Source organism: Chenopodium quinoa, unplaced genomic scaffold, assembly GCF_001683475.1.
Source record: "Chenopodium quinoa cultivar QQ74 unplaced genomic scaffold, ASM168347v1, whole genome shotgun sequence".
Classification (NCBI taxonomy): domain Eukaryota; kingdom Viridiplantae; phylum Streptophyta; class Magnoliopsida; order Caryophyllales; family Amaranthaceae; genus Chenopodium; species Chenopodium quinoa.
In genome coordinates this window covers 1,175,996-1,315,330 of record NW_018743292.1, presented here as the reverse complement: position 1 = coordinate 1,315,330, position 139,335 = coordinate 1,175,996, and the positions used below count along the sequence as shown (strand labels likewise).

General features: G+C 35.3%; 12 protein-coding genes, 1 non-coding gene and 2 pseudogenes across 19 annotated transcripts; 6 read left to right on the top strand and 9 right to left on the bottom strand.

The window, feature by feature from the left end:
- Positions 1-3,109: 3,109 nt before the first annotated feature.
- Positions 3,110-5,183, bottom strand: LOC110737187 (pentatricopeptide repeat-containing protein At2g33680-like). The gene is made up of 2 exons (XM_021917561.1): positions 4,399-5,183; positions 3,110-4,328 (listed from the first exon to the last, which is right to left on the bottom strand). The coding sequence occupies exons 1-2, from the start codon at positions 5,181-5,183 to the stop codon at positions 3,110-3,112; spliced, it is 2,004 nt and encodes a 667-aa protein (XP_021773253.1).
- Positions 3,406-9,842, bottom strand: LOC110736216 (putative pentatricopeptide repeat-containing protein At1g26500). Its single transcript, XM_021916378.1, has 3 exons — positions 9,388-9,842; positions 6,610-8,316; positions 3,406-6,226 (listed from the first exon to the last, which is right to left on the bottom strand). Exon 2 carries the CDS (start codon positions 8,309-8,311, stop codon positions 6,767-6,769), a length of 1,545 nt encoding a protein of 514 aa, XP_021772070.1. The 5' UTR covers positions 8,312-8,316; positions 9,388-9,842; the 3' UTR covers positions 3,406-6,226; positions 6,610-6,766.
- A 571-nt stretch (positions 9,843-10,413) lies between these two features.
- On the bottom strand, positions 10,414-14,804 carry LOC110736215 (protein DETOXIFICATION 42-like). Its single transcript, XM_021916377.1, has 13 exons — positions 13,955-14,804; positions 13,591-13,712; positions 12,969-13,175; positions 12,680-12,861; positions 12,367-12,502; positions 12,182-12,278; positions 11,991-12,091; positions 11,741-11,904; positions 11,487-11,558; positions 11,245-11,361; positions 11,049-11,144; positions 10,841-10,962; positions 10,414-10,719 (listed from the first exon to the last, which is right to left on the bottom strand). Exons 1-13 carry the CDS (start codon positions 14,029-14,031, stop codon positions 10,677-10,679), a joined length of 1,536 nt encoding a protein of 511 aa, XP_021772069.1. The 5' UTR covers positions 14,032-14,804; the 3' UTR covers positions 10,414-10,676.
- A 1,893-nt stretch (positions 14,805-16,697) lies between these two features.
- On the bottom strand, positions 16,698-21,288 carry LOC110736214 (dicarboxylate transporter 1, chloroplastic). Of its 3 annotated transcripts, none has more exons than XR_002514216.1 (4): positions 19,949-21,288; positions 18,857-19,078; positions 17,631-18,075; positions 16,698-16,998 (listed from the first exon to the last, which is right to left on the bottom strand). XR_002514216.1 is itself a non-coding variant. In XM_021916376.1 (3 exons), exons 1-3 carry the CDS (start codon positions 21,047-21,049, stop codon positions 17,713-17,715), a joined length of 1,686 nt encoding a protein of 561 aa, XP_021772068.1. In that variant the 5' UTR covers positions 21,050-21,287; the 3' UTR covers positions 17,286-17,712. The 3 variants fall into 3 exon arrangements, 1 of the variants encoding a protein (XP_021772068.1); XR_002514215.1 differs by having other exon boundaries at positions 16,698-16,985; positions 19,949-21,287; XM_021916376.1 differs by lacking the exon at positions 16,698-16,998 and having other exon boundaries at positions 17,286-18,075; positions 19,949-21,287.
- Positions 21,289-39,775: 18,487 nt separating this feature from the next.
- On the bottom strand, positions 39,776-43,445 carry LOC110736213 (transcription factor MYB46-like). Its single transcript, XM_021916375.1, has 2 exons — positions 42,673-43,445; positions 39,776-41,244 (listed from the first exon to the last, which is right to left on the bottom strand). The coding sequence occupies exons 1-2, from the start codon at positions 42,987-42,989 to the stop codon at positions 40,383-40,385; spliced, it is 1,179 nt and encodes a 392-aa protein (XP_021772067.1). The 5' UTR covers positions 42,990-43,445; the 3' UTR covers positions 39,776-40,382.
- An 8,520-nt stretch (positions 43,446-51,965) lies between these two features.
- LOC110736209 (tRNA-specific 2-thiouridylase MnmA-like) lies at positions 51,966-57,592 on the top strand. The gene is made up of 10 exons (XM_021916373.1): positions 51,966-52,477; positions 53,750-53,824; positions 53,905-53,958; positions 54,081-54,159; positions 54,272-54,399; positions 54,516-54,599; positions 54,999-55,082; positions 55,694-55,845; positions 56,299-56,449; positions 56,966-57,592. Exons 1-10 carry the CDS (start codon positions 52,109-52,111, stop codon positions 57,299-57,301), a joined length of 1,512 nt encoding a protein of 503 aa, XP_021772065.1. The 5' UTR covers positions 51,966-52,108; the 3' UTR covers positions 57,302-57,592.
- Positions 57,593-57,694: 102 nt separating this feature from the next.
- LOC110736208 (GTPase Der-like) lies at positions 57,695-74,962 on the top strand. 2 transcript variants are annotated; one of them, XM_021916372.1, is made up of 14 exons: positions 57,695-58,600; positions 59,394-59,464; positions 59,804-59,887; positions 59,983-60,276; positions 60,751-60,890; positions 63,199-63,286; positions 63,561-63,743; positions 64,213-64,374; positions 65,422-65,615; positions 66,616-66,766; positions 67,680-67,845; positions 67,974-68,517; positions 68,616-68,673; positions 74,947-74,962. In XM_021916372.1, exons 1-12 carry the CDS (start codon positions 58,183-58,185, stop codon positions 68,054-68,056), a joined length of 2,034 nt encoding a protein of 677 aa, XP_021772064.1. In that variant the 5' UTR covers positions 57,695-58,182; the 3' UTR covers positions 68,057-68,517; positions 68,616-68,673; positions 74,947-74,962. The 2 variants fall into 2 exon arrangements, with proteins under 2 accessions (XP_021772064.1, XP_021772063.1); XM_021916371.1 differs by lacking the exon at positions 74,947-74,962 and having other exon boundaries at positions 68,616-68,809.
- Positions 68,760-70,786, bottom strand: LOC110736212 (3-oxo-Delta(4,5)-steroid 5-beta-reductase-like). Its single transcript, XM_021916374.1, has 2 exons — positions 70,206-70,786; positions 68,760-70,070 (listed from the first exon to the last, which is right to left on the bottom strand). Exons 1-2 carry the CDS (start codon positions 70,242-70,244, stop codon positions 68,925-68,927), a joined length of 1,185 nt encoding a protein of 394 aa, XP_021772066.1. The 5' UTR covers positions 70,245-70,786; the 3' UTR covers positions 68,760-68,924.
- On the top strand, positions 74,634-79,525 carry LOC110736211 (annotated as a pseudogene).
- Positions 79,526-81,369: 1,844 nt separating this feature from the next.
- Positions 81,370-81,442, bottom strand: TRNAC-ACA. The gene has a single exon. It is a non-coding gene; the product is annotated as a tRNA-Cys (tRNA).
- Positions 81,443-83,495: 2,053 nt separating this feature from the next.
- Positions 83,496-90,917, top strand: LOC110736207 (origin of replication complex subunit 1B-like). The gene is given in 17 exon segments (XM_021916370.1): positions 83,496-84,303; positions 84,305-84,906; positions 85,166-85,301; positions 86,310-86,462; positions 86,543-86,692; positions 86,778-86,929; positions 87,002-87,101; positions 87,199-87,321; positions 87,398-87,559; positions 87,642-87,699; positions 87,847-88,025; positions 88,139-88,253; positions 88,495-88,565; positions 88,790-88,885; positions 89,195-89,271; positions 89,881-89,964; positions 90,281-90,917. Coding segments are annotated over 17 exon segments (2,532 nt in total). The 5' UTR covers positions 83,496-84,093; the 3' UTR covers positions 90,345-90,917.
- Positions 90,918-93,649: 2,732 nt separating this feature from the next.
- Positions 93,650-103,894, bottom strand: LOC110736206 (annotated as a pseudogene).
- A 10,147-nt stretch (positions 103,895-114,041) lies between these two features.
- On the bottom strand, positions 114,042-118,298 carry LOC110736205 (polyadenylate-binding protein RBP47B'-like). Its single transcript, XM_021916369.1, has 8 exons — positions 118,019-118,298; positions 116,315-116,798; positions 116,098-116,183; positions 115,852-115,982; positions 115,523-115,619; positions 115,245-115,400; positions 114,508-114,608; positions 114,042-114,404 (listed from the first exon to the last, which is right to left on the bottom strand). The coding sequence occupies exons 1-8, from the start codon at positions 118,151-118,153 to the stop codon at positions 114,293-114,295; spliced, it is 1,302 nt and encodes a 433-aa protein (XP_021772061.1). The 5' UTR covers positions 118,154-118,298; the 3' UTR covers positions 114,042-114,292.
- An 881-nt stretch (positions 118,299-119,179) lies between these two features.
- On the top strand, positions 119,180-124,628 carry LOC110736204 (1-acyl-sn-glycerol-3-phosphate acyltransferase PLS1-like). The gene is made up of 10 exons (XM_021916368.1): positions 119,180-119,354; positions 120,266-120,388; positions 120,474-120,504; positions 120,612-120,694; positions 121,022-121,081; positions 122,006-122,083; positions 122,160-122,318; positions 122,550-122,675; positions 122,936-123,842; positions 123,949-124,628. Exons 1-9 carry the CDS (start codon positions 119,274-119,276, stop codon positions 123,083-123,085), a joined length of 891 nt encoding a protein of 296 aa, XP_021772060.1. The 5' UTR covers positions 119,180-119,273; the 3' UTR covers positions 123,086-123,842; positions 123,949-124,628.
- A 2,344-nt stretch (positions 124,629-126,972) lies between these two features.
- LOC110736203 (xanthine dehydrogenase 1-like) lies at positions 126,973-138,584 on the top strand. 4 transcript variants are annotated; one of them, XM_021916363.1, is made up of 14 exons: positions 126,973-127,308; positions 128,763-128,862; positions 129,653-129,761; positions 130,606-132,114; positions 132,473-132,715; positions 132,839-133,153; positions 133,294-133,533; positions 134,865-135,149; positions 135,296-135,517; positions 136,250-136,411; positions 136,514-136,648; positions 136,771-137,007; positions 137,470-137,643; positions 138,093-138,584. In XM_021916363.1, exons 1-14 carry the CDS (start codon positions 127,170-127,172, stop codon positions 138,333-138,335), a joined length of 4,113 nt encoding a protein of 1,370 aa, XP_021772055.1. In that variant the 5' UTR covers positions 126,973-127,169; the 3' UTR covers positions 138,336-138,584. The 4 variants fall into 4 exon arrangements, with proteins under 4 accessions (XP_021772055.1, XP_021772056.1, XP_021772057.1 ...); XM_021916364.1 differs by lacking the exon at positions 126,973-127,308 and adding an exon at positions 127,706-128,018 and having other exon boundaries at positions 138,093-138,335; XM_021916365.1 differs by lacking the exon at positions 126,973-127,308 and adding an exon at positions 128,241-128,606 and having other exon boundaries at positions 138,093-138,335.
- Positions 138,585-139,335: the final 751 nt, after the last annotated feature.

The following is a 139,335-nucleotide window of genomic DNA, read 5'->3' as shown; positions in this document are numbered from 1 at the left end:
CAGCAGCACAACACAGAGGAAATAGCAGCAACAAGCAGGAACCAGCTCACGCAATAACAGGTCAGCAACTTATCAAAAGCAAGGAACAATCTAAGCAGAAGGGACTCAGCAGGAACTAATTTTTGTTTTTCAAAATTGCTCTCAGATTTACGTTTATCGTACCATCGCTGAGCAATGGTTGTTTTAACTTAAAACTTGAAAAATGCTGCCAGCAAGTACGTATACATTGAAGTCTCAACATAAATGACAAGGGCAACGGTGATTCAAGAAAAATTAAAACAGCAAGCATAAGAAACAGCAACAACAAAACTTATCATAAATTCATAACACAAAAGGCAGCAACAATACTGAAGCAGCAACACAGCACCTCAAGCTGGCAGGAGGCAGGAACCAGCTCAGGCAGGCAACAATATAGGCAAAAACAACTCAGTAGGGACAACAACCAAAAGGCAAAAGCACTACCAGCAGCTCAAAACAAGTTCAAGCAACTTCAAAACTAATTTTTATTTTTTAAAATTGCTCTCAGATTTACATCACTGAGCAATGGTTGTTTTAACACAAAACTTGAGAAATGCTGCCAGCAAGTACGAATGTACGATTGGTATCATACTATCATTGGCTCATTGCCTCATTGAATCATTGGTATGTAAGTAATTAAGTATGAAACTATGTAACTATGTACGTATAATCGATAAACATATATGTTAAAACTTAAAAGTTTAAAACATTTGTTGATCGATCTAATTGAGTACTTGTACTTCCTTAATTATCGATTTATTGTATTCTAAGTATCAACTCATTAAATCATGGTCATGACGCGATCTTTAAAACAATCATGATTCATGACTTCATGACCCAAACCGCTTATAAACCGAACCGGCATGATCCGAACTGTTTATAAACCGAACCGACATTGGACTCGGTAAACCCGCCCCTAAACCGGCCCATTTCAAACCGAACCGATATGATCCGTACCATTTATAAACCGAACCAACAGTGACCCGGGTAAACCTGCCCCTAAACCGACCCGTTTCAAACCAAACCGGCATGATCCAAATTGTTTGTAAACCAAACTGACATCAACCTGGGTAAACCCGCCCCCTAAACCGACCCGTTTCAAACTGAACCGGCATGATCCGAATTGTTTATAAACCGACCCGCTTATGACCCAAACCGAATTTAAACCGTAAAGAAATAAACCGAAACCGAACCGACGTCAGCTAAATCAAACCGTTTCAACCCGAACCGCTCCAAATCGAAACCGACTCACACCGAGGTCAAACCGAACCGCCAAACCAAAGTCCCACCCCTAATGGCGGTCATCAATCGTCCATTTGTTAGATGACCTCGATTAGGGACACTTTTCGATTTAATATTCAATGTTCACTTAACAGGTGTTTCTTTATCCAAGACATGGTCTTGATACCCTGTTTTGAATATTTCCGTAAATAGAATGGACTTATTATTTAATTCTAAACCACAATTAAATAGTAATGGAGTGAATGATAATTTTGCACAAAAATTAATTACTCCATTAATGAATGGTTTTAATACAGTGTCTTACATTAAATATCCTATTTAATTAAAACACATGTACAGGCCAGTCTCCAACATGCTTGATTCCCATCGCCTCAATGTGCTTGTTGTTTCACTTGAGGCAGCAGTTTAGTCAAAGGATCGGCTACATTATCATCCGTGCCAATCTTACAAATTCTGATTTCACCTTCGGATTTCCATTCCCTTATCATGTGAAATCGCCTTTGTACGTGTTTGACCTTCTGGTGCTCTCTTGGCTCCCTAGCCTGAGCGATAGCTCCATTGTTATCACAATAGAGGTTTATCGGCCCCTTGATTGAGGGTACAACACCAAGTTTGCTAATGAACTTGCGAATCCAAACAGCTTCCTTGGCAGCTTCTGAAGCGGCCAAGTACTCGGCTTCAGTTGTAGAGTCTGCAGTGGTGCTCTGCTTGACACTCTTCCAGCTAAACGCTCCTCCATTCAGACAGAATATGTACCCCGACTGTGACTTGAAGTCGTCTCTGTCAGTCTGGAAGCTAGCGTCGGTGTAACCTTCAACAACCAGCTCTTTGTGGCCTCCATACACCAGGAATTTATCCTTGTTCCTTTTCAGGTACTTAAGGATGTTCTTGGCCGCAGTCCAATGTGCCTCTCCTGGGTTCGATTGGTATCGACTCGTTGCACTCAGGGCATACGATACATCTGGCCTTGTACATATCATGACATACATGATCGATCCGATTAGCGAAGCATATGGGATCTGGTTCATTCTTTCTCGCTCAACAGGTGTCTGTGGACACTGTTTCTTGCTGAGAGTTATGCCATGGGACATGGGTAAATGTCCTCTTTTGGCATTCTCCATGTTGAATCGAGCCAGTACCTTATCAATGTAAGTACTCTGGCTTAATCCAATCATCCTCTTAAATCTATCCCTATAGATCTTGATGCCCAATATGTACTGTGCCTCTCCTAAGTCCTTCATTGAAAAGCACTTGCCCAACCAGCCCTTTACGGACTCCAACAATTTTGTGCTGTTTCCAATGAGAAGTATGTCATCGACATACAGGATTAGGAATGCAATATCACTCCCACTGACCTTCTTGTATACACAAGACTCATCTGGATTCTTGATAAAACCAAACTTGCTAATGGCTTCATCAAATCGCAGATTCCAACTTCTGCTGGCTTGCTTTAGTCCATAAATGGACTTCTTCAGCTTGCAAACCTTTCCAGCGTTGCCCGGATCGACAAAACCTTCTGGTTGTGTCATATACACAGTTTCTTCCAAAATTCCATTAAGGAAGGCGGTTTTGACATCCATTTGCCATATTTCATAATCGTAATATGCAGCAATCGCTAGGATGATCCGGATGGATTTTAGCATTGCAACTGGTGAAAAAGTTTCATCATAGTCAATCTCGTGGACTTGTCTATAACCTTTTGCCACCAATCTAGCTTTGTATATTGATACATTTACATCCTTGTCTGTCTTCACTTTGAAGATCCATTTGCAACCAATGGGTGTATAATCCTCGGGCAAATTCACCAAGTCCTAGACTTGATTTTCAGACATGGAGTCCATCTCGGATTTCATGGCCTCTTGCCATATCCAACACGCCCAAGCAAATCCACCATGCAACCATAGTGAACAAGTATTGGGGTTACACCAAAATCATAAACCATAGATTTAAAAAGCTGCAAACCTTTCTCCACCATACCAGAATGGCTACAAGCAGACAACAATGACAATAAAGTCCTCCCATTTGGTCTGAACCCAGAGCTTAACATCTGTGAGTACACACATAGAGCATCACTTACTTGACCATTTAAACCATAGCCAGCCACCAAGGCATTCCAAGAGCTAATGTTCTTCTGTTGCATGCTTTTGAAAATCTTCTCAGCATTCTGCATACTGCCACATCTTGCATACATAGATAACAAGGCATTTGCAAGTGACAAATTCAAGCCTCCAAAATAGTTTTTACGAATTGTGTAAGCATGTAGGCATTGACCTAGAGGAAGACTAGCTACGTCAATGCATGATGAGAGAATATTAATTATTGTTATAGAATTGGGTTCTGCTTCTAAGATCATTCTCTTGAAAAGTGACAGAGCTTCATGAGCCAGGTTATTTCTCACGTAACTAGCAATCAAAGAATTCCACAATATTACATCTCTGTTTGAGAACCTATCAAATAAATTTCTAGCAGCTACCTCATCACTACAGTTCGTATACATTTCAATGAGTGCAGTACTTAATTCTATGTTTACTTCAATCCCATGCTTCATCACATACCCATGTAATGATCGACCCAGATTAAGATAAGATTCATCCTTGCAAACAGTAAGAACAGCAATAATCGTGTGCATATTAGGCTTAATTTCCAAATCTAACATCTTCTCAAAGTAGTTCCAAGCATGATTTTTTAATCCATTACCAGCCAGAGCAGAGATCATAATGTTCCAGGACACTACATCTGGTCTAATCAACTCGTCAAATAGCATCATTGCATTGTTAATACAGCCATGACGTGCATAGATTCTCAAGACTGCATTTACAATCGACGTATTATTAGAAAACCCATTTCTAATTAATTTAGCCTGTAAGGACCTACTGACTCTCAATTCACAACCCATTTCTATACATACAGTTAAAAGAATAGTCATTGTAGCTTCATTTACTCTGAATCCTTCTAATTGCATCCTAGAAAACAATTTCCAGGCCTCCTCATGTCTTCCATACTCTAAGCAAGCTGATATCGTTGAATTCCATATGGCAATGTCATAAATAGGAGCAGATTCAAATATCCTACGTGAAGATTCTAGTTTTCACATACAAATTAACCAGTGCACTAATGATATGTAGGTCTTGAGCATACCTAAACTTTATGATCAGTTGATGAAGTTGCATGCCCACATCCAGACAACCAAGTTCAGAACACACCTGTATGGCAGCCAAAAGCGAAACTTTATCACATACTACCCCTTCGATTAACATTTTCGCAAAAAGCTTTAGCGATTCAAGTTGATCACCAACACCTTTATAGGCATTCATCATAATATTCCAACTAACAACATTCTTCATAGGCATCAAGTCAAACACAACACGAGAAGCCCTCACATCGAATTTCACATAAAACCCAATTAAAGCAGCCCCAAGATAGCAATTTGAAGGAAAAACACCATTCCTCAAACAAAACCCATGTATCTCTTTCCCTAATCTCAACTGCACGAGCTCCCCACACGCGATAAGCAATGCCACCAATGTAACCGAGGTAGGCTTCAAATTCTCAAACCGCATCTGCTTAAACAACAACAACGCTTCCCTATACAAACAACATCCTACATAGCTATTAATCATCACATTCCACAACACAACATCTCTTTGAGACGTTTCATCAAACACATGGCGGGCATCTTCAAGTAACCCACATTTCCCATAGAAATCGACGAGGGAAGATCGAACCCGAACATCATTTATCAAATTTTTACTCTTGATCTTAGAATGGATCCTTTTGCCTGTTTCAATGGCATGAAGCTTTAAGCAAGCCTTCAAAATCAGAGGCAAAGTAGTGGAATCAGGTGAAATGTGCAAATTTTCCATCTGGGAAAATGTTTCTAGGATTGCCCGATCATTTTTAAGTCTGAATTGATCTTTTATCATCGAATTCCAGTAATTTGGGTCGATCTTGGGGGTATTATTGAGTGAAGAACAAAAGCTGTGAAACATTTCAAAGTGTTAGTTATAAAGTTGATATTTGGCGGGTATTCTGGATGTCATAATATACAGTATACAAGTAGGTTTTTTTTTTTAAAAATGCAACATATTTGATACAACTATACAAGTACTTGTATTTTAATATCACCCTTAAATTACCGATTAGTCTATCCAAGTTTTGGGACCAAAGGTCTAGGATGCACATACAAGCTAAGTATCAGATTAGCGTATACATCTGGTATCTCGGTTTTTTTTTTTTTTTTTTTTTTTTTCAATCCGTTGTAACAGTATGTGATTTAAGGATATAGGTGTGATATGTCCATTAGATATGAGTTATGACTAATGCTAGCTACTCTCTCAATGGAGATAACATTATTATCTTTTTATAAAATTGTGGATGAGTTTTTGTAAAAAATATTTGAGGTCAAGACTGAAAAATTACATCAATAATGTTTGTATTACAAGTAGGAAGTTTTTTCCCCACAAAACACCTTAAGCGGCTTACTGGCCATTGAAACCTCTCAGACAATCTAAGTAAGTGAAACTTTCAAATTTTGTACGGAGTACGTAGTAGATCTACAACCAATCTATTTTTCCATTACTTTTTTGGGAATTGAATTTTTTATTTTAATTTTCGAATAATAACTTTTTACATTACATTCAATCAAACAATTAGTCAGTCACTCAAGCTCACTATAATATGTACAATTCTGTTTCACCAAGTAAAAAAAGTATCAAATACTCAAGTCTTGCTACTTTTAAATTAAAGTTTTGGAAAGTAACCAAAGATGGCTACCATGGGATTTGGGAAGGAACCAACATATAGGAAGCGCATATTAGGATCCTCTCCATTTCTATGTCTGCATTTCCTGTCTCCAGGTTATGACACCGAATTTATCCCCATCATGCATAGCCAACAGTCAACCGGAGAAACATACTCACGAAGGATCTTGTTCCAGGAAAAGCAGACAACGATCACCATCCGCCTCCTGAATAAATAAAAAAGAGCTAGAATTAGAAGTTTACTCCAATAACTTCATAATTTACAGGAAGGGAAATGAGGTATGAAATCAGTCCACACAGCAGTCAATTTTCTGCATGAATTAACCATGGAAAAGGCCAAATACACAAAGTCAAAAGCCATAAAAACACAGAAACTGGTTAATTTCCACACGATCCAAGCAAATGAACATGTATAAATCAAAATTATAGAATTAATGACATGTACTGGAAATGGGAATGGTTAATGAGCAGCTTTATCAATATTACTCTGTATCATTTAAAATCATTGAAGAACTCTTAACATCTCAGCATTACAATCCACCCTCTCCCAGTGGTAAAAAAATAAAATAAAAGGTTCTGAATCACTCACTTGTAAGTAAATGGGCGACAAGCTGCCAATTATTCAAAAATACCCAGCTGCCGTATTAAGAGTAGACAGTGACAACTAATCTCTGAACCCCAGACAGGATAGAATTGGATTAGAACCAACACCAATGGAAAATGCATAGATGTCACGCCATTGGTAGCTACTCAAATGCATCTCTAGTTCTTCTTCTATCTCTAGTAGCCATTTTCTCCCCATATCTCAAAAATATGTCTGCTAAGTCAAATAATCCGACTTCTCTCAATTTCTTCCCTACTTCCTCAAACATGTATACACCTTCCTCATTTGAGTAGTAATGCAAGAATTTATTATAGTCAAATCTCGGAACCTGAAGGCCTCTTTTCAAGGTTCTTTCAGTGTAGTTGGTGGCTTCCAGAACTTCCCCCGCTTTAACCAAACCCCCAACAAATATGGAATCAAAATTTACAAGGGGATCATTCCCCTTTCTTCCTCTCTTTCCTAAGTGCCCTTGCAACAACATGATATAGGTGTGCATAATAGGTTCACATCCTTTTCTTATCATAAGCCTAAAAACTTCCGTTGCCTCGCCTGCCTTCCTCAATTTAAGAAGTCCCTTGATCAAGGCATGGTACATGCATATATCTGGCTTCTCAGTATTTTCCACAATCAAATATGCTTCTTGAGCTTGATTCTTTGATACAAGCCCATATATTATTGACGCCAATGTTGCATCATCTGCTAGGATTCCTCTCTTCTGCATTTCTTCAAACACCAAATAAGCCTGGGAAAGCTTACCCCTTTTACACATCCATTTGATAACAATACTATATGTTGAAAGTCCAACTTCCTCCATCCTTTTTACCCTCATAGTTTGAAAAAGCTTTAGTCCTTGATCAAACTGATTATTCTTGAAGAACCTCTCTATCATCGTATTTACAGCATCTATGTCAGCTTCGATTCCTTCATCCATCATCAAATTCCACAATTTTGAAGCTTCAATCACATCCCCAACATCACAAAACCCACAAATTAAGTGCTTATAAGTAGCCTGATTTGGCTTGATACAATCCTTCAACTTCACCACAATAAACTTAGCCTCTTCAACCAGTTTTTCCTTACAAAGGGTTTCAACAACCTTATTTAAAGTATCCAAACTATATCCATACTCGTGAGAATTCATCAAGTGAAAATATTCTACACATTTCTTCAACTCCCTAGCAGCAGCCAATGTTTTCAAAGCAATCCTAAATGTCTTATCATTAGCCATTTTTTGCTCCGCCACTTGACACAATAATTCCCAAAACAGATCTATATTTCTAGACTTACCAATCACGCCAAGCATCTTATTAAAGGAAACAGGGGTGTGGGTGAACTCAGGGCAGGTCAAGGTATACTGATAGAAACGGTAAACAGGCCGCCATGAAAGGGGAAATTTGTTGCATACTTGGAGGAAAAATTCATGATTAAGGCTGAATTGAGTTCTTAGGAGGTGCATTCGGAGCTTGGATTCTGATGCATCTTTTTGCTGGAACAGGATTGTGCAAACTTTAAGGAGATGGTCCGAATTGACAGGAGTCAATGAGTTAATTAGCAAAGGCGTTTGAGATTGGTGGAGAGAAGGATTGGTTGCAGTTGCGGTTGTGATAGTGGTAAATGGATGTAGTGTGTGAGTCTGAGTAAAGACGTTAATTAACGGCCTGGTGATTATGATTCTTCTAATGTTCATCTGACCTGAACAAACCAGGCATACAGCATATCAGGACTCCCAAGGGACAACTTTTTTTTTTTTTTTTTGAGAAGCAAAATGTAGAGTGATTTCCATGAATATTGTTAAAAGAAATCAAAATTCCACAATTACACTACATTTTACAAAAATTCCCTACATACTGTCACGTCATCTATCTTTCTTTTTTTTTTTTACTTTTTTGTGTGTGCAGAACCACTAATTGAATTAGCGGTTTTATACTTAGATAAACTACTAATTCAATTAGCGGTTTGTTTGAGTAAAAAAGTCACCTTACAAAAACTTATGGGTTTAATATAACGTAAAACCGCTAATTGAATTAGCGGTTTTATGCAAGGTAAAACCGCTAATTCAATTAGCGGTTTTATGTAAGGTAAAATCGCTAATTTAAATAGCGGTTGGATGACGTGGACGATAGGTAGGGAATTTTGATAAAAAGTGGAGCAATTGAGGAATTTTGAATTCTTTTAATCATATCCATGGAAATCGCTCCAAAATGTATAATCGTTAATTAATGGACAAAGTCTCCGACAGTACACACGGAGGAGGACAATGATTCACCCATACTTGCTCTACACCGAAAGGCCTTAATTTAGCTAAATGATGCGCAACATAGAGGGACAACAGAACTTTGCTAAAACATTTACGAGTAGATTAGAAATTTTCATGTTATCAGCAGATATAGGTAATTTCATATTCAATTATCTCATAATTTTAGGGATATTTGATTCAATAATCAAACTAGGCTCATAATTTTGGTTATCTTAGAATCTAGAAATTTTCATGTTATCAGCAGATAGGTAACTTAACTTGTTCTAGCACATCATCCAAAGCACATCGGAAATAGAATACATACAAGTATAAAAGAGGTCTATTTCATATTCAATTATCCCATAATTTTAGGGATATTTGATTCAATAATCAAATTAGGCTCATAATTTTGGTTATCTTATAATTTAGAACCAATAGTTGAGATTTTGGAACCCTACACTTAATGCACTGACAATTAAATTAGATTGTGAAATTGATATAATGATAACAAAAACCAAACAACTTACCTCAGAAGCTGCTTCAATGGGAGATACAAGTGTTAGATTCAACGGAGAACGTCAACTGCGCTTCAATGGATAACTGAGAGAGAGAGCCTTATTAGAAGCCATGACCTGCCCCTGTTATAAATGGGTTAGATCCGTCTAATAAATAAATGGGACGGGTCTTTATACGATCGTTTAATTGTGGGCAGGGCGGACCTTATAAGGGTTTTTAAACTTGTTTTAAAAAGTACGGGTATTAGTTTTCCTTTATCCTTTCATTTCTTAAATACGGAGTACTCATATTATTTTCATATACCAAACCTTGTATCAATTGTTTGTAAGTTTTTTGGGGTTTTTTTATTTTATTTTGAAAACGACTTAAATTACTATGTACATTAATTCAATTGAGTTTACAACAAACGAAGGAAACTAAAGTAACATAAGTTACTATAGGCATAAGAATCCCTTACACAACACCAACTTGTTCTATTCACCTGATTTTCACTGATATGAACTTATCTGAACTTATTAAAACTTATTTTAATTGTAATTTGTACTAAAGTAACCCTTATTAGAACTTATTAAACCTGAACTGAACTTATTTGAACTTAACTGAACTTATCTAAAACCATTAACGACGTTTACATTTAAGCTTAAAAACCATTAACGACACCAACCAAGAGTTATTAAAAACCATGAGCAACGAGGTCTTGAACCATGGGGCTTTTAAGTGGGTTGCTTGATCTTGGATCAGGTTAGCTTGATTACTAAGGGTTACCATAATGAGAAGTTGGGAATACTACTACACTTGTGGAGTTAATCTTTTACAGTAGTAGTCAAAATAAAAGAAGAGGTTACTCGAATAAACATATAGAGTTACTTAAATTTTTTTTATCGTATAGTAAATTACTAAATTGAGGTTACTCTATGGACAAATTAAGGTTGCCCACATGAATAATTGATGTTACTCATAATAACGAATAGTGATTATGACTCTCAAAGAAGTACCAAAGAAGGCAAAATAGCAAATACACAAGCTAAGGCTTGGTATTTAAGTTGTTGAACTTTGTGCTTTATATTATTAGCTTGACAATGCTCCATGTCATTAATTGTAATATGAGGGTTGAATGACCGAAACGTGGCGAGATAACCCTTCTTTGTCTTGAGTTTTAAGAATAGTTTAGGTAGATACTAGATAATATACATATAGCATAACCATTCTAAATTTCTAACTGTTTCTACATATTACAAACATCCCTTCTTGAGCATAATATACAAAGTTGAGAAAATTATCATATGTTATAAAACAAAATTTAACTCCTAAGGAAGCTCCAAGGTCCAGTTCCGGTTCCAATTCTGCCAAAATAAATAAATAAATAAATAAATAAAAATTGTTAAGCTCATTAGATTCTTGATCATGAGAATTGACAAGGCAAAGCTTATTTCGAGCACTATGGGAGTGTTTTGGTGGATATACCTCCAAAAACCAGCAAATGCACGAAGGCTCATGTAAATAGTTAGAGCCACCCAGATACCAATGAAACCATAATGGGAAGAAAGAAATAACAAACACAAAATGCTCACAACAGCCACCATAACCTGCAGAGATTGAGAGCTTGTATCAGATATTCGTTCCTGGATCAAGTTTTTAATTTAAGAAAGAAAAGTATTTGTATGAAAAATACCATGGAAAAGGCTGAATATGCAAAATCAGATGCTCCAAAGTTGATGCCGTCAAAAACAAAGGCCAACGCGTTAATGGGTTGAGTAAGAGCAACAAACTGGGATAAAGATAGCATAATTAGTTCAACTCCCTCGAGATCTAATTCATCTAAACAATTGATAACCGAACATATGAAACTTGTAGAAAAGCAGTCATACTGGAATGCCTATGGTTATCAGGTTCAGGACATCGACATCCTTGGTAAATAATCTTGCTGCAAATTTTAATCCAAACCCGAGCATGAAACACAGGACCAATCCTAGAACAAAGCCTAGCTGCACATGTAACACACGAAACCATAATTAGATTATGATGCTTTTGGCATGATAGAAAAGATACTGGTTTGAAGATCCTATGTTTGTAATTGCAGTAAGAATCAAGGAAATATATATCAGCTTGCCTGCAAAACTCTGGAGGCAGTCGATGTTGCTCTCTCAAAGTCATTCTTTGCAAAAGCACTAGCAAGTATTGCCTGTAAAATGTGGAGAACCTCTAAGACTCTAAAATAGGCTTAACTCGGTCCATGACAAACAAATCTTCCACAGCATGATATTATACTGTATACAACATTAAAATGTAGTAACTTGAACTTGCATACTGATACAAAACAAATGATTAGACAATGGACGTAGATCAAGCAAGCTGAAATGAAACCTGGCCAGCAACAGCGAGTCCATCAGCAAGAAGGGATGTCGCTAACCAAACTTGCAAGCAGACCTGAAAAGCGGCCATTGGAGTGGGCCCTAAGCGTGCAGCCATAGATGCAGCTAAGGTCACGCAGAATGTCACAGCTATGACCCTCATCAACAGAAGAAAGCCTGCAGGAAGAGGTAAAACTCAAACACTTTGATTACCATAAGTTGTGATTAGGGTACTTTAGATAACATAGTTAGGTAATTCTTACCATTTTTAAGAAATCGACCAAATTTGAGATCTTTCATACTGGGAGGTAGGAGATTGACTAGTTGAATTAGTCTCCAAAATAGTATGATTGAAATTAGGTACCTATTAAGATCAACATAGCAAATCAAACTAAGCAAAAGATACGTACAAGTAGCACTTTAAGACATTATTAGAACAGTTGTGTAAACTTACTGTGATATAACATGGGCAATTGCAGCACCACTAACACCCAACCGAAAAACAAATATAAGAATCGGATCAAGAATTATGTTAGTTACATCCCCTGCCACTGTAAATTGCAAGAAAAAGAATTGGTTAATGATAGCAGATCAAGGCCAGGCAATTAGTGAACCAAGTCAGTTAGCTTATAGGCTCACCAGTAGCATACAGAGGAGTCTTGGTGTCCTTAAAACCTCGAAAAATTCCTTGCATAGCTAAGGAAAGAAGAACGGCAGGTGCACCAAGTGACCTCAATGTCAAGTACTTTTGAGCCGGGGGTAGCATAGTTGAGTCCTGTTAGAGCATAATAATGTGGCAAATATTGGACTAAGATTATCGAATATAAAAGTCAGGCTATTTGCCTAACAATTAACAGAGGAATGGTAAAATTTCAATCTCTATTTCATCACCCAAAAGCTCTGAAATATATACAGAAGTTCTTCATCGCGATTTATAGGAAAATGTACTTACAGGTTTGACACCCATATAGTTCAATAATGGTTTTGCTAGAGAAATGAGAAAAATCGCTTGAAGAAGTCCGAGGATTGCACCAATAACCAAAGCCGATGAAGCAGATGGTATGCTCCTCCTTTGAGGCTTTGAACTTTCAACACTAAAGCTGCTTGTTTCGGCCTTAACACTCTTACCCGAATCTAACAGAAAATAACACTCCTAACGTTTAGAACTCGCCATGTCCAATAATGTAGCAATTTCAAAAACATTAAAAGTTGCTATTTCAAGACATACAAAACATAAATACCTGATTGAGGTAATAATTCTTTGGATTCATTAGTACAATTATTAGATTCCAAACTTCCTAACTCTTGTTGTTCGGAACTCACTTCTGCCACGGCATCTTCCTCGGCCACGAAAGAAGTTGTTACACTTACAAGAGGGAAGATTGCAATTCGAGATACTTGATTGAAAAGAGCTATAGATACCCCAACAGCAGCAAGCTCAATAGGTCCTAACAAAGTTACATCAAGCATAAAACCTCTTAACTTAAGAAGGAAATAAAATATAACACTAGTTTCAAGTCTTTCAACTCAAAATAATGCATGCTTACATTAACTTCAAACTGCATAGATACACTGTTCTTTTTCAAAATAACAGACTATTTTCCTATGTATATTCCAAAATGAAATACTTCATAACATTTATACTAAGGTATAAGAGTGTATTATATATGTCACGATAACTCAAATTGAATGATACGATCTCGAATGATACGATCTCACATGATAATGTTTTTTCTTACTCCGTATATAAACTAGTGCATATAAATTACGAGGTTTTTTAAAACTCGATAGTAAAGTAGGAAGAACAAATAAAAACGAAGGAAATAATGCATACAAATTAGTAGCAATAAAGGTACATCATACCAATTTGGCCAATGAAAGCTGTGTCAACTAAAGAAGCAATAGGATCAGCTGTTAAAGCCAGAGCAGCTGGTAATGCAATTTGTGATATTTCCACCCCAAGTTCATCCATCTTGAATACCATCCTATTTTACATACATCATATAATATAACCAATCAAAAAAAAAAAAAAAATCAATACATAATCTCTTTTTACTTCCAACAATAAAATTAAAGAAAAATCAGTTTAAGCTCCATATAACAATTTTAACAACATACCCCATATATAAATAAATTTATAATATGAAATTGAAAAAAAAAAAAAAAATAGTAGCAAGAAAAAAATGGAAAAAAAGAAAATAAAGAAGGGTAAAAAAGGAAACTGTACCTAGCATTTTTGAAGAAAATGAAAAGAGGAATTTTGGTCTTAGTGTATGAAAAGCATAATCCATCTTCCTCTACCATGGCTTTGAACAGCTGAAGCTCTTATTCAATTTAATGGGTTAAAGTCTTAAAGATGATACAGTATTTTTTTCACTCAATAGTAAAATAATTCCACAAAAACGGGTGAAATTAATTAATCTTCACTAATTGATATGAATGATGCTAAATTCTATTTGAGGAGCTTAAGAACAGAAGAAAAACACAAGTGCCAAACTTTTCCAAAAGAAAAATGAAGGAATAAAAAGAGGGAAATAAAGGATAACCAGAATTTTGGCTTTTTAAGAAACAAGAATTTTGCTTCCTGTATTCTTTTACTTAACATGTACGGGGTGCATGGTATTTTAGACGTTCATGTGATAACGAGAGAGATAGTGAGAAATTGCGTACAAGTAAGAAAAATGTTACAATATGTATGAAATTTTCATAAAAGGTAAACGTTACAATAAAACTGAATTTTGTTTTACAAAAAAATCTGGCTATGTTACATAAACTGTTCACCTTAACAAAATTTATGGTTCATATAATAAAGAAGATATAATGAAAAGACATGTTACTTAAATTATCAGTAATTTAAGACCTTTCTTCTTTAAGAAAGAAGGGAGAAAGAAAGAGAAGCATTTATGGGGTCAGTAAAGAAAAAGGAAAGAAAGACATTTGGACTGACTTTTTTTGTTTTTTATTAATTTGATTGTCAGTGACTAGTGAAGGTTTAATTTTGACTAGTGAAGGTTTTATTTTTTAATTTTCTAGGGAAGATTTTATTTTGGACTAGTGAAGGTAACGTTGACGAGTGTCTCACTGAATTCCATGCACAGTAATTTCTGAGATCCTTTCCTCAATTATAAGAGCTATAATCAATGTGGCGGTGCGGTTTGAGTAGGAAGTTCATCATACAATCGGTTATACATACTTAGAATCAAAGTTGATCTAGTGGTTGGAGGTCCTCCTTCCACCCCTTTGAGAGGGATTTGATTCTCACTCTAAACAAGTGGGATCCAATAATGTATTTCGTATTTCCGTGTTATTGTTTGATTTTATCTATGTGATCATAAGGTATAAGTACATGAATCAACGAAAATTATATTATACACTTGATATAATCGGATGAATATTAAAAGTTGCTTAAATTGGAGAATTTGTTTGAATCATGGTTTGCTATTCAAAACCATATTAGCATAATTGCGGTTATTATGGTTTATGGTTCATGGTGTAGATTGTAAACCACATCAACCAAAAGTTTTTTGTGTAGAATATGCCCCTCGTCTAAGATATATTATCATGTGGAGAAAACTAAATTTTTTTTTGAAGAAAAAATACTGTGTATAACAAGAAAACACATATATGCTTAGGGCCTGTTCTGTTCAGTTTAATTTCAGTTCAGCTCCAATCAGTTCACTTCAGTTCCTAATTTTCTTCTCTCATAAACAATTCATTTTAGCTCTATAGCCTCTATTCAGTTCAGTTCAGCCCCAATCAGTTTAGTTCAGTTGTTTTCAGTAAATCGGAACTGACCCTTAGTATATTGATAAATTTAAATAGCTATAATAATTATCGAAATAGAATCCTTAAAATATCAAACCAAAAAATCGTAAGGGTTGAGATACGGTCAGAATCCCTCCTTACCTTAATAAAAAAATTATTGAAATAGAATCCTTAAATCAGCAAAGCTTAAAGGCAGGTGTAAAAGGTAGGCAAAATTTAATTTTGAGCAACTACCAAAAGTTTCTCAATTGGCTTCTTTCATAAGGTGTGGAAAAAAAAAAAAAAAAAAAAAAAAAAAAAAGGTTTTCTAGCAAGTTTCAAAAAGTAGGTAGCCCAATTGATCCTCTAAAACACGTTACACTTCAGCAACATATTCAGAGTAATATATATTTGAAAACTACATTGCCAGTAAACCTAATAATGAACGCCAAAAGAATTACAAAAAACACATACGCGTATGCATGTTGTGTCGGGTGATCTAAACTTTCGCCATTTATATACGAAATAGCTAGCTACTACTCCCTCCGTCCCTTAAAATTTGGCCCTTTTTCTTTCTTAGGTCATTCTTAAAAGATTGTCTTACACCAATAGTTAATGATCAAAGCATATGCATCAGACTATACTCGTATTTCTCTAAAATTACATCCTTTATCACAACAAAATCATTGGTGGAATGTCGAACTATATCGTACATTGGGTTTCACTTGATTTTTGGGCATCTAGTTCCTCCAGCAACATGAATCTCTCAAAAGTGTCATACCATAGATTGCACAAGATAAAATATTTGGAGAATAGTAATGATATTAAAGCTTAGCCTGCTAAAAGAGAGGCTAACAGTAGGAGAGAAAGAATGCAGATTCTTTGGAACTCATTCATCTCAACATCAACTTTTAAGAAAAAGACTAGTTAAATATGGTCAGACTTATGGTGTAAAATTTCTTTTGATAGTAGCCTCACAAACTGCTCAAAGCAATTTTAATAGCCACAAATCAAAAGAATATAGTATGGATCGTTATCTTTCAAGAAGACGAAAATCAGAGAGACATCAACATCAAGAGTGAACAAACTATGCCTCTTAATTTAGTAAATCGAGTTGATGATTAGAAGTAAAAATACTTACATGTGTATGAATGATAAAATTCGCAAATTATTAAACAAAAAGATTCTTATACATACCAAAAAAAAAAAAAAAAAAAAAAAAAAAAAAAAAAAAAAAACATTATACATACCAATCAATTGAGTTCCAATAAAATCAAAAGAGAACAGGGTCTAACAATATTATTCCTGTTCTTTCAACCAAATGAAGAGTACACATTTACAGTCATACACTCAATAATGAGTTTCCATTGTCATCTTCTCAGCTTCCAGAAGTTAAAAGCACAAAATACAGAGAAAATCAAGGGTTGAGATTCCATAACCCTACGTCGGCGGCAATCGTGGACTTGTGGTCCAAAAAGGATCTCTAAACTTTGTTCACCATTGGTATTATATGCCTGTCACAACTCACTAGTTCCTATCAATAAGGTCCATTTGAATTTTTGCGTAGATGGTTTTACTACAAATTATGTGATGTTTACATGACATCCCTACTTATCAACAAGGCATATACAAAACCACAAGTTATCTGCTTTTCATATCCTTAAGAGTCTAAGTGGATACCCACATAAATCAAAATCAATGGAATTTTCAGGCCACAAAGGCCACTAATATAATGCACAAGAATACATTATTTTATGAACCACGATAAGCACATAAATGAAAATTCTCTACTCATATAATTGTGGACTTCTCAGTTGAGTGAATAATGATCAGAATATATATTTATTGACAATCAAAAAGCCAATTTGTTAGAAATCGTGGTTGGCTCAGTAGGAACTACCATTAGCCTTCAACATCCACGGTTGTGGTTTGTTCTTAGGTGCCATGTAGAAAGGCATCAAGTACTTTACAATTATACATTACCAAAATTTTGAAAAGCAATCAATTTGTAAGGAATTAACAGTATTTCTCGTGGCAGTACAACAAAGTTGAACTACTTTGGCTCTTCATATTTCTTTATCTGTTCCAATTCGCAGAGACAGTGTGGGGAAATAAATATTCTTTAAATAAAAAATCGTAAACAAAAATTCAGAGGCTACCTCTAGGAACTCGTATATAATAAGCAATATCTGCGAGAACTACTGAATTGCAGGGTCAGCAAATTCTTTGAGCACCATCAGGTTACCACAATCCAATAGCCTTCCACCAAATGCCTCCAACTCCGAGCCAGATTATTAAGTTGACTATTGAGCAGAGGAGACCAAATCCCCACCATTGAGGGAGAGGAACATAATTAGCACCGTAAAAAACTGGGGCTGAACCAATTCCGTAGTGAGTGAGGCCACCCATAAGATTGGAGAGGAATGAAAGAACTATTGCTGCCAAAAAAGGTGGTGTCCCTAGCGCACTTGCAACTGACAAGAAGGCCGTGAACATGGCACCTATATGTGCAGCTCCACTAGCAAAGAAGTAGTGAGAGTAGAAGTAAAGAAGAACTAGAATACCAAAAGACATCTGCCATGAAAGGCCTAAACCACCAACAACCTGCAAGGAAAAACATATGTCAGGTGATGTTGCAGCATATCACTACAGCAAAATTCTGATCAGTAATTACACAAATATCTCACATAAGCCTTTACAACTATACATTATTCAACAAGGCACCTTTAGAGCAACTCCAATGGTTGCTTTTGAGGGACTAGCTTGCAATTTTTATAATTTTCAAGCTAATAGCCAAACCATTTGAGGATAATACACTAATTAGCTTGGCCAAGCAAATTACCTTTAGATAATTATTGTTTTTCTAAATATTACTGTATTATTTTAAAAAAATAGTTGAAAAAAAATTAATGACAAAAAATTACCTAGGAAAATTATAGCTGGAAAAGATGATGTGGCAATTTAAGCTAGAAGATAAAATAGCTTACCATTAAAGTTGCTCTAAACAATTATAAGCCTCATTCTCATCTTGAGGTGTTTAATATAATAGATCACTTTCTAAATTTAATGCAACAAACTTCTATTTTGTTTAAATAAATCCTTAATGATACCTCAAAGGTTAATAAGTTATAACTAAAAACTCTAATAAAAAAACTACTTGTGGCATGTTGGTTAAGCTCTTTAATAATGACCCCAATATTAAGTAGGGATTAAGGGAAACCACCCCCCTCACCCACCCCTCTTCAACAAGAATACGACCATAAATCAAAACAGCAGATTTCAACACACAATTGCTGGGAAGACGGTCGGTTCAATCATACTGGTACAACTAGAGCAGAAGAAAAATAGAGGAAAAATATTCAGGGGAAGAGGAAAGAACACAGACCTTGACCACAGTTTCACTGAACCAGGAAATGAGACCGTACTTGTTGAGATAACCAGCCATGGCAATAAGTGCAGCAAACCATGTAAGGGTATCCCAAGCCACTGACTCTGATAAGCACTCTTTCCAGGTGACAACCCCAGTAATGAGCAGCACTGATAATCCAAGAATTGCAGCAGTGACTGCATCAATTTTCAAAGCTCCTCCGAAAACCCACAATCCCACCTGATGAAAGTATCACAAGGATAACATATCAATGTAACATGACATGGTATCTTTATATTAAAACTGAAATAAATGTACTACTACATAATGAAGATGTACAGAATGGAAAATCATTTTTCTCAACGAATAAATGTATCATAATTGAAGTTCCTTAATGACCTCAAAATTGCACAACTATTTAGCCCGCAATTAATATAGAATTGATCAATTATTCTTCATAGGTCAAGCAGACAAGCACATATAAGTTTCAATAAACTAACAACCAGTATACTATTGATGACTGATACATAAACTAGCACTGGTGTCGCTAGATGCAAACTTCACTAGGTCTTTTGCTGCGCGTTATCATGGCAAATGGGTATCGATATCTAATATACTCTCCTTGCCAAAGCAATTGCAACTTTGCAAGTATTCAAAAGTCGTCAACATTAGGTCAACCAACACAAATTCAATTTCTAAGCATGGCTAATTGAACATTTGAACATAATACCCACTATCTTAATCTAACATACAGGCATTGATTAAAGACTCAGATTCATAAAACATTCGCAAGCTAAACTGACATCCAATGCAGCAAATGCATAAACAATTCCCTAACATACTAACCAAATGACTCCAAATTAAATTCATCAAGACTTGCAAAAAACTTCCAATGCAACTAAAACAAGGCATTACATTACCCATTCATACCATGAATTAACACTTGCAAAGTTGCAATTTAAAGCAACAGCCTATACAGCTAAAACCAACATCCAATTCAACCAAACAAACAACAACAATCATTCAAGACCAAAATTTGCACTTAAAACAATCCGATACAGCTAATCATTAAACACCTACAAAATCACCAAAAACGAATCGAAATCATACCGTGAGTAGCAAAGTAACAGCCATTATAGACTCATTCTTGGTCATAGGACCCATCTTATCCAACTTCTCCTTGGCAAGGCGAGGCGCATCAGGACTAGTCTTGATCTCAGGAGGGTAAACCACATACAAAAGCAAAGGAACAACAATCAAAGAAACCAACCCGGGAACGAAAGCTGCTTTCGCCCAATCCATCCACCCAATTGCCTGACCAATAGTGTTAAATGTTAAGTTTGCACTCAAAGGATTAGCAGCCATAGCAGTCAAAAACATAGAGCTTGAAATCACAGAAGTTTGAAAACATGTTAACATCAACCAAGCCCCTAATTTCCTCTCACTTCCATCTCCCACATTACTCCCACAAGCAACACACAAAGATTTCACCAATGGTAAGAAAATCCCACCTGCTCTTGCAGAAACAGATGGAATTGCAGGTGCTAAAAGTGCTTCACTAAAAACAAGACTATAACCTAACCCTAATGAAGAACTCCCAAATAATTTCACAAATTGATACGCAATTCGATTGCCGAGTCCAGTTTTGATAAACCCACGAGCGAAGAAGAAAGCGAGAGCAATTAACCATGGAATTGGGTCACCGAAAGCGGAAAATGCAGCGGAAAAGGTTAGGGTTTTGGTTAGAACTGAAGCACCTAACCCCATTAAAGCGACTGCACCTAAAGGAAGAGGTTGAGTGATGATTCCAACAATGGTGGAAAGGAAGATTGCGAGGAGTTGCCATGCGTTTCTGGAAACACCTTCTGGGGTTGGGATGAACCAGATTATAACCCCAGTTAAAATTGAAGCGATTAAGGGTTTGATTGAAGCTCCCTGCCATGGTTGCGGTTGAATTTGAGGTGGGTTTGTTGCAGAAGCTGAAATGGGTTTGAATTTGAGAGTGTTGGGAAGAGGAAGAAGAGAAGGAGGAGAGAGAAAGTGTTTGTGAGAGTGAGAAGATGAGGAGGAGGAGGATTTGCGAGCGTTGGATCTGAGAGAAGGGAGGGAAATGGAGGGGTGAGATTTAGAGAGAGGTTTGAGAGAAGGAAGAGATCTGAAGGAGAGAGAGTAGGTAGTGGAAGAGGTTAAACTCAGAGCCATTGACGCCATTGTTGAAAGCTTCTGAGTTGTAGAGAAATGGAGAGAGAAAGTAAAGGTGATTTTTGTTTGATTTAAAAGGTGGTGATTTTCAACGGTTTGAAGAGAAATCTTAGCCGTTGGATTTTGATCGTGCGGTTATGGTGGAGAGTGAGGTGAGGCGATATTTTCTGAGTTAGTTTTTTTGGTTTATACTCCACTTTATATGAGTGGACTATGGACTAATGGACATGAAATTAATTGTTTTACTTCATTACTCGTATTTGTATGCTTTATTAATAGTTCGTATTCAACTATTCAAGGCATAAATAAACCTTTCATACATTCCTACGAAGTAGTACAAATTCTTTTTTTTGACACAACCCGAAGTAGTGCAATATTCAATTTCAGTTTAATCACTTTGAATCTTTAATTAGTATTTGGGCTCGGACAATATTTCCGCTCCACTATATAAGAATATAAGTATAATTTATGCTACATATAAGGCAAAATCTAATAAACACTTTAGTGGCGTTGGATAAAATAACTAAAAGTAGAAATATTCCATATTAAATTAAAATGAACATTAATTACACTGATTAATGCGTAATTTTATCATGGATTTCCAAATTAATTCCACTTTAAGTAATATTTTAAATTTTTTTTCTAACGCCTTGGGGGCATTCGTCAGCAAGATCCTTTATATAAATTATTATTTTATATTCTCATTATTTGATTTGTTATAATTTATTAATCTTAATTAAAATTTTAAAAATGTTAAATATTATTATTGAGACTGTAAAATAAGAGTGGGGAACTGGTCATTTTGACTTCGGTCGATCAATTATGTTTTCGCTTTACCGCTTTAGGCCTACTTAGGGAGTTAGGGCAATTGAAGTCGAGAAATTGCCAAAATTCTTGCATCATGTGTTAAAGAATAAAAATAATCGCTAATCAGTCCATATAAAATGTAAGTATTTTGTTGAGGATTGAGAATATTATATTTTATAGCGTCTATAATATATGAGTGTATGAGATGACCTTAATAATCAAATCCATTCAAGGAGAAATAGGAGATCAGTAATTTGTCACCTTTGATGAGGTAGAAGATACGTATACCCTTTGGTTTAGGTTGTAGGGCAGGCTTACTTGTGCAATGCAAGTCCAAAAACTGATAAAAGTATTGCATCCGGTGATCAAAAACTAAAAAAAAAAAAAAAAAAAAAAGAATTAATCACTAGTAAATCCATATGAAATGTTCATTATTTTATTGAGGTTTGACAATATTATGTATGATAACCTCCATAATACATGAGACGATCCCAGTCACTCTGATAAGTGATAACCTTCATCCAAGACATTGTATAAGGACGGACAATTAAATACTTTTTTTGTGTCTTGAGGTTCAACATTTTTAGACTTTTCAATATCAACAGTCACTTGTTTGAAAAATGATGATATCTTGTATCATAACTTGACATCCTACCGCAACCCATTTTAGGACCTGGGCTAGTTGGCCCAGGATCATTGATCTCTCCGCCCCATTCAACTTGATTTGCAACATCCACTAAGCTTGTAAATAGACTTTTGGGCCAATATCCAACTGGAATTGACATACCGTCTTTATCAAATATAATAAGCCACCAATTTTCGTCTTCAAAATGCTATATATAAAGGGATATATACCCCGTCAAAAAAAAGGGGGGGGGGATATATACACAAGAGAATTGATTAATTATTTACCTAGATTTAAAGTATATGATCCAAGAAAGCATAATTAGTAAACACATGCAAAATGTAGTTGTTTGGAATTAGATGAGATGCTTATGTACATTTTTCTTTTTTAAGGAAAGGTAAACAAGATGTTAGGCCAGGAGAGTCTGCTCTCAAGATTATAAAAGATGTTAATATGCTTGGTGAAAAACTCCATATGCAAATTTTCATATTTTATATTCATTTTAGTTTGTATATTAGCCTTATTAATCGAGGCTCCCTTGTTGTTTAATTGTGTTGATGAGCATTTTTAAATATATTTCGTTTTATTTATATATATTTTTTTTTACAACGGTCCAAAAAGGAAATTAATAAATATACTTCGTTTTATTTATTAAATGACAACAAAAATTACCTTTTTTTTATAGTTATTTCCAAGTATGTTGATCCCCACCTATTTCGGAACATTCATCTGGATAGTGCCAAAAGGTACAGCTTTCGAAACTTGAACAAAACCATTATCACATTGATTTACTCATACTTTTTGTCCTGCCTACAACAAACATAGAATTATATAATTAATTAACTTAGGTAAATAAAATGATAAAAAGCTAGGAATAATTTCAGGGTCGTTTGGTTCGCACGGGGTAAACGGAATGGAATGAACAAAGGTAATGGAAAAGAATGGAATGACAATACCTTATATTCTTTATGTTGTTTGTTTTAAAAACAAAGGGAAACAATCCCACCAGTCCTACCACCACACCACCACCACCTAATTAATTCACTTTCCACCTTTTCCAGCCGTTATCCATCCACCAAACCACTCGCCACACCTCCCTAACCATTCGCCGCCCCTCCCCTGCCCCTCACCGGCCTCCGCACAGCTCTCCCCTCCCTCGAAAAACATCCCTCGGCCCCAAAAAACCCTAGAAACATCCCTTCCCTGAAAAACATCCCTCGTTCCCCATAAAACCTGTCGTCCGGCCCTCCCCCACCCTCGAAACCCTAGCGCCTAGGGTTTTGAGGGTGGGGGAGGGTCGGCCAGCCATTTTACAGTGAGGGAGGAGGGTTTTTTTAGGGTCGGCGAGGTGCGGCCAACGGATCTAAGTGGAGGGGGAGGGTTATGCGTGGGTGAGGGAATGATTTTCGGGTGAGAGGAGGGGCAGCCAGGGTCGGGGGATGGCGGCGACATTCAGGTGAGGGGCGGCAACGTTCCGGCGAGAAGTGGGTGCGAGTGGCTGATGTGGTTACGGTGGTGGTTGGGGAAAGGGAATGATGGAAATGGAAAAAAAAACAACAAAAGGAATGATTTCCATGAAATCCCATTCCCTTTGATTATTATTGCGAACCAAACAGCCCCCCAATTTACACAAATATACTCGCACTTACTATAGATCTTGCATAGAAGTGGGTATCATTATCGTTAAACAAAATTGGATGGACAACCTCCATGCTTGAGCCCTATACCCTTAGGTTTCCTTTCATATGTAACTGATATTAAAGCTGATACTACCTGCATGTATACATCATAAACCCATGAGAAAAAGTATAATCTGATTAAGTTCAATTGTGATTATGGGTGTTTTAAAATCAGTTTTGGGCCGAGAAACATAATTTACCAGTCTTTGATCCGGTTCGATTCAGATCAAATTCCTTTGAGAACTAGTTAGTCTTACTTGACCTATATTTTGTCTTCACCAAAAAAAAAAAAAAATGACTTAACCTATATATAAGAGTATTTTGTATAAACTATGCATAAAAACGTATACTTCATAGAATGTTTAATTATATTTATCTTTACTAATTGGGAATATATTCCTATATGTATAGCATATGTTTTAATTTAGATGCAATGAACACCTTAGATTTATACTTTCCTGTTCATTTTTAAACATTTGTATCTTTAATTATCAATTAATGAAATAATTAAATTGACATTTGAAAAGTATATTTCAAGACGAATCACACAAGATTATAAGACTACCTTGCACAACTATATATTTCCTTGCGAAAAACCCACCAAAATTACAGTCAAAGTATTTAATGTTCAACCAAATGAATATATAGTAAATGGGGAAACAATAATATTAAAAATAAATAAAAAATGAATGGTGTATGTATATGTTTACCTTGGAAATATGATTTTTCAATGTTAAATGATCGAAGGATGGTTGCTTATAGAAATCTACGTAGTCATACAGTTGTCCATTTGGAGTATGAACTAATTAAGATACTATAAATAAATAAATAAATAAAACCTTAAAAGTCAAATCTTTACACAATAACAATGAATAAAAGTTAAATAAGCTACAAATTAATCGAAGATGATCCAACACCTTAAGAGTTAGAACATGATGTTGAGATAGAATTTTTAAAAGAACACCTCTCAGAAGTAAGGATGACAATACTGAATGGATATCCACTAACCCGCTCCACCCCCTTTAAATAAATCGCTGAAAACCCGATTTAAATGGATGAGAAGCAGGTGACGGATTAAGCTGGTGATGGATCGGATCGGATATGGATGATACTTACTTCACCCGTTAACCATCTACCCACCCGTTTAACATATATAAAAATTTTTATTTATAAATTTTTAATAATAAAAAATAAAATATGCAAGAAAATTACTTATTTTTGTGTTGCAAGTTAATTTTTTCAAAAAATACGTTGTTATACTTTTCTTTTTATTATTAAAATAGAAATTTATTGTATAAATAACCGAAAATAAGAGTTTATGTGGATTTTTTCGCTTTAATTACTCATCCGTTAGTCATCCGCTCCACCCGTTTCATCCGCGGATGATGAACAGACGGATATGGATGATGGGTGAAGCGTGCCGGGTGACGGACAGATGTGGATGGAGCAATTGGATAATGGATGGATGCAGGTGAAGCTCCACCCGATTCAAATTCGATCCATTGCCATCTCTACCCTGAAGCATTGAAAAAACAATTAAACAAATAATTGCAGCCACATGCACTGTTGTGACGATGGTTTGACAAGCTGTGAGATGTGCAATCTTTATGAGGTTAGCCTGATGAAAATTTGGAGAATTGGAATTTTTTTTTGGTAATTTAGATTAGTTTCTTGATTAGGATTTGTAAAATATTATTGGTCAAATAGTTCAGCTTAAGGCATAGTTGTTCAAATATCTCAACAATTATATAATCATCCTCTAATTGCAATTTCAGTTAGGAGTGAATAGTCAGACACTTGCCGAATTCTGACATGCGTCATATTTGCTGATAAGACTTTTTTTTTTTTTTTTTTTTTAAAAAAAAAAAAAAAATCAAATCAAAACGTTTGAGTTATGGCACGGCATAAAATAAAAATTAAAATAAAGTGCTTTGCTTCGCGTGGATTGAGGTGTTCACTTACCTGCTAGATACATAGAGAAAACCCAAAAGCATAAACCATTAAACCGACGATGCATTAGTAGCGATTAAAGCAGCTTCGCCTGATCGGGAATTGGGCCGCCCGATCGGGCCCGTTTTCAGCGCGGTCCAGCTGATCTTGGACTCTTCTTCAAAGTTTGTAAGTTTGGGCCTTATTTTCTTAGCATATCTTCTTGACTTCTTTTTTAAATATCTCAAGCAATAACCCTTATTTACTACTCCGTAGGTGTTAAAAAAAAAAAAAAAAAAAAAAAAAAAAACAAACCATATTCACTCCACCGAGCCATTAATCACCAAACTCAAAATCTCTCACTCAATCTTAAGCTTTTAATATTTGGTCATAAAATAAGATCCCGACTTTAATACTTTCATAGTGGTTTAAATAGCTTGAGGATTACCGTAAATCTGAAAATTCTTACAAAATAAAACCAACTCTACAAAAACACTAAGAAATACATATTAATAATAATAAATTAATAATAGTTCCGTATAGCTCTAAGATGTACAATTATGACCGTGAGACAGAGGATAAAAATAAATTTAAAATAGACTTATTAATTGGTGTAATTACTCATTAGGTCGTATTTTCAAAGAGAATGAGTGGTTTCCAGTGGTGGGCAATGGGTTTTCCTATAGTAGGCAATGAGTTTCCAGTAGTAGAGTGGTCCATTTGGGGGTTGTTAGGTAGTTTCCGGTGGTGGTTGCGGTGTTTGTTGTGGTGCAAGAGGAGCTTGAAATGTGTTGTGGCTAAGGGCATTAAGTAGTTTATTAATTTAGGTTAACCCTAGTTTGTATTTTAATGAAAATTGACCCTATAAAGTTATAAGAAGGAATAAAATTAAAATTAAGGCAATTTTCTGATTTTATGAAAAGGGATTTGTCAAATCTAGTAGCAAAAATTGAGATTTAGCGTGTAAGTTTTTTTTTTTTTTTTTTTTTGGTAAGCTGGTAGTCTTAGAAACTAAAGAATCAAGCTCAAAGTAGCTACATACTGAGTTTTGGAGGTCTGACCTCCATCTTGCTTACAATTAACATACCTATAAGTTCATTGCCATGATAAATAATACAACTACAAAGACAATTAATTATTTTAGTTACTTGATTTTACTCTTATAATGAATTGGGTAGCTTTCATTGATAATAAATGTTACTCTTACGAATAAATGAAGTTGCTTATACAAATAAATAAAAATTACTCGTATAAACCAATCTAGCGACACACAAGACTTATCGAACTGATAATTAGTATCGTAGTTCAACAAAAATGAATATCCCAAATAGACAACGTCTTTTCACAACAACTCAAAAATTACAATAGGCAATTCTTCGTTCCTATCGAAGAATTAATACGTAAGAATCACTTTGACATGCTTATTAATCCCTACACCAAAAATACAAAGTAGCTTATAATTATACTAGGATTCCTAGCAAAACAAATTTTAAAGCAAAAAAGGATGTAAAATTAAACAAATTTTAAAGTTAAAAAGGAAGTCAATCACTTGAAACAACCTCATTGCAATTCTCACTTTTATCTTTTCATTTTGACGATCCATTTTGAGATCAATCCTAAGTAAAATTATCGCATGCAATATCAAAGAAGAAACGACAAATTTAAAACACAATTCAACTCCTTATTGAAAACGATGAACAATTATTACTCCATGGTAAGCGATTATTTTCATTTATGAGTAAAATGTAATTATATTATGATAATACTATTACTTCAATAAATTTGCAATAATAGAATGAAATTTTTTATTAAATCTAAATTGTCGTTACATAGTTTTTGGTTGTTTTGTGATGAGTTGATCCAATTTGTTAGAATTTATTTAGGTGCTTTTAACATTCAAGATTTATATATAATTAAATATTTTAATCAAGGAATTATGTGATTCACTGCCATTGGATAGTCAGACATTTACTGCATGAGTCATTATGAGGTACTTTGTTTTTATTTTATGTATTTGGGTATTGAAAAGGTAAATCTCTCCCTTAAAAATTCTATCCCTTTATTTATAAGTCCAATCAAACATTAAAAAAAATAAAAAAAATTACTAATTTAAATTGACTTATTTAACATGGAAAATATGACATCAAAATTTTAAAAAAATCTATCAATGTAAAAATATATGTGCAATATATAATAATATGAATTTGTTTTTAGAATTTTTAAGTCTACGAAAGTTGATATAAATTTTTTTTATTGATAATTTTCGATGATAAATTGATTTACTTTTGGTTAAAAATTAGTTTAAATTGATAATAGTTCCATGTCAATTGGTTATCGGAAAAATTTCTTATGCACATATATATATATATATATATATAACATGAAAGTCACCATTTGAGTGACACTAAGATGTTACAAATATTTTTAGTTTATATATATTTTTAATAGGAATTATTGTAATGTTTGTAATTATAGATCGGCGTTGTACTAATAATAATTTTAATGTAGTTCTAGAATGAGGTTGAGATAGTTTAAAGTAAATTTAATTTGTAATTTTTTTTAAAAAAAATGGTTATATCAGGTGGTAAAAAAAACTAGCGCACTGAATTTATGAAGACATTAACAAATTTGTCATTACTCATTAGCAACTAGTTATACTTAGTATTTAAGTAATCGTCAATTCAAAATCATAAACTGCTCTCTAAATTTCTACCTCAATTCAAAATCATAAGCTACAATATTTCGTGTATTCGTACTATCTTTCTTTCATCTTCTTTAACCATGAATAACAAGGTATTGTTCTTTAAGTTGACACTAACCCTGGCCGGTCCAACCCGTTTTATTAAGGCCCGAATTCGGCCCGTTAAACAGGCATATTGCAAAACACTCCCTAGTTTTTTTTTTTTTTTTTTTTTTTTGCATGTTATAAAAGTTTTGCAAAGAGATTCTGTATGTGTTACTAGAACTCAAATTTTGACTTATTAATTCAATGTTTTTTTCCCAGGTGATAATGGCTTTTTAGCTCGTGGAGAAGGGTTGAAAACTCCCACAATTTCGCCTGTAGACGGTCACCATTTGAAAGAAAAAGACAAAATACTCATATTTTTAGGGGCAATATACGGTTCAATAATACTCCTCGTCATTATTATTACCATATATAGGTGTTATTCGAATAGAAATTCGAAAGTTGTTCCGGATGAGTAATAATTAATGCCTGATTAATTTTAAAAAATTATGCTAATTGTATACATATACGGCTATTCAGTCATGTTGTTCGATAGCAAAAAAATATGTTTGAGGTGTTGCCTTGTTGGAATATACAATGTAGATGCCGCAAGACTTTTTAGTTATGAATTAATTTAGTTCCCAAAAAAAAAAAAATACACTATATAATGTACTTTCAAAAAATAAGCTAAGTAGAATAATAAAAAATAAAAAAATAAAATTAAGTTGACATCATATATTGTATTGGCGGAATTTTTTTTAATGATAGCTTGACATATGTCCAAAATAATCAATGTAAGCATGACCTATTTTAATAATAAAGGAAAAAAAGTTATAAGTTGGTAAAATTATTACAGAAATATTGAACAGAAAACTAACTCAATTAGTATTGTTTCAAAGATTTTAAATCAACACCATGAATAATTTTTTTTTTTTTTTTTTTTTCATTGAACTCACCATTGTACAACTATATATATAATGGTAATTTAAATGTTAATATTGTATTTTAGGCTCCTTTATTTTATACTCTCAACCATATTTAAAAGGTCTCAAAATGTTGTGTAACTATTTTTAAGTAAATAGAATACGAAATAAAAATAATACAATTATGATAAAGATAATATATAAGATTATGAATAATGTTATTATATTTGTATTATAGAAATATTCCAAAAATAAAAGATTTTTCCTAAAAAGGAAGAGGGGATTTTGGAGGGAAAAAACAACACCAAGAAGTGACACGTGTCATTCCTGATGTCTGCTTTAATATTATGTTATTGATTGATTGTGGTCACTGTTGTAAACTTGTAGCCTTGTATAGGCGTTGTTGTAATAGATATCAACAAGTTTCAATTCAATCACATCAAGTATACAATTACGTAATAGGGTTGTTCACTCGTTTAAAACTGGATCGAAACGAACTAGACCGAACTGAAAGTTGAAAATTTGAGTTTTAAGAACTCGAGATCGAACATGAAGAACTGGTCCAAAACCCTTGTCTAACTGGTTTGAATTGGATTTTATTTTTAATATTTTGATGGAAAATTGAAAAAAACAGAAGAAGTAAAGGATGAATAATTTGTCTTTTTTTAGAAAATATTTAATGGTACAAAAAAACACATAATATTATAGTATTCCTAACGTATGATGGATAATATTTGTCATTTTGAAAGGTTTTATACTTTTATGCATATTTAAGAATAGGGGTGAGTAAAAATTCCGGGTATTTGAAATTGGAATCGGAAGTTCGGAACCGGTTAGGAATTGGCGGGTCCGAAACCGAAATTGGACTCGGTGGTTTCAATTTTGGGTAATAAATTAAGGAACTGGTTGCAACCGGTTCTAATTCCAATTCTCGATTTTTTGGACCCGGAATTGGTTGGGTACCCGGTTACCCAACATATATTACACTAAATAAGTTTTTAAAAATAAAATTATATTAAATGTATCTAGTTAATAAAATAATAAAAAAATATTATTAATACCTAACATAAATAAAATAGCTTAATGTATATATAAATACAAGTGTTAAACGCTAAAAATGAAAAAGGACTTGTTTGGGTCCAATTTAGTCCAATTGGGCCTAGTCATTAAATGATCCAATTAAAAGCCCAAGGTCAAGGTTCATCTCTCCAATTGTGCTAAAGTCAAAGATCAGTCCTCAAGGCAAGCCAATTGGGCTAAGGCCCAACTTCTCCATATATGCAAAGGTATAAAAGCCATCAATATTACATTTGTACATTCATTCAAGCAAAGCCTCAAGCAATTAATTCTCTTGCATAGTGTTCTCTTTCTACACACTGTACTGACTTTAGCATCGGAGGGGCCTTCCTCGGCAACACCCCCGAGGCTAGTTTACGTGTGTTTACTGTGCAGGAAACCTTCGACCCAACATCACTTGGACCGAATCCAGTCTTCTCCACTTCATCGGACTTTCGACAAGGTCCCATTGTTTTCACCCGAAACAATTTGGCGCCGTCTGTGGGGAGGACTTTCAAAAATCTTTAAGCCAAATTTCTAACCAAAATCATCTTGCAATTATCTTAGTAGCAATGGCTAAGAACCGCAAGAGCAAAGGCCTCCGTCAAGGAGCAGGCGAAAAGCCTAAAACCCCTACACCATCACCCTCACCGGACCGGAACTCTCCCAAGGGTGCCAGCTCGGGGCGAGGATCATACAGGGAGGATTCCCTTTCTCCCGTAATTCATAACTCTCATCATAGGCCGAGTCACTCTCGGTCTAGCAGGGGTCAGTCCGATCATAGGACACATTCAGTGCCCCAAAGCCAACCATCGACTGTGCGCTCTCATTCCCACACTCAGCCGAGGACCCCTTTGACGGGGCCCAGCTCGGAGGAGGTGGCAAGAGCGCTGGCAGTGCTCATGGAGGCAATGAGGGCACAAAATATGCCGCCACCTCGTGATCGAACTCCTTCGCATACCCGGCATCAGCGGAGGAAGATAGACCATGATGGTGGGAAGCTTCCTTCCTTCCGGGAAATGGAAGAGTGGGAAGAGGATACCTGGAAAACTGAAAAAGAGAGGAAAAAAAACCCTCAATTTTTCAAAGGATCCTCAACCTCCCGACCAGAAACGCATAAGAGCAGCAGCTCAGCTTCTCGGCCAGAATCTACTCACCGAGAACAACCTGAGACTGTTCGCCGAAGCGTCCTCGACCGACTCGGCGGCAAGGAACCGAGCGTGCACAGTTAGGGATGTCACTGGGGCGGGTCTAGTAGGAGACCCGCCCCATCCCCGCCCCGATGGGGCGGGGATGGGTCTAGCTTTGGCGGGTCGCGGGGCGGGGATGGGTCTAAAATCCATACCCGCCATGGGTGATGGGGCGGGGATGGTTGTTATGTAATACCCGCCCCGCCCAGACCCGCCCCATACCCGCCCCGCCCTGCCCCGCCTGACCCACCCCGTACCCGCCCCGCCCCGCCTGACCCACTCCATACCCGACCCATACCCGCTTTATACCCACCCCATACCCGCATAAGACACGAAACCCACTTACCTTCTTCTCAAAACAAAAACCCTAGCCTCACTGCCTCACTCTCTCCTCTCACTGCCTCATTCCTCAAGCCTCAAACCCCTCTCTTCGATCCTTCTTCTTCAACCTCGTGGTCCTCGTCTGCAATCAAATCTCTTCGATCCTTCTTCTTCAACCTCGTGGTCCTCGTCTGCAATCAAATCTCTTCGATCCTTCTTCTTCAACCTCGTGGTCCTCGTCTGCAATCAAATCTCTTCGATCCTTCTTCTTCAACCTCGTGGTCCTCGTCTGCAATCAAATCTCTTCGATCCTTCTTCTTCAACCTCGATCTTGCAAGGCTGCAACTCATTCAATTTAGGTAAACGTTTTCGCATTATTATCTTTGAGTTTTCTTAATTCAATATGTTCAATTAAGAATTTCTTAATTGGGTTTTCGATTGAAAGTATGTGAATCGTCTTTTATTTATGATTTGTTCGATTGCGGTTTTCAATATTTCATTTGATTGAGCTAGGGTTTCGTGTTATATTTGTATGATACTTTCAATCTAATGCAATTATTGAACTTTTTTTTTTTCAATTGCCATATTGCTCATATACACCTCCTTAAATTACCATTCTAACAATTTTACATTAGTACTTTGCTATAAATTAGAACATTTGTTGCCGTTGATTTCTGTTCGGTGTGACTTTAATTTGTAATTTGGTTTGGTTCATTCTTGAAACACTCCTAATTGTTGCATTTGTGTGGTGTTGTTGTGATTGTAAGCTAAGTTCATATGATTTGCTTCATTATTGGTTTAATTGTGTCAAGGGACTTATTTAGAAGGCCAGGGATCGAGTATATATGAGTAGCAAAACAGCAACAGTTTAATTAGTGATCAATCACTAGTTTGATGGTGTGTACGTACATGTAATATGTTGGTGCAATGCCACAATCTTTGTTTGGAATGTTACTGTTGTTTGGATTACAAAACAAAATTTGAAGTATTAATTATATATGCTGTTGAACAAATGATGAGTGATCACAAAATAAGTCTCTTGATACTACACTAATGACGTTGGATACCTTAGAGAGGGCCAAGTGTTGTGTTCAAGGGTGGATAATTTCTGAGATGTCAAATGTGTTCAATACTGTAGTCAATATGTCTAGTGCATTAATTGTCTTTATTTAATTTTTACAGGGGAGAATTTGTCTGAGATGTCAAATAACGCTAGTGTTCCCACTTCCGCTAGTAATACTCCAATTGCAATAGATGATGATGAAAGTCCTCTAGAGACTAATTCCGATCCTTCTCTCCTACCAATTACTAGTAGGCATACTTCGGCAGTGTGGTCTGATTTTAAGAGAAAGAGAGTTGGGGATGTGATAAAAGCTGAGTGCAACCATTGCTCCAAGCTACTTGCTGGTGGGTCAAAAGCAGGAACTACTCATTTGAAAGATCATATAAAAATATGTCCAAAGAGAGTATGTCAAGATCTTCGACAAACAAGAATGTTTGGTACAAAAAAAAACTTGAATGATAAGAATGACACGATGACATTGGCTCCTTACGAATTCCACCAAGAAGATGGAAGAAGAGACTTGGCAGAGATGATTATTTTGCATGAGTATCCAATTAGCATGGTTGAGCATATTGGTTTTAGAAAATATAGCAACACACTCCAACCTGGATTTAAAGTGCCGTCTCGCAACACAACTAGAAAAGATATTATGAAAAGATATGAGCTTGAGAAGGAGAATGTTGCAACCTTGTTGAGGAAAGCAAAGGGTAAGATTGCCTTAACTACTGACATGTGGACAGCTGACAACCAGAGAAAAGGTTATATGGCGGTCACCTCACATTTTATTGATAATACATGGAAGTTGCAAAGTCGGATCATAAGGTATTGTTTTCTGGTTACTTATAACTTGTTTATTTTTTTTTGGTTGTCTTTGTATTGCTATAGTTTTTTGTGTGAATTTTAAAATCATAAGAATTATAAGTTGTGATGATGGATGATAATAATGAGCCCATATATCCACAATAGTATTGAATAGACAAATAATATATGTTATTTTCATTGGTTTTGGTAGGTTTTTATATGTCCCCGCCCCTCATACTGCTGAGGTTCTTGCTGATGCTTTGAAAGAAAGCATTCAATCATGGAATCTTGATCTTAGGTTGTCTTCTATAACCGTGGATAATTGTTCAACTAATGATGCAATGATGGAAATTTTGAAAGGAGTGTTTCCATATGGCTCACTTTTATTGCGAGGTGATTTTTTTCATATGCGTTGTTGTGCTCACATATTAAATTTGATTGTTCAAGATGGTTTAAGTGCTGTGGTATCAAATGGTGTTCAAAGAATTAGGGATAGTGTTGTGTTTTGGACTGCTTCTGATAAGAGAGTACAAAGGTTTGAACAAGTGGCTAAGCAAATAACTCCTGAGTGTAGTAGAAAGTTAGCACTTGATTGCAAAACCCGGTGGAATTCTACTTATGAAATGCTTTCTATTGCTACTAGTTATAAAGAAGTGTTTGTTGTTTTAAGTGCTCGTAATAATTTATATAAGAATCCACCGACCCCTGAAGATTGGGAAAAAGTTGAGAAAATATGTGAACATTTGGAAGTGTTTAGTAAAACTACCCTTAGTTTTTCAGGAACAAATTACCCTACGGCCAATCTTTATTTTCCTAAAATTTGTGCTTTGAGAATTGCTATTTCTGGTTGGCTTTTATCTCCTCATGATTATGTAAGGAAAATGGCCGACATTATGTTACAAAAATATAACAAGTATTGGGCTAGTGTGAATGGCTTAATGGGAGTGGCAACAATACTAGATCCTAGATACAAAATGGCTCTTATTCGCTTTTATTTTGCAAAAATTTTTGATGAGCATGACTTTGAAATTGAGGTTCGTAGAATTAGTGATCTTCTACGAAGATTGGTTGATGAATATGGGTCTAAGATGGGTAAAACTCAAGGTAGTAGCAACCAACAAGATTTTGATTTGGGTAGTAGTAGCAAATCCAATGAAGAGACCTTTATGCAAGAATTTGCTGAATTTTTACAACAAGATAAGGACTCAAGTCATGATATATCAGATTTGGATAAGTATTTAGATGCTGCTAATGTGCCTCTAGTCCAAGATTTTGATATTCTTAACTGGTGGAAGACAAATGGAGGCACATATCCCATTCTTCAGCAAATAGCACGAGATATATTGAGCATTCCTGTTTCTACTGTTGCATCAGAGTCCGCATTTAGCACAAGTGGTCGGGTTCTTAATCCTTATCGTAGTCGGCTTTTACCGGAAGCTGTAGAAGCTTTGATGTGTACTCAAAATTGGATATGGGCTGCTTCTAAAAGTAAATAGCTAAAATTTTATTTGATTAATAATATTATTTATTTATTTATTTTAATTAATTCACATTGTATTTGCAGATTGTGGAGAATTTAAGGATGATGAATATGCTAAATTAGTGGGAGAATTAGAGGAAGGATTTGAAACATGTGATATCGATTCTGGAACAAGTGGACTTTGCACCGAATAATTCAAGGCCTAATGAATTTCTTGTTATGTATTTGAATATTTGTAGACTTGTAGTTATTTTTAATATTTGGACTTTGGACAATTTGGAGTTAGTGTTTTTTTTTTTTAAAATGGTTATTTTTAAAATGGTTGATCTTGCAGTGGTTTTTGTTGGATTTGAGTTAATGGGATTTGTATGCACTGCTACTTTTTCATTAGTCTACTATGGAGTCTGCAGGGTTTCAGTTGACACTTGAAACTTGAAAGACAGTTGCTTTTCTCAATACTTAGTTGGCGGGTATGGGGCGGGGAATTGGCGGGGATGGGGCGGGGGTTTGGCGGGTATGGGGTGGGGGTTTGGCGGGTATGGGGCGGGGACGGGGATGGGGCGGGGGTGGTTTTAGAGTTGGACCCGCCGGGGCGGGGACGGGGATTATTTTCAGACCCGACATGGGGATGGGGATGGGGATGGGGATGAAAATGTGAGGCGGGGATGGGGATGGGAATGCCAAAATCCGCCCCGCCCCGTTGACATCCCTATGCACAGTCGCCTCTCGTTCCCTGCGGCCGAGGCCCAGACTTCCCAGCCAGGGACGAAAACCACTCCTACCTCTCTAAGAGGGCGGAGCGCGGTCCCTTCGGCCAGGAACAAGGGCAAGGCCGTTATGCTACCCGCCAGTTCGCCATTCGAGCAGTGGGTACTGGAAGAGCACGTGCCCACGGTTAAAATACCGTCGCACATCACATATGATGGAACTTCGGATCCGAAGGACCACATTGCCTCGTATGAGGCTCATATGCATCTTTGCCTTAGATCCGAAGCGACTTGGTGCAAATATTTCCCAACCACTCTCAAGGGGGTCGCGCAAGCGTGGATCTCCAAGGGAGTAAAGTAAGGCTCCATAACAGGGTGGGATGATCTGTCCTCCAAATTTAGGAGCAAGTTTTCCACGGCAAACTGCCGAGAGAAGACTACTGCAGAACTCATGAGTCTGCAACAGGGGGAAACCGAAAGCCTCTGAGACTATCTGACCCGTTTCAGCAACGAGTCATCCAGCGTCTCTCAGCTGGACCAGGGGCTAGCCGTTTTTGCAATGCAGAATGGCCTTCAGCCCGGGAAGTTCCTAGACTTCATGGTCATGCATACCCCGCAGACCTTGGAGGAAGCTCTGAATGCCTCGGATAAGTTTATCCGAGCCGAAGAATGGAACAAAGAGAAAACCCAACCTCAATTCGGGGGAGGGAAACAAAAAACAAATACCCTTGTCTGAAGGCCAAGGCCATAAGGCAAAGGGAAAGTCAAAGGCCTCGGAGCAATCTTCGGCCAGCGACCCAAAGAAGGAAAAATCTGCCTCATACACAGGCAGATACAAGTCCTACACTCCGCTCTCTCTTCCACGCGCCAAAATTTACAGCGTGACGAAGGAGGAGCAGAGTTACCGAAAGCCGAGACCACTCCCAGAGTGGTATCAGCGAAAAAAGCCATCAATATTACATTTGTACATTCATTCAAGCAAAGCCTCAAGCAATTAATTCTCTTGCATAGTGTTCTCTTTCTACACACTGTACTGACTTTAGCATCGGAGGGGCCTTCCTTGGCAACACCCCCGAGGCTAGTTTACGTGTGTTTACTGTGCAGGAAACCTTCGGCCCAACATCACTTGGACCGAATCCAGTCTTCTCCACTTCATCGGACCTTCGACAAGGTCCCATTGTTTTCACCCGAAACAGGACTAAAATAAGTATTACAATTTATATTATATTTTTTAATAATTATATACCCGGAATCGGAACCGGTATCCGGTGGTTCCCGTTTCAAGTCCTAAATTTAGGACCCGGTTGAACCAATTTCAATTCCGGTTCCGGATTTTAGGACCCGGTCCCAACCAATTTCAGGTCCGGGTCCTAAAATTTTGACCGAATACCCGATTTGCTTACCCCTATTTAAGAAGGAAAAAAAAACCCGGACCGATCGATTTTTAAAGGGTTTTGGATCTAACAAGTAACAAGAGCGAAGACGGGAAAAATTTATTTCTTGACTTGGAGCCCATATTGGTTACTTTTTTATTTTTCGGTCCAGTATTTTTTGAACAACACCCTTACATGTAAATGGGCTTTGGATGGTTTAGTCGAATCGCTAAATTGAATTACTCTTTTTTTCTTTTTACAAAAATAATAATTTACAGCATAGCACATGCAAATATGCAACCAATCAACCATGCATATACCTAGTACTAGTATAAGTTTTGTTGGTATATTTGAGGGCGACCTTGAAACGATACGCAACCTTTTTTTCGGATTTAATCTTTGAAGTCTTGTTAATCTTATTCTTAGCTAATAACAATTTCTTTACTCCAATTCGTATTTTTCTAGGTTCATATGTACGATATAGAGTAATAATAAGAGTAAATGAGTTGTCCTTATTGAAGATTGTACCATAGCATCATTTTTTTCCTGATTTTATTACCAATTTCAACCTTTACTCCGTACTTAATATCATAGTGAAGTTGGGATTATTGAAGGATAAATGATAAACGTATTAACATTTTTTTTTTTTGAATAATATTAACATTGTAATAGCTGACAATCAAGTTGATCGATAAGGCTTGAACAGGGATACCTCAAATTAAAATTTAAGCCCTGTCCACATCTTTGCCTCCTTTTTTTTAATTTGTTTCTCCATACACCAAAAAAATAGAGGGTAGTAGTCTCTTCAACAAAAAACTTCAATCTTAAACACAAAATCCCAAATGAGAGAAAACATTAACAAAAAGACAAAAGTTGTGTGATTAAAATTTAGTCACGTATGTTTTGATAATCCTTTAAGTTAAAGAATGAGAAAGAAATCAATACACCCCTTTTTAAAATAAAATAATAAAGTACTTTTGAGGAAATATATATTTTCTCACAACCTTTTAATTTATTAAAGTATCAAATGATATGATTAAAAAGTGAATATCTAAAGAAACGTGATTTATTTATATCTTTCATATCTTTCTTATTATAAGGTTGCATGAAGACGGTCCAAAACGGAATCAAGACGTGAGTTTGGCAGTCTATTTTCAGTATAATTAACTTCATTTTTACGAAATAGTAATGCACAAAATAGTAATAGGACAAGTTAGTAATAGGACAGCCTTCCTTTCACTATCCTAAGATTATTGCAACATTCGAGATTTAATATAATGCACAAAATAGTAATAGGACAAGTTAGTTATACACTACTCAAATTCTCAAAGAGTGACATTGATTAAAGTTTGTTTGGTACTATCTTATCCTCCTTCATTGTCAATCAACTCCTTAAACTTTGAACTTTATTACTAACTTTCTGTCTGTTAGTAATTAATTTCCACATGTGATGTCATTCGCTTGTAAGCGCACTTTTCATTTCGTTTATCCATTACTTAGTGCACTTGAATGTTCCATATTTAAGTTAACATATATAAATGACACGGAGTTAAAATAGGCGGTGAAAAGTAAATTATCGAGTGGGGTGGAGCTTGATGAAAAACGGTGAGATGGATATAAGTTATTAGACATTTTATACGAAGTATAAGTTTTCAAACATGAATATAAACATTTAAACATGTTATATAAGTTATTGAAAATTTTATTAAAGTTCTTAAACATATAATTTAGTTTTTGGTGGACTTATGGTGAAACGGACTCACCCACTACTTTGTGATTAGCATATGTTAGCTTAGATATGAGGCGAGGACACGAGGTAGCTTGTCTATAATAAGTAATTCATTCACCATGAGAGCTTTTTGTCTTAATGAAAAGCAATGGGATTAAAGTTAAGTGCACCATAATTACTCCAAGAACCCAACTACCAAGGCCAATAACACTAAGTTAAATCACATCTTCGCACCAAAGAAAAAGGAAAATCCAATAAAATCACATCTCTCAAAAAGTGATTAAACACAATAGAAAGATATCATGATGTTTAAGAGAGAGATAATGAGAGAGAAATAGAGAGTCTTCATTCACATCAATGTGTATTACAATCAACATGCAGCCCACTAATAACAAACTTAATTTCAGCCTCAACAAATTAAAGCATATAATATACTTTGAATTTTTGTACAAATGATATTCTTACATGACTAGGGTTCCTACCAACTACCCTAAAAGCTTTAAGTTTCTGTATAGCTTTATGACTATTCACATATCTCCTTCACAATTACATGAAACATTTATTGGTAACTTACATATAGTTTGATCAAGAATGGTAAAATAAAAATAAAAATAGAAACACCATATATGCCCCTTAGTTACAGAGTATATATATCAAGTATATTGTAATCTATGTCTAACTATAACCTTTTTGTAGAATTGTAGGTGATCTTATTAATTATGGAGCTTGTGACAAGCTTTGCCCCTCAATGGCCTAATTACAAGAGCACGAACTGGCCGACAATCCAATTCGTCCAGTTAGTGGAGAGAATCCTGATCCGTTTATATATGAGGCTTAATTGTTGTAAAATTTTCAAGAGGAAATGAAATTGACTTGGAATAGTTTTTAAAAAGAAAAGAGAAATAATAGGAAAGGATGAAAAAGAAGAGGGTTGTTATTCCACTTGGTAATCAATGAAGGGGAAGGATGAAACATCCCTCATTAGTTCCTCTAAATCCCATTCTCCCAAACTCGAATCGTCTCTTCCTTCCCAATTGATTCCAACTCCCGGAACCACGGTCGCCTCGAATTTCTTAGCACCACTACTAGTAATGGAGTTGTTTAGAGGAGTAGTATTGTTTGTGCCGCTAATTATGTGGTGGTTATGATCAAAATGATTATTGCTGTTGTTGTTGTCAAAATGATTATTGTTGTTGCTAATAGTAGTGTTTCTACCAAAAACAATATTTTCGGAAACTTGAGTATTTTCTTCAATGCTTATTGTTTCCAAAGAAGGAATAGAAAGCTCCCCTTGTAATAACCCATAATTATAGTTGTGACTTCCAAGCATCCCATAACTACCACACATCATACCATGATCATCACCATTACCCATGCCATGATGCATGGGTGCCATGCTCATGCAAGATGATCCATCCATGTACCCATTACCACATGAAGACATGTCAAGACTATTAGTAGTATTATTATTGCTATGATTTACCATGTTGGGCAAAGGATGATCCATAATACCATGATGATGATGATGACTTAGAGGAACCATGGTTTGCATGGATGATGATGTTGGTGAGGCGGAGTTGTTGCTCACATACATGGCCATAATGCTGCAAGGATCCTGCATAGCCATGAATCCTCCCACCATCCCATCTCTCGGCTCCGTCGACAACGATGAATCACTAGCATTAGGTGATGAGGAGGTTGATGAACTCTTCATCCTTTTCTTCACAGTTGAGTTCCAAAAATTCTTTATCTCGTTGTCTGTTCGTCCTGGCAAGCGAGCCGCGATTTGGGACCATCTAATTTGATCAGATTAACAAAGCTTAGTCAAGAAACAATGTAGTAGTATATGTGACAAAGATGTTAATAAATTGACAATAACTAGTATTACGTTTTCACAACTGCATGGGTTCTTTTTGCATGAACCTAGAAATTTCAAAAGGAAAAGGACTTTTGGAGTGTCTTCAACTCAAAGTGCAGATATTAGGAACAGAAAAATTAAACAGAAAAATTTGTGTCCCTTTCTTAAAGAAGATATAGTTTCACGCAAGTATCACAGACCATGTGCAACACCAACCAACATCATATGTATGGATAGGACATTGCTTGTTTTGTAGGGTCAGCCATTTCTATGAAATTAACTCATATAAATATATAGTACCCAAGCTACTCATAGCAACTAAGGTGGAAAATAGTGTTTGTCTATATTGCTCGGATGTTGGATGAGATCCTCGACACTCAGACATGGATAGACACTTCATTTAGGACAAAAACACTTCACAATTTTTCATAGAATAGCACATTAGAACATTGTATGTGCTTCCTAAATCTAAGTAACATATGTCGGTATTTATATATAACAAAACATTAACGGACAAGATATGTATGTCCTCATCACAAAGCATGAAAGGAGCTGAGGTTGACTCAAAAACCCTATGTTGTCACATTCTTCACCCACAAACACCATATTGTACCCGAACTCAAAGATGAGAAAACGAAATATCAAGAAGAGAGTTATACAGTGCTACAACTCAAATGATAATTCTTTTCATTCAAAATATACTCCAAGGCAAAATTCTTTTCAATTTCCGATCTTCAAACTGAACACTAATTGAAAATTCAATGCAAGAATGTAATTTTAAGCTAGACGTACAAAAAAAAAAAAACCTAATGATGCACACATGTGGAAAGAATATTAAGGTAATAAAAGTCTCAGTTGCTTGTCATTTCTATGTAGAAGAAAATGAGATCGAGTATCAGCGCAAATTTCGATTAATGAATATAAATTCAAAAGGTAAGTGGACTAACTATTAAAATGTGGGGTTTAATTTGTAAATCAGACAACATCAAATATAGGTAAAAAAAAAAATCTTTTAACTAAAGATTAAAATAACCCCTTGAACAAAATATATATCTAAATATTAATAAAGTACTTTGCTCAACTTCAAAATCTTAATGATCATAACAAAAGCCTCCAAATGGTGACATTTTAATGTAGAATTGCATTAATCAAAAGTTCAAAACACTTATCAATGCAATTATATGCTAGAAATCAAATGTTAAGACAAGGGTTTACAATAAATTAGGAAAGTTAATGATAATAAAAAGTGTCTTAAAACATAAGTTACGTTTTTTTACCATCAAAACATTATGCACATAATATTACTTAACGAATCCGAACCAATCACAAAAGAGAGAAAAAAGGCAGGGAAACAAGCATAATCTACCTATTGCCAAGGAGGGAATGCAAATGGATGATGAGCTCTTCTTCTTGAGGGGAGAAAGCGCCACGTTTAAGGTCAGGCCTGAGGTAATTAATCCAGCGAAGGCGGCAGCTCTTACCACACCTTTGCAAGCCAGCATTCCTAGCCACATCACTCCAACAACCCTGTCCATTAGTAAGCATATAGTTAACAAGTTTATCATCTTCTTCAGGTGACCATAAACCCTTTCTAAGCTTGATACCGCCATTAACATTACCACCACCGCCACCATTTCCATTAGTATTATTGCCCTTGGCCGCGGGATCAGCAGGCTTCCTCATAGCTAAGCTAGCTAGGCTCAGCAGCTCAAATCGAATAATTCGTGAGCTACTCGATCTCGGCTTTGGAAAAACTCACTGATCCCACAATGAAAATCCCTTTGAAAGGGAGAGGACCAGAGTGAATATTTCTCCAAGTAGGGTGATGTACAGAAATACAAAGACTTTTATAGAGAAAGAGAAAGGTGTATTTATGTATATGTAGGCAGGTATCATATAGTGGCAGTGATCTTCATCATCATGAGTTTGATGGTTGTGGGGTTTGCTTAGATTAAGAGGAAGAGAGAGAGAGAAAGACGAAAAGAGGGGACAGTGTTGGTTGATAGGTCAAGTGAAAAACGGTTTGTAGATCCTAAGTAAAAAAAAAAAAAAAAAAAAAAACAAGATAGATTATACTCTCCGTTTCATAATATTCTTCTCACTTTTCATTTAAAGTCGTCCTATAAAATTATCTTACCCCAACCTAACACACATTTTAAGACCACATTTTTTTATTACACCCTACCTCCATATCTCTCATCATAAAGAGATCATATGTACTAACTTAAATTACTTTATATATTATTTCTTGTATGTGTATCTATAATAAATTTGAAGAACTTTATGGAACCGACGAAGAAAAAAAGAGTAAATTAAAGTCTTTGACTCCATAGCTTTGTCTTTTGCCAATACTATCTTTCTTCACTCTCACGGTAATCATCATTCATATCATCTATGGATCATAGGGCAGCGTGAGATATAAAACTTTGTTTTCTAACCAAGCCAAGATTTTTGCTTCTAAAACACATTATCCCTTTTTCTCTCTCTTTCCTTTTTTTTTTTTGTTCCTTTATTTTCTCTCTCTCATGCATACACACGTGTATTAGAAGTTAGTGAATAAAGATGATAAACAGAAATAATAGCTTAATAAGATGATTGTTATACCACGCTTCGAACGATCATAAGTCCAGATCATCAATCTTAGAAATGTAAAGTTTATTGGGTGAGTAATAATAATTCGAATAATGAAAAAAAGTGAGCCATATACATAAATATGGTAAGCAAATTATAGCGAAAATTTCCAAGAAAAAACTGAAAACATTGAAAGGAGATAGGAATGTTACTCAATACATACAGTAGTACTGTTCGAATCGCAGAAAATCCATTGGAAGGTTAAGTAGAGGAGCACTTTTCGCGTTCATGGAGATCACACATAAATCATCCCATCACCTGGATTATAATCAAGTAGTCATGAGGAATTCTAGGAAGAAATCAAGTATAAAATGGGACCCATTAATGAAAACTAACAGCCATTTATAATATAAACATCAGTCACTTTGCACTAAGTTAAGTGCAATTAGTTCTTATTGTTGTTAATTGATCCATACATAATTAAAGTGCATTATGATTCAAGCATGCAGTTATTTTAATTTTCCTTACATTTACGGTTACCTGGTTCAGCATATATTAATAATAAAATAATTATTAAGCATGAATAACATGAACTGAATTTGTTCTGAGAAGCAAATCAGAGTATGTTAATGTACCTGCACTGTCCTTGTATTAGTCAGTGTTACCTAATTTGTGCTTCAATACAGAGTAATACAAATCCGACAGGCTCGCAATTCGCTACCTAGTTTTGTTACACCAGTACGAAAGGGGTACATCATCTTGTATAGTACTCGTAACATCAATAACTAACGTGTTTTGGGTTGTGGATTACTAGGAATAATTATCGAGTTAATTAGATAGCACCGGAACAATATTAATCAAACACAAGAGGAATGCTTAGATCGAATGTAATGGCTAAATTTTGCAAAGTACAGTAGTATAAATAATGATAAAAATGAAGTAAAAAAACAGGGACCATGAATGGAATAAAAATAAGATGTACGAATTTGAATAATTACTAAGCAATTTCCATGGTGCTTCCACATAACTAATCATAAATCTTTTTAGGGAAATTGAATAGACAGAGAAGATTTTCACCTTTCTAATGTAGACAAAAAAAAAAAAAAAAAAAAAAAAAAAAAAAAAAAAAAAAAAAAAACAATATCACAAAGATTCTTCTATGTTTTTATTGAAACAAAAGCTAAATTGTCAAAATTTAGGGAACAAAGCAGAAAAGGGTTGTATTCTGCATTTTTATATTTTTCTTACTTACTTTTCTGTAATCTAGCATTAAACTCTTTCTAGATGCAAAAAGTACTCTTATCTATTAGTCATCAGAGGAAACAAAAGCAATAATCAATTTACCCAATTAGCAAATACCCAGTACCATTTACATAATGATTAAACTTACTTGTGATTCTCAAAGAGACACGTCGTGTTCAGTTTAATCAAGGTGAAAAGAAAAATAACAGTATATATTACTATCTTGTCAAGTTTTAGTTGTCACGTTTGCTAGTTTATAGTATTCTATCAATGTGACGGTTAATTTCGTACGAAGGTAGTGGTAAATTGTGACAACCTTAGCAGATCAAAAGAGAATATAGTCAAGCATCCTAATGCTTTTCATACCATATAGCCTCCAAATATCACATCAGAAAGAAAATAGCTATAAAGGGCTACATCATAAAACTAAAAACAGACAGTAACTGCTGCAGGAGACCTAATCATAACAAATTAATACAATGGGCGCCTATAGAAATTTTATCACAGGCACATCCTTTTTTTCATACTACCCCATCTCCTAAATCCGAAAATAATAGTCACATTCTATATTGTTTGTAAAACTTTGAACTTTGCCGTATTTCCCTTAATGACAGCTTCAAGTACAATCACTAAAAAATTTTACAAGCCTAAACTTATGGCATGATTGACACAGAAAACTCTAAATGGTGAATGATATATCATATGTAGTATATATGTACGATATTTATTTATAATATTATGACACAATACCATATATACAAAATGATCTATCCCTAATCGAATGTGGTTAATTTAAGAGATATGGATCAAGTATAAAATAGAGATGATTAACAAAGTCTAAGATTAAATATTCATAAAGAAAAGTGAAGGTGACTGCAACAGGAAGGTAACATAAACAAATGTATCTATCCATGAAGATAGAGTTGAAGACATACTGTAAATAGCTATAGATATGGGTGCAACACTAATAAGATTGTATGCATAACATGCAAGCTACTCAATAGAATGAACTTTCCCATGCTTTCATTGGACAATAATTTATCAGAAAACAAAATCAAACAATAAAAGAACTGAAATAGTACCAAAAAGAAAGCACTCCATTACCTTTTTCTTCTCTTTTTTTTTTAATTTTATAAATGAATACCACAAACAAAACCAAAAATAATAAAAATTATTTATTTATTTTTTTCCTTAAAAAAAGAATAGATAACATGGAAGCTACTCCAAGGGAAATAACTTTAATTCTGATGCTTTATCTTTACTGTAGTCTAGAGTCTTTATCTTGGGCAAGCAAACATGCCCTGTTCAAAAATCATGAGTAGCAGGCCCAATTGTGGAAAGAAAACTATATACTATATTCTATTCTTTGCAGGCCAGAATTATATTGTCTATAAGTCCATTACATTAGAATTTTATTAGACAAAAATATAAAATTGAAAATTTTATTTGAATAAATAAATTTAGAAGAAGTTAACTTGAATTTTGAATAATATAAGGACCACCTGGACAATTCTGAACACACAAATCACCTGCTAAAATAAACAAAAGGAAGTGCAATGATGCCAATAGACAAAAAAATATGACTAAAAGAGCAACCTTAAAATTAGGGAGGAGATTGTAAACATTTTGGCATGTGCCTTTAATGATTATGTTCAATCTTTCACCAAATTGATGAATTATAAAAATGGGTGCAAAGTTAAATATGATAATCTTGCTTAGCTATATTTTATAAAGGTTAGAGTCGTGGACAATGGTAATGTTTTAAGTGAAAACTCTAAAATCGCAATCCTAAAATTTAAAACAAAAATTGGAATACAAAAATGACAGCCCAAAACAAAGTATCAACCCAATACACAATATTAATGCTTCAACATATGACATAACATATCTATCATTTTAAACTACGAGTTCATCCAATCCAAAATCACCCCAACAAGAAAAAAGTCCATTATAACTCTCATTGTGTCACGTTGATCATTTCTCGTTGAGAAACATATGTATTTAGACTAGTAAGTCGTAACCCATATTATTGCTAGGAGGGCGATCTGGTTTCCGATTATTGATATGGTTGATTAAGTGTCTTAACATTGATTTTGAGTAATCCCTAATGCATGTACAATCCCAAAAACATAAAAGGGAGTGACAATTAAAACGTGCATGTAATATGTATCACTTTCACCTCTTTCTACCACTTTTTTTCCATGTCAAACCCCTTTTTCAGCATCAAATTTTAGAATAAATTAAGTCCATTATTTCCTCTCCTAACTTTTGTGAATTTTCAGTCCAATAACGTAAAATTGCAGAATTCAACAGTCATAAACACCTAGAAAATCAAAATTTATAAATTTTTACAGTGCAATCACATTTTCAGTATGATTTTATCAGCAAATCTTACATCCTAAGCAAAAAGCTAATCCACATTTCACAAAAGTTTAAATCATAGGAAATCATACTTCATTTTTAATCAGGTTACAGTATAAATGAAAAAATTCGATGTGCAAATTGAATAATTAAACTTAAACCAATATATTAAGCAGGAAAATGAGAAATACCTCACATTTTATCGGAATGGATTTGAAGAAATTGTTAGCCATTAGGTTGCAATTGGGGGTCTTAGGTTCGAGACTTGGGAGCGGAACAACATTTGTTGGGAGAGTTTTTCTTTCAATTAGGCTTAACCCGACTATATCCGAATAAGTTGAAGTGCCCCTTAATTACCGGATATGCTTGCATAAAAAATTCTCTGTACTTTGCAATTGGACAGCGCGGAGGCGTGACGATCAAGCTTCATCGGGTGAAATTTTTTTTAGTTTGAAAAAAAAAATAAAGAAAAAGTTTTTAGTTAACGAGTTGGGCTGTATATTTCAGTTAATCAAACTAAAGAATGGGCCAAATTTTGCTAAGCTGCTTTTGAATTTGTCAGAGGGCCTGTTGGTGAATCATATCTAACTAAATAATGGGCCATTGTAAAAGGCTAGATACAAGCTAGGTATTTGAATTTTTGGGCTTGTATGGTTTACTATCATTTTTTTTTTCCAACCAAGGGTAGGGATGACAATCTAGTCTGAAAATAATCCAATCCCATCCAAAAAAAAAATTGAGCCAAATTCAAATTGAAGAATTTGTATCCAACTTGTTATGAGTAGGACAAGTAGCATACAAGGCTTTTTTTTTTTTTTTTTTTTTTTTTTTTTTTTTTTTTTTTTATGGATCATTAGATTTGTTATTGAAACAAATTGGGTGAAAACAAGATCAAGAGTCGAATGGTGGAATTTCTAGTTGGATTATCAGAATCGGATGTCGGAGTCAAAAGTCACCAACAAGTTATAAAGTCGGTGGTGAATTATGCGTGATCAGGGAAGATAAAAGGCAAGGAATTAGTTGATTAACGTTTATTGAATACTCAAGTTGTAGATAAAAAATCACACTTGTTCGATCATGAATATAAGGTTGCAACTTGCAAGTCAATTGCATGGAAGGCAACATCCTTCAAGATCACAATGTATATTCAAAATCTTGCCACCCACTTGCTTACTGTATCATTAAAAAAAAAAAAAGATTATATTCAAAAATAAGTTAATTATAAATTAATAAATTAGATGATGTGTTTAGGTGAAATGCAAATTATCCATTCTCATTCTCTCTATTACCCAAAATAAAGACTAGGTACATAATATCTTCAAATAAATCCCAGATTTAAACTTCCCTTTTCTAGCCCCCACATAATGATCAATCATGTCTTGCCCTTTATAAAGTGGGTCCCAATTCATACACACCATTTCATGTATTTTTCTTGCTTTCATTATATTTCCAAAGCTTAATTAATTAATTTGATATTTTCTTCCTCAAAATCATTTTTAGATAATTTTTTTTTTTGTTGTAACAAAGTTGGAAGATGTTGATGCTAGAAGCAGCAATTTCAGCAGTGCCATTGATATTGTTGATCCCTCCGATGAGAAGATTTAGCATTTTTGTTATAAAATTTGAAGACCTATTTCAAGATTTCGTTGCTCAAACTTCTGTAATATATAATCGCCTTCAATCTGTAGGTTCTCTTATTTTTTATGCTTCTTCCTCTCGTACTAGGCGATATCAATATTAAGCTTTATTATTGGCTTGGATATGATGGTTAGTTTTGTTGAAACAATTTTGTATATATTCAAAAGAAATCGAGGAAAGAATTTTCAGATCGTATTGTTGTTGTTGTGGTGCAAAGTAGTCCATCTGAATTTTCAAGTACGTAGTATTAATTCAAACTATACTTCTATATGATCATTATAGACTATTAATTTCCATAGGTGTGTACTAACTACTACGTATATGTTATGATGGATCACTTTTTTAAAAATCCTATAAAATTTTTACAATTTTATTTAGATTTTTTTTAATGAAGTTATTTACAAAGTAAATTATTATAATAATGGTAAGTACGTATTGGGTAAAATGTTTTATTTTTCTTTGAATTCCATGTGTTTATTTTTTCACTATTGCCAAATTTAATGCACTAAAGTTTTACATCATGTAGTGATTTTTAGTAAATTTTCAAATTTGCTGTGTGTTGTAATCTCCATTGAAATGATTAATCGGTTGGATCTAAAAGACAGGTTATTCATTCACTTTTATATTAAAGTTTGTAAAACTAGCTCATGTTACTAAATTTTCATTTGTAATAAGCAAGTTGTGAGACGTAATAACAATCGTATCACGCAATTATGGAAGCTGGATCATATCATTTTCGACTTAACTTGTTATTGCGTTCTTTCTCACGTCAAGAAATACATCACACATTCACACATACTCCATTTGCCAAACTACCAACCAATAGAATGTAAATATGGGACACTTGGTTACCTAATACTTTTTTTTCTTCCAAATCTCATTTTTAATACATTCAGAGTACACTTCCTCTTGCAACGAGGGACTCCTAAAATATCCTTTTTTTTCTCCTTCACCCATGTTAAAAAATATTAAAAAAAAAAAAAAGACAAAACAAATGAAGGGTGTAATAACTTGTTGGAACATTAATCTCAAAACAAATAGAATTAAATGACCAAAGGTATAGCAATAGAGATAAAACCTCTCTCCTCATTCCTCTCTCCTAAAACCCTAGCCTCCATTGTTGATTTTAAAGGGTTTCCATCAATTTAATTGGTGGAAAGCCCAAATAATAATTGTTTAAGTTTTTCTAGGTTTATAATAATGCTTCCTCCCTTGAAAAAAAAAGGGTTTTCGATCTCCTTCGAAAGACAAGGGTTTTTCGACCTCCTTCGAAATACAAGGTTTGTCTCCTCTTTTCGAGGGAGAATTTTCTTAGGTTTAAATCTATGAGAATAGATCTAATGGATTGTCGTGAAATTAATTCGTTGGTGGAAAATTATACGAGATTGCAAAGGTTATTAATTTTTCGAATACAATCAGATGAATCAGAAGGAAAACACTGCACCCCTGCGGCTACAAAGGATCGTTAGATTGTCTCTCCAACAAGGCTGTATTTTCCAGCGATATAAGCAGAAGATGTTCCACAATGCAAGATCTAGTTGACGATCGTGGTTTTTATGAAGGAATTTTTTATTTGATTCAATATCTTATATATTTGTTAAAGTCGAATTTCGTTTGTAAATGTCGTATGACTTCTTATTAATCAATTATTTTTATTAGTAAAAAAAAAATGACTAAAGGTAATTCTTTAACAAAACTATTAAAACCCCCATCACTTAAGTGCCTATTCAATTTAGAAAAAGTAATTTCTTTAATTATATGGTGTTATAGGAATATTTAATTTATTTTACAAAGAAGTATGAGGAATACACTAATTACATTCCCATTCCAATTTTCCATATAATCATAACTTCATATTTCATAGGATAAATTGTTAAAAACTACCCACCTAATAGGTCATTTTGTCAACAACTACTCACTTAAAATTTTTATAAAAAAACCTATACCCTCTAAATTTAAAAAGTTCGAGTAGCACGACCTGTTTTCTGGCAAGTGTGGGTGAATTTAATTTTTTTCCCTCCAAAACTTAAGCCTAAATCTTGTATATAACAATCAACCTCATCTCAATTACAACGACTCAATCTAAAAACACAAAATTTTCAAAATTTCGCCAATTGAAGACTGGTAAAGTAATTGTGGTTTTAATTAAGAGATATGTAATGCTTCTAAATTGATGTTCAATTCACTTGTGTTGGCTTCTTAATTGTGTGATTCATCATTTCGCGTTTAAGATTTGGAAGGATAAACAAAAACGAGCCCTACTCGCCGGATTTTGTTGCCAAAAACCAAAATGGGTAGTGCCAGTCAAACTTTTTAAATTTAGTGAGTAGGTTTTTTGATTAAAATTTTAAGCGAGTAGTTGTTGACAAAATGACCTATTAGACGGGTAGTTCTTGACAATATTTCCTATTTATAAGAAATAAGTTACGCTAATTAGCTTAGTTGGTCAAATTATAGGGTAATACAAAAAAAAAAGTATTTTTTTTTAAAAAAACCTTAACTATGTCGTTCGATCTTTCTTTTCAAAGGTATTGAACTAAGATTTTGAATTAAAATATTGTATACATTATATTTGCAGCGGACATCCTATAGCAGGAAGTAACTGTTTAAATAGCATGTAGCTATAAGCTATCAACTAGCAGTAGTTGCCTAGTGTGTTAATTGTTAGCCGTCAAATGAGTTGTTGATACTTGATAAGTACTTGTAATTTCTCTAACATTGCCTGCTATCTTTGGAGCATTAACATTCTTGACGTTTAAGAAAAGCTACCTCCAGCACTACTTTACTGCTACATTGTCAAACACTCGTATTAGTGCCAATATTAGGATTTAGGAATGTTTTGTGAATCAACCTCTTTAATCTTAGGGATGGTACCCAGTATCTAAGATCCGATAGTCCACACCGAAACCTCATCAACATCGGTACAACCCATATAACCGTAACAGCGGGAAGTAACTGAAGCAAACGAGTCTACCCGCCGGAAAAACACAATGCTATTGAGACACACCACCAGAGCGATGACCCCTTTCTCTCTCCTCCCTTCCCTCTCTTTATCTCTCCTCTTTTCCCCAAAGCCTTCCCTCATCATCCCTAAACCCTCCTTAAACCCTAATTTTCCCAAATTCACTTTAAATTCTCGACCATTTTCTCTCTCCTCTGCAACAATTTCCCCAACTTCTTCCCCCAATTCTCAAACCCTAGATTTCAATGTCGAACCTTACTTGTCGTGTTCGATGCCTGGTAATCGCCTCAAAGTTGCTGTTCTTATTAGTGGTGGTGTTGATAGTAGCGTCGCTTTGAGACTTCTCCATGCTGCTGGTCATTCTTGCACTGCTTTCTATCTCAAAATTTGGTTTCAGGTTTAATTTGTTATTTTATCTCTTCATTTTACCTGCATTTTGTTGAATTTATGGCTGAATTTTGGTGTTTGAATTGTTTAATCTTTAATTTGATGCTTTCTCTCTTCATTTCACCTGCATTTTGTTGAATTTGTGGCTGAATTTCGGTGTTTAAATTGCTTAAGCGTTGAATTGCCTCTTTTTGTGTTGATGTAAATTTGTTTGTTTTGCATTTTGGAATCGATTGTTCATATGTTTTGCCTTTTCTTACTTTATCTGTTGGATTGATTGATTGTTCTATGCTCTGGTTATTGTGAGTTTTTGATTGAGTTAAGGGAATTGAGCTGTGCCAATACAATCGGCAATAATTGTGTGTTTATCAAAATGGAATTTGGTATCTATGTGACTATGCCTGTGTAATACGCTTTAAGCTGTATTATGTCAACACTCAACAAAGATAAGAAGACAGAACTAAAGTCGCTATTCTTTTGGAGATTTTATGGGAAAGTGAAAGTGTTGAATTGATCAGTGATTCAGTGACTTATATTAATAGGAAGATAAGGAGATAGCGGCCAAATGTTACTGCTTTGTTATGTGCTGATTTAAATTGGTATATGGTATGCTATGCCTTAGAACTTTAGAAGTGACTTATGTTGAGTTATTGTTGATGTTATTATGTTAATCTTGTAAGAGCCTATTCTTTCATGCTCTGTGTTTAGGATGTTAATAACTTGTGGACTTGAAACAGTTTTTACAAATTTGTGACTCTAATCAAACAAGAGAAACGTGTCATGCTTTTGATGTGTTCAACTATAACACTGTGTGGATAAGAGGAAATGGAAAGAAAAGGAGGGAAGGGAAAAGAGGGGAACAAGTTCCCTTATTTGGGTAAGAGGTTGAGGGAAGGAAGGGGAGGGAGAGGGAGGGAAAACCCATTTTCCCTCCCTCTTTAATAAACACCATTTCTTCAAAACTGAAGAGATTTGGAAGGAAGTTGTACTCCACCTTCCCCCTCCCCTTCCTCCTCTTTCCCTTCCCTTCCTTTCCCTCCTATCCACCTAGCCAAACAAAGTGTAAATGTCCTAAATGACAAGCTCAATTTCCCTGTATACTGCTGATTACATTATTTGTGACTTGCAATTCTGAAGGTTAATCAAGATTCAACTTCTGAAAATTCTTGTTGAAGATTCTTGAAACATGCAAACGTTTATTCTAATGCCTGATGATAAGTCACATAATTTGTCTCTTTTTTTTTTAGACTTGTGCTATTAACTTAAATGTTGATTTTTGCAGGAGGACTTTGAAAATTATTGGTCTGAATGCCCATGGGAAGATGATTTGGGATATGCTAAGGCTGTTTGCAATCAGGTAGCTCTCTAAGTACTTAAGTAGTGGTTTCTGCGGTTGGTATTTGTTTCCAACTGAACTGGAAGGACATTTTTTTCCAGGTTGATGTTCCATTGGAAGTCGTGCATCTGACTGATGAATATTGGGAAAAAGTGGTATTGTTTTCCGTGTCGCATAGGCGTGTTTTCTAGTTGCCATATGTTTTATGCACACATCTTAGCCTTCTTTTTCTTTGCATGTGTTCTTAAGGCTTGAGACTCATGGGACTATCTATTAGGTCTCTTACATTATTGAAGAGTATCGAAATGGGCGTACTCCTAATCCTGATGTGCTCTGTAATACAAGAATAAAATTTGGTTAGTAGCTTGCCCTCTTTGCTGTGTAAAGGAATGAGTCTGGAAATTGGATGATGATATTCTTGTTCACAGCTGTGTTATCCTTACAGTTCATCTTCTTTTTTTCTTTCAGGTGCATTTATGGATGCAATTAGCAGTTTGGATTTTGATTATGTAGCCTCAGGACATTATGCAAATGTGATTCATCCGTCGATTGATGCACTGGATAATCCTTCTGTTCTGGAGCTGTCAAGGGATATGGTTATTATGTCGTCTGTTTTTATTCTGTTTTCTTCTTGATCTTATATTGTTAGTGCCAAGTGGTAGCTTCCGACAATTCACACTTAACTATTCTTTTTGAATCTTTGATACCTCAGGTCAAGGATCAAACTTATTTCTTGTCACACCTAGATCAACGTCAGCTTAAACGCCTTATTTTCCCTCTGGGATGTATATCAAAGGTGAGAGTGATTTGTTTGTTTGTGCTTAGTTGCTTACCAAACTGACTACTGGAGCTAATACCTATCAATTCGGCGGTTGGTTTAACCAATAAGATAAGTTGATGAGTCTTTAGCATGAAGTAAATACAATTACAAGTGCATTATGCTAAAAGTATCTAACCATGTTGTACAGTGGTGTAAGTGGCTGGTGAAGTGGACTTGTTAATTGTTGAGGTTCCTTCGAGGAAGATTTGTGCTGTAGCCATATACTTTAATACTTAGGATGTATATTCATTCTGGAGTCTGCTGAATAATTATTGTTCACTACTTTGCTTTCCTCATATCTTGAACCTTTTGTTGTCTGGCATTTTGCATTCTTAGATTTGTTTTTCATTAATACATGTGTTGACTTACTTTCAGGATGAGGTCCGTAAACTTGCTAGCGAATTTTCTCTACCCAACAAAGATAGAAAGGATTCACAAGGAATATGCTTCCTTGGAAAAGTATGTTTAACAAATTAATATTATTGGTGAAGGTTTGTTTGCTGTACATTGGTGTTTGAAGTCGTCTTCCTTTTCATGCTTCAATGCAAACATGGAATTTAGATGTCTGATTTCTCTTGACTTGAGTTTAAACACTTTCTTCTAGTTTTTATTCAACTTGAAATCTACTGTGTGCTGTATTATGTGATTAATCTGCATGTGTTCAACATGATGATTTTCTTTTCATCTTGACGAGTCACAAAATTTAGTACTGGATATTAGGATGTCATTTTGCTTGTTAAATTACATTTAAACTCATTCCCAATACTACTCTTAATGACTAGCTATCAAATGAGCCGTAATATATATATATATATATATATATATATATATATATATATATATATATATATATATAATTTCCCTTTATACTCGTATACTGCTACTCCATACTGCTTTTGGTCCTTGTTTGTTTTGTTTATACGTTGTGCTTTGCCTGTATAGATGGAAAAATAAACTCTATTGCTTTGCTAGCATGTATTGATTTCTATTACGTAATTGTGTATCAGTTCTTGTTCTCTCTTGAGATTGTATCCTTACTGCTGCCTTATACAGGCTCCCTTCTATTTCAGATAAAATTCAGTGACTTTGTTGCACGGCATATTGGTGAGATGGAAGGTGTCATGTTGGAAGCTGAAACAGGAGATTTTCTTGGGAATCACCGTGGATTTTGGTTTTACACAATTGGTCAACGCCAAGGCCTACGCCTTCCTGGGGGACCATGGTATTTTCTTTCCCATAATTCAATTGTACAGATCCATTATTCTTTTTGGGTTTAGTAATCAGTGTGCAGATGAATTTTTTTCTAAATCATAAACAAATGATGTATCCATGACTCTGTATTTGTCCAGTGTGTACCTTTTAGGGAAGATATTTTTTTGGTTAATTTTTGTGCAGATGAAAGTGTTTTATTTATTTTTTATTTATTTATTTTTTAATTGCCTTGCAAGGTTTTGGGGAAAAAATTTGCTGTTGATGGGACATGAGGGGATGAGACTGTGAGAGGGGGGGAGAGAGAGAGAGTTACTTTTGTGACCGATAAGCTTAGATTTAGATTATAAATGTTGGTCCTCTTGTCCCTCCCTATAATTTTCCCATATCCGTGTTCTCAACTGTGCTTTACATTTATCTTTAAAATTTGCCTCTCTTTGACAACCTGTTTTTTGTGGGTGTATAGGTATGTTGTACAAAAGGACATTAAAAATAATGTAGTGTTTGTGTCAAGAAACTATTATTCAGTTGACAAAAGAAGGCGTGTATTTCGTGTTGGATCTTTAAAATGGCTTGGTGGCTTTCCCAAAGACAACATGAGTGAGCTACAGTGCAAGGTAATGGCCTTGAAGCAGAGATTTTTTTATATCAAACTATCATGTATGGAGTAGCAGTTCAGGTTCCATGTTTGATTTATTGTTGTTTATCATGGGGTGGCAATAGGCCGTTGAAAATGCCCTTTTTATTATTTCTAGGGCATGGCTACATACTTCTATGTTCCCAACTTCTTCAGACATTGCCATAGGCAGAAGCCCTATGCACTGTATGGTTACTATGAGAACCAGCAAGAACTGCATCTTTAAAGTGCTGACTGCTGAAAGGTGTTTTTAGCATCAACATTCGATGAAATTCCAAACTCTGGTGTAGCTGCATTGGAATCACGAAAAACAATTATCTTGTGCTTCATGATTATCTTATGTAGACCTTCATTTTTTTTTTGGTGGGGGTGGGGATTGTTTGTGTGTGACTGTGTGGAGTGTGTGGTGTGGTGGGAGTGGGTGGAGTCAATGATGAAATGATGCTACTGTTAATTGTCTCACAGGTCATCTTACCCACTATATCTCTCTTTTTAGGTTCGACATGGTCCTAGCTTTTATTCCTGCAGTTTGACAATGGTATCTGGTGAAAACTGCAATGGAGATGTAGCTGTTGTCCATCTGTCAGAAGACGATCAAGGCTTGGCTGCTGGTCAGTTTGCTGCCTTCTACCAAGGGAAGACATGCATTGGCTCTGGCGTAATACTTGAGTCCTGGGATGAGGAAGGTTTCCCAGTTTGTGAGAAGGCTCTTGAAATCGCCAGAATGGAAGACAAGTCAAAGCTCGGAAATCCTGTAAAAATCAAGGTTAAACCAGAGGAACCTAAAGTGGATACCTACGAGAAGGTGGAAGTATCAATTCAGCAAGTGTGATTAGTAGATGAGTTGAAGCTGAACAGGGGGTGACTGGCAGCCTATCGCCTAGTTGGATGCACCAGCTGAAACACAAAATTTTGCAGTTTTAGTTATCTTGTCTGTTATTCCACAGGATGATGAGGTTTCAAATTTGTTGTATATGAAGTACAACTATTTTTTTTTTCCCAGTTTAAGGTAGCAGGTTCCACAGGGCAGTGTACTGAAGTTGTACTTCACAATTTATAACTTGCATCTGGTACATGATCTTGTCTCAATGGGATTTGTTATGGGCTGTCCGGTTGTTTATTACGATATCATCTTTTGCCAAGACAGCTTGTAAATTGACTTCAAAACTACTCTAATACAGAAGTTATAAATATACTTTTGTTACGTTTATAAACTGTAAAATAGAATTCTATAATTATCATCTGTTATATAGCTTGTCAATCTTTGTTAGGTAAAGTTCGATTGGCTTATAATCTCCTAAAACTTCAAAAGCAAAATTAACCTATTTCTTCCATCTATTTAATGATAATTTGAATTGAATTCAATCACCTCCAAGCTCACAAATATAATTAATTGACTCGACAACTTAATAAGGTAAAATTCTATTAATTCATCATCTCAAAAACTATAAATACGTAGCAATTTTTTTTTTTTTTTTTTTATTATTTCTTTCCATCACTCATCCTATCTTCCAAATATAGAGAATAGGAGATCAAATTTTATATTTCCATTTCCCAAAAAAAAAAAAAAAAAAAGAAAAAGAAAAAAAAAAGAAAATTATTACCGCTTTAGGTGTACAATAGCATTATTCGGCTACCTATTCTATCATACGCCTTCTCATCTAGTATTGAAATACAGAAGATAAACCCCCCCAAAACCACCAAGCTTCAACAATGGCGATTACAGGAAAAATGGCTGCATTTTCTCTCTCCAAAACCATCCCTCCTCTCTCTCCTCTGCAGCAAACTTCTCGAAGTTTCTCTGTTTCTCTCACTCTCTCTCCTCCTCAAATTTCTCCTTTTCGCTCCAATTCTTTCCATAAACCTTCCCTAAACCTCCATTTTCGACCTTCTGTTCTTCGCTCGCCGTCCAACAATGGTGGAATTGGTGAAAACGATGAACCAGAACAAGAAGAAGTCAGTGATTATGATGATGATGAAGTTGAGGAGGAGGAGGAAATTTTCGATTACGAAGGTTATCAAAGTGAGGGAAGTGATGCGGATTTCATCATTGATGAAGAAGAGCTTGAAGCTGAAGCTAGGGCTGTTGTTCGCGAATTTTCGACGTCTTTGTCTCGTGAATTGAAGATTGGTTCGTTATTTTGAAGCTTAATCAATTGGCGTTTTTTTTTCCTTTTGTCTAATCAATTGCTAGCTAATGTATAATTAGGCTCATAATTTTATGTTGATATTTAATTATTAAATTTCAATCTGAATTTGCTTTGAAATTGTTATTATAATTTATAGATTGTATACTTAGGCTGAAAATTTGATGCTGATATTTAAATTATTAATTTTCAATCTAAAATTGCTTTGAAATTCTTATTATAATGTGTACTTAGGCTGAGAATTTGATGTTAATATTTAAGCTATTGATTTTCAATCTGAATTTGCTTTGAAATTGTTATTATAATGTGTACTTAGGCTGAGGATTTGATGTTGATATTAATTATTAATTTTCAGTCTAATATTGCTTTAAAATTCTTATTATAATGTATACTTAGGCTGAGAATTTGATGTTGATATTAAATTATTAATTTTCAATCTGAAACTGCTCTGAAATGCTTATGAATTGTATACTTAGGCTGAAAAGTTGACATTGATGTATGTAAATTATTGATTTTCAATCTGAATTAGCTTTGAAATTCTTATTATGTGGATTTTGTGCATGTAATTTTTTGGATTTAATTGTTATATATGCTAATAATACGTGGAGTTGAATGCTTCATTTTTACGAATTGAGATTAATGGATGTAATTGTTGAATATGCTGAGACAAATGTGGAATCAATTGTAGCTTGAGTAAATTTCATTCTACTCACCTTCCTTTCGTTGAGGAAAATTTGTGGATATATAGACTCAAATTTCTCTGTATGTTGATCATAGAGGAAGACGGGACGAATCGTGGTAAAGAAGCGGGAGGAAAACAGCAACGACAGAAAACTGTACCTAAGAATGTTAGTGAATTAGAACTTATTGTTTGTTTTCTACAACATTTTGCATATGCCTGTTATTTCCTTGGTTAAATATGTTGTTTCACTAATTCTGATCAACTATACTTAGGTAGGGGGTGGTTGTTGTTGATTCTCTCTGTAAAGTATTAACATACGGACCAAGGATATATGTATCTCCCGACATTACGTGTCTTAAAATGATTGCAATTGACGTTCATTTACAGTCAATGCTAAGCTAATAAGCTATGTCTAATTAGAATTCATAGAATTTCTTTTGGAGTAAAAGTTTTGTAGTGATATAGAAAGCTTGATGTATTTGTTTGTTTAAATATATGGTTGCAGATACCAGACCATCTTCTTCCAAAGGTTGCAATTTTCGGAAGGCCAAATGTTGGTAAATCAGCGTTGTTTAATCGTCTAGTGGGGGTATATCTAGCAACCTTTAGCTTGAGTTTCCGTCCACTATTTTTTTTTTTTACAAAAATTTTGTTCCCTGTTTGATCCCATTCTCATTTCCATAGGGTAACAAAGCAATTGTGGTGGATGAGCCTGGGGTTACTAGGGACCGTTTGTATGGAAGGTCTTTTTGGGGAGACCATGAATTCATGGTCATAGATACTGGAGGAGTTGTGTCATTATCCAAATCACAGGAAGATGTTGTAGAGGACTTGAATGTATCCACAACTATTGGTATGGAGGGAATCCCATTGGCTGCTAGGGAGGCCGCTGTGGCTAGAATGCCTTCTCAAATTGAGAGACAAGCAGCTATAGCTGTTGAAGAGTCATCAGTGATCATATTTGTCGTTGATGGTCAGGTAGGCTTCTCCTCTATCCAAGTAATTCTTGATATTGCATATTTGCATGTTGTATCCAAGTAAATTTTCCTTTTCTCAAAGTTTCTCTCTCTTAGCTCAAGTTTGAGACCTAGCTTGCTTTTAGTGGCAACTTATGCTAGGGTGATTTAATTTGCAAACCAAGAGTTCTGATACCTTTGTTTGCTCACAGTCTCACACAGACATCTAGATGATCCATAAGGCCAAAACTCCACCCACCCCCCCCCCCCCTCAAACACCCATTCTCTCTCTCTCTCTCTCTCTCTCTCTCTCTCTTTTGGTCTTTCTATTGTAAATTTTCTGTTAGGACCCTGATGATAGAAAAATAAAGATCAGTTGGTGCACAGACCTTTCATTCATTTTTCCTTGAATTTTATTTTAGCTGCACCACATTAAGATAAAGTTGATCATACTGTTTCCCTGTCAAGTAAATCTCATCAAGACAATTCTGAACAGGCTGGCCTAACTGCAGGTGATGTGGAAATAGCTGATTGGCTACGTAAAAACTATTCAAAGAAAAATACTATACTTGCTGTTAACAAATGTGAATCTCCCAGTAAAGGGCTAGCACAGGTATCGGAGTTTTGGTCTTTGGGGTGAGTTATACTGTACCTTTGATTATTTTCATGTTTATGTTTCACTATGGTCCTTCAAATGCTTATGGTGACTCTTTGCCTGGAAGTGTAGCTTCAAATAGCGTCCTTCTGTGTATCTATGTTGTATATGTTTTCTCTAGTATTTCAGTGAATTCTGATTTCAATGTTCAAGCTATCTTTTCCCTGAAATATTACTGTTTCTTCTCTGCTGTTTTAATTATATCCAGAAGGCTGTGTTCCCCAATTCTTTATTCCTCCTTTTCTGGCCTTCTATATGTATTTGGTATTTGGCTGTTTAGGTTCTGCTTTAGTGAGTTTTCTATGACTTAGCAGTGGACCATATTGACTAACCAAGAGTGAAAGAATCTCAAACTAGCCTTTGTGGTCCCAGTATTTGAGTGCAAATGCAAGACAAAGATGATATTTGGGCTACAATCTAGGAAATTTTAAAGTGCTGAAGACTAACTTCTATTGAGGAAAATATGAGAATGTGGGTAAGAAGTAAGTATTTGGAAATGTAAAGGAGGAGGCTAGATGTCCCAGTCAAATTCTCTTCGGTAGTGTTCGGAAGTCAAGATTGGAATTGATTTTCTTGAATTCAATTTTGGACTTTGCAATCTGGAATTTCAATATCAAATATGATGTTTGGGATATATGAGGATTTTGAATTCCATAATTTTAAAGTACAACAATTTGGTAAATTTTAAATTGTGGAGTTGAAAAAATTACAAAACTAATTTAATTAGTAGCAATATTTCCAAAGCTGCTTCATTGATCTTGTTGTTGAGTTGAGAAATGTTGGTTTTGGCTTCTTTTAACAACTGAAGCATCTACCACCCCTGGTTTCATAGTCTACGAAAGGCTGGCAGAGAAAGTGGTGATGATGGTGGAGTAGAGAGAAAGCTTTTGCAAGATGGGAGAGACTATGTTTGGGAGATGAGAGAGAAATGATGATGTTCCTTGCACCTTCAATAGCCTTAAAAAAGGAGAAACAGAAGGGATGCTTAGGGAAGCAGAATACTTGGCAACACGACATTGAAATTTAGAAATGATAAAGGCTTTAATTTGTAGACCTTATTGTGGAATTGGCTCAAGTCCATTTCTAAATTCTTTAAATTTCCAAACAGACTATTTGGGCCAATTCCAGCATTTGAAATGATAAGGGATTGTAAGATAAGAGATGGACCTAAGAAGATATGGAATGAGATTATAAGGGACATTTTGGCATTGCCAAGCTTACAGAGGGCATGGCCCTAGATAGGAATAGCCAAATAGGTATTGGATTGGGATCTAGGCAGTGGATCTTAAGTAGGTGTTATCTTTGGCATTATCCTTGTGTGCTTATTTGATTGGTGCTGCTTTATTGAAGGGGAAATGTGTGGATCATATGGATGGAAATTGTGGGCGAGTTATGTTGGGCTTTTGGGAATAATTTCTCTAATAATTGTAAACATTCAGGGTTAAGGCTACGTGCCTACATATATCTAGACCTCCCCTGACAACCAGCCCATGTCTTGACAATATAAATGCTTTGTGGTTTCTCTTGTTATTGATTACTGTAATCATATGGTTGAATTGCACTTTTCACCGTTTTGTTGGTTACTGTAACTTCGCCGCACCAATCTTAGTTTTTCTGGTTATCAGAATAGATATCCCGACTATAATTCTGTTGCAAATTGTTAGGTAAAGCCTGTTTAATGTCTGATTCGACTTTGTATTCTGCAAAACACTGTTGTATAACATTTATTTTGAAATATTCACCTAGACCATTAATTTAGTTGAATTGCTATATTGTACTAGTTGGCACAGATGAAGGATCTTCCTGCTAAAAATAACATAATAAGGTGATAGGATAAGGACATAAGGTGTTAAATACTTAACAGTGTACTTCAAGGATGTTACAAGTATGTTTAGATCTCTTAAATTACAAAAAATGCAATATGCTGCTTCTGTGACCGTTGATCTTAATTGCGACCACAACAATTGTTTATGCTTAATGTACTAACATATATAGAGAAGCCAATCAATTTCAGGAAAGGTTGCATCTGTATTATAATTGTATTGATTTATTGAAAACTGGATACATGCCTGTTCAATGAATGTAGATATGCTGATATGGGTAGATATTTGCTTGTTTGCATATAGCCTATATGTATCTGTTTCAGTCCAATAGCCCTTTTATGAGGATTAATGGATGTACTCGCTAGTAAGATAAACATGTACCACTGTACAAGCTATATTTAGGAATAACTTATCTTCCGTTTGGCCTTTTCTCTGAAGTGTTTTCATGTTCTGTTTGGTGGTGTAGGTTATCTCCTATTCCTGTATCTGCAATCTCTGGAAGTGGAACTGGGGAGCTCCTTGATCTCGTTTGTTCAGGGTTGACAAAAATTGAGGTAGCTGAATAGCTGATAGATGTTCATTTAAAATTATAAATAACCTAATATAAGCCTGTAGGAAGAAGATAAGAAAACTGAAGACTTCTTTATGAAGCAAAAAAAGTCTTAACTGCTTGTTTTCCAATTGTTGCCTTGTTGGTGTAACAGATGCCTCATGCCTGAAGCATGAATTGCTCTTTGTGTTTCCATTGTCTCCTTAATATGAATATCAATGTTAGTATATTGATTCATGAAGTGCACATTTGACATGTTGTCTATCTTGCAAGTACAGGAGCCTGTTGATCTTGAAGAAGAGGAAAATTACATCCCTGCTATTGCAATTGTAGGCAGACCAAATGTTGGAAAAAGCAGCATATTAAATGCATTAGTTGGGGAGGACAGGACTGTTGTGAGTCCTGTTAGTGGTACTACTCGTGATGCTATCGATACTGAATTTGCAGCACCAGATGGACAGGTTGGACTCTGTGAATAAATATTATTTATTTCGTTCAATCTTTGCATTTTGGTGGCGGATAACTTTCAGATCTTATTTGATATGCTTGTGTAGTGTACCTTTTCTATTCCTGTTCTATGTCACCTTGTAAGTTTCTGTAAAAATTTATGCAAATGCTCAAGTTTATCAAGTTTCAGTCTTTTTTTATTTATTTTTTTTTTAATTTTTTTTATATATTTATTTATTTTTGGTGGTATGAACAATGAACAATGAACATGGCCATGAATGATTGGGCAACTTTCTGTCTTTGGTTGGAAACCTGTTCTCTGTCTCCAGTTTTCAGAGTCTTGCTTCAAAATGAAAACATTGGAGGGGCAAGAACCATCTTTTTTAACCTCCCTTCTCTCCCAAGTCATAGTGTGGCCCATTTTACCTACTTGCTAGTGGACTCTGATGGTGGGGTATTTGTAACTTCTGACATATTTTGCAGAAGTTCCGGCTTATTGATACTGCTGGAATCCGAAGAAAATCGGCTGTAGCATCATCGGGGAGCATCACTGAGGGTTTATCTGTCAATCGAGCTTTTCGTGCTATTCGTCGCTCTGATGTTGTTGCTCTCGTCATTGAGGCAATGGCCTGTATAACAGAACAGGTAAATTGTCTTTAAGTATCCTCATGGCAGTTAAGGGATAAAAATTTACTTTTATCTAAGCTACTTGTAGTTTTACAGCTTTTACTGCTTTTGCATTAACAATCAGGGTGTTCCACAAATGATGGATTTTATCTTGTTGGGTTTTTGGACCTTTGGTTGACAGTCAAAGCTAGGCTTTCAATTTTCTATTTTGTTAGAGGTCTGGGTTTGTATATTTCAAAACTATCATACCTTAAGTTTTCACTACTTGTATGTCATTCACCTTGTATGGACTTATGCTCGGAGATGGTGCCATGACACTGGCTGTCCATCTTGGAAAATGGAATATTAGAACTTAGAAGCTTCTTATTGCTTTTCAGCATTTGTGGATGCTGTGTATGTAGAGTAATAGAAATAGAGTATGGACTTAATTTTGTACATACAATTTCAGTTTTTCCCCCCTATTCTTCAGGTGGATTGTTTTGTGGCAGGGGAGGTAGTAATTAAGCAATATATTGGCATACTTTTATACGGAGTATATTAACATATTGCCTTTGATTATTTTGTTTTTCTCTTGAGGCCTGGGAAGCTCCGGTCATTGGCTAGGTTCCTAGAAAATAGGAACATTTTTCACATTTTGGTTGCTCAGCTTTTGCATAGTGCTTAGTTTGCTACTTCCTTGTTGAATCACTCTGAAATTTATTCCTCTTTCCAAACATAATTATGCAATATATTTCTGTTGTTTGGGTGGGTGGGTGGGGGGGGGGGGGGGGTTGGTTGAGTAACCCAGAAAGAAGACCCCCTGTTAGCTAACCCTTTTTATTGGCTATGTGAAAGAGTGGGTATTATTTGGTTTTTGAAGAGTATATGTAGTTCTGTCTTTATAAATTATGATGTCCTTTCCTTTGAAATCAACGAGATCAGCTGGTAGTTATCAATTTATCGTTTGCAGTTTTTCTGTGCATTCATGCTGGCTGAAGGAAAAAGTACTTATGCTCCTTGGTGGTCTATTTTATGGCTTCTTGTTTTGTAATCTGAGGGCTTGATACCTTTTATATTATTTTCTAGGACTACAAGATTGCAGAACGAATTGAAATGGAAGGAAAGGGCTGTTTGATTGTCGTGAATAAATGGGATACAATACCAAATAAGAACCAGCAGACAGCAGTGTTGTATGAGCAAGATGTTAGACAGAAGATTCGCAGTCTTCATTGGGCACCCATTGTTTATGCTGCTGCAATATCTGGTCAAAGTGTTGATAAGTATGAACTATCCAATAGTTACTTTTCGATAAACATAATTGCAAATTAACATATCTTGAATTAAATTCCTATCATTTGGCTTTTTACATACATGTGAGGTGGATGAAATTTATGACTTACTGAATGATTATTAATACTCATCCGCTTCTTTGTTATGTCTTAAAGACTTTCCGTGTGACTCATAGGGTTAGGGTCCTTGATGAAATGTTTATCTATTATCTGTAGCATTAGATTACTGGCTGAAGTCTGTGTGATTATATTTTGGTTGGAGCAAATTGCCAATTGAAGTCCTTGCCTACTTATATACACGCCTCTGTCCTTAGATATTATTGCTTGTAATTTCTTGTTTTTGCTCTTATCCTCTTTGCTGAGGGATTCAGAGCTTTTGACATGTGGTATGAAAGCTGGTTTTTTACTTGAAAACTTACATAGCTCCATGGTCATTATGACACCACAATAGGACGTGGATTTGAGCTGTTGGGAATCGAAGTGTGGTCTACATTCTTACATTCTAATCCTTTTAATTGTCATCTAAGTCCTAGATAACACTATTTTGTGAAGTATTTCCAGTGAAAATAGTAGCCGTATAGATTCCACAGTAAGCTTCAGATATTCTAGGGTTTAGGCAGGGGAGTGAGCAGAACCAATATAGGGGGAACACATGGTGTGTATCCTGTGATGAATGGCTTTAGAAGAATTTTAATTCAACAGAAACATATTTGAAATTGTAGGGTTTAGTATTTGTATATCTGATTCTCCACACTGCCATAGATGAGAGCTTCATGACAGGCTTTATGCTATGGTTTGATGTGGTGAAGGAGTTGGTGATATTTTGTGGGATCTGTAAAAGCTTTCCACTTATAAGGACTCTATTAAGTTTGCTTAAAGTTTCAATTTTATTGTTCCAGGGAGTCTTGCATTTAGTCTGGAAATTATTAACATGCTACATCCAGTAATTATTGTCCTTGCCGACAATTTGATTTTTCGATCATGTTTATAGGATCATTGTTGCTGCCAGCATAGTAGAGAAAGAAAGGTCAAGAAGGCTAAGTACGGCCACATTGAATCAAGTTGTCCGAGAGGCTGTGGCTTTTAAAGCTCCACCAAGAACTCGAGCAGGGAAGAGGGGGCGTGTATATTATTGCACACAGGTATTTTTTTATGGTAGATTTTCTTAAGAACACTGAAAATTTTCTTGCTTATCTTTTGGAGCATGATTACTGGGTCCCTAGTGTCTTGCAGTTTTTTGAACAAGCATTTATTTCTGTGCGTCTTGTCTCTTTGCCCATTGGTGCTAATATTTTTATTCTGGCATTCCATCTTAATGTCTACACTACATGAGAATCATGTGAGCTACTAGAATTCTTGGACTTTCATATATTGCTACAGACATTCAGCAAGCAATGTAGCCATTATGTGTCAATTCATTGCTGAAATAATTCAGCAAGCAATTTATCCATTATGTGACAAATCAATTCTGAGATAATTCAGCGAGCAATGTATCCATTATGTGACAATTATATTGCATTAATCGTTGCTGAGAGTTGAGTGTCAGACTGTAGGTAACTGAGATATCCTTGTTAAAATCACAATTTTCATCCAGCTCCTGGTTAGTCAAGTAAAAGAATACATTCAAAGTGTGGCATCATTATAAAGTATATTGATTGTAGCTGGTCCTATGGAGTGCAATCAAATCATATTGGCATGTAATAGTAATTGATGTAGAAACTCTAGAAATTGGTATTAGGTGCAAAACTATTTTCTCTTAATCTAGAGATAATAGTCACATCATCCCATCCCTTCAACAGTAAGGATTGACTATAATTTCAACAATAAACCTTTATAATAATTGTGCTATTTCCAAATTTTCTCTTGCTAAATCAAAAGGTTGATATATTGGGAAAATCTACTCTCTATTTCTCCACTACTTTGAGGAAAGGAACTATCTTATGTGGTTTTGTTATACTATATGTGACTATTGTTCTAGTGATTATATACTATCAGCTCTTGTATTTGGTGCATTACTATTTGGAAGTTCCTTAAGGCTCACATTTTGTCATATAGGCTGCTATCCGGCCTCCCACATTTGTTTTCTTCGTCAATGATGCAAAGCTCTTCCCTGAGACTTATCGTCGCTATATGGAGAAGCAATTGCGTTCAGATGCTGGATTTGCTGGTACACCAATTCGACTTTTATGGCGCAGCAGAAGGAAAACTGTCAAAGATGCAGGTCATCATGCTGTTTCATTTATAGATTCCACTTCTACTGAAAGTTGAACAATTGGAACAAAAAAATTTAATCAATACATAATTCTGCAGGCTGCTCTGCTGACTATTAATACTTGAATAATTTTACAGGAAGCAGCCGAAGCACATCAACGAAGACGCGGGTAAAACTTCCAAGCAATAAAAATCAAAGAAAAGAAGTTGCAACTGTATAATATTGTTCGTTAGACAAGCTTTGGACATCCTAACTATCAGCATCGGTGAGAGCTGTATTGAAGAATTTTAGATTGGTGGTCCAGCTGAAGATCTAAAGAAAAAAGACCAACCGTTGAATTGCTCTGAATCCTTACTTTCCTTATGGCACTATTTTCATGGCATTCAACGCGTCGCCTCATACGTGATTATGAAGCCTTTAATATTACAGAAATTCCGCTGAGATCGTTAATGTATCTCATGATAGGGTGTATCGTAATCAAAGAGTTCTGGTGAGGTACTGAGGTTGGTGCCGTGGGGAAGCTTATTAATGGTGGCGTAGCTGTTACTATCATTATCTCTGGATTTGTCTATAGCTTATGTTGTATAGTAGTTATCTGTCAACAATTTATTGTTCTTACAACTTTGAACTACATTAACGAGTTAATGTAGCATTTAAATGAGCCATATGGAGCAGAGTATAGTTGAGTAACTGTTCTACCTGTTCATTTATCTTTGCTGATCTGAAATTAAATATCGAGTTTAACACCGATATTGATTACTCTCTTTTGACGTTAACAGGTTCAGACCTTTTGATGGAGATATCTGAAAGTGAACCTCAGGGCTTGGGATAAATTTGGTAAGAATTAAGATGCATTATTACCTTTCAATTTTCATATTAACATAACAAGTGATCCAAAATGAAAAGAACACTGGCGCTTCGGGTAAGAAACAAAAAGCCAATTAAATTGAATTCAGTTTTAGGAGTCACATTATTCCTATCTTATTCTGATTACAGGAAATAATCATCACCAAAAGAAAGGCAAAAAAAGCCAATTACAACAACTTCAAAAAAAAAAAAAAAAAAATATACATATTTTTCATTTTTTTTCAAGGGATAATCTTGTAAGCCTTCATCTTATCAATCCAAGAAATGAAAGAATTCTTGGTGTTCCTAAATCCCAAAAATCCATGTTCCTTGCTCTTGTTCATGCTATCCAAATACCATTCTCCAGCAAGAGTTGCATCCACAAACCACCAAGTCCCTACCTCATTCAACTTTGAAGGCACCAAACTATTCTCCCTCACTATCTCCTCCCACACCCCTTCCTTCCCTTTCATCCTCTCTTCGAGACTAAACCTGCCTTCGTTCTCATCGAACTCCATGATCTCGACCTCAAACTGCTCCCCCAACACCCTCCATAGCTGCTTCCACTTAAACACATCTCCATTGCTACAATTAAACGCCTCGTTCTTGGCATACGGATCCACTGCAGCCCATATCTGATGCTCTGCAATCAAATCCGCATCAGACGCCTGGGAGTAGCTCTCCCAGGCAGTTTTCGTACCCGGGAACTGCAGTGGAGTCCCCTCATGCTTGCATATAGCAGCATAAACACACAAACTACCCACAACATTCATCAAACTATACGGGGAAAACCCGAAAATCCCCCCAGGTCGATGGACAGACCATGTTAAGTCCTCCTTCTTAGCAACCTCATCATACAATATATCCTCAAGATCATAATAAAAATTAGGCGCATTCAACCTAGGCATATCCTCTGTAAATGGAGGATCATGATGCTCAATCTTTCCCCAAGACTCAAAAGGTCCCAAGTAATGTTTCACCCCTGTCTGCAAACATATATGTTTCAGATTCGGCGCGTTCGGAACCAATGCATTGATCACATTCCGAAACATCCTGCTGTTAACCCTGCAGTTTTCAGCTTCAGACTCACAGTTTGCCCAACATACATAAAAAACATTAGTAACATCAGTAAGCGGGGAAAGTTTCGATACGGCATCGTTTTCATCAGAGACATCACACTGGATATACTCAATTGGGTGATCCGAATTCCAGCCGGGCCGTGGACGTCGGGCCACGCCGTAAACTTTCCACGGCCCGCCCGGAGTGTCCGAAAGAGGAAGGATTTCTGCTAAACTGTTGCCTACGATTCCTGTAACTCCAACTACCAGAGCTACGCTCTGATAGTTTCTTGATGTTATTGCTACATAATCTGAATCATCGAGTTTTTTCTGCAATAATTTACAATTAAAAAATCAGGATAAAACTAAAATAATTACAAATTAATGGATGTAATGATGATTAAAAATTGGATGAATTATTGAAGTAGGAAATTGAAGAGGAGAGAGAAATAGAGATTAGCTTACCTTAGCTGCACCAATGGCGCCAGCCCACCACCAGCTCATGGCTTAGAGATTCTGTTCGAGTGAGAAATGAAATGGGGATTTGTGATGAAGGAGAGAGAGTAGGGGGGTTAGGTGGTATCGTGAGATCGTGAATAGGAGTTTAGGTGTGATGAGGAGAGTTTCGAGATTCAGATGAGGATTTTTTGGCTTGTCCGAATAATTATTATTATTAAAAAATTATTTTCGATATAAAAAATGTCATCGTTATATGCATAATTCAATAACCTACTATTTTTATACAATTTTTTTTTTTTCTTATAGGCCTTATTATTTCTTTTTGTTTCGATATGTTTAAAAGCAATGTTTGAAATTTGACACTACTACATATGAATGACGCATATACTTAGAGATATTAGTGAAATGATATGTGTTGGCAAGTTTAAAACTCCCAATATTGTAATTAAAAAAGAACGAAGAAAATAGTCAATAGTGTAATCACTAATTTAATGGTCAAAAGTTAACGATAAATAAGCTTAAATTCAATTAAGTAGAATTTAGCAAATACAATGTTTTAAGTTTGATGGTTTAAAGACTAGGATAAAATTTTGAAGTAAAAAAGGTCTAGATTTTTTTTTCTTTTTCTTTTTTTATTTTATTTTATTGAATTGCCATTCTTTCTTATTATTAAGTCAGGAACAACAATATTGTAAACATTGTGTAAAACAAATGACCAGGATTCTATTGGATTTTACATAAAGCATTTCGTGTAGTTGCTATATTGGCTCTTAGGTTGTAATTCTGCTTTTATAATGGAGTTCTCTTTGTCAAAAAAAAAAAAAAAAAAAAAAAAAAAAAAAAAAAATCGGCTATATGTCTTTCTCCGTTAAGAAATTAAAGGTTATCTTTAACTGGGCTTGAGGGGTGATGATGTTAGTTTAGTAGGGCTAAGGTTTGTTGGGCTTATTCCATTCTTCAAACTTCGCTATCTAGCTTGATCTACTACATATATACTGTCCAAACTTTTTTGAATGACATTATAAAAAAAAAAAAAAAAAATCAAGTACAGCACTGATTAGAGTTGTGATCAAGTCAATCATAAATTCATAATCATCAACCATTAAAAAATAAATTTGGTGGTATCATATTCGGCAGCCTTGTCTTGATCCATAATGTTCCAACAGTAGTAAATCAACTCCTCTAAATATGCGTGGTATGTCTTGTCAATTTATATGATAAGATTATCACTTATTAGGTAAGTTATTAGTAGTATTTAATTTCAACATAAAGAAGATTGCCTGTAAGTTGGGGTACAAAACTATGGTGTCCTGGTTGATTATATGCTTGTAATTAGTCCATAATTTAATGTGTACTGACAAGTTGCAATTTAATTTGTAAACTCAAGCCATACCATGCTACCATCAACTAATATAATCAAGGCAAGATCATGTGCTACCAAATCGAATGTACCAATTATTAATATAAACTGGAATTTATTTGAATTTATTAAAACATATTCTAACTATTCATTAAACTTCTTAGAATTCTAGATAAAACTTTTTCTACCAAAAAAGGAAAGTTGGAATTATGACAAATAGGCAAGAAAAAAAAAAAGAAGTAATTTATCTACTAAGCTTATTAAGATACCGTAATTTTTACATTGTAATGACATAAATGTTGTGGTGTACAACGTTATACTTTCAACCAAAAAAAAAAAAAAAATCATTTAAAAGAAAATAGGAAAATTAATCCTATTTTGATATTTTATTTATTTTATTTTATTTTATTTATTTTATTATTATTTTTTTTTCCCGATGGTTAGATATGATTGAATTATGTGAAGTTATTTTTTTTTTAATGCAAATTATGTAGACTTATTGTGAGTATGTACTGCGTAGTTGGAAAAAAGTTATGGGTCAAAATGTCCAATTAAAAGCATTGAACAAGTCTACAAGTGGCAAGTGATGAATATGATGTTGTCGAATCAGAACAGGATAATCAATGCTAAACGCAAATATAACTTTACTTAATTAGTTGGATCAATATATATTTATATATATACATTAATTTAATTATTGGCTCATCTAGATATTTTGCGGGGAAGAAAAATAAAAATTCATATTAAACATGTGTCAATTGTCATGTCATGAATTCATGATCATGCTTTTTAGGCCTTAAATGGAGGAAAGCCAACGGCAAAATCTGAAATGAAATTATTATTATTTTATATAATTTCGTATCATACGTTCATACTTCATCCATGAGACATGATTGTCTTTAATTTGCTTGTATATGTTGGGAAACAATTCAAGACGTAAGTCTTTCTTTCACGTTGGCGGTCCATTTTACTTGCATTGTTTAAACATCCAACTGGTATCAAAGTAGTGTTTAGTACCCGTAACATGTTTATACTTATATTAGTAAATGTACGATAATCAACCGTCACGTTTACTAGATAGATAGCGAAACATAATTATGTTGCAAAAATTCAACCCTTTAAGGACAAGAAAAGGAAAGAAATATGACCAATAATGGATTAATGGGCGTTACAAAAATTGTCGACAATTATTGTGATTTGGTGGTGCATTATGGTTGGTTACAAAGAAAAATTGGATAGATGAACTTTAAATTTTTTGATTGCCCAAATATCATTTTGCTCATGATAGGTGATGATCGAGATTTGAGAAGATGGAAAATTAAACTTAATTTGTTTAATAAGGCTTTGAGATTTCATATTAATTAGCCTTAGGTAAACTTAGCTTTCATCTTGCTAACATTAAGCCATTAGGTTTACCTCACAATATTGCCCTTGACCTTAAAAAAAAAAACACAACCTCAAAAAAAATCAAAGTATGGGGATGTCGAGGCGGCAAGGTAAAGAGTTGGCGGCGGCTGTGGAGGAGGGAGGGTTGGCTCGTGGCGACAAGGTGGTGGTGGCGCCAGGTCCGGCAGCCACGTCCACCGGTATGGCGTCTGGGCAGGACGCCCAGCCACGGTAAGTGGCGTTTGGGACAGGCGCTAGTCACTATGGCTGGGCGTCTTGCCCAGACGCCAGGCCGGTGGACGTGGCTGCCGGACCTGGCGCCACCACCAGCCATCGGCCGTCTTGGCCAGGCGCCCCACCACCAGCCGTGGTTGTTTTGTTAATTTTTTTTTTAATTTTTTTTTGTTTTTTTGTATAATATTTTTTTTTGTTGGAATTTGAGATTTTTTTTTTCTATTTTTGTGTAATATCATATGTTTTTTTGTTGGAAATTGATAATTTTTTGTTTTCTTTTTTTTTTGTGTAATATTGTGTTTTTTTTTGTTGGAAATTGAGAAAAAAAATTTCTTTTTTTTTTTAATATTTTGTTTTTTTTTTTGTTGGTAAATGAGAAATTTTTTTATTATGAATTTTAAGCAAGTCAAATGTAAAAAAAAAAAAATAAAAAATAAAAAAATAAATAAAAAATTGGCCGGACCACCACCTTGGAACCGGCGCCTGGCCGGGACGCCGCCACCATGGTGGTGGCGCCTAGCCGGGACGCCAGTACCATGGTCATGGCGCCTGGCCTGGAAGCCTCAACCATGGTACAGGCGTCCTGGCTAGGCGCCACCGCCATGGTGGCGGCGTCCCGGCCAGGCGCCGGTGCCACGGTGGTGGCGGCTCCTCCGGACGCCAGCCGTCTTTTCCGATGACATTCGTCGTCCCCCGGATCTCCGGCCTCCCCCAGCGTCCCCGTACGACTCTACATTTTTCGGTGAGTGAAATTTTCGTTTTCAGAGAAAATTGACAAAGGGGCAAAACTGTCAAATCATATTAATTTTGTGGGCTTTATGTAGTAATTTGTGGGCGATGTTTAACAAATCCCTTAACTATTTATTTATTTTTTATTTTTTGCTTTTTTGAGGGCTAGGGCACATGCTCATTTTGGTTGGAAAATAAATGACGAGTACAAGAGTACTCTTTTTGTATCCAAAATTTAATAAGTTTTGCTTTAGTAAATACTCATATGTACAATATGATACAACTCCATATAAGTATTATATTGGTTTACAAAGTAAAGTTTTGACCTAGTGATAAGGATTGAACCTTTTGAATCGTAGTTCAATTCCCACAAGGAACACTATGAGGGTAGGGACTTCCCTTACCCTTCTTTTTCTATCTCATAGTGTCAAGTCTGCAAAGGCGGGCTGACTTAACCTATGAGAGGTTTCGGTACAATAAGAAAATTAACCTCACCTGCCCCCCCAAAAAAAAACCAAAAACAAAAAAACTATTCTTTAGATAAAAAAATAAAAATTAACTAAAATTATAATAAAATCTCAAAAAAGAAACAAAATAAACCAGCAATACAATACTTTTATCTTGTTTTTGGATATACCTAGAAGTAGGTATTATAATGCTGCTTTTTTTTTTTTTTTTTTTTTTTTTTTTCCCTTTTTTTTGGCCTCATTTGATTAGTTTCGCTTAAATAAAATGAGCGAAAAAACAGTCATGGATACACCTGCCTATCGTGTACAATACTTGAGAACAACTAAGTATTTGTACCACCCTATCATATGAAAGCCTAAGCTGAAATATAGAAAGAGACATTACTGCCATATAGTGATGGTTAGTTCAGGAAATTGTAAGATATTAGAGAGAAACTAATAAATGGTGGGGGGACTACAAAGTAGTTACACTGATAGATGAGTAATAAGAGTGATAACCTATTACTGTTTTTAAAAGCAGAACAGTATATTTATAGTGACCTATCTTCTTAATACTTGGCATAATAAACAGTTTTTTGTTAAAACAAAATGGAGAGAGAAGTAGAAGAACTAAGAGAGTACTTTAGTGCTGGGAAAACAAGAGAAGCATCATGGAGGAAGCAACAATTGAAAGGGTTGCTCAAGTTTATGAAAGAAAGAGAAGAAGATATACTTAAAGCCCTGAAGCTTGATATTGGCAAGCACCCCGTCGAATCTTTCAGAGACGAGGTAAAAAAATTATTTATCAGTATTTTAGCGGAAATTGATTTGATTTAATAAATTCCTTAGCGGAACTTGATTTGATTTAATAAATTCTTATTTCCGTCTATATTTTTATTAATAGAAATGAAAGAAAAAAGAGATTCGTGAAAATCATGTTATATTTGGACCACTAGAGCTTTTATAATTAAAGCCTTTTCTATTGGGTTCTTGGCATGTGATTGAGTATTTATGTGTATGTTTGATAACATTATTTTTGTAGGTGGAGATGATAAATTAGGTCATTAGTTGTTAGAGTTTTTATGATTTTAACTTTGAAGTACAGTTGGTATGTCCATAAACATTCTTCCCATGCTTCCGATATCTACAAAGACTAGGATCGGTGGTCCATTGAACCCGATCAATGGATCATGCGACAAACTTAGCCTAGACCATTCTATTTATTAATCGTGGTAATCCAAAGGATGTGTTAGCCTAATAGAACCACAGTGAGCAACCATGACCCAGGGCACGACGACTGCTGCACGTACGTGTTATTTATGGGCCACACGTAAACTCGTGCAGTGGTTTAAGAATTGAAATCTTGAATCATCTTTAACTTGTTGGCTGGTCGGTCTTGAATTAACTCAGACCGCCTCATCCAGTCAGCCTGCCCGGTTCTAGCCAATAGTTTGGTCCCTCTCCTAGGCTATGTCGGCTGTGGACGGACCGGGGCCTAACCAGTCCATTAATAATAGTTAGTTCGGTAAAAATTGATTTTGTTTGTTTGTTTATGTGTTTATTTTGCAGGTAGGAGCCCTGATCAAGGATATTAACGTGGCATTGGATAACTTGGATAATTGGATGTCTGGTAAAAAGGTCAGCTATTATTGGTCTCAATGCAAACAAAACATACATAGTATTATTTCATTATTGGAACAACGAGTAAAAAAACACGTACACGAATTGACCATGTTAAATACGAGGCTAAGCCGCTAGTGAGACTAGCTTCAACATTAGGATAGCGCGATTAATTAACTTTTTTTTGATTTCGCAGATTAAATTACCACTAGCTGCATATCGTACTTCAGCAAAACTGGTCGCGGAGCCTCTTGGTGTTGTCCTCATAATAGCATCTTGGAATTTCCCATTTGGTAAAATGCTTAGATAAATATATGAACATTATGTTAGAATTTAGGTGAGTGGAGGGATAAAATTTGAAGTATTATTGCATGGGGATAGCTTACATTTGCATGACCAAGTGCTAGTATATATAGTGGTGTAGGTCGGTTTACATGCTCCTTCACCGACATACTACTCTACTCCAATCTACTAGCTTTCTCTAGATTTCTCTTAAGACACTAGGCTATTCTAGAAATATCTAGCTAATTGTAGATTTTACTAATTAGATTTTTCTAGATTACATTTTTAACACATTATATGGTAAACTAGCCTAGTAAATGCAAAGCATGGTTTATTAACATGTTTAACATTTTCAATGGTAAAGGTTTAGCATTGGAGCCACTTATAGGTGCAATAGCAGCAGGATGTACAGCAGTGATAAAACCATCAGAATTATCCCCTGCTTCCTCTGCACTTCTCGCGAAAGCCATCCCAGCTTACGTCGATCCTGAAGCTGTTAAGGTCATTCAAGGTGGAATCGATGTTTGTGGCCAACTCTTGTTGTGTAAATGGGACAAGATCTTCTTCACAGGTCCAGTCTTTTAATTACTATCACTTATTTTTCCTTCATAGATCTACATTACTTATTATCGGTTATTGCCAGGAATAAATATTTACGGCTTGTTTGATAGGTTGTAATAAATAATACTACGCGCTTATTGATTTAATATGATGTTTTTTTTTTTTTTTTTTGTAAATTCAATCGTGTGGTAGTGAAATTTTAGAAAATTATAAGCACAGTACATACCATGCATGTGAAATAAATTCAATGGTGCTTTTTTAAAAATTAAAAATAATTATAAATTTTATTACTGTAACTTAGATCTTGGCACTAGACATTGATTGTAAAATTACACGGATACCCTTACTAATATTACTACCAACCAAACGTGCCTTAAGTGCGATTATAAAATTACGCGGATACCCTTACTAATAATACAACCAACCAAACGTGCCGTAAGTATGAAATGTAGCTTAGCTAACTGCAAATTGGTATATTTCCACAGGAAGTAGTCTAGTGGGACGAATTGTTATGGCTGCTGCTGCAAAGCATTTGACACCAGTAGTGTTGGAACTGGGTGGAAAATGCCCGTGTATCGTTGATTCGATATCAAATTCATGGTTAACAGAGGTAAATTAAATCTTATTTCGTCCTTTAAGTATGTTACAATTGTTTAACTTGCTAAAATTTGTTTATTTCAAGATGATTTTGTTTTTTGGTTACTAAAACAATCACCAGATTATCATTAAGCGATTGATAGGAGGAAAATTCGGAATATGCAGCGGTCAAGTATGCATTGGAGTGGATTACATCCTTGTAGAAAGAAAACAATGCTCGACTTTGGTATGATTTATGCGGAAATAATACGAATTGCACGAGTAATTTGTTTCATTTTTGACAAAATAACAATTATTACGTACTAGTACTAGTACTAATGAAGGTATATTTGTATGAATGTTCAGGTTGAGTTGTTAAAGGCCGGAATCAAGAAAAGCTTGGGGAATACCCGGAAGAATTTGTAGCAAGGATTGTCAACAATCATCATTTTAGGCGATTAACCGGACTTCTTGATGAATTTGGGGTTAAACAATCTATTGTCTATGGCGGTTCATTCGACGAAGATAAGCTGTAAGTTAATTTAATTTCCTGAAATTTACAATTGTTTCTCTTCATTATACCATATATATTATCGGTTGTACAGTTATACAAAAGGATAGTGTTATGTTGATGTTTTTGTTTTTTGAAAAGGTAAGAAGAAATAAATATTAGGAAGCCCTCCTCATGAAAGGAAAGTGTTATGTTGATGTGAGTAAAAGAAAATAAAATCGATAAATGAGCCTATAATAATATCGAATGAAGTATGATTATATCGTAAATTTCTTAGTTACTAGTTCTAGGTAGGTTATAACTTGTAATTTTTCTGTTATAAGGGTCGGTTTTTTGTACCTCTGTATAAATGAGAATAATTGACTAAATAAAATTTTTCAAAATAAAAAATTTTCTTGAGCAGGTTTATTGAGCCAACAATATTAGTGGATCCTCCACTTGATGCTGAAATTATGACTGGAGAAATTTTTGGCCCGTTGCTCCCAATAATTACGGTATGTAAATAAATAAATAAATTCAAATCACCCATGCATTTGACTCATAATAAATAAAAATTCAACCAATACTAATTTATCAAAGAATTTATTAATCAAAACAATATTAATTCAACCAATAATAATTTTATGATCAAAAAATTTATTAATCAAAACAATATTATTGTGAATTGTGATTTTGTGAACACAGGTAGAGAAAATTGAAGATAGTATAAGTTTCATTAATTCAAGGCCGAAGGCGCTCGCAATATATTGTTTCACTAGCAACAATAAATTCATGCAACGAATTACATCTGAGACATCTTTGGGTTCACTCTTGTTCAATGACACAATTGTTCAGGTGTATACTTCATCCATTTTTTTAATTGATACATTTGTCAATACATGATATCAAACATAAATTTCAATTATCAAAAATACAAAAAGTATATATTTGGAAATAAAATATTTGTACATAATCCATAGAGTATTAGAGTTTCAATCTCATACCATATGGTGTTACCAAGCATTATTGATAAAAAAAAAAGCATAAGTGGTGACGTGGTGTATTGAAATAAATGGTAACGGTTACGTAGTATATGTAATTATTTATGCATTATTTTTCAATAAAACATGCATTCCAATTCTAAGAATTCCTCGATCCACCACTAATGTTGACATACAAAAGTCGATGTATGTGTAACTTTTATTCGCTACACAATGCAGTATGCAGCTGACACGGTTCCGTTTGGAGGGGTGGGAGAAAGCGGATATGGAAGATACCATGGCAAATTTTCATTTGACACATTCACCCATGAGAAGCCAGTGTTGAAGAGAGCCTTATTCCCAGATTTTTGGTTCCGGTATCCTCCGTGGACCAATAAGAAGCTAGAACTCTTAAGAGCAGCATTTGCTTTCAAATACTTCAATGTTCTCCTCATCGTTTTGGGTTTGAAGAAGCCTAAGAAACTTCCTGCCAATATCTAAGCATTCATTAAACTTAAAGTAGTAGTTGTGCTACCATTATATACTAGCCTTAATACTTTTATATTTATTTAAACCGGTGTAAAAAAAAAAAAAAAATTGTGATGTGTGAGGTGAAAAACTAAGGATTACAATATAATACTCATATGATGTGATTATTGTTATTTTCAAAATCTACTTCAATTAATTAATAAGTTGTATAAGTATATGATAAATGAATTTTAATTTATTGTAAAGTGTATCAAATATTGAAAATTACACACATTATTTCTAAAATCATTGTTTAATTATACCTTCTTTCTTTTTTTTTTCTTTTTTTTATATATACTCTTTTTTTTTTGTTTAATTATACTTTTAGGCTATGTTCAATAATTTAACTTATTTAAGTTGATATGAACATTTTTTATTTTTTGAGGAAATGATATAAACTTATTTTAGAAACAGTCACATCAAATGTTATATTTTTATTTGCATTTATTTATCATTGAATATTTTTATTTTCGTATTTAAAAAATAATAAGAAAATTTCATGTTTGAAAAGTACATATTAATAAGAATTTAATGACATCTTATTTGATGATTTTTTATTTTTTTTTTTATCTTATAGATTAGCGTATAAATTAGGTCAAATCTAAAAATCAAACCCAATTAGAAAATTCATATTATATCAAAATTATATCATGTAAATTGAACATAGCCTTAAACAGAAAAAATTGTAGGCAGGGAAAAAGTTGAATCACATGGAGTAATATCCACAAGGAAATAGAAAGTAACGACACATAACAAACTTTAATGACGACACTCCGTAATAAGAAATAATGTGTATGTATTGAAAAGCACCATGTAAATGCACCATTATCAAGGTGCAACATATATTAATTCCACCTGTTTCATTTAAACGGTTAGAAGATTATACCTACTCCCTCTATTCCTAAAAGTTCGACTCACTTTGTAATTGTGCGGTCTCCAATTTGCTTACTTGATGGTTTAAACTCACTTACTTGATAGACTATGGTAATTCCTATTTGCTTACTTGGGTACAAGTATGGAAGCTTAATAAAGGAATTTTTTTCCATGGGCGGCGGGAGGGGAAGCTAAAGTAAGCGACTCAGAAAGGTCAGGTGGTTTTACATCTCAGACTGCGCATGTAGTCCAAGTGGCAAGGCATTGGTTTTTGGAGTGGAACAAGTGCCTTAGATACGAAGTCCAATCAAATCAGTGACAATCGTTCGAATGCATTTTCGGAAATCGTCGCACCAGATCGTAACGCGACATCGTAGCTTCCTGCCTCGCGCCAACCCCGGTCTTGAAATGCCAGGTGGAGCTACAAGTAGGAGGATGGAAAGGGAAGGGACCAAGCTCAAAGTCAGAGGCGAGTTGAGAGACAAAAGCTTGGATGTTGTGATTCCGCCTTTCCAGTAGCGAGTGAAACTCCGTGAATGGGCAGAACGGAAAGGGTGTTCAAACCGGGTGTTGAGTAAACCTTCGTCAGGAAGGTTCTCTTTGAGGAATCGTCGTTCTTCGCTCAAAAAAATTCAGAAGACCTCTGTTCCCCTTTTTGCCTTTTTTTATAGCTTGAGACAAGTACAAAGAGGATCAGAACCGGGCAACCCCTTTTAGTCAAGCCCAGTTGAAATGCCAGTCAGGAAAGCTCTCGGAAGGTTAGGAAGGACAGGGCAAGCTATATGTTATATTAAGCCCATCCATTCGATTCGACATCCTATTCTCGAATGAAAACTGGCAGATTATGTCACACTAGTCTTTTTGGCCTTATACCTCCTCCTTTCAACAAGAAGCATGGCAAATAAAAAAATTAATTTATGGATGACACTCTTATTAAGGATAGAAAGAAGGGGCAGACCTGACGGAGGAAAAAAAGAACTACTGTGTCAAGCCGCTTGAAAAAAGAAAGTCTCACTCCAAGAATTATCGGCTTTGAACCTTTGATCCGGGGGTCCCTGTTCTATCCACTAACCATGTAAAAAAATGATTGATAGAATGGCGCTGTAGGAACCGGTCGGATTCGAACCGACGAATAGAAGTTTTGTAGACTCATGCCTTAGCCACTTGGCTACGGTTCCCTATCAATTCTATGTCCGACTTTGCTTCACAGGGCGAGACCAAGAATAACAGATGCCGGAATGTTTGGGGTTTGGGATAAAGGACACAACATAGGTGGAGATGGATTTTAATAAAGACTCTATAAAACTTGAGAATCTAAGAGTTCTCCCTACCTGAACCTTTTCCGTGGCGAAATATAAAAAAGCATTTAGGGATTTCTTGATGATCCATGATTACATGATAGAGTATAATCAAATAACTTCGGTTGTGTATAAGTGAAATTTGTAAAAAGTTCATATTTAGATTATTTATAATAAGGGGAATTTAATATGATCTCACATGCTAATTTATTTATATTGTATAGCTCATAAAATGTGGTCAAATTTATTTTATTTTGACGATATGAATAGTAAGTGAGTCGAACTTTCAGAAACGGAGGTAGTATTTGGAAAAAAAAATTGAAATTTTCGACCGAATATATCATGTACTCCATATACACCTTTCACAAAATCATCAAAGTATTACGGAAAGTTCTGTTTCATTCGTCTCAATAAGTATTTTGAGATTATCCTAATTTTTATAAAGTCAGATGTGTAGTGAAAATCGTGGAAATACAAGTACTCATATACTCGTAACTATTTTAGTGAAACGGAAGCTAGACAAAATAGTAGTGAACTACTCTCTCTATTCCAGAATATCTGATACAGTCAACTTTGCACATATGCTAATGCACTAATTTGACTTTATTTTATATGATTAAATATTAATGAAAGTTATTTTACAAATTACATTATGAAACTTTATATTATTACCTATCTACCAACATATTTTATGATAAAAATATGTTCTTATTATGTGGATAAAAAATAATTTTTAAAGTTAATATATAAATAGCGAAAAAAGTCCAACGTCCAAGAAGTACTTTCAATGCCAGCGAGTGTGCTTTAGTTCTTTCTATACCTCTGTCAACCAAATGCCCAAAAGACTCCATGTTCTGGTGTCCTTCGAGAAGTGGGGAGTATAGTGTACGTTCGGGGTATTGGCTGAGCAAGAATGTTAATTCGGCTGTGCAAGGGAACGTGTGGGATGATGTATGGAAGGTGATCCGGAACTTAAAAGCTCCTCCCAAGCTCTGTCAATTTTTATGGAGAGCCTGCAAAGGCTTTCTTGCTATCCGGGAGAGACTATACCATAGACATATCCTGCAAGACAAGACCTGCTCGGTTTGTGGCATTGGGGATGAGACCATAATGCATACGATCTTTGATTGCAGCTCAGCGAAGAAGATATGGGATGTCAGCAACTTCGGAGGTATTTTAAGCTCTGCTCCAACCTCTAATTTTGCTTCTAGGCTGCTGTGGTTCACTAGCAATGTTTCGAAGGATGATTTGGTGGTTATTAGGAATGACAATGGGGAGTTATTGGCTGCTGCTGTTCGAAGGGAAGGAGTAGGATGGGCTGTGGAGATGGCAGAGGCTGCTGCCTGTAGCTTTGGGGTCAGGTTGGCTAGAAGGTTGGGTTTTGCGAAGGTTGAGCTTCAAAGTGATGCTAGTGTGGTGGTTTCGGACGGCAAGAAGAATGTGGTGGGCTTCTCTCCGTATTTCCTCTTCATTGATGATATTATTAGTCTTTCTTCTAGTATTGATGTTTTTGCTTTTACTCATGTAAAAATGTAAAATGGGCGGGGAACACCTTGGCTCACCTTGTTGCGAGGTAGGATACAAGGGGTAACGATGAATATGTATGTTTGGGTCCTTTTCCTTAAAATCTTAATACTTTGGCGGAAATTGATCGTATTTAATAATATCTCGGCCGGTTTTCCTCAAAAAAAAAAAAGTTCAACGTTCCAAATATTTTAGGGCGTAGGGAGTAGTAGTGACTAGTAATGACAAGTTGGCAACGGATCAGATTCAGGTCAGATGCGGCTAAATCCAAATCCGATCCGTTTAGTAAACGAACCCTGAACTCGGATCCGAATTTGAAAAATTCGAATTCGAGTCTAATTCGACTCGTAATTTTGGATTCGAATCCGGTCCGTTTATTCGGACCTCTGAAATGAGCCTTTTTTTTTGTTTGTAAAGTATGATATATCTATAATTGCTTGTATTGTCATACCGAGTAAAGTATAAACATAACATATTTAAATTATGAACTAAGTTACATAACAAAATTTGGCCACAAAACAAGCAAGCAATTGTCTCAAGTTATAAAGCATATGCTCATACTCTCGGACTCGGACTTGGGTCGGACTTTACGTAGAGTACAAGTCTGATCCACCACCTATTTGGATTTAGATCTATTTTATCGAATTCGAATTTGGGCTAATTTTAAACAGATTCGGATCGAATTTTTTTCTTCGAATTAGATCAGATTTGAATCGAACTCGGATTGAATTGACATCCCTAGTGGTAACTAGTCACTGACTTTAATAGAAGAGGAGTTTTGAAAAAATAAAAGTAAAATAAAAAATAAAAAATAAATCCACTAAATTTGGACTTTAGTAGCCCAACGGCTCAATGTTATAAAGGTAACCCTTATAAAAGGAAGGCCAATTTTCCCGCCAAATTTCACTCACTCACTCTCTTTCTCCTCAGCTCTATCTCACCTTCTTCCTCCATTTTCTCTCTCCTAATTTCACAATTTTCTCAATACCTTCATTGGCAGAGCTTCAATGGCGGAAACTCCGATCAAAATCAATAATCAATCATATCTTAAAAGCAAATCAAAACCCCCAATTTCACCTTCTTTTCTCTCTCCTCAAACCCCTAATACTCAAACTCCATCTCGCCGTTATACTCGCCTCGTTTCATCACCAACTGAATCAACTCCACCTCGTCGATCTTCTCGTCGTTTATCGCTTAATTCCGATGATTTTTTTTCCGACCCCAGAAAAATCCATTAATCAATTACCCCCCAAAACCCTAGAAAAATCTCCCAAAACCCCCAAATCTGCTAAAAAATCCAAATCTAGCAGTAACCGGAGTGAGAAGATATCGAACCTTGAACCAATTCAACCAAAGTCTCCTGCCTTGTCTGAAAAAAGGAAGAGAAATGGAGGGGTTGAATCGGAAAATGTTGCAAAAACTCGAGCTCGAGCTCAAAATGTGCCTAAGAAAAGGGTCTATTATAAGAAAATAAAGTATGATGAGAGTGAATTCGCAGTGGGGGATGATGTTTATGTGAAGAGGAGAGAGAATGCGAGCTCCGATGAAGAGGACCCTGAGGTGGAGGAATGCAAGATGTGTTTTCGAGGCGGAAAGGCGGTGATGATCGAGTGCGACGATTGCCTTGGTGGGTTTCATTTGAAGTGCTTAAAGCCTCCATTGAAAGAGGTTCCTGAAGGTGATTGGATGTGTGTGTTTTGTGAGGCTAAGAAATCGGGTAAGGAGGTTGAGCTTCCTAAGCCACCAAAGGGTAAGAAGAGGGTTAGGACTTTGAAAGAAAAGCTTCTTACAAGTGATTTGTGGGCTGCTAGGATTGAGAGGTATATTGTCTTTTGATTTTGTTATAGCATTGTTTGTTTAATGTTTTTTATTTCTTGAATTTGATCAATATTATATGTGGGATAAAGGTGGTAATTTGATGATTTGGTTTCTGAATTTGATCAATAATTATATGTGGGATAAAGATAAAGTTTGATGATTTGGGTTTTGAATTTGATCAATAATTATAATTGGGGTTAGAATAGTAGTTTGATGATTTGGTTTTTAAAATGTGGCTGAGCTTTTGGTGATATTGTGCAGTATATGGAAAGAAGTGGATGGAACCTTTTGGTTTCGGGCACATTGGTACATGATCCCGGAGGAGACTGAAGCTGGGAGACAGCCACATAATTTGAGGCGAGAGCTTTATCGTACCAATGATTTTGCTGATGTAGAGGTAGCATGAGTTGGATTTCGAATTCCTGTGCATTTTTTGTTTCCTTTTGTTAACATGGGTCTCTAGTTTCATAGGAGAATGATGGAGTGTTATGATTTATGAAAGATCTTAATACTGGTATGGATCAAAGACAAGGAAGAGAGGAACCACTAAATTTGGTTCTATTTTAAATTTTCACAATGGCTACAATGAAAGCATCCAATATTGACATCATTTTGACCTGACTTGGGAATCAGAAGGATAAGAAAATTAAAGATGGATATATAGAATCTTAACTCACCTGATCCATCAAGATCAAAATAAAGTCGAATTAGTCATCACATTAATATAGAAGATGCTTGTTGTTTATGTTTGAAGATAGATGAATATCTACTGGGATGTTTTAGTGGGTTGAACATGTTTGGGTACCTGATATTCTTCAAGAGTAATGCCAAAGTCACTACTCGTAGTTTTCTAGTAAGAAAGTGATGAGGTGATTCCACCTCAATAGTTGCCATTTTTATACATAGGAATTGAAATACTTATCTGATGTATTTCTAATGAGGCAGACTGTATAGCTTGTTTTATAATTTCAATAGCTATTTTGTTAAAAATTTCATCTCAAAATCCCTAACCTGGAAATATTGACTAGTGCTGAAACTTTAGATAAATTTGCCATAGTTCCCTTGGAATGAAATCTGGGAAACAGATGTTATGGCTGATGAGTCCACCATAAAGTCAATTGAAAAACATGTTTGTATTGTGTCCCCAAGTCCAACATTTGAACAAATTGCTTATAGTAAGGTTGGTTCTATGAGAGTGATTCTGATATTCTAGCCAGGGTTGCATCCTATTCTGATCTATCTCTCTGATTAGTATCTAGGACTTTTTGCATGGTAGTTTGCATTGCTGCATTGCAGCCTCTCAGCTAGTGTATATAATGACTTTTATTTGTAAATAAAAAGTGCAGACTACTCGGATTTTAGTTACGTATTTGAATCTTAACTTTCTGCTTAATTGCTGCTGCAGATGGAATCTGTATTTAGGCACTGTTATGTATTCAGTCCAAAAGAGTATGCTAAGGCCCAAAATGAAGGGGATGATGTCTTCTTTTGTGAGTATGAATATGACATACGTTGGCATTCTTTCAAGCGGCTTGCAGAGATAAATGATTTAGAAGAGGTAAGCCTTCAATAAGTTTTGTGCCCAGTGGCCAGAGGCTTGTTGAAGCTTGACAGTACCTCTTATTTTTCATTTTACAGGATGACGATAATGATGATGATGATAGTGCTAGTGATGAAGATTGGAAATCTACAAAGGACTTAGAGTATGAGTCAGAGGAGGATATGGACTTTGAGGAGGAGATTGAAAGGAAAAAATCTTCTGGACCATCATCTCAAGAGTTAGCTGCTGTATGGTCAAGATTCTCTTAACTAAATTTGCTCTACTTCCTACTTGATTTGAAAATTGAATCCATCTAATCCTAATTTATATCAGAATTCAAGGAAGGGACGCATCTTTGGACTTCAGAAAATAGGTACAAAGAGTATTCCGCAGCATGTAAGATGTCATAAACAAACAGGACTTGAAAGGGCCAAACAGACGCTGCTGTTAGCAACTTTACCGAAGTCACTTCCCTGCCGCAACAAGTATGCATAAGCTGAATGTTTTGCTCCACTCTGTCTTTTTTTCACTTCTTACTGATATATGTTTTTACTCAGAGAAATGGAAGAGATCTCTGCATTTATAAAAGGTGCTATATGTGATGATCAATGTCTTGGACGTTGCCTGTACATTCATGGTGTTCCTGGGACTGGAAAGGTAAAGTAATTGCATCGACTCCTTTACCCTTCTCTAAGATCTTTGATGCACCAAATATCATCACATCTGCTCAACCATCACTTGTATCATGTTGCAGACTATGAGTGTACTTGCTGTGATGAGAAGCCTTAAGTCTGAACTTGAGTCTGGCAGTATTAAACCCTACAGTTTCATAGAGATTAATGGTCTGAAACTAGCTACGGCAGAGAATATATACAGGGTAGACTGTTGCAAAAGTACCTTGATCAACATACCATACTTGTGAACTAGAATCTGAACTCAAAATTTCCTAACAGGTTATTTATGAAGCACTGAGTGGACATAGAGTCAGTTGGAAAAAGGCCCTGCACTTCCTCAATGAGCGTTTCTCAGAAGGGAAACAAGTAGGCAAAGGACAGAACAAACCATGCATTCTTCTCATTGATGAACTTGATCTTCTTGTAACCAGAAACCAATCGGTAACTTTTGCACCTTTATATTTTCTAGTAGCTCTACTTTGTCATTAGGAAACTAATTTTTTGGCCATTCCGTTTGTTTCAGGTTCTTTATAACATTCTTGATTGGCCAACTAGACCAAATTCCAAGCTCATTGTGATAGGTAGAATTTTGCTTGTACTTGTCACTTCTCAGGGCTTAGACTTTGTTCTGATGTGCAAAAATTCACTCCTTTCTTGTTGTAGTATAATGTCTCAAATGAGAGTCGTGACAGTCAATACTCACTACATAATCCATACCCTGTTTGCAGGAATAGCTAATACAATGGACCTTCCTGAGAAATTGCTTCCTCGAATCTCAAGCCGTATGGGAATACACAGACTCTGTTTTGGCCCCTATACCTTCCAGCAACTTCAAGAAATCATTATGAGCCGGCTTAAAGGAATTGATGCTTTTGATAAGCAAGCTGTGGAATTCGCTTCTAGAAAGGTCATTATAATTGCTTTGTTGAAAGTTGTTTCATCTAGATGTACTTTTTTTCTCTATCATTGTATATACTCTACCGTATACTGTGATGATATTCAAGTCAATCTTTTAATCAGGTAGCTGCTATTTCTGGAGATGCACGTAGGGCTCTGGAGATATGCCGCCGTGCAGCAGAAATTACAGATTATCGTATCAAGAATCAGGCCACTCCAGCTGATACGGCTTCTGCTGGTACATACTATTCCAAAATCAAGAATATGTGCTCAAAATTAAGATTAAGAAAGATAGAAAGCTATGTTCTCTGTGATTTTTGGTTATCTTGATGTCCTACCATTGAATCATGTCCTGTTTCACTTTGTCAAATGACCAAATCTGGCTTACCAGTTACCACTGGCTTTACTAGTTCATTTCCTTTTCATATGATCCTCATTGAACGACTTTTGATGACTTCATTATGTTCATTAATCCTCAGAGGAAGCACGTGTTGGAATGGCAGAAGTTGAAGCAGCCATACAGGAAATGTTTCAGGCACCTCACATTCAAGTGAGTGAAATTTAATGCATAAATGTTGGACTTATTACATATCAGCTCAAACACATCATATATGGGGCATTTTCATCTTTTTCTGATTGCACTTCCTGACTTTGATGATCCCCTCTCCCCTTCTGCTTGCTGAGACGTCGGAGGAACCTTCTTGCTGGACCTAAAAGCATGTGAATATTCTTCTGATGACATTTCTTAACAATAATTTTGTTTTGGTTTATTAGGTTATCAGGAGCTCCTGCAGATTGGGAAAGATATTTTTGGCAGCTATGGTGCAAGAGCTTTACAAGACAGGAATGGCTGAGACCACCTTTGAAAAGGTTGGATTCTTCAGACCGTTGACATCTTTTGTTATGTTGCTTATCATCATTTCCTAAACATTGTTTTATGAGCTCTAAAAATTGTGATGAACAATTGCTCATCATAGTAACTGTTATTCTATCATAATATCTTTGAAATTGAGCCGATGAAAAGCCTTCGTACAAACAAACTCTGGATCACCCACACATTCTCAATAATTTTTTTCTTCTCCATGATTTTATAATGACTATCTGTGAGATGATAAAACTGAAGACAAGACACAATATAACCTTTCTGAAATGATTTATTTTTCTTCATTATTTATGCAGTTAGCTTTCACGGTTTCTTGCTTTTGTACAAGCAATGGTGAGCAATTTCCTGGATGTGATGTTCTCTTAAGAGTTGGGTAAGTACTAATATCTGTTGCTCATTTTATTATAGTCCCTTTTTCCGATTTGGTGCTCTGAGGATTTTAGTCCATGATATTCTTTGCCTTTTGTAAGTTGTCCTACAGTCAGTCAGTCACTCACTGCTGAATGATGAAATCTCAAACAATCTTGAACTACCTTGGGAAAGAACTAGCCAAACTATCCATTACAAGATTACCAAACATATATTCCCTATTTTTCTAATAGGCCACTTTCTAATTTTGGCCTTCCCAAAATATTTGGCACTCGATTTAGTAAACTTAAATTTAGACATTCCTGTATTATCCTTAAAGATACCTTTCACCAAGGATTCCAAGAAAGACTATATTAGTAAGGTGAAAACATAATTGTGAATATCGAAGGATTTCCCCCTGCTTTGCAACCCAAAAAAAAAAAGAAAAAGATAAATAGTGAAGTATAAATATAGAATATTAACTCAATTTTTTTAGACTGAACAATCAATTGTGACCTGTTATTTAGGGATGGAGGGAGTATCTTACTTGTAGAGGGACTGCTGCAATACTTCTACTCGTTCAAGTATACTGAGGCTGCTATTACCTTGACTAACTCTATCTGGTTTCACACAGCTGTAAACTCGGTGAATGCAGAATCATCCTTTGTGAGCAAGGTTCCAGGCACCGGTTGCAGAAGTTGCAGTTGAATTTCCCTAGGTAAGTTTCAGTACACATTGTCTAATAATATCAATCTACTATTACTTGTTTGCAAGGCTTTGTATTAGGTACTTTCTGATTTTATTACAAACTATAGTATCCGCGTTTGAATTGCAATTCAAACTCAGACTGTTAATTGGTTTTCTTAGCTCCATAGTACTCCCTCTGCTTTCGATATATAAGCTGAATACTAGAAGCAACACAGCATAAGTCATCAAATGTTTTTTCATACCACTGTAGTTTAAGTCAAGTGCAAGTTACGTAGCCTGAAAGCTTTCTAACCCTGTTTTTTTTTTTTTCTGCTACAATTTATCAGCGATGATGTGACATTTGCTTTAAAGGACTGTCAGGAGATTCCATGGCTAGCAAAATACTTGTGATTGAAGATTGGTGATGTATCAACAAAAAATATGTTCGGAATCCATTTTCCTCGGAGGTATTCAGCTGTGTTGCTTCTAGTATTCCTCTTAATTAATCGATGGAGTATCGAGTTCTTCTGAACTTCAGCATGTACTTGTATCTAGTTTATGCATTGATCGGTAAACAAGAAATACAAAATTTTGTTAGCTTTCTAAGTTAAATAGCGAAGACTTACGAGTTTCAGGGAACACAAATGTATCATTTGAGGTGTTAATGTACTTGAAACAAGGGATAGTGAAGTATAAAATTTGCTCCCTTGCCTTTGTAAATTTGCTTAAATAAAGAATTGTTATCAAAATATAGTAAAACGCTCATTTGTTTAGTTCAAATCCCCTTCATGATAACATCACCAGAAATTTCAGCGCAATATTAATATGAGTAGTATTAGTAATATAAAATTTACATGGTATACTAGGGTGCACCATGCTCATTAGTCATCATGCACCCGGTGTGAAAACAAAGAGGTAGCTTTTGAAAAAAAAAAAAAAACAGACAATTCACCTCAATTCAAGGGCATTTCTTAGCTTTCACAATTAAATATCTCCATGTTTGCAATTTACTTATTTTGATTAATTTTAGAGAGAAATTTAGTGTTTTTTAGAGAGAAGTTTCTAGAGAGCGAATTTGAGGAGCAAGAGAAACTTATAAAGCAATACTAACGGATTTTTTCCTACGTGTATGAATTTTTTTGTATAATATGAATAAAGTATACGAGCAATTCATAGGAGAAAGAAATTATACAAAAAAAAGTAGTGTAACGCGAAACAAAGTACAGCTACTTGAAATTAACTCAATCAAACACAGTAAAAAAAATCAACTCAAAATGTTAACGTGTCAAGTCAAAATACCCTAACACGAACTCGAGCATCAATTAAGCACCCCCTAAGGGCCCTAAGTAGCACAGTAGAACGCATCGTAATTATCTATGTAAGAACCCATGCCCAATTGCCAATCTCAATTTCAAAGACGCGCGCTAACTCTCTCTTTTTTTTCAAAAACGAATTAAAACTTAGAATAATAACAACAGAGTTTGTTACAATCTGTTGCCTCATTTTCTCTCTCTAAACTCTTCAACTTATCTCTGAAATCAGCTAATCAAATACACTCAAGTTTTCTCTCTCTAAAGTCAGAAACTCAAATACACTCAAGTTTTCTCTCTCTAAAGTCAGCTAATCAACAATGGAGAAGAAAATACAAGCAAAAGTCACTGAAACAGAGGAGAACACGGCAATTTCTCAAGAAACAGAGAAGACTCAGACAACCTCTCAAGAAATCGCTGAAACGGAGGAGATGAACACAATCTCTGACGAAAAAGCTGAAATAGCGGATGATCAGAAAACAGAGAAAAATGAGGTAAACTCTGAAAAACAGAGGAGATGCCAATTTCTCCAGAAGATGCTGCTAAATTGGCGAAGAAGAGGAAGATAATCGATAAAGAAAAAGCTCCAATGGAGGAGAGCAGACCTGATGAAGTTGCTAAAATGGAGGATAATCAAGAAACAGAGAAGAATCAGACAACCTCTAAAGAAATCGCTGAAATGATAGAGGAGAAGAAGCTAAGTTCTGACAAAAAAGCTGAAATGGCAGATAATCAGAAAACAGTGGATGAACATGATTCTTCTCATGAAGCAGAGGAGATGGCAATATCTCCAGAAGGAGCCGCTAAAATTGCGAAGAGGAAGATGATCGCTAAAGGTAAAGCTACAATGGTGGAGGAAGAGCAGCTTAACAACTTTGAAGATTTATACACAGAATTCCTCGCGGAACCTAATTCGGAATCTGACAGTGACGAAATAGCTCGAGCGAGTAAGTTTCTACCACTAATCTGGATTTATTTTACCGCTTTAATGATTAATAGTATCAAGTTTATCAAAGGTTAGACTAGTTTTCTTGAGGATTTTTTTTTTTTTTTTTTTTTTTTTTTTTATGTTTGATTTCAGTGAGTTGGAGCGCTGCGGAAATGTTTTTTATTCATATGGGAGCCTGGGACGTTTACTCAAACTTTAGAAAAGCTCTTGAATATGCAAATATTGAAGTTATCAGTGATGATGAGCTGGAACCTCATCGATCGTTCCTAGGGATTCTGATGATATTCTTTGTGCATTACCACAAGAAGGAAAAGGGGAAAGAAGTGGTGCTGAAACTTCTCAAGAAATACATGATAGGTAATGGATTGAAGTGTGATGTAATTGTTTTCGTTGACAAGTATAGACTGGAATCCAGGTACATCATAAGTGATGATATATTGAAGGGTGATCTGGATACCCTGCAACGCGCTATGCTTTTAGTGATGTGCATTTTTGAGGAGGCGGATAAGGTTGATGAACCCGCAAACCTGGTTGCTGAGGCTATTTTAGATGCTTATGATACATGGATTTGGGGTGATGAAGTTTTCGGTACTATATACCGTTTTTTGAGGTGTCCATACAAGACTTTAGTGGTGGTTGGATTGGTCTTAGTGACTGCCTTGGCATTGTCTTGCAAAGAGAGAAACAGGCCTGATTTGTCCAGGGGCATCTACCAAAACAAATTCGTTGAAGTCGTGCACAAGATGGACACACCTAAACTCTCAGAAGCAGAAGTCGTGATGCGTGTAACAGCCTGTGTTGATGCCCTTAAAGGAATGCCCAAACCGTTAAAGAGTTGGTCGTCTGAAATGGAACTCTTTGCAGGACCACCTAATAAAATGACGGAGGAGCAGAAAACTGCCATTGATAGAGATATATTCAAAAAACTTATAGATGATGAAGCTGATTATTTGTGTGAATATGATCTCAATGTTAGCACATTTCTAATTTTGAAAGCTCCAACTGTTAACGACTATTTTTCCAGAGCTCTATATTGGTCTGGAAACATTGATGAAGTCAATGCTGCGCTTGACGATTTCGCTGATCAAAGTTCCGTAGGAAGTGTAGCAATGCTATGTGTTTATGCCCACCACTTTTTCGAAAAGGAAAGACTACCTTTGGTGCTGAAATTTCTCAAGTCACACATGATAGAATCCAAGTGTGATTTTAAAGGTTTCACTGAAGAGTATAAAACACAAAGGATTGATTTGCCGGCAGCACTGTCTCATGCAATGTTTTATGTGCTTTGCATTTTTAATCTGGCAAATGAGGTAGATGCACCAGCATTAATTCTTACAACCGTTGCTATTGACGCGTGGCTATCAGGGGTTTGGGACGATGGCTTGTTCTATAATTTAGCAAACTTTTTGTTGTCTGGAAACTCCACTTTACGTAGGGTTGCATTCATCGTAGTTAAAGTCGTGGCAAACTTATACAAGCAGAAATATAATGAAGAATTGCTGCTGATCATACATACAGCCGGAATTGTTGAAGCCATGCGCAATATGGACTTCACTAAGCTATCTGAAGAAGACCGAAAGCGTGCAACAGTCTGTTCTGAAGCACTTGGAGAACTTCCAGAGCCACCATAAAACAGCTGATGGAATTTCTGAAGTGTCTACTCTGGTATAATCTTAGACAATGCTAGTTGACAGATGTATATTATAGTATGTAGTAGAATAAATCTGCATAGTATTCTTTCTGTTGTTGCTGGATTTTTGATGTTCAAACACTATCTTGAATTCATGTTATAAAAATAAATTTCAGATACTAACTCAATTGAATGATAATACAGCCAAAGAAGCAAATTTTTTTTCTATTTTTCTCACAAACCAAAAACATAAACAACAATACTTTAGTACAACACTTGTTTACATAACTCACGTGTTCAAGCCAATGGTCATGGCCACATGTTTTATATAAACAAAATCAATGGACATGCTTACAAGATAAGTTAAAGCCCAGGTGCAAGCCATTACTGTCAATCGATAATCTGTCATCACATAAATGACACTTGACACTTCCACCAAAGATAGTGAGAAGTGAGCCCCAAGTTTTCAGTGATGGCCATGGCTGGTGCAGAAAGAGGGTCTCTCCAATTGCAACAAAGATGGGGACTATTGAGCAGAAGACGATGAATGTGTCTACATTGGCATGGAGGAGGAGCTCACTGAAAAGGGAGAGATAGAAGATAATTGCAGCTGGAATTGAAGGAACCTCCACATTGTCATAAGGTCAAGAGGGTCATGTTCTAACCAATTTAGCTGCCCACAAACTATAACACCAGCAGCACTGGTGAAATACTGCAGTTGCACCAGGATATGGAAATTTCATAACAGCCAACTTATTAATGATCAAGAGTAAAGCAGCTGAAAGGCAGTACCCAGCAGCTACTCCATAGATGGATACTTGCTGACAAAAGATACTGTACTATGTCACTTGAACTTCAGGCACAGAAGATCCATTCAAATCTGCATTCTTATTCACCGTGCTAGATGTCAGGTTTTCAACGTCACCAGACATCTGAAAAGAAAATTCAAACAAGCTCCCTTTCAGAAGCATTCAACATGACATTGTTGAAACTCATTCCATGTTCAGGATATGACAGCAAACAATTTATATTTTATCAAGTAGAAGTTTCAGACTAATTGATTACAGTGCTCAAGGAGTTTCATTTAAACTATTACACAAAGCTGCGATGTAAAAATAGAGATTACTAAGCACAACAATTAATCTGTCAAACATTACGCATGAAAACAGCCTCCAGAAAATTAAGAAATCAACAAGTTGACAGCTCAAATGAAGATATCGTTTGTGAAATAATAATTGTAAAATATGGGGAAGAATATTGGTGGTGCAATAAACAAACAATAAGCATTTATAATTCCATAATCTTGTAATTTCACAAATTAGGGTAGTCCCAAATTGAACTATTTTGGGTGTGAATATGCGATCATTTATTATTAGTTCATTCAGATTCTTTCAATTTTCATCAAAAAAAGAGTAAAAAATAAAGGGGGATTATGTTCCATCATATAAAAATGTTTATAAGCAGCCAAAAAATTATTACCTTTATATGAACATATAATTAAGGCATTGATTGATTGATATGAACATATAGTTTAGGCACTGTAATTCTAGCGCAAATTAGTAACAATTAGCTTTCATAACAGAGTGAGTATCACAATAAGTATCAAATTTCAACCTTTGGATTATCAGATAACTGTCATGCAAGGGTCATTACTCCACTACAGACGTATACTCCAGCCTAAAAGGGTCATAAACCTGTTAGAGAACCTCATCGGCCTGGGCCTTAATCTTTCTGTAAAATACCAAATATTGATCCCACTTAAAATTTCTCAAAGTTATTAAAGCAAGAATAGCTATAGATGATTTGAATAGGCTTCTGACCTTCACATATAGCCAGCAGGGGGATTCCGGCAAAAGAAGCATGAAGAGAAACTGCAAGACAACAGGGACTCTTTAAGCGTACAATCATAATGCAAGATTTATGTAAATCCAATCACCAAGATTCAATAAAAGCGTAAATTTGATGTGTTAAGACCAACAACTGCATCAAATTTACAATTTTTTGCCATGATTATATGGTTTATATAATTAAAACCAATCACCAAAATTCAACAATGCAGCTTCCATTTTTTTATTTTTTTTTTTTTAACAAGAGGCGCAGATCCACATTTCATCAAACAAGAATTTCGAGGTGGTAAAATCAACCATGGCGGCAATCAATCAAATTAGACCAAATAATTTCCAAATTCCAAACGAACCAAACCACAAAATAAAAATAATACTTCGTTTAAAATAAACCAACAATTGATCTTTCTTGCAAGCCATATGGAAAAAATTACTCAAAACCTCAAAAAAATTTATCCAAACCCAGATTAAATTTGACTACTTGGAATGGTGTACACTCATCACAGCCTTTAATAGTTTAATGGCAGGTGATTTTTGTGGTTAGAAGATCAAGGAGCATGCAGTCAGCAAAGTTACACAGTAACAGCTCACAGAGACAGATAAAGCAGCTAAGGTTCTGGCATCCGATGGTTTGGACCGATTTAATAGTGTCTGGATAAATCACCGTTGAATGAGCTCCCCCCGTGGGTTGCGGTTGCGTCCTTCGAAAATCCAAATTCGAGGTCGGGGTGAATTCGGTTTACTCAGAGCCGTTCTTGCGCTTATTCTTGTCGATTTTTCCCATTTTTGTGTCTTAAAATAAGGGACTGCCCGCTGCTATATTTGGTTACCCCGTCACGTCGCTCGTTTTAGATGGCATATACAAGTCTCCGTGTTGTCGATAGGCATTTCATGTTCCGGATGCGCTTAATGTTTATCATAGACCCCGGGGTTAGGGTTTTAATGACTCCTAAGAATGGATAGAGTCGGATTTCTGCATATCGCTCGAGCAAAGGCGCTTTCTCGAGGTTGGAGTACTTCCCTGGTACCTCCGAAAACTTACGTTTCGAAGGGACCCCCCCCCCGACCCCACCCAAGCGCCTAATTTTCATCATAGTTTAAGCCTCAATCCACCGTCAGCTGCAGTGGGTTAGCCTTCCTCTATGTTGTGAGACTTCCACAAACAACCGACTCAGCCAGTTGAGGGCCCATGGCAACCATGCCCATGGTATACGATTCTTCACAGCATCAACCCTATTTGTATAAAAACGTTCACGGCCATTCCCCTTTTTATTTCTCGGTAACACGTTTAGTCCGGTTCACTTTATTTTGCTAAGCCCGAACAGAAGAACTTGTACGCGTGCTCCTTCAAGAAGTAGTCGAGCTTCGGAAAAGTTCCTTAGCTATAATGGCTATTTCAGAATTCCTCACGCAACCATAGCCTTCTTCCTCCACGTACATGAATGATCCAGTCGAACTGACGAAACGGTTAAGTTTCGCCACTATTTTACTAGAGGCCTTGGCGATTCCACAACCTAGCCTGTCCTCCACCAACCCGAAGCACCGCCTTTTGGGTGGCTTACATTGTTCCTACCCACTAAAACTTCCGTTTAGATGGGCAGGAGTGTTATCCTGGAGGGAAGTACGCTTCGTTTCTATGGTCCCTTAGTGAATTTACAAAGTCCTAATCTTAGTAAATTTTCTAAATCAACTAAATAGGTTCCTTGTAAACACCCCCCACGGGGTTTAGGGGGAAACGTTCCTTTCCTGCCTCCTTCGATAAGGACGGTTTCTTTAAATTCAATGTTTTGTAGCCAATGGTCATCTAAGGAGAGGGACAAAACGATCCTCGGGAAAACTCCCATGACCTCTCCTTGCCTCATTCTTGGTATTAATCAACTATAACCCTAGATTATGAAACTGATATTTGTTGATTAAGAAAAACATCTCACCTCATAAGCTCCTTCAATAGAGGAGAGAAGGCTCATAAAGTCACAAGCCATTTTAATGGAGAATTCACACTACGCTTCAATGGAGGAGAGATTGAGAGATAGGGCATGCACAAAGCATAATCATTCACCTTAACCTCTTATAAATCATAATTGCATTATATTAAACAAATTTTATAAACTACCATGGTTCTCAATTATCCGAAAGAAAATCCTTAGAAAAATACTTATCTAAGGAATTTGTGATTTTTTTTTATAGCATTCAGATCATCAGTCACATCCAAGAAAATACTACCTCCGCTTTTTATTATCTGCAACATTTACTAAAAGTGGGCGCTCCATATTATTTGCAACAAGTTTTTTTTTTCCTTTTATAGTAAGTTTGGGGTGTGTAAAATTCCGAAAATACCCTTAAAAAAAACTGATTAGAAACTAACCTAAAACTTAACTATGATTAATAAACTCCATAATCTAACCTCCTAACTTAATCCTTCCCACCAAAAATCAGAATCCCCTCCCCCTTTTTTCATCAACAAAGAGGAACCCTAATTCTTTCTCTCTCCTCACCTCCTCACCTACCATCATCAATGCAGCTCTCAACCGTCGCCATTAATGAAGCTCTGTCACAGCTTCCAACGTTTACTATCCTCCGTGTTTTTAATTTTCAAACATTCTGCCTTCTCCATGCTTTCTGTTTCTCTCTCTTCAAATTGAAACCCTAAAATTGCGATTCTCCTTCTTCAACTTTAAACCCAGAAAATGAGTTCCTCAGGCAAAAAAAACCCCGATTCCGGCGTCATTGCGACCTATAAGTGTGACAAACGCAATGGGAAGATGCGTTTGTTTGGAACTCGTACTGCGATGTACTTGGAAATGAAGCGAAGGACAGGGGGGGTGCGAAACTGACCCCATGTGAGTCCGATGATGAGCCTCGTGTTGTGGAGTGGCCAGATCTGGTTAAGGCTGGTGAGGGTGGTACCAAAACTGTTCCAGAAGTCATCATTCTGGACAGCGACGATGATGAACCCCCTGTTCCTGTCGTTTCGCCTCCTAAAGCCGTTGAAGAGGGAGCGACTATTTTGTTGGTTCTAGTGCAAAGGAGGTCGCTTCCGGGAAAAAAAGGCAGAGATCTGAGTCCCTTCCTGCTGAGAGCGCTGAAAGCTGTGCGCCATAGCTTCAGTCTCTTACTAATCTAGCAGCGTAACTCATTTCTTACCCTCGATTTAATTGGTTCTTCGTTTTCTTGTTCTTTTACTCTTTCAATTATTCTAGGGTTTAGGGTTTTTTAAAAATTCCTGCCTTATTTTGGTTGTTGTTGGCCTATCCTAGGTTTGTCTAGTGTATTGGCATTTGCTGGTTCTAATTGTGCTCTGGTTGTCCTAGTTTTGTTGTGGTTGTCCTAATGTTGTTGTGCTTGGCCTAATTTTACTGTTGCTGGTGTAATTGTGCTCTGGTTGCCCTAATGTTGCTGTTGTTGGCCTAATTGTGGACTGGTTTCCCTAACTAATTATCTGGTTGCCCTATTTTTGCTGTTGTTAAACTAATTGTGCTCTAGTTGGCATTATTGTGCTCTGGTTGCCTAGATTTGGATATGGTTTTCCTAATTTTGGTCTGGTTGCCCTACTTCTGGTCTGGTTGTGCCTATTTTTGCTCTGGTTGCCCTCTTTTTGCTCTGGTTGCCCTGTTTTTGGTGTGGTTGCCCTGTTTTTGGTGTGGTTGCCCTCTTTTTGATGTGGTTTCCCTCTTGTTGGTCTGACTGGCCTGTTTCTGCTCTGGTTGCCCTATTTTTGCTGTGGCTGCCCTCTTTTTGCTGTGGTTGCCCTCTTGTTGGTCTGGCTGGCCTGTTTCTGCTCTGGTTGCCCTATTTTTGCTCTTAAATTGCCCTCTTGTTGCTCAATGTTGTATGATCTGTCTACTATTCATGGTAGCTATTGCTAGGCAGTGAATGGGCTATTGGTAATTGCTGGTTCTAATTGGCAATGGGGTTTGTGCTATGGTGAATGATGATGAACTTGTGGGCTGCATGACTGTGCCTGTATGAGTCCCCCTGTCTCATATATGTCCCTAGGTTACATAAGAGTCCCTTACTTTGGTGTGTGTGCCTGCAAATTCCAACTGATGAAGGGACTCAATTGACAGCTAACATTCATAACTTGGTGTTGCTCCAACTAATCCAGATGGTAGTTGTTGAGGGAACCAGTTATGCAATGTCTATGAAAAAAATATCCCATCTGATGGAATGATGCTATGTCTGTGTGTGCCCTCTTTTTGCCCTGGTTGCCCTCTTTTAATGCACATGTAGATGATGGTTTTGTTATGTACTTGTAAATAAAAACAACCACCTTTTGTAATTAAAGCTTAAACCACTTGAAGTTGACAAAAAATTGTACATTTCCCATATATAGGTTGTGTAGACTGCCTAAAAACAATACTATGCATAACTTAAATCAAAAGACACCTAACCAATGATTGACATGCTGTAATAAACAAAAAAAAAAAAAATAACACAGCACACACTATTTGAATTCATGTTCATAGCTTCTCACTGGTTATGTGTGGCAGTCTCACTAGAACCTTCTTCCATTGTTTGACTTCAGTCCAGTCTGCATCTACTTGCATCTCTTCATCTTCCACATTCTCTTGACTTGTTGATATGAACAGAGTGTTGAGGTAATCCACAGCCTCTTGAACCACATTCCTGTCCACATGTAGTATCTCTGGCAGCATCCCTATTCTCTCCAGTTTTTTTTTTTCCTTTATGGGGTGGGGTAAAATTATTCCCTCCTTTGTGCCTTAGTATCTCTTCCATGCAACACTGTAGAGTTATCCAACAGTGCTTGTTCAACATTGGATTGAACAAATCATATGCCTCTTTCACTTTGTCAATGAGTTCCTTAAGGTTCTTGGGAAAGGATTGGTATTGTATGGATTGTATTACATTGAACAGCCCTAGATCCAGCACATTTAAGTCAGGAGATTGTGCTGGCTGATATATGAATTGAATGTTGAATCCTTCTGACTGACAGACTGATTCAAATTCCTCATCCATTGGAATTTGATGAGGTCTTGCATTATCCCACTGAATGAATATGTCCTTGGGCAGATGTGAAGGCCATTTTGCTTTGATTCCAGGAATAACATTTGTCAATAGCATTGCCCTTATAGCTTCTTTGTTTACATTCTGTGTGGCTTTTATTTCTACAGTACCAGCATCTCTGTTTTTGCTATTTTTCTTGGCTGTAGTTTCATACACAAATGGCCATGTTCCATACTTTCCATCATGAAGTACTTCTCCATTAGGGGAAAACACTAGTTTCCCTATGGCTGCCATGAACATCCCTTTGATTTTGAACCTCTTGGACTGTTGGGCTCTATAGGGGTTTGGCTCATTTGGTAGCAGGTAAAACCTCCTATTTTCTGGGTTCAAATAGAACCACTTCTCATCAACATGGACCACTTGTTGCATGTCCATAAACTTGGGGTCCCTGTTCTGTGTGGCAGGCAGTATGTGATTTAAGACCCATTTCATCCTAGCTATTTTATGGTTGGATGTGAGTGTTGGGTGGTTTGTGCTTGTATGAGTTCTGAGTCTCCCCTTTTTCTTTAGTCTGTGAATGGTTGTAGATGAAATCTTTAGAGCAGCTCCATAGCTTCTCTCAGTTGCCCTCTTGTACAAAGGTACTGACTGCAGAAACTCATCAGTGTATTCTCTGGGTTTGGGTCCAGTTTTTCCAAGTTTTTTGCTTCTGACATCTATGACATTCCCCATTGCCATTTGGTTTTTGATGTCTGTGAAAACTCTCTGGATTGTTGATCTGTGCACATTGAGTCTCCTTGCCTGTTGTGATAAGTAACCCCTTGGCAACTGCCCCCCCTCCAGCTTGAGTAGATAACCATCTACTAGTTCCCTTTTCTGATGACATCAGTTGCTTTCTTCCTTTGGGTTCCTGTGATCCACCCCCATACTGTGTGCTGTTGCTTTGACTGTTACCTGTCCCTTCCATGTCTGCATGAATGTCTCTCATATTGAGTTCCTCATTTAACATCTGATCTATGCTAAAAAATGCATCATCTGAGAAAATGCCTGACATGTTCAGTGTACTTATGATGCTGAGTTCCTTAGTTGTCAGGTCTGGTGATGACGAGTAGGAGCTTTTTTTTTACTGGGTTGCTGTTGCTAAACCAGAGAAGAAGAAGATGAAGCTGCAACTGACTTTGTACTAGGAATTTTTTTTTTTTGGATTTTAGGTAGACTTGACTGTTAGGAAGAGGACTAAGTGTCCTGTATTCTTTTGTGAACATTGAATATTCTGACTGTTGGCAGGGCCTTTAAATACCCCCTGTTGAATGCAAAATTTAATGGGGGGAAAAATTTGGATTGTAAGGATTTAGTATTTTAGAGGGAAAATTTCAAGTTTCGCTCTTAAATTTTCATTTGTCCTAATTTCAGTGTGTATGTGGAAACAGTAAAAAAAAGAAAAAGGGAAGGAAACGTGGGGGGTAAAAATTTGGGGAAAAAAATTGCCCCCAAATTTTAAATTTGGGTCCACACTTTTCACTTTTTCTCTCTCCTTATAAAAAAAGAATAACTTTCCCTTCCTTTTTCATTCTTTAATCACATACCCCACTACCCCCTTTTCCTATACTAATCTATCTCTACAAAAATTGCCTTGGCATGTGTGCAACCTCCCATTGCTGCAAATAATAAAAAGTGGAGGGAGTAGTAGAAATTCCAATCTTTTGAGCTACCCTTAGTAACACTTACCACACTATAAATTCATTTATTATAGCTCTTAAATGACTATTGTCATGTCACCACATACAGAAATTCTTAAATCAAGGTAAAGCTAATTTCAATTACCGATTGATAAAGTATGAGTAATCGTTTCCCCAATTTCTCACTAATACTCACATCAAAATAAAGAAACTCAAATCAAAATTAAACATGGATAATCAAGGAATCATAAGGGAACCAGATTCGACCATCTCAGTATAGTGACCACTTTTGGATCAAAGTGCACAACTAAATTCAATCTTTTTCCCCTCTAAACGGAAATCTGACAATACCCATCAACACAATTTCAGTCTAATTGCATAAATAAACAAAATTCAAAATTCAAATTCACCAAAATAAACACCAAAAAAAATGAGAAATGGACTAAACATAAATAAACAAAGAAAGATACCAGCCAAAGAATGAAAGGATACCGAAAACTGAAGGCCTTGGAGAATCGTGAAACTCACTTAATGCTGCTCTTTCGCTGGCCGTTAACCTTTTCACTTCAGTTCCCAACCTTTCCAGTTTCCACTTCAGTTCCCATTCAAGTTTTGCAAGAAAGATCACACTAGCTGGATTTTTAATTCATTAGTATGATGGCAAAACAAAAAATCGTTTATTTCGGAGTTAGTGCGCGCGTCTTTGAAATTGGAATTAGGCATGGGTTCGTTCTTAGATAATTACGGAGTGTTCTTCTACTACTTAGGAGGGGGTGCTTTATTGCTTATGATGCTCGACTTCTTGTTAGGGTAGCTCGACTTGACACGTTATTATTTTGAGTCAATTTTCTACTGTGATTGATTGAGCTGATCTCGAGTAGCTATACTTTGTTCCGTGTTACACTATCTTTTATTTTTTATACATATATAATTTTTTTTTTTTGGTTTTTTCTAAGTTATGCCCCTAAGGTAGTCGAGTTTCTAAGGTGTACCCACGCTTTTTCAAATTTCTAAGTTATGCCCCTCAACTCACTACCATTAATGAATGGTACCCTCCTTGGGACTTCCACGTCACCTAAAGTTAACTATAAGTTTAATAAAAAGATGATAAAAGGTAAGGAAATGATAGGAAAAAGAAATCTTAGCCACCGCAACCCTAATAACGAAAACTGAAGCCACGAAATCACACTCTCAATTAACTTTTAAACAACTAATAAGGGTACATTTTAGTATTGATAAGTAGTTGAAGGGCACGGCTTAGAAACTTGAAAAAGCATGGGTACACCTTAGAAACTCGACTACCTTAGGGGTGTAGCTTAGAAAAACCCTTTTTTTTAATGGAATAATTTCTTTCTCCTATGAAAGGATGTATACTTCATATTATATTATAGTACGAAAAAAAATCCTATATTATGTATGGTCTTTATCCTATAATTTTTCTAAACTTTTGTACAATACATAAAGTTACGACAATAAAAAAACGGATGGAGTATAAATTACGAAATACATACTTTTTTTTTATTTTATTAAATAATTCAAATCTAGAACAAAATAGTCATTGGTGTACGGTACACCCGGGTGTATATAACAAACTCTCATTCAAATCCTAAATCACTATTTGTAGTGTGCACAAAAAAATCAAACTACTCAAATCTCATTTGTGAATAGTGGCAATTGATTTTTTAATTCAAATTCCAAACTTAAATATAATTATCTATTTTGTTAGTCAAAATAATGAATTTGTATATGTTATATTATCGGTTGGATAGTAGGATAAAATTTTTAATGTGGAAAGATTTTTTTTATTTTAAAATAATTTAAATTCTAAGTCAATTATTGTTTGTGTATATTTTAACGGCATAAAAAATTAAACTAGGATTGTATATACTACGTAATATTATTTCCTTCAAACAAACAAAAAGATAGTAACTTTTGCCATACTCTCTGTATTATTATATACTCAATATATTGGATGCACAATAAAATAAGAATATATATTTTGCCATTCTCTATCGTTCCTCAAAAAAAATATATATTTTGGATGCTCAATAAGAATATATAGCCATCAAGCTTTTGCCTTGCCTTGCAATTTCAGATCGATTTTTTCACGCTACACCCTTCTTCTGGTCCGTTATTTTATTGTAAACTAAGATTTCAGAATTTCTGATCGATTTTTTTACGCTACACCTTCTTTTGAGGTACGTTTTTTTTTTTTTTAATAATCTTTGGAATATGTATAATCTAGGGTTTACTTTTACACTACTTTCAATTTAATTATATCTTTCCTTAATTTAAACAAATCCTCTGTGTAGTTAATTTAGGGTTCTTGGACTATTGAACTATATACTAATACTTTATACATAGTGATATTAAATTAAAATAAAAATTGCTTATAATTATCGAATTGAATTGTTTGCAATATTTGTACCTAATTTAATACACCTCGAATTGTTTGCAATTTTTCAACAATACGGCTCTAGTGCTAACTAGTGTTTATGTTTTTCATTGAGGAAGTTGTATTCTCGACTATGGATTGGCCAAGGGATGATTTTATCCCAACCGTTCGTTCGATAATTGCCGGAGCTTTAAATTGTAATAATTCTCCTCTTACTAATGAAGCCGAAGAAAATTGTGCTTCGAGGAATTTGAAGGACTATGATAATAAGACTATTATTAGCTCGAAAGAGGTCTACAACCTTTCAAAGAGAAGGAGAAACAACGATGCTGTTAATGAGGTTAACTTATTATTAAATTGTAATGATTCTCCTCAAGCTAAATCTAATCGTGCTTCGAGGAATTTGAAGGACTATGATAAGCCTTTTACCTCAAAAGATATTTACAACCGTATTTCAAAGAGAACGAGAAACAATGATGCTGTTAACGAGGTTAACTTATTATTAATCAATAATAATAACAATGTGGATAGAATTAGTGACTTGTCTTTTGAGGTAAAAGGCTTATCATAGTCCTTCAAATTCCTCGAAGCACGATTAGATTTAGCTTGAGGAGAATCATTACAATTTAATAATAAGTTAACCTCATTAACAGCATCGTTGTTTCTCCTTCTCTTTGAAAGGTTGTAGACCTCTTTCGAGCTAATAATAGTCTTATTATCATAGTCCTTCAAATTCCTCGAAGCACAATTTTCTTCGGCTTCATTAGTAAGAGGAGAATTATTACAATTTAAAGCTCCGGCAATTATCGAACGAACGGTTGGGATAAAATCATCCCTTGGCCAATCCATAGTCGAGAATACAACTTCCTCAATGAAAAACATAAACACTAGTTAGCACTAGAGCCGTATTGTTGAAAAATTGCAAACAATTCGAGGTGTATTAAATTAGGTACAAATATTGCAAACAATTCAATTCGATAATTATAAGCAATTTTTATTTTAATTTAATATCACTATGTACTCCCTCATTCCCTTTATTTTTGCCCCATTGCCATTTTTTGGGTCAAACTATGAAAATTTTGACCATAATTTACCGTTAATCTATAAAAGATAATATAGTCATGAGTGGTCTTGTTAGATTCGTCTCATTGTATATTTTATTAATATCATGTTTTTATAATTTTTACGTATATAGAAATAAAGATATAGGCGTTTTAAAACGCGTATTGGAGACCACGCATAGTCGGGGTAAAAAAAATGGGGACAGAGGGAGTATAAAGTATTAGTATATAGTTCAATAGTCCAAGAACCCTAAATTAACTACACATATGATTTGATTAAATTAAGGAAAGATATATTTAATTGAAAGTAGTGTGAAAGTAAACCCTAGATTATACATATTCTAGAGATTATTAAAAAAAAAAAAAAAACATACGTCAAAAGAAGGTGTAGCGTAAAAAAATCGATCAGAAATTCTGAAATATTAATTTACATAAAATAACGAACCAGAATGTATAATTATTGCTTAAAATTATTGCAAACAAATCGATAATTATAAGTAATTTTTATTTTAATTTAATATCAGAATGTATATAGTATTAGTATATAGTTCAATAGTCTAAGAACCCTAAATTAACGAACCAGAGGATTTGATTAAATTAAAGAAAGATTTAATTAAATTAAAGGTAGTGTGAAAGTAAACCCTATACATATTCCAATGTTTTAAAAAAATAATAACAAAAATAAACATACCTCAGAAGTCAGAAGAAGGGTGTAGCGTGAAAAAATCGATCTGAAATTGCAAGGCAAGGCAAGGCAAGGCAAAAGCTTGATGGCTATATATTCTTATTGAGCATCCAATATATATAATTTTTTTATGAGGAACAATAGAGCATGGAAAAATATATTTTCTTATTTTATTATGCATCCAAAATATTGAGTATATAATAATACGGAGAGTATGGCAAAAATTACTATCTTTTTGTTTGTTTGAAGTAAATAACATTACGTAGTATATACAATCCTAGTTTAATTTTTTATGCCGTTAAAATATACACAAATAATAATTGACTTAGAATTTAAATTATTTTAAAATAAAAAAAATCTTTCCACATTAAAAATTTTATCCTACTATCCAACCGATAATATAACATATACAAAGTCATTATTTTGACTAACGAAAAAGATAATTATATTTAAGTTTGGAATTTGAATTAAAAAATCTATCGCCACTATTCACTAATGAGATTTGAGTAGTTTAATTTATTTGTGCACACTACAAATAGTGATTTAGGATTTGAATGAGAGGTTGTTATATACACCCGGATGTACCGTATACCAATAACTATTTTATTCTAGATTTGAATTATTTAATAAAACAAAAAAAAAATGTATGTATTCATAATTTATACTCCTCCGTTTTTTTTTTATTGTCGTAACTTATGTATTGCACAAAATTTTAGAAAAATTATAGGATAAAGACCATACATAATATAGGAATTTTTTTCTTACTATAAAATAATATGAAGTATACATCCTTTCATAGGAGAAAGAAATTATTCCATTAAAAAAAACTTATACATATATAAAAAAAAAGAAGATAGTGTAACACGAACAAAGTATAGCAACTCGAAATCAGCTCAATCAATCACAGTAGAGAATTGACTCAAATAATAACGTGTCAAGTCGAGCTACCCTAACACGAAGTCGAGCATCATAAGCAATAAAGCACCCCCTCCTAAGTAGTAGAAGAACACTCCGTAATTATCTACTCCGTATCTAAGAACGAACCCATGCCTAATTGTCAATTCCAATTTTAAAGACGCGCGCACTAACTCTCTCATTTTTTTTTTCAAGAACGATTTAGAACTTGGAATAATAACAACAGAGTTTGTTACAATTTGTTGCCTCATTTTCTCTCTCTAAACTCTTCAACTTCTCTCTCTAAAATCCTCTCAACTTCTCTCTCTAAAATCCTCTCAACTTCTCTCTTTAAAATCAGCAACTCAAATACACTCAACTTCTCTCTCTAAATTCAGCTAATCAACAATGGAGGAGAAAATGCCAGCTAAAGTCATTGAAACAGAGAAGACTCAGAAAACCTCTCAAGAAATCGCTGAAACGGAGGAGATGAAGATAATCGCAGACGAAAAAGCTGAATAGCGGATGATCAGAAAACAGAGAAAAAAGAGGTAAACTCTGAAAAAGCAGAGGAGAAGACAATTTCTCCAGAAGATGCTGCTAAAATGGCGGAGAAGAGGAAAATGATCGCCAAAGGAAAAGCTCCAATGGAGGACAGCAGACCTGATAAAGTCGCTAAAATGGAGGATAATCAAGAAACAGAGAAGAACCAGACAACCTCTAAAGAAACCGCTGAAATGGAGGTAATCTGTGAAGAAGCAGAGGATATGGCAATCTCTTCAGAAGAAGCCGCTAAAATTGCTAGGAGGAAGATGATCGCTAAAGGAAAAGCTCCAATGGTGGAGGAAGAGCAGCTAATAGAGGTTAATGTTGAATGTTGTGATGATGATTTTGACGATTTTGAAGATTTATACGACGAATTTCTCGCTGTACCAAATTCGGAATCTGATAGTGACGAATTGACTACTGCTTGTAAATTTTCTAATGCTAATCTGGATTTAGTTTACAGTTTTAATGATTAAAAATATCAAGTTTAGTCAATTGAATAAACCTAGGGTTAGTAATTGAGGAAAATAACGTTTTCATGATCAATGTATGGTTTAATTAAATAACCTAGGGTTCGTATGAAATTGTTTGATTCAAAGATTATTATTGATGAAATTGTAAAAATCGCAGTGTAAGTTATGATATAAGCATGCAATAAATGTTTTCTGATATAATTTGCCAAATAATTTTTGCTGTGGAATTTACGGTTTCATGATTATTTATTTATTGCCTACATGCGTTAATGAATTTTTAATTTCCAGCTTTAACGATTAAAAGTACTTCGAGATTGAATCAAATTTAATGTTAAATAGTTTTCTTGAGGAAATTAAAAAAAAAAAGAGAGATTAATTGATGGTTGATACTATTATTCATCAATTAATTGATGTCTATAAAGAAATCACATGTTATACTACATCACATGTTACATGGACTCGAAAAAAAGTCTCCAATAGAATTCAAGTGTCCGACTTGGCAATTTAAAAATCAATGACACTAAACTCTTTTAATTTCGAGATTTGGATACATTGGCACACGAGCAATGATATAATATATAATAAACTTAATATTTAGTACATGTTTATGTTTGGTTTTTTCAGTAGGTTGGAGCCTTGCTGAAGATTTTTTTCAGAAAATTGGAGCATCGACTGTTTACTGGAATTTCAGAAAAGCTCTTGACGCCGGAAACATTCAAGCTCTCGGTCATGATGAGCTCGAACCTCATCGACCTTTCGCAGGGATTCTGATGATATTCGGTGTGCATTACCACAAGAAGGAAAAGGGGAAAGAAGTGGTGCTGACAATTCTCAAGGAATACATGATAGGTAATGGATTGAAGTGTGATGTAATTGGTTTCGTTAACAAGTATGATATAGGAGAGAATCATCAGGCAGACCTGCAACGTGCTATGTTTTTAGTGATGTGCATTTTTGAGGAGGGGGGTAAGGTTGATGAACCTGCAAACCTGGTTGCTGAGGCTATTTTAGATGCTTATGATACAGGGATTTGGGGTGATGAAGTTTTCGGAACTATATACCGTTTTTTGAGGTCTCCATACAAGACTTTAGTAGTGGTTGGATTGGTCTTAGCGACTGCCTTGGCATTGTTTTGCAAAGAGAGAAACAGTCCAGAATTGTCCAAGGTCATCCACCAAAACAAATTCGTTGAAGTTGTGCACAAGATGGACACACCTAAACTCGAAGCAGAAGTCGTGATGCGTGTAACAATCTGTGTTGATGCCCTTGAAGAAATGCCCAAGCCATTAGAGAGTTCGTCGTCTGGTGAATGAATCACATATATACCTGTAGAGAATAAGCTAGCTGATAGTAAAGAGAGTATAACCACCTTAGGACATGCTTGCTGATATAGTCAGTCTGCTATTAAACATTGATTCTTTCTAGCTGTTAATGCTTTGTTTAGGTTCAATATCTTGAAATCATGGTATAAAAGTATATAATATATAGTTTCTGTTATTAGCTGTTTTGCTCAAGTATGATGTTGCATTGCTGTACCTAATGAATGGTATATACCGCTTTATTTGTGAGATTCATGATTATAGATCATAACTTTTGTATGCTCTATCGTTCACCAGGATTGCTATTTAGGCAAATCACTAATTCTATCCACATTACTATTATTGATCAATAAGTTAACCTCATAAACATCGTCATCGTTGTTTCTCCTTCTCTTTGAAATAAGGTTGTAAATGTCTTTTGAGGTAAAAGGCTTATCATAGTCCTTCAAATTCCTAAAAGCACGTTAAATATAGCTTGATTAGTATTCGGAGAATTATTACAGTGTAAAGCTCCGAGAATGATCGCACCAGGGGTTAGGATTAATTCATCTATTGACTGATAATCGAATACAACTGCTGCCTCCTTAATGAAAAACGTAAAATTAAACCTAGTTAGCGCTAGAACCGTATTCTTCAACTATTCGGCAATGACAGCAAAATTAGTGTTGAAAATTTGCAAACAATTCGGCAATGACAGCATGCACATAGAAAAGTTCTAGAGACAAATTGGATAATTATAAGCAATTTTTTTGTTTACGTAGTATGTATATAGTATTAGTATATAGTTCAATAGTCCAAGAACCATAATTAACTACCCAAATTAAGGGCCCCAGATTATACATATTCCAATGACTAAAAAAAAAAAAAAGCATACCTCAAAAGAAGGGTGTAGCGTAAAAAAATCGATCTGAAATTGCAAGGCAAAAACTTGAAGGCTAAATATTCTTTATTGAGCATTTAGAATATATACAACACAGAGAGTATGGCAAAAGTCATCAGGAAAATACCTAATTAACTTTAGGAAATAAATCAAATAATGTAATCTTTTTGTTTATTTGAAGGAAAATAATATTATCTTACCCTCTTAGACTATTTCGGACCCTTTTCCTTTAATTTTATTTAGTTTTACAATTTAGGTTTCAATAAATCTACACAAGTAGTGTAGATATTAGTCCGTCCCCCTATGATGGGGTGGAGTCGTTAGTTTAGTTGTTTGTTTCTGTTTAGGATTTGTTTGTGTGTTAGGGTTTATAAAAAAAGTAATCATCTTTTGCCCTATTGTCAGTTCTTTGGTAAAGATTTGTTCGGGATCGCAACGGTTGTCAGGTTTTCAAATGCATTCAAGCGAATCAAATGGGAATCATCCTTACGGCTACAACAAATCGATAGGCCGTCTCTCCAAAAAGGCTGTATTTCCAGCGATGTGTGCGAGAGATGTATCACGGTGCAAGATTTTTTCAACGATCGTAGCTTTGATGAAGGAAACCCTAATTTGATTCAATTTTATATATTTGTTAATTTAGATTTCATTTGTGAATGTCGGATGACTTTTTATTAATAAATTGATTTGTTTCAAAAAAAAAAAAAAAAAAAAAAAGAGTATACGAGCATTTTATAGGAAAATGAAATTTAAAAAGAAAAAAATTATGTAACATAGAACAAAGTACAACTACTCGAGATCAGTTCAATCAACACATGGTAATATATTCGACTCAAAATGACAACGTGTCAAGTCGAGTTACCCTAACATGAACTCGAGAATCATAAGCGATAAAGCACCCCCTAACTCACTAAGGCCCTAACTCCCTAAGTAGTAGAACACTCCGTAGTTAACGAACCCAAGCCCATTTGCCAATCCCAATTTCAAAGACGCGCGCTAACTCTCTTTTCTTTTTATTCAAAAACGAATAAAATACTCAGAGTTTGTCATTAATCAACTGAATTTGTTATTCCTCATCAACCTCTCTCCCTTCAACTTCTCTCTCTAAAATCAGCAACTTAACACACTCAACATCTCTCTCTAAAATCAACAATGGAGGAGAATAGACCAGCTAAATTCGCTAAAACGGAGGAGAAGACTCAAGAAACAGAAATGGCGGATCATCAGAAAACAGAGGATCATCATCATTCTTCTCAAGAAACAGAGGAGAAGACCAAAATATCACCAGAAGAAGCAAAGGAGAAGAAGAATACCTCACCAGCTAAAATGGCGGAGGACCAGACAACTGAGATTGATTTTGATGAAATCGATCATGTATTCAATGAATTCCTCGCTGAAAAAATTTTGACCGAAGAAACTGACGCTGATCGTAAGTTTAATTTTCTAATGCTTTCAGAATTTCATTTCCAGTTTATACGATTAATTAATAATATCAAGATTTAACTTAAATAACGTAGTGTTAGTTCTTGAGGAGATCACAAAATTCATGAATGATTTTATTATTCAATTGATTTCAGGTTACTAGCTTATAATCTAATTGTTTCTAGGGTTCTTAATCAAGGAAAATAAAAGATTCATGATCAATTTTGTTATCAAGAATTACTCAGTATGAAGTATGTTAGTCGTACAAGCACATTATATGATATATAAGCATATTTTGATGTTATTATTAATATATTGTTACTTATTAGTCGTACAATCACATTATTATTTGATATAGGCATATATGAAGACAATAATTATTACGTGTTAGTTTACAAGTATTAAACATATTTTGATATAAGCATCTTAATATTTCAATTTGCTGCTATGACGGGATGTTACATAAGATTATAATCACATTGTAAATTATAAGTCATAAATGTATGTTCTACTTGTATATGCAATTTTTGTTATACTACAAGTATGTTAGATGAAATCGGGAAAAAGTGTAGGATAAGATGCAAGTGTCCGGTTTAGCAATTTTAAAAATTAGTGACCATCGGACTCTTTTCAAGATTTGGGCACGGCCACACGGGACACGACAATCATTATATATGTATATAATTATAATAAATATATTTTAAAGATTTTTTTAGAAAGGAATATGAAATTAATTATTTCTTATTTATTTTTGATTTTTTATTACAGAAAATGGGATCTCTGTTGATGAATTTTTTCAGAAAATTGGAGCTTCGACTGTTCTTGCGTCTTATACAGAAGCTCTCGAATCCGGAAACATTGATAAACTCGGTCATGACCTTGAACCTCATCAAGCTTTCGCAGGGATTCTAGTTATGCTCTGTGTTTATTACAACCACAAGTATACAAAGGAAGAAGTATATTTGGTGCAGAAAATTCTCAAGGAACACATGATAAAATCCAAATGTGATGTCGTTGGTTTCACCAAGAAGTTTGGTTCAAAAGAAATTGATCTGCAGGAAATCCTGCAACGTGCAATGTGGTTTGTGATGTGCATTTTTAATCTGGAAACCGAGGTTGATGTACGAGCAAAAATGATTACAGAAGCTATTATAGACGCGTACCTATCAAGGATTTGGGATGATGGAGTTTTCTCTACTCTAAGCAACTTTTTGAGGTCTGAATACACGACTTTACATAGGGTTGCATTCGTCGTAGTTACTGTCTTGGCAAAGTTAAGCAAAGAGAGAAACAGTGAAGAATTGTCGTCGATGATCCATAAAGCCAAAATTGTTGATGCCATGCGCAAGATGGACTTAACTAAACTCTCTGAAGGAGTCCGAAAGCATGCAAGAGTCTGTTGTGAAGCGCTTGGAAAAATGCCAAATCCAACCACGAGTTTGTCGGATTTGATGGCTGCTCTTGCTGGTAACGCAACTACTGTATTGGAGAAGCAGGCACAATGACTAATTCTACTTGAAATCGAATCATGGTTGTGGAAGCACGCTGTAACTGGGGATACTTGGAAGTGTTGCATATGTGTAGAGAAACCTTACCTTTGGTATAAATTTTGGATATGATCATCTATGTTAGTTGATAACTGCAGTAGAAAAGAGGCTAGCTGATCTATAGTAAGACTGTAAGAGTCATATATGTTGGTATACGGAGTCGTATAATCTTAGACTATTTGATAAATTTTTATAGCATGTAGTAGAATAAGCCTGCTTAACATTCTTTCTGCTATTGCTGAGTTGAGGTTCAATATCTTGAATTCATGGTATAAAAGTATGTAGTATATAGTATATGCCAAATTCTGATGAACTTCCCGTCAAAAAAAAAAAAAAAAAAAAAAAAAATCTGATAAACTTAGATTGATACTCGTACAAATTAGCTTCTATCATGTTATCCTTAACTAGCCGAGTGTCCCACTTCCTAGGAATACGAGTGACAACGCCCTCAATCTACTTAATCTAGAGGCCAACAACCTTAGTCCTTGAAAATGTGAGAAGCAAGAACCTGCAAAGTTGCTCCATAGCTTCCATTGTAACCAGCACCAAAAGATCATAACATTGCCTTCGCATATATTACGTATAATACAACGGCAAAAATTTAATCACTAAAAGACTGCCACAACATATTTATGTATTGTTACTGTATCTACTCATCTTGTGCAGAAGCATCTGAAAAACTAGCTGCTAATGATGGAGCTTGCATGACTTGTAGCTTGTTAATACTGATGAAAACTGAAAACAGTCGAAAATGAAATAACTACTGAGGTCCGTTTACAACTGAAGCCTGTCTTGCAAGTGAAGAGGTTGTTAACCACATTGGACGTCCCAGCATTGCACTTCCATGGACAGAAAGATAAGCTGCATTGAGCCTGGATGGAGTAGGATGAGAAAAAAATTAATAAAAAAAAGTTAGTATCAGAATTTGCCATAAAAAATTCAGATGAAACACAGCGGAAAAGAAGTTGGGAGTACCGATCAACATCCTGTGTAGCTAGGGGATCAAATAGATCCTCCCTCTGCTCCATTCCTTGAACAACACTGGAAGCAGCAGCCATGTCTTGAACACCTTCAGGCTGTAATCAACACCACAGCTAGTAAAGGTGAATACCCGAGCTATACGAGGACAAAAGACTGGCATTTTAACTTATCTACTGAATTTCAACCTCTGTGCGTCTAGGCATAAACACTCCTTTCCCATCCCCAGCACCCAACAAAAAAGAAATTTATAGCAGAAAGACTGCATATTGCTAAAGTCCAACATCCAAGCTTCAAACATTATAAACAAATCTTAATTTTGTGCTGTAATCAAAGCTTCAGAGGTTAAAAAATCCTTTCTTGACCCCCCCCCCCCCAAATAAAAAAAAATATAATTAAGTATACAATGAATATGTTCTGCATTAGCAAGATCCATATCAGCTCATCAGTCATCTAGCAAGTTCAAATTATTATTCAAGTTGTTCACATATTCATGCTAGTTTTTCAATTACCCTGTATTCCCATCTTTTTCCTTCTTGCTAAAGGATGTTCTTTCAATTCTATGCAAAATTCATCAGAAACAGCATTCATATATCATCCCCAGACCCTACCCAACCATGAGAAGTTTGTATCATGGTATGTTACGGAAAAGTTGAGGCAAGGCTCAATTCCATTTCCATTATGACAGAAACAAGCAAACAACTGTATTAAGAACTTAGGGATAAAAACCACACCTGTTGAGGATATTGAGCATACCCAGCATATGCATTGTACGCATATAAGGATGGGTCCTGAACAGCACCATATGCATAAGCATCATAACCTTGCCCATAGCCATAATATGCACCCCACTGACTTGGATCAACTTGCTGAGCCCATGCAGCAGAGTCCTATAGATATTTTAGAGTCAAGTATCAGTTTCTGAATTTGCTTAAAAACAAAGCTGAAAGCAAATGTACTCCAAAAGGATGCAATATACACAGAGGACTTTAAATTTCCAGGGAAACATTACCTGCTTAGCAGTTGGGCTCTTGCCCCATGAAACACGCACTACTTGCTGACCGATTACAGTTCCTTGCAGCTTCTGCATAGCTTCTTCAGCAGATGCCCTGCAAACAGCACCATATATTTCATTGCTAAGTTATTAGTCAAAAGAGAAGGATAACACAGATAACCAGAATATAATCGAAACAAAGTCAAGTCTTCAGGTAATCTTAAAGAAGAATCCATTCAGAAGAGGCTAGAAAAAAGCAGAGAAATAGACAGTATATCTATACTAAAATCCTGCAATGTTGGCACTTCAGAACAAGATTCCAGCTTCAGAAAGCTACATACACCTACCTAGTTGCAAACTGCACAAAGCCACATCCCTTACTAGCTGGTATCTTGACATAGCCAATCTCTCCAAACTGCAAGCAATGCTGTCTAAGCTCTTCTTCTGTCACATTTGGGTCCAAATTGCCGACATATATCTGCCAAAAAACCAAAAATAAATAAATAAGAAAATAAAAAAGGGTACATGTAAAAGCTAATAAGAATTTATAAAAAGTCGAAATTACACATGGTCAGTCTCTGAATCCCACTTACCGTAGTATTGTTCGGATCATTTTCTACTGGCAATGGTTGTACTGGTTGGATTGGCGGCACTACGTATGTTGGAGCGGGATATAAGGCTGTCACAGTAACAAAAAGTTGAATACATGCTGCATAATCAAACTCGCAGAGGAAAAGTTCCAGATGCAAAAATGTCCTGAGAAGACTTGCAAATAAGTATTGATATGCTATATGCCTGAAAATAGGTTACCTTTTGCTACAGCATACTGCTGCTGGATCCCTGGTGACTTTTTAGGAGTGGCAGCACTAATACGCATGGGCCTTGACAAACAATATTGACCATTCATTTCAGTCATGGCTCTGTTTCTCTCTGTTTCATCTGCAAATTTAACAAACCCGTATCCCTTTGAACGACCAGTGCTAGGATCAGTTACAACCTTTGCTCCCCTAACTGAAGGATAGTGAGCCCTAAATGTCTCTTGCAACAAATAATCTGAAACATCAGGGGCTAAATCACCCACAAAGATAGAATGCTCAGGACCTGCATCAGGTCTTCTTTCTCCAATCCCAAAAGATGCCCAATTTAATCTGAAAGGCTGCTCAGTTCCTGGCATGGGAGTTCCATTATATGATTGCAAAACACGTTCAGCAGCTGCATGTGAAACAAATTCAACAAATCCATACCCCTCTGGATGGCCAGTAAGCTTGTTACGTATGACTTTCACAGAAATAACCTACAAAGATAATTCACAATATTTTACTACGACATCAACATTACCAATAACAATAACAGTAAAAACAATCACCACACCCTGTATCATTTTCACAGAAGCAAGGTCAGGAGAGGCCAGAACATACACTGCTTTTGTCCTAACCCATCATAGAAACTACGCACGATTCGAGAGGGGGCCATTTCCCATGAACAAAGGAAAAAAAAAATTCAAGTTAACTATTCTTAGCCAGGCTACTCAATCCATGTCTTCTGAAAGTGAATTACTTGAGAATTTGAGATCCTCAGGAGCATTCTTGTATGTCTTTAAACAGAACATCCACAAAGCAATTTTCTACACTCTCCAAGTGTTCTAACTCCTATATGTGAGCTTTTACTCCTATCTTTATTCCACCACTAGCTGCATTTATTTTCAAGTGACTAGATGCATTACTTGTCGATATGATAATGTGTTCAAAACTTTAAACTAGTGACACACCATTTTCTTATTGTTACAGGGGAAAAGGAGAAAACTGGAGAGGCCTCACTGCCACAATAGATGGTGATATATGTTATGACAATAAAAGGCATACAATGTACATACTCCACAGCTTATTTTACCATGACAATCTTGGTACAACCAGAAACCAAACCCTGCCCCCTAATGGCACCCACATATCAGGCTCTCAGCCAGTCAGTCCCCACCAACCGCCTCACCGGACCTCCAAAACCTAATATCCGAACATCTTTCCAACTCCCGATGTGATTATTCGACTTACAATAGGAGCTTAAGATCATACAAGGGCATTGAAGAAGTCTCAAATCGACTAAACTAAGCAATACATATCAAACAAATTCAAATTACATTCTCAGAAAACCTGGATTTAGCTCAAAGAAACAAGGCTCGTTCAAAGTAGCTTTATTCTTGCTGTAAATCATTGAAAAATCGAACTTTAATTACAAATTCTTCATCAATAGATAGACAACGCCAAATTCTATTTTAAAACATATACAATTAAATAATTAACCAACCCATCAATTAAACAGCTACAATCCCAACAAAATTAATGGATTTCTGCTTCCAGAAATAGTGTTGGAATTATAATTAACAACAAAAAATCAGAAAACCCACAAAACCCCACCTCAAAAATCATAAAAGGAACATAAAAAATGATAAATTTAGCACTCAATCAAAATCAATCAAAAAAAAAAAAAAAAAAAAAAAGAGAAAGAGAGAGATGATACCTCGCCAGTTTGGGCAAAGCAACTGTGAAGATAGGATTCATCAACCCAAATTTGAAGGTCACCAATCCAAAGGGTTCGAACTTCTTCTAGGGTTTGTGGTTGATGATGGTGCGGTTGAGGGTGAGGAGCTGCCATTGTTGTTTGTCTTCGCACTTCTTAACTTTCCTAACCTTTCTTTTCTTTTCTTTTCTTTCAGTTTCGTTTGTTTGAGTAGAAGTAGAGCGGCAGAACTCTTGTGTAGTGGCACAAGGTAAAATCGCTACGGGTGTTAGCAATTGGCCAATTGCCGATTATTGATCACTATTATAGTATTATGTTACCGAGTTATTTGACATTAGAAAATGTAAAACCCGCCACTAATATAATTGCGTATAATTGTTAACATTTAATTGATTTTACCTTATGCATGAATTTGTATTCTATTAAGTCGAATCAATAATCAGAAAAGGGGTATGTAAAAATACAGAGTACGAAGAGTATAAAAATAAATCTATTATAATACGGACATGTACACTTACACAAACACTGATATTCATTAACAATTACTCCAAAATAAGAACCATTACAAGCTCATACGAAGTATAGATAAAGCTTCCATCGCAAAAATTATGATTTTTATGAACTTTGTATTAGCTTCGGCAACTCTTCAATCCATCTCTCATATCGATACTTGGTAAAATCAACACGAGGGATCTTTAATTTGTTGTAGCCATGAAATTAATTTCCATCTAATTTTAGTCTTTGTAAGTGACATTTTGTGTTTACATTGGAAAAATTATCATAAACTTATTGGATCAGCATACTGACACATAGGCTTGGACTATCCTTTTGTAAATCTCAACATATACAGCCCGTAGTTTATGAGTTAGGCCTAACTAGCCTCAATTCACACTAACTCACTCGACACGACCCACAACTATCAATAGATACAAGTCCACAAGGTGTACTCATAGAGCCCAGCACCTGAAGTCGTATCATTTTCAAGACATGAGTCAACTCCAAAATGATGATGCTAATGATTATATTATTATGCTGCTAATTAGTGTACTTAATGAATTAATTAATCATTTTGGGTTGTTGCTCACACGTCATGTGCATACAAAATTACAAATTATGATAATCCCAGCATTTGAACTTTTAGATTGGTCTCCCATCTTTCTCTTCAGATCAATGCCTCCCTAATTATTTTTATTAATTTTATTTAAGAAGCTAATTTATTTTTAAGCTGGAAAATTAAATTTAAGGTGTCAAAGTAATGGAAATACCTGTTATTTTTGTAATTATTCCGGTGGGATTAATTTTCCTTCTTTCAGGCCTCATTATTAATCTCATTCAGGTAACAACACTAAACCCCACTTCATTTGCTGTAGTTTATAATTTGTTGTTATTTTTATTTATTTATTTATTTATAGTCAAATTGATTGTTGAATATACTTCTGAATTCTGATGGGTTTTTCTTAAATAATGAGTTTAATGTTGGTTCTGCTGCATAAAATTGTTTGATGGGTTTTTAGTTTTGGGTAAAATTGATAGCCTAGAATTATTATCTTTGAATTGAAATTTAATTAGGCTAATATATTAATCATCTGATGGATTGTTATATAACATGCATTGTGGGTATATTAGTGCAATTTACACTAAGTTTAGCATTAAAATGTATATGTAAATATGTTTGATTAAAAAGGGAAGTAGTTCATATGTTCAATTTGTCTGGGCTACAATAGCTAGAATAGAATTTGGAACGAAATGGTGAATGTGTAATGGTTGAAGGTTGTTTATACTTTATATATAGGACTTGGGTTTTTCGGAACGAGTCTTGGTATTGGCCCCCAAATTACTATGTACGAAGTACTACATTAGAATCTTCAATCCTAGAGAAAGTGGGATCAATAATGTGCTTCTTGTTAACTTGTATTGCTTGTTGCTAGGAGAATAGGATATGGTTGATATAATGATATATAATATAATCCATTTATGTGCTTCTTGCCAGAGAGGTGGGTGGACCATTGGATTTAGATTTTTGATTATCTTGTGTTTAGCGAGATTTGTTTTGATGTTGTGTAGTATGATCAAGGCCACAAAATAATGTCAATACACACAGAAACACCATGTTATTTGTCTTAAAACAGAATTATGTCACTATTTCTATGCTAACAGGCTGTATAATTGCTTTTGTGTGTTGTTGATGATTTTCTTTGACTAATATGCATATCTTGAACCCTTTCTTTGTTGTGCTTGTGTGTTCAGGCTATTCTTTATGTCTTAGTTCGACCCCTGTCAAAAGATATGTATCGGAAATTTAACAAAGTAGTAACAGAACTATTATGGTTGGAGACTGTTTGGCTCTTTGATTGGTGGGCTGGCGTGAAGGTTTGAATCGACATTGATTTGCTTTTAGATACATTTACGTTTTCTGTTTCTGTTTTTCCTTTGTTAAAAAATCGGGTTGTTATAGGTGGAGCTGCACACTGATTCTGAGACATTTCATCTAAGAATTCCTTTATTTAAGTACTTCATAACTGTTTGGAAGTATCTAAATAGGTCGTTTTTCCGTATCCTATATTTGTACCTCTTTTATTCAACTTAATGACACCTCTTTCAGGTAAAGAACATGCTCTTCTTATCTCCAACCACAGAAGTGACATTGATTGGCTTATTGGATGGGTTTTAGCTCAGGTGCTCTTCAAAAACTTTATTCTAGATCCTAGAACTACTATAAGTCTATAACTCTATGAATGCAGCATTTGCGTTTGTAACTCTTTTGTTACATTACATTTGTCTAGTACCACATTGCTGAAATGCCTGTATGCTTATAGAATTGTGTGATGTTATAAGATATACTGCTCTAGTTACGGCCAGTTTGCTATAATAACACAATTTTGGAATTATAATTAAAAAAGCTTACACATTTATATCAGAATGGCTTTTGTAATTCTTTGATCATAATCTAGGCCAAATGTCCAATTTTCAGTCATTGACAGCTGTTTGTTTGCTCTATAACAGAGAGCAGGTTGCCTTGGTTGTACTATGGCTATCATGAAGGATGTCTTAAAGTATCTTCCGGTGAGTTTATATTGCTTAAACTGTTTTTGAGAGATTGTGATTCCAAAGTAATATACTAATATGGGTGAAATTCCTTACTAGCTGTAAATAAAACTAGAATTAAGAGTTTTCATGTCTGAGATTTTCAATTTCCGGTGAATTTCTATGGATGAGACTACTGTGTTTCTCCGACAGCAGATCTATATTTATGCAACTGATGTACAAGTTCATTTTTGATGATCTATAAGTTACTCTGAATATTAATTTTAAAAGAAACATTTGACTAACTAAATAAATCTCTTGAGAAGTTGAGAATTTGAGATATTGCTAATGATGATTGTTTCCAACTAATTGCATTCAAGTTTTTTTTTTTTTTTTTTTTTTTTTATGTATGATTATACCGTTCATTAGTTCATGAATAATTCTCTATTGGCTGTACTTACATTCTTATTTCCTTTCATATATAAATCCTATAATTGTAGTTACATGATGAGAGGTTATCCCATTCCATTTATATGAATTTGGATTGTCACAGTTGCTAATTTACAAGTACATGATCCTGAGTTACTCCATCCAAATCATTTTTCAGACTTTGAAAAGTGAAATTTCTCAATGAGTAATGTCTTTTGTGTTGTAGATCGTAACATTATCCATAGATGAGAATAGTAATTTGTTGTAACTTGTAAGAGTTCATGTAAGAAAAAAGTAGCCACATCAGACATGAGTTATGAAATATCCTTGTTAACCAGTAGTTCTCTTATCAAATAATCACCAGATTGAATAATGGACTCAAATTGATATATGATGATTCCATACCGTTAGACCCCTTTGTACTGTGCAATTTATCGCAGGGTGACAGTCAGGGTATGACAATATGGTACTTGTGCAGTGATGGCTTAGTGTTTCTTTATGTTTAGAATCAATAATCTCGTGCAACAAATGCAGGTTATTGGTTGGTCAATGTGGTTTTCTGAGTACATCTTTGTCAAAAGGAAATGGACTGAAGATCAAAGCATCCTAAAGGTACTTCAAGATTATTATTTATTGGTTGAGTTGTTTCTTGTTGTAAAATAACTATTTGATGGTAAATATCACACAGTCAGGCTACGAGAAATTGAAGGATTTTCCTTTTCCCTTTTGGTTGGGCCTCTTTGTTGAAGGAACTCGCTTCACACACCCAAAACTGTTAGATGCTCAGCAGTTTGCTATTTCAAAAGGATTAGCTGTCCCCAGACACGTTTTGCTTCCTCGTACAAAGGTTTCTCTATTTTTACCTATTTTCTTTAGCTTGCTCCCTTCTTTTTATTAACTTCCCTATCTTTTGTGTGAGTGCATGCGTGTATGTGTGCATGCCTATTCTACTCTTGTTGCCTGTTCTAGAGAGTATAACCTTCCGTCTGGTTAATTTCAGGGTCTTATCTGGACTATCAATGTGGTTTGAACTACCTTCTAATGATGTATACTGTTATTTCCATCTGGGTGTTTTCAGGGTCTTATTCTAGCTGTAAATCATTTGCGTTCATTGGTTCCAGCAGTATATGATGTTACCTTCACTGTAGCAAGAGATAATTCCCCGCCTTCATTGCTAACTTTACTAAAGGGCAAATCTTCTGTGGTAAGTACTAGACACTTCTGTCATCATAGTAAGAGAACTATAGTAAAAGAAAACTAGCTTATTGTGCTAAGTAGTAGACAATTCTGTCATTATATATATACTTATATAGTAAGAGAGGCAAAGTAAAAGAAATCTAGCTAATATAGTCAAAAATGCTGATTTTGGTCTTCCCCATTTTCTTTCTTTCTTTCGCTATGATGTGTTATTAGTGCCTTTTGAGACTTTCTTGATGCTGATGTGCTTGCTACTCTATGTTGCAGGTAAAAGTGCAAGTTAAGCGGCATTTGATGCTTGAATTGCCCGAAACAAGCGATGATATTGCACAGTGGTGTACAAACTTGTTTGTGGCCAAGGTGAGGAGACTAGGAGCTATAGTTAGAACCAACAAAATTAGAAGCACCCTAAAATAATGACAACTTTGACAAGAAAGAATGGGGAGAGGGTATTCTGCTGGCTCGTAAAATGAGTATCAGTCTGCATTCTAATTTCTTCTTATTTTAGGAAGGTAAGAAATTATGAATCTCACTAGGGAAAGGGAGTGAAGGGGAAGTATATCCACAAGTGAACATGGGAGGTTAATCCCCAGGGGTACGGCTACAAGGTGGCGGAAGAGATCTTCTCATTTGAAATTTTGGATAGAGTTAAAATTATTCTATCTCTCACGATTTACACCGTAAAATTAGGTAAATAGGTTTAGGCATAAGCTAGCTTCACACTTAACCATTAATAGTATAGCGAATAATGTTGCTGATTTTATATTGCCACTCTTCTCAAATCACTTCTTTGGCTTTAAATTGCATCCATTTTGGAAGGATGTGAAAAGTAATATAACATGAAACATAATTACTCATAGATTGGAACACAATATGATACTGTTTTTCAACTGTTCTCCTGGAAACCATGCTCTAAAAACATTTTATTTGAGTTGCATACTTGTGAATTTTCATTGAAACAAATATTTAACTTAAATAATTCTTATCAAGAAATTTTCCAAAATAGAAAAGATAACTAGAATATCCTCAGTTGATTATTGTGAGGCTGTTTGATGTGAATCTTGTGTCCTTTGAACTCCACCACCAGGATGCATTTTTGGATAATTACTTTTCAGGTGGAAGTTTTGGCAACGAGGAAATTCAAGATCTTGGTCGACCAATGCAATCATTAACTGTAAGGCATTAATTGTTGGCTTGCAACATCTATCTCAAAACTGATTACTATACTCACTCTTTTGGTGTATGATTGTTCTGCATTTGTTGGTTTTGCTTACGAACAGGTGATGATTGTTTGGTCGTGTTTGGTTAGCATGGGTGCTTTCGGATTCTTGTTATGGACCATCCTTTTCTCAACTTGGCAAGGAATATTAGTATCAGCTGTGTTTCTGCTACTTGTTATAGTCACCATGCAGATCCTCATTCTGTTCTCACAGTCCGAGCCTAATATTGATTCTATGCCTATCACGATACTGCCACAAGATCCAATGAAAGAGATTCTTCTTCAAAGTTGAACAGATTATTCAGAACAAAGATTGAAAAGTTGGCCATTCATTTATATTGGTTTATTTTTTTGTTCAAACAAATTATTTTTAGGCTTCACCATCTTATTGTTGTACACTCTCTCTAAAGTTCTTGTTCGGATGGTGACTGTTTAAAAAAAAAAAAAAAAAGTCAAATCATGAAGAACTTCTCAAGACGAAAGCTAGTGTTAATATAAAACACTGAGAAATACACATATGTATACAATACGGAGTAGTTGGTAAAGTTCTTAATTTGTATAAGCTGTTTGAAGAGTTGTATAGGTTGATCAAGTATTGCTTAAGACCTTAATGCATTTTCTTGTGTTCTTAATTAATTTATTACGTTGTGTTGTTACGGCTTTTGAAGTTTGAAAAAGAAATCTTTTAATTCTTACTTCGTTTTATCAGTGGCGGACCCAATTAAGTGACATGGGGGACAGCTGTCCCCCCATTTTTAAAAAAAAATTAAAAAAAAAAGTGAAAAAAAACCAAAAAAAAGCAAAACGTGACACTGCTACAGAACGAAGAACAGCCAACAACACTCAGTCTTAACTCCTCCAATTCGCCATTGCCTCCACTGAGATCGACCGTCGAGGCGTGCGTCACTGCTCCACCAACCAGGCAACCACCGCCCTGCTGCGTCGCTGCTCTCAGTTCCTCACCACTCACCAGTTCACCAAGTCACCACAGCACCACTTCGGTCTTCGCAAATCGGCAGCCTCTTCACTAGCTGCGTGCATCGGCGCCGCCTGCGTGCAACTAGGCAACCACCTTCTGACCGTCGAGCCTCGGTCGTCCGTCACTGATGGTATGTCTTGCTATTTGCTAACCCTAATTCGAAATTCCCAATTTGAAATCCCCAATTGACAATTGTTAACCCTAATTTCTAGATTTTTGTTTAATTATTGTTAATTTTAATTGCAATCTTTGTTGAATTTTAATTTTAATTGCAATTTTAATCTTAGGTTTTACCGTTTTATTAGTATGCATTCTATGCAATGATGTGAATTGTGGAAATTGATATATATTTTTCAATTTAATTAGGAAATGTCAAATGATTCACCTAATTCAAACAAATCCAAGGCTACTAGAAAACAACCCGATCTTCGACAATTCATGTTTAAAAGAAAGAAACTCCATGAAAATGAGTCCAATAACTCCCCCTCATTAAGCTCCCCTCAAAGTCAAGAAGATGATATGGAAATGGGTGGTTCAAGTACTTGTAATGTACCATTGGAGAAAAATTTGGTATACAATGTTGAACTTCTTCCTCATGATCAGTGAAAAAGAATAAATATAATGGATTACCCTGCAAATGAACGAAATGCAGTTAAGAGGAGTTATATTTTTAAAAAACCTTGCCAACCAAAAACTCATGACTTTCCTCAAAGACAAGTGTCTAGTTTACGTCGCTTTAGTGTTCATTGGTTCAAGAAATGTAATTTTTTTCATCATTTTGAATTGTATGACTAAGTATGTTTTTTATTTTGAAATTTTAATACTAAGTATTAACCAATTTGTGTGTTTGAGTTTTTTTTGTTTTTATTTTTTGTTAAGCTTTTTGTAAGTTAAGCATTTTGTCCCCCCGAATTGAAAATCCTGGATCCGCCACTGCGTTTTATGGTTGTTCACTTTAACTTTTTGTACGACTACTATTTATATGTTATTTTTAGCTTTTTTCTCTCTCTTTTTTTATTTTATTTTATTTTTATTTTTATTTTATTTTTACTACTTTACTACTAAGTAATATCTATATCTACAAAATACTCTCAATCTTTCAAAATATCAATCAATGTCAAACGATATTTAATCATAATAATAAAAAGAAAAAAGTTTCATTTTAAATGGAGAATAATTTAAAGTGTCAAGGTTACTTTGTAATCAAATCATATTTTAAAGCAAAAAAACAAAACACACCTTGAATAGGTGGTTTTATTTTTTATTTTTTTTTTTAATTTTTTGTAAGCCGCTGATTTCAATTAGTGGTTTTATACCGACAAAATTATGGTTTCCTTCGTCACATAGAAAAATAAAGCTAGTGGAAAATTGAATTGAATATACCGCTAATCTTGTAACACCCCAAATATTAAAACATACTTTTTTTTTTAAGAAATATTAAAACATGCTTTTTTTTTTTTTTTAAGAAATATTAAAACATGCTTTATCACTCCATCTTTTTTAATGGTTACACTACTACATTTTGACTTTGGTGATCAACATTTAAAAATTTTGACTATGAAAAATATTTTATTTTATTTATCAAAAAGCATATCATATGAGATGTTGTATTCGTCTAAAATATATTTTTAAAATGTCAATTTATTAATAAATTTTACTTAAATTATATTGAATACATACGTATTGTGCATTGAAAACTGTGATGATCAAAATGTATATTACTATAGAAAAGAGACAGATCACAGATATATTATTATTAATGGAACTTTTTCAAACATTTTCCGTATAAGGTACAACTTGTACATTTAATAGATTTACTTGATGCTCTATACAAATAAATACAATTTATCTTCTTAATATTAAGTGACAAAATTATAAATAAATTAATAACATTTTTTTTTTTAATATGGATCTAGTTAATATAATTACAAACATGTCATACTTCGTAATCCGTACTAACAACACATTTTTTTTGTTAATTTATTTATAGTTTTGTCCTTTAATCCATGTTTTTTTTTGGGATTATATAATAACTAACGGGACGTTTACAATAACTTATTCCGTGTTAATTTTTTTTTCTTCAATATAATATCATATTATCTCATGTCTCATCCGATCTCATCAAATTTCAACACAATCTTTTTATTCGGTCCAAATTATAATATAAATCTCAATTCACTTATTCTTTGTTCATCCTCTTTTGTCTATTTCTTTCTAAATTTTATTTATTTCTTTCTAATTTTGGAGATTTGATTAATCTGCTAGTGGTAGAATACTCACAGTGATATTCGAAAAAAAAAAAGATGGGATCTTTGATGAGTGAAGAAAAAGTTGGAATAATTGAAGAAAAAGAATCATATGAAGCTATACTTTACATCAATGGTGTTCGTAAAGTTCTTTCTGATGGTTTAGCTCACTTGACTCTTCTTGAGTATCTCAGAGGTATAATAATAATAATAATAATAATAATTATTATTATTCTGTAATTTTGTTTTTAATTGTTATTTAATTGTATATTAAGTTGAAAATTGTATTATATTCTGTATTTTGTGAAGTTTATGATCATGAGTTATGCTGTTGTTACGGTGCTTTGTTATTGAGGAATGATGTTTGAATTTTGATGGGAAATAATAGATTTGTATGATTGTTACAGTAGAATTAGGATATTAGCTAAATGATAGGCCCCTTACTCCCTGGTTTCCAAATTTTTTGTCGGTTTCGCTTTTCGAGGTTGAATTTTGATCAATTCATCCTCAAATTTGTGGAGTAGATGATAATTGTAGAATGATGTTACTGTAACTGTATCATGAAATGAAATTAAAGTGGTTTTGCTTTAGAAGGTTTTGATTGAGGTGTGTTGGAGAAAATGATTAAGAAAAAGAATCAACTTTACCCTTTTAGCCAAAAGAAATTGAACTTTTCCCTTTTTTTCTAAAGAGGGACAATCCAATAAAATTATGCTTCTGTTTTTTTTTTTTTTTTTTTAGAATAAGATCTATATGATCAATTATGAGCCCAAAAATCCATCCATTTTCTTTAGTGCAACTTTTTGATCACATAGATTAGGAGCTTCAATTGAATAAAGTAAAATACTCTGCAAGCGAGGTTTGTTGGGGAATAAATATGAGTTTATGACATGAAGGCAATATAGAGTAATTGGTTTATTGCAATCTTCTTGTTACGATTCTTGTCTTGCAATTTACTTGGTTTCATTTTGCATAGTAGGACTTTCTCTAATATATTAAATAGCAACCATTCTTTAAGCAAGCCACCACCCCAATGCCCTAGTGAAGACATGGACATATTTTTGGCACTCGATATATTGTCCAAATGAATATAATACTCCGATTACTCCATGGAATGTTGACAACATATCCATCTACTATGTTGAGTTTCTTTCACATCCATATGTTTTTTTCCTCCATCCTTATCATACAATGAAGTAAACAAACATAGGGTGGGCAACTGTAAGCCTACCTTATTTGTTATGCATAGTTTGATGCATTGAGAATGCAACTGTAATCAAGCTTAGAGCCTTAGATAGAGGAGGAATCTGTTTTTCTTATCTCCTATGGCAGTGGAAAGGGGAGGAGAAGCAGGGAAAGAGACTGTGGGAGGAAGAGGTGAATCAAGGGAAGAGGAAGAGAAAGGAGCAGGGAAAACCAAAATGAAATAAGGAGGATTACCTATATCCGATGACAAAATAGGCCCAAAAGATCTCTGTTCTTCTTTTTCATACGGTCATACACTAACACCTTAAAAGTGGCCGAGGGATTTTTTAATTTCTTTGTTTACCAATCTGGTGACTTGGCTTTAAGTATTATGTAGTATTATTTTTCTGTTGCTATTTGATTTGTTGTTGATTAATGATGTTGTGATCAATGCTTTTGGTGCAGATCTTGGCCTAACTGGGACAAAATTAGGCTGTGGTGAAGGAGGTTGTGGTGCTTGTACGGTTATGGTCTCCTACTTTGATCAGCTGCACAAGAAATGTGTGTGAGTCTCTGTAAAACAAAATTATCTGCTTGTTTGCTACTAACTTAAATTAATTATAAGAAACTAAAGAAATCACTGTCGTCATCTGTTTACTATGCTCACATATGTCTACTGAATGATATTAAAATGGCAAACTAATATTATGGTGTGAAAAGCAGCTGTTATTTTCTAGGGCTATGAGTGAATGTAGGGAGCATTGAATCATATAAAAGCCATTCTGTCATACAAAGTTCTATAAAGTTAACTAACTTGTGTGAAAAGCAGTTTGGAATATGTGTGTTATTAAATCACACTATGAAGTCTGCTGTGACTGATAGACCATCATATTATCGCTGTAGCTGTTATAATATGTTATTATTGTCATGTTGCATCTTAGTACTTTTATATTATACCTTTAAGATGATTTAAATTTCATATCTTTGCACCACAAATGTTTAGAATGTCTGATTTTTTTTTTCAAAAACTATGTTATCCAGTATACATATGATTATGCTCCAAAAATAATGAATTAGGATTATATTTATATGTTTTATAATTGTGAGTAACCTTAGAAGAATGGCGTAGTTTCATCTTTAGAATTTTGACATGTCCTTTGTCTGCTTAATTTTTATACCATTCTGATATTAGTTACGTCTGTTTGATATTTGGCATAGCTGCACTTTGTTCTAGCAGGATTATGACATCACTCCATGTGGGTCGAGCATCTTTTTTTCATTATTGTTGCATCTATAATGGTTGACAAACCAAATTAAAGAGATAGTTTTAATTTCTTATTTTTTTCCTCTAACAGGCACCATGCAGTTAATGCATGTTTGGCTCCACTGTACTCTGTAGAAGGAATGCATGTAATCACAGTGGAAGGCATTGGAAATCGTAAACTTGGCTTACATCCAGTGCAGGTTCAATTCTTTCCAATTTATATGATTTCATCTAAATAGGAGCGTACTTCATACATCATTATAAGTACCCCAGAGCTTTTCAGATGCTGAAATGTTTTGCAAGTTATCCATTGAACAAACTTGAGAAAAGGATACTTAAAAATGAAGGATTTAGCATATCCTTACTCACGGCTAACTTCCTATCCTATTCTATATTAGATAAAATCTTTAGTTCAGAAGATGCGGAGTTGATTTGCCTGATAGACTACTCCCCCATCCCAAATTTAAATTTTGGTAAAGATAGACAAATATTTCTAAAAAAAACCAATTTTAACTGGGTGTTGTTCTTTTTTTTTTTTTTATTGAGAATTTACTCTGTACATGAATATATTTCTGGTTGGGTGATTGTGAGAAATAGGCAAGGCAGGGGAAATCAAAATCTATGCCCTCTAGCATTATAGGTTGATACTTACAAATAAACTCCGCATGAGTCTATAAAATTTTAGGGTTTGTTCTATTAACCTAATTTTTACTTATTTGAACTTATCTTATCTAAACTTATTTGAACTTATCAAAACTTATTTGACATTATTAGAACTTAATTTAGTTTTAAATTGAACTTAGGCAGCCCTTATTAACCCTTATCAAATCTTATTAGAACTTATTTACCATAAACTTATCTCATTTGAACTTTCCTGAAGTAAGTGAAAATGAGGTGAACAAACAGGCCCTTAGTGTTATTTTTTCAGCTTTTGTTTATCTGAAATTCCTTCGTTGACAGGATAGCACTTTCCTGACTAATTTTAATGAGGAAAAGGAACTGTTTTGCAACTTTTCTGTTATTTATTATATGTTATCTTTGCAGGAATCATTGGCAAGCTCACATGGCTCCCAGTGTGGATTTTGTACTCCTGGATTTGTTATGTCCATGTATGCTTTATTAAGATCCTGTCAAACTCCTCCAACTGAGCAGCAAATTGAAGAAAGTTTGGCAGGGAATTTGTGCCGTTGCACAGGTTATAGGCCAATTATTGATGCCTTCAGAGTTTTTGCTAAAACTGATGACATGATATACACTGGGGCTACCTTGGCAGATCGTCAAGGCAATGAGTTCATATGTCCATCTACTGGTAAACCCTGTTCTTGTGGTTTAAAATCTGATAGCAACTCTGAAAATATGAAGGAAAGTGGGACTTGCAATGAAAGGTACAAACAACTTTCTTATAGTGATATTGATGGTAGCAAATACAATGATAGAGAGCTTATTTTTCCTCCGGAGCTATTGCTAAGGAAATCTGCCTTTTTAAGCTTGAGTGGTTTTGGTGGGCTTAAGTGGTATCGACCTGTGTCACTTCAACATGTTCTAGAGTTAAAAGCCAAATATCCAGAAGCAAAGTTGGTAAATGGTAACACTGAGGTTGGAATCGAAATGAGGCTGAAGAGGTTGCAGTATAAAGTTCTTGTGTCAGTTGCACAGGTGCCTGAGTTAAACATCTTACACGTGAAAGATAACGGATTGGAGATAGGGGCTGCTGTGAAACTGTCTGAGCTTCTGAGTGTTCTTAGAAGAGTTTCTTTAGACCGTGCTGCTCATGAAGTATCATCTTGTAATGCTTTTATTGAGCAAATAAAATGGTTTGCTGGAACTCAGATAAGAAATGTTGCATCTGTTGGTGGCAATGTATGCACTGCTAGTCCAATATCAGATTTGAATCCTCTTTGGATGGCTACCGGAGCAAAGTTTCACCTTATCAATAGCAAGGGAAACATTAGAACAATTTTGGCAGAGAACTTTTTCTTGGGGTATCGTAAGATTGATTTGTCAAGCGATGAGATTTTACTATCAATTCATTTACCGTGGACAAGGCCTTATGAGTTTGTGAAAGAGTTTAAGCAAGCTCATCGTAAAGATGATGATATTGCATTAGTAAATGCCGGGATGCGTGTTCACCTTGAAAAAAAGAACGAAGAATGGCTTGTTTCAGATGCATCAATTGTATATGGAGGGGTTGCTGCTGTTTCTTTTTTTGCGTCAAAAACAAAAGATTTTCTCATAGGAAAGAGTTGGAACAAGGAGTTGCTAGATGGGGCCTTAAAAGTCTTGGAGGAGGACATATTACTTAAGGAAGATGCACCAGGTGGGATGGTGGAGTTCAGAAAATCTTTGACATTAAGTTTTTTCTTCAAATATTTTTTGTGGGTATCTCGAGAATTAGATGTAAAGACAACTTTGACAGAGAGTGTACCTCCATCATATCTGTCAGCAATACAGCCATCCCATAAGCCACCTGTAATTGGGAGTCAGGACTATGAGATTGTCAAACATGGGACAGCTGTAGGATCTCCCGAGATGCATCTATCTGCAACACTTCAGGTGTGCAACAATAATTTTGGGAATATCCCTTAGCTTCACAGAGATTTATTTGCTTTAAAATGATTCTATTTTGGTGTGTGTGTGTTGGGGCTGGGGGGGGGGGGGGGGGGGGGGGGAGGGGTGGTTAAGGAGCAGGGTTGTGGTTAATGCACTAAAACGTTTTTTTTTTTAAATTACAACTGGTTGTTCATTATAAAGTTATAGGCTGAAGTTGGCATCATTAATGTATTATAATTTTAAATGTGGAAGTACTTGCTAATTTTGAATGGTTATTCCTATTTATTCAATCATGTTATCAAGCTAGATTTTATACATTATACTTAGCGCTCTTACCATATTATTCTGTCACTCTTTTTAGGTAACAGGCGAGGCAGAATATGCTGATGATATAGCAATGCCACCTAATGGTTTACATGCTGCATTGATCCTGAGTAGAAAGCCTCATGCCCGCATATTCTCAATTGATGATTCAGGTGCAAAGTCTTTACCTGGCTTTGAAGGCATATTTTATGCCAAAGATGTCCCTGGGGATAATTTTATTGGGCCCGTGGTTGCTGATGAGGAGCTCTTTGCTTCAGAATTGGTAACTTGTGTGGGCCAGGTAAACTCCAATCTTACAGAACTTTTGAGTTCATTTTATCAGTTATTAGCTCATCCAAAAGAATTTGATACCTCGTTTGAATCTTGTTTAGGCAGCTTTTGACTAGTGTCTGTGAATTTACAGGTGATTGGCATAGTTGTTGCTGATACCCATGAAAATGCAAAACTAGCAGCAAGAAGAGTGCATGTGGAGTACGAAGAGCTGCCTCCTATTTTATCTATAGAAGATGCAATTAAATCTAAAAGTTTTCATCCTGGCTCTGAGAGGCAATTCAAAAAAGGTGATGTTGATCTCTGCTTTCAGTCAGGTGGGTGTGACAGGATCATAGAAGGTGAAGTACAAGTAGGTGGTCAGGAACATTTCTACTTGGAATCAATGAGCAGTTTAGTGTGGACCATGGACAGTGGTAATGAGGTCCATATGATCTCATCTACTCAGGTATGTATCATACTAAAGTTGCTAGTTTCTCCTATGCCCTATCAATAAAATTTTAAATGTTTAATTTTTAAATGTCCTTTGCATGAAATTTTTCTTTATTCTTTTGTTAATTAATTTGCATTATAATAATCCCTTTGCAGGCACCTCAGAAGCACCAGAAGTATGTCAGTCACGTACTCGGTCTTCCTATGTCAAAAGTAGTTTGCAAAACGAAGAGAATTGGTGGTGGATTTGGTGGCAAGGAGACAAGATCAGCTTTTATTGCTGCTGCAGCTTCTGTTCCATGTTATCTGTTAAACCGTCATGTAAAACTCACCTTAGACCGAGATGTAGACATGATGATAACTGGACAGCGTCACAGCTTTCTTGGAAAGTATAAGGTACAGTTTAGTTTCTCTAGCTAGCTAATACAACTATTTTGTTAAGCTGTGATTGACATGCATGTTGGAGACTTGGAGTATGTTGTAAACTTAAACAATCCTTAAAAAGCCTCACAGGTTAGATTATTATTCCACCAAACAGCATCTTCATTCCAATTGAAAAGCTCCAACAAACTTTTACTCTGTTTGTGCATAAACAAAGATGATTCTAAATTTGGTTTTTGAAATGGACTGAAAGGAGAAGAGGAGGGAATTAAATGGATTATGGTGCTTTAAAATGTCAAGATCAAAGTAGTAGCCACCAGAACCTCAGATTAATGATCAAGAATATTTGCAAACTGTAAAAATTGCATGAATTAATTACCTCCATACTTTTCCAATGATGATTAAATTATCAAGTTTTTAGGTGCTGATTTTTGCTTCATGCCAATGAGACAATGATTTGTGCTCATAACTTATGCATAGATTGGTAGGACTATGGTATGGGTTATGTAGTATGTACTATTGCAGCCAATTTAGCAGCGGGTAATAAATTGCAGTAATGGAAATCAATTTTAAGTGTAATTTAGTATGGAAAACAACCTATAATCTCCATGGGATCACAATCTCATCCCCCAAACTTGTGGTTTCTTCATGTTTTTCCATTACCATTCATTACCACTTAGGAAGTGATATTAGGTGGGAATGGAAATTTATGAAGAAAAATAAAAAGATTTGGGGGTCATCTTGAGTGATCTTGGGAATGAACATTGACTTTCTTTCTGAATTTAAATACAAATACATTCCCATTACCATTGTTTATAACTGATTACCAAATGGGCCATTGAGATAAAGGAAGTATTGGACCACAACATAATGTACTAGAGAAACAAGATAGGCACACCACAAATTTAAGTGGAATATCCCTTTCACAAGTAAGTGGAAATATTTCTTAGAAAAAAAAATGTAAGTGGAAATTTTACCGTATTACACTAACCATAGAGAGAAACACCATGAGAAATCTATGGGATCAGACTCTAAATTTACAAACTTCACAATAAGGGGTATTATGATGTGTGTGTGTGTGGTCAATCAACCATCCGCCATTGGTCTGTGATTTAATTGATTTCAAGTGAAAAGTTGTCTTGCTCTCAGTCAAATATGGATGATTTTGAAACCCTAGCATCCTTGTCTCACTCAGTTTTTTTTTTTTTTTTTTTGTGTGTGTGTGTGTGTGTGTGTGTGTGTTGTAGATTGACAGTTCTTTATGAAGATAGCCTCTCTATGAATTTGTTTCACAGATCCAGATATTAAACATTTTATCTTAATTGATGTAATATATCACTGAGCAGGTAGGATTTACAAATGAGGGGAAGGTTCTTGCTCTGGACCTTGAGATTTATAACAATGCTGGAAATTCACATGATCTCTCTCTTCCTGTCCTTGAACGTGCAATGTTTCATTCAGACAATGTTTATGAGATACCTAATGTTCAGATTAATGGAAATGTTTGCTTCACTAATTTTCCAAGCAACACTGCGTTCCGTGGATTTGGTGGTCCTCAAGGGATGCTTATTGCTGAAAATTGGATCCAGAGGATAGCCATGGAGCTCAAGAAGAGCCCAGAGGAGATCAGGGTGAGACTAACTGCTGTATTTGTTTTTATTGTGTGAGGCACTGAGGCTTTGCTTACAAAAATATCATCAGTTTTGATGAAATCAACATATTGTTTGTGAATATACTTGTTGAGTTCTAAATAATTCTCAAATTTGTGCTGTCTTAGGAAATAAACTTCCAAAGTGAAGGATCAATATTGCATTATGGCCAAGTTCTTGAGCATTTCACATTGCGTGAGCTGTGGAATCAACTTAAATCATCATGCAACTTTCCAAAGGCACGTGCAGAGGTTGACGAGTTTAATGTTCAAAATCGATGGAAAAAACGTGGAATTGCTATGGTTCCCACTAAATTTGGCATCTCATTTACAACCAAATTTATGAATCAGGTAACCTATAATGCAATATTGTGAATTGCCTAACAGTATTTATGCTAGAGAAGCTTTGGTTTTGGGATGAAAACCTGTTAGGCTTATAAGTGGTTCAACTCTTCTCCACTTTAGTGGGCATGACCAGGTCCCTTTTTTTAAAATGTCAACACATTTTTTTTTTTTTTTTTTTTGCTGCTGTCGTGTACAGTAACCTTAATCAGACTCAGGCATGATGATGATTTTACCTGTGGGAAGGGCAATAATGGGTACTTACATTAATTTTTAGGCTTTAATCAGGTTGTATTGAATTCATACCAATATCAATTGTAGAATGATTTATGTGGAAATGATTTATTATTCTATTTGGATTAGAATCTGTATAATTTGGATTTGACTCTTTGGTTGAAAGATCATGCATGACATTTTTGTCCTTGATGTGAGCCTGCAAAGTATCCATTCCTGTGTCCATTTTCTATCTGTAAATATTTTTGACCCTGCATGTTATCGAACTATCATACGCATGCAAGTTAAGATGACTAGCTTCCCTCCGTGCATTAAAGATTGCCTCCTATAGACATTTGAGGTCTGATTTCTCAAACATTGACCAATAATGTATATCAACAGACAATGTGATTTACAATGTACAGAGGAGATTTTTTGTAAAGATTGGCATGTCTATAAAGTGAGTAGGGAGAGGTGTTTCATCTCTTGTTCTTCACTGTTCTTATGTATTGATTGCAATGAATGCAGGCAGGCGCCCTTGTCCAAGTTTATACTGATGGCACTGTACTAGTTACTCATGGTGGTGTTGAGATGGGACAAGGCTTACATACAAAAGTAGCCCAAATTGCTGCTTCTGCTTTTAACATTCCTCTTAGCTCTGTATTCATATCCGAAACTAGTACGGACAAGGTAACAAGCAGCAGAAGATGTCAAATTCGCATGCATAAATATTATACTGTAGAATCTACAGGCACTTACCTTTATTCTGTTGTTTTTGTTTGCGGCCAACAGGTTCCAAATTCATCACCAACTGCAGCATCAGCAAGTTCTGATATGTATGGTGCTGCAGTTCTGGATGCTTGTGAGCAAATAAAAGCAAGGATGGAGCCTATTGCTTCAAAACACAACTTTTTTTCATTTGCCGAGGTAGTGATGTGTCTAGATAATAACATACTTTTTCCAGTTTTTTTTTTTTTTTTTTTTTTCTTTTTTTCTTTTTCTTTTTTTCTTTTCCTCTAGGAGATGATGACCATTTTTGTTTCTTTCAGTTGGCACATGCATGCTATTTGGAGAGAATAGACCTATCTGCTCATGGTTTCCATGCTACTCCTGATATTGGCTTTGATTGGAAAACTTGCAAGGGAAAGCCTTTCAGTTATTTCACGTATGGTGCTGCTTTTGCTGAGGTCGAAATCGACACATTAACTGGAGATTTCCACACAAGAGTTGCAAACATCTTTCTTGATCTTGGACATTCTCTCAATCCGGCCATTGATGTTGGTCAGGTACTTTCCACTGCAGAATTCTCCATCTTAGCTGCTTGGGCTTAATGAATTAGATAGAAGAATGGTTGAAAAATATTGGTAGAAGTTGCATTGTTTGATTTGGTTTTAACTTTTAACCTATTCAAAATTGGTATTTGCTCAAAACTTTTATATTTTTTTCTTTCTGTATTTACTTTGAAGGATTAATCATAATATTAAAAACCCTAGTAGTAGTGAGTCGTGTCCTCGTTTTAATAAAAAAATAAAAATGGAGCAAATGTCAGGAGCAATGTTGTTATATGATTGACTGCAGTTGTTTATTAGTTTTGTTTTACTGTCCGTGTCTTGATGATACTATTGACTCTTATCGCTTGATTGTGTAGAGCACAGGATAGTCTCACATTAATCACAGAAAATCACTGCTGAACTTTACTGAATGTAAATCCTGCATATTCATTTTTTCACAACCCATTTTTATTGCAGGTTGAAGGGGCATTCGTACAGGGGCTAGGTTGGGTTGCTTTAGAGGAGCTCAAGTGGGGAGATGCAGCTCATAAGTGGATACCTCCTGGTTTCCTTTACACGTGTGGACCTGGAAATTATAAAATTCCTTCCCTGAATGATGTTCCCTCAAAATTCAGCGTCTCTCTTTTGAAGGTTTGTACACCTGTCGTTTTCAGTTGTAGTGTTAGATGCTTCTATATACATCCTAATTTGTGAGTTATAGAATTGGATCTGTAGTAGGCTAAAAAAATCATCTGGTTGATTGAGTATGCTGCCAATAAATCCTTTCCAGTTATTACATACTCCGTAGTATGGGCTTCACTGCCTCTAAACTACGGAAGAGCATGCATGTGAGAAGGAAGCTCGAGCTTAATGCTGATGGTTAAAAACTTGTCTTTTTTAATATTGTTATGAAACTTGGTCTATAGATGAGAAGCATATACATGGCCAAAGTAAAAGTGATCCCATATGAGTATTGCTCATATTCCTTGTGTTATTATTGTTTAAGGTTGTCCTTATGTGTGACACTACAAATTAGAATCTGCTATCCGCAAACTGCGAGTCAAATATGCTATAACATGCTACTTTTGTCTGATATGCAGGGATCTCCAAATGTTAAAGCTATACATTCCTCTAAAGCTGTTGGCGAACCTCCATTCTTCCTTGCTTCTGCTGTCTTATTTGCTATCAAGGATGCAATCACAGCTGCTAGAACAGAAGCAGGTTACACTGGATGGTTTCCTCTGGACAATCCTGCTACACCTGAGAGAATCCGCATGGCTTGTACGGATGAAATCACCTCAAGATTTGTTGATTCAAAATTCCGTCCTAAACTCAGTATATGAGCGCCTAATTAAGCTGTGTATGGTGAAGCTTGTCTGTATACTTCACCTATGGTGAAAAGGTCTGCCTGTAAAATCAAAGATAACTCTGACCCTGGTGGTTTCGAGATCGATTTGTATATGAGTGGACCCATGCTATTGTCCTACATTACCTACAAAAAGAAATAACCTTTCCATAAAACTTTTTTGTAACACACATTAAGATGATATATACAAGTATTATAATGGCCTAAGGGCCTTTAATCAGTTCAAGACTGACGAGTACATACAAATAGGTAGAAAGGAAGATAACCTTGCTAAAGGTTATCTTAAACAAAAGGTAAACTACATTAGTCTGCATACAACTAGTAGTAACAGCAAACACAATAAAAGATAAGTGTAAGTCTGAAGTTTGGTTATCATCCCAAGCACTCCAAGGCAGCAGCGAAAGCAGATCAGTTCCTTTCGTAGTCGCTTTCAAAGGCATCACGAGCACAAGGGGAGATGTAGTGAAACTTGATATTAGCATCAGTCAACTGTAAACCAAACTTAGCCAAATTGTAAGCAACAGCGTTGGCAGCTCTTTTGGCTGGAAGAATGATAACTATCCAATCTTCCTTGAGCAAATCCACAATGTCTTGGACTCTTGGATAATCATGCCCAGCTCATGGTTAAGGTAATCTTCAGGATATCGGATCATTTTTTTCAATTCATCAGCATCAGTTTCCAGCTCAAGATGCTGGATATTAAACTTCTTAGCAGGAATCAGGCCCTCTCTTATTGTAAGAGGCTCTGCAGCTTCAGGAGAAACAGAGTAAAACTTCATAGAGAAACCTGCAAGCCAAGACCCATCATCATTTCAAATAACACCACCTCCACCTATCAGGTTAGAACCCTTCAAGCTCCAAGCAGTGTTGAGTTTCTTGTTCCCCATATTTGGCAGGGACCATTTTATATTCTGACCTCTTATCTTTGCTAGCAATTGAAACTCCATTTTCAGTCTGCAAAATTTTGTTATTGAACT

Coding starts and splice junctions, on each gene's coding strand:
- LOC110736212 (XM_021916374.1), bottom strand. CDS start 70,244: ATGAGCTGGTGGTGGGCTGGCGCCATTGGTGCAGCTAAG. Junction 70,071..70,205: donor GCGCCATTGGTGCAGCTAAG/GTAAGCTAATCT, acceptor AAATTATTGCAG/AAAAAACTCGATGATTCAGA.
- LOC110736204 (XM_021916368.1), top strand. CDS start 119,274: ATGGAAATACCTGTTATTTTTGTAATTATTCCGGTGGGATTAATTTTC. Junction 120,505..120,611: donor CACTGATTCTGAGACATTTC/ATCTAAGAATTC, acceptor ACTTAATGACAC/CTCTTTCAGGTAAAGAACAT. Junction 122,319..122,549: donor TTTTGCTTCCTCGTACAAAG/GTTTCTCTATTT, acceptor GGGTGTTTTCAG/GGTCTTATTCTAGCTGTAAA.
- LOC110736214 (XM_021916376.1), bottom strand. CDS start 21,049: ATGGCGTCAATGGCTCTGAGTTTAACCTCTTCCACTACCTACTCTCTC. Junction 19,079..19,948: donor CTGTTACTTTGCTACTCACG/GTATGATTTCGA, acceptor TACTTTCATCAG/GTGGGATTGTGGGTTTTCGG. Junction 18,076..18,856: donor TCAGTGAAACTGTGGTCAAG/GTCTGTGTTCTT, acceptor TTTTCCTTGCAG/GTTGTTGGTGGTTTAGGCCT.
- LOC110736215 (XM_021916377.1), bottom strand. CDS start 14,031: ATGGTAGAGGAAGATGGATTATGCTTTTCATACACTAAGACCAAAATT. Junction 13,713..13,954: donor ATTTTCTTCAAAAATGCTAG/GTACAGTTTCCT, acceptor TATGTAAAATAG/GATGGTATTCAAGATGGATG. Junction 10,963..11,048: donor CATATTCAGCCTTTTCCATG/GTATTTTTCATA, acceptor CAATCTCTGCAG/GTTATGGTGGCTGTTGTGAG.
- LOC110736213 (XM_021916375.1), bottom strand. CDS start 42,989: ATGAGGAAGCCTGCTGATCCCGCGGCCAAGGGCAATAATACTAATGGA. Junction 41,245..42,672: donor CATTCCCTCCTTGGCAATAG/GTAGATTATGCT, acceptor TGATCAAATTAG/ATGGTCCCAAATCGCGGCTC.
- LOC110736208 (XM_021916372.1), top strand. CDS start 58,183: ATGGCGATTACAGGAAAAATGGCTGCATTTTCTCTCTCCAAAACCATC. Junction 63,287..63,560: donor CAGGGTTGACAAAAATTGAG/GTAGCTGAATAG, acceptor TTGCAAGTACAG/GAGCCTGTTGATCTTGAAGA. Junction 63,744..64,212: donor TTGCAGCACCAGATGGACAG/GTTGGACTCTGT, acceptor CATATTTTGCAG/AAGTTCCGGCTTATTGATAC.
- LOC110736216 (XM_021916378.1), bottom strand. CDS start 8,311: ATGAACATTAGAAGAATCATAATCACCAGGCCGTTAATTAACGTCTTT.
- LOC110737187 (XM_021917561.1), bottom strand. CDS start 5,183: ATGATAAAAGATCAATTCAGACTTAAAAATGATCGGGCAATCCTAGAA. Junction 4,329..4,398: donor CAACTGATCATAAAGTTTAG/GTATGCTCAAGA, acceptor ATCTTCACGTAG/GATATTTGAATCTGCTCCTA.
- LOC110736203 (XM_021916363.1), top strand. CDS start 127,170: ATGGGATCTTTGATGAGTGAAGAAAAAGTTGGAATAATTGAAGAAAAA. Junction 127,309..128,762: donor TCTTCTTGAGTATCTCAGAG/GTATAATAATAA, acceptor CTTTTGGTGCAG/ATCTTGGCCTAACTGGGACA. Junction 132,716..132,838: donor TGGTAACTTGTGTGGGCCAG/GTAAACTCCAAT, acceptor GTGAATTTACAG/GTGATTGGCATAGTTGTTGC.
- LOC110736205 (XM_021916369.1), bottom strand. CDS start 118,153: ATGGCAGCTCCTCACCCTCAACCGCACCATCATCAACCACAAACCCTA. Junction 115,983..116,097: donor ATGATCCGAACAATACTACG/GTAAGTGGGATT, acceptor GTTTTTTGGCAG/ATATATGTCGGCAATTTGGA. Junction 114,405..114,507: donor GCTACACAGGATGTTGATCG/GTACTCCCAACT, acceptor TACTCCATCCAG/GCTCAATGCAGCTTATCTTT.
- LOC110736209 (XM_021916373.1), top strand. CDS start 52,109: ATGCTATTGAGACACACCACCAGAGCGATGACCCCTTTCTCTCTCCTC. Junction 52,478..53,749: donor ATCTCAAAATTTGGTTTCAG/GTTTAATTTGTT, acceptor TGATTTTTGCAG/GAGGACTTTGAAAATTATTG. Junction 54,160..54,271: donor TAATACAAGAATAAAATTTG/GTTAGTAGCTTG, acceptor TTTTTCTTTCAG/GTGCATTTATGGATGCAATT.